This window comes from Rana temporaria, chromosome 2, assembly GCF_905171775.1.
Source record: "Rana temporaria chromosome 2, aRanTem1.1, whole genome shotgun sequence".
In the NCBI taxonomy this organism is placed as follows: Eukaryota; Metazoa; Chordata; class Amphibia; order Anura; family Ranidae; genus Rana; species Rana temporaria.
Genome location: NC_053490.1, coordinates 232427442 through 232571620, shown reverse-complemented (window position 1 = coordinate 232571620; position 144179 = coordinate 232427442). Strand labels below are relative to the sequence as shown.

The 144179-nt window shown below is 42.1% G+C and overlaps 1 protein-coding gene across 1 annotated transcript; it reads right to left on the bottom strand.

Annotated features, from left to right (window-relative positions):
• Window positions 1-67662: 67662 nt before the first annotated feature.
• LOC120926558 (zona pellucida-like domain-containing protein 1) lies at window positions 67663-137739 on the bottom strand. The gene is made up of 11 exons (XM_040336625.1): window positions 137635-137739; window positions 129478-129592; window positions 125647-125870; window positions 109392-109576; window positions 106886-106958; window positions 100903-101000; window positions 92998-93078; window positions 88882-89053; window positions 86122-86239; window positions 82877-82900; window positions 67663-68579 (listed from the first exon to the last, which is right to left on the bottom strand). The coding sequence occupies exons 1-11, from the start codon at window positions 137635-137637 to the stop codon at window positions 68416-68418; spliced, it is 1257 nt and encodes a 418-aa protein (XP_040192559.1). The 5' UTR covers window positions 137638-137739; the 3' UTR covers window positions 67663-68415.
• Window positions 137740-144179: the final 6440 nt, after the last annotated feature.

Genomic DNA, 144179 nt, shown 5'->3' with positions numbered 1-144179 from the left:
GCACTCAATATTTTCCTACAAAGATACGCTTACACAATGTCAATCTAATTTTCCATTCAGTTGGAGCAGGGATTCGATCATATACCGTGGGATTCAGCTGCCTTCCAAATTATCAGACCTATACACTAAAAACGACCTCAGAATTTTCCACAACATTTAACGAGACTTAGTCCTGGTCAGCAGGCCTGTTTTCATGGTTTGGCAGGGCATCGATTTGTCAAGATGAACATTCTCCCCAGAATATTATGTTATACAGACAGTACCCAAAAACATACCACAGGCCTTTTTCGCCTCCTATCACAGAACCTGCATGGAATTTATTTGGGGCAAATCGCATTCTAAGCTTCAACAGGCTAGTAGTTCCCAAAATAAAGGGTATTGGCATTCCAGGTATTGAAAAATATCACTGGGCCTGCCAGGTAGCAAGAATTAGACTGGAACGTCCACTTCCAACTCAAAGCATGGGTACTAATTAGGGTTGTCCCGATACCACTTTTTTGAGACCAAGTACAAGTACCTATACTTTTTTTCAAGTGCTCGCCGATACTGATTACCGATACTTTTTTTTGTCATGTGACAGTGGCACATGTGTCAGTATTTTTTTTTTTACAATGCTTTCTTCTGTCATCTCCCCTTTGAGACACAGATTCCCCAGTCCCTTTCTTTGCACTGCAGCCTCAGCTAAAATGAATGGCGAGAAGACAGCGGTTCCTCTCCATTCATAAACTGAAACATCGTAAACGCATCGGTGCGGCTTTGGGGGGAGTTACAAGCATCGATCACGCTGTATAAATTTTACTAAAGCAGATAAAAGGGGGGGTCCGGTGAGAAGCTGTCAGGCTTTATTGAAATCTATACAGGGAGATCGGTGCTTGTAACTCCCCCTGCCTCACAGATCATCCCTGACTGCCCAAGTATCAGGTGAAGCATCAAAGCATTTCCCCGAGTACAAGTACTCGGGGAAATGCTTGGTATCGGTACCGATACTAGTATCGGTATCGGGACAACCCTAGTACTAATCAAACATGTGTTCTCCACACTACCCCTACACCAACTTCCATGGATCACTACTTCCCACTGGAATGCAAGCAACATTCGTTAATTGGCAACATGCTACACATCTTCAAGATGGCTTGCCACAAACTAAACATATCTTCCTCTCTGGTACCCGCTAACCCCAGTTTGCCGCAACACGACATTCACCCCAGGCCATTCAAATGCCTTTCTATCTGATTTTGGTCCCCATCAGTTGGCGTAGTGTGGGAGGGCAGGGGGGACCGTGGCCCTGCTCAACATTTTAGGGGGCGCAATTCTGGCTCTGTCCGTGTCCCCCCAAACTTTTTATTTCCTGTGTCTCTGTGGCCTGCGCTCCAGCCGCCATGTTTAGGCTCAGGCAACCCGGCTGCCCCTGTGATTGGGCGAATGAGGTCATGTGCCTGTGTGGCTTTCCTGTTCCACCTACAGTGTTTGCGGTGGAGGTAAATATGAATGGTGAGCCAAAGCACCTACAACCGCACATACAGCTGCTCCTCTGTTGTTGTCTCTCACCACCTTTGATGTACAGGAACAGGTCCGACCGCCGACCGGAACGATCCCTGCAATCCCTTTCTGAGCACTCGGAGGTAGCCGTGGATGAATGATCGCATGAGATCTAACATCGCTCCCCGCCAAGGACCCGACTATCTCGGGAAACCCCGGGAAAACTGAAAAAAAGCAAGCGCCCAGGCATATCCCGGATGGAGAGCATAACATCACCCAGTGCCACATGATCCCCCGAGCGAACACTCTGCCCTGCACCAGACTACTGAGCATGGCGCAGCGTGAGGGGTGAACACAACGCTGCAGGTGTTGCGGTAGGGCTCCTGGTGAGAGACCCTCTAGGAGCTGTACAGCCCTGCGGTCGGACGGAGGAAGGGACGCGAGGAGTGGTGAGGCGCTCAGTTTGAGCCGAGCTGGGTCGGGTCTTTTCTCCCCCCCGGACCCCCCCCTTTCTCTCTCAACTCTCCAGTTGTAAATATGTTCCATTGATTTTTTTTTTTTTGATCCTTACGAATTTGATGGATGCTCAATTGAACATAAGGCAATGCAAAGACTAGCTGATTTTGTTTATATGGTATGATATATGGGAGATTTGACTCTGGGATGCAATAAGTAAAATAGCGAGCTAAAACTGTGCAGGAGATTCAGGGGGTTAAGAATGTAAAGTACTGGACCCTACATTTCCATACCTCAGACCCCAGAATCTCGAGTACATGGTTCACTGCTATTCCCAGTACTATCTATATAGTTATCTCTGCCCCCAGTGATTTCAGGGATAGCACCGTTTGCTATTTGGACTTCATACCTAATTATTAGTCTAAAGCGGTGGTGAAGCTCATGAATTTATCTAAAATTTAGAACTTTGTTCACATGTACCTACTCCTGTTTTTGGATCCTCTAACATAAACTATTGCTTTATTGAATACCTATTGTGGGGAGTAGACCTTCTGTACATATGGTTCTGGACTGTCATAATACTGTTTGGGAAATCCCTGGCCTAGACGGCGATTCTGACTGGGGAGTAAAAAGCCTTAAGAGTGGACCTCTGAGGAGAACCAGGGACTATAAAAACCCTAATTGACTCCATTTAACCTGTTGTACACACTTAGGGGGGGTACCCCTGGTAGTACCGCTACCCATAAAAATCCCTTACAATTCACAGTACCGCAGTGTGACTTGGGGGTGGCGTGCTGATCAGAGAGACCCCAGGATACATTACCCTATTACAAAAAAAAGGGGGAGTACCTACCGAGGTATTTTTTTGGAACCCTCGGTGGGTCCAACCTACTCGGTATATGGGATCCGCCTTGCCAAATTGATTCAAAAACTGTCTTTAGGCCTGATCTTCAGAGCCCATACAACTAAGGGGGGGGAAATTATACATACACAGGGGTCATTAGGACCAGGTGTGGTGGGTGGTAGCGGGACGAGAGAAATTAACTTAATACCCTCAAACTGGGGAAGAGAATTAGACCCACAAATAAAAACAAGATGAACAGGTCCACGAGAGGCGTTGCCTCAAAAGTTTCTAAAAGCACAGTGGGGTCTAGCTCTATACAGCAGTATATGACTCAGGATGGAAATTCTAAAAGTCCCGGACCGTTTCAAAAAATTGGAAAAAAGGATGAGACTAAAGCAGGGGAAGGCAGTTCGGACCGGTCCAAAGGAGAAACAACCATCGAAAGTGATTGTGAACATATTAGATCAGAGGAACTAAGCCAGGACACATGTCCACCAACGAAGGCAGAAATGAATACAATGCTGTTGAGGATGGAAAACGTTATAAAAACATAAATAAATAGGATAAGAACAGATCTAGGAGGGCTCCTAGAAAGAGTAGAAGAGACAGAGAAAAAAATAGAAGAACAAGACCACAAATTAAATAAAGTAAAGGCACAAGTCAAGGCCTTGATGGACAACCAAAGATTGTTGGCATACCAGTTAGAAGACCAGGAAAATCGCAACAGGCGACAGAACCTCAGAATTCGTGCGATAGTGGAAGAAAAAGGAGAAGACCTAAGAATGATCATGAATACTCTATTTAATCCCCTATTAGACAAAACAGCAGAAGCACAGCCCCTTAAAATTGAAAGGGTACACCGGGTGGGGAACCCCAAACAGACAAACGGACCAAGAGATGTAATAGTTCGGTTCAGGAACTACGAGGATAAAGCTGAGATCTGGGGAAGATTGAGGGGGAGTCCCCCCATGAAATATAGAGATACCGAGCTACAAATATTCCCGATCTCTCAAAAGAGACTTTAGCCAGGAGAAGACATCTGAAACCCTTATTAGAGCTGATGCGCACTCAAAATATAAGATACCAATGGGGCTTGACTAAGATTCCCTGAAGAGTTGATAGGATTCTGCCATAAAATGGATTTAACAACTCCTGATCTACCAGATTGGGTAGCTTAGTTTAATAAAACTGGTTAGACGGTGAGAGGAGGGTAGGGGGGGCAACTGAGGGGTACTTTTGAGCACCACCACTAGTGAGGAGCCGATGGTGAAGGAGAGGAGGATACCAATAGCGGCTCCTGGGCCAAAAATGGGCCAAGGGGAAGGAGGGGAGGGGGGGGGAGGGGGGCTAAGAGGGGGGGACCATCTCGGAGACTCCACAAGAAAGATGTAAATACACTTAAATTTCCCTTAGATGACTGAAATTAGATTTCTCTCATATAACGTAAGAGGGCTGAAATCTCATGGTAAGAGACTCAGTCTTCTTACAGGAGACCCATTTAACATCAGAGTCCAATATTAAGATGTTTTCCCCTAATTACCCCACATGGTTCTATGGAGATACAATATCAAAGAGATCGCGAGGGGTCGCTATAGGAATTGCCAGTAACGTACGGTTTGCATTGGGGGACAGACTGACTGATCCCGAAGGAAGATTCTTATTTTTGAAAGTAAAATTAGGAGGGATGGATTTCACCCTGGCAAACGTCTATGCCCCCAATGTGAATCCAGCTAAATACGTAAGTAAAATTCTAAGAAAATTAAAAGATTTTGAGGTAGGGCAGGTGGTATTGATGGGGGATCTCAATTGCTGCATGGACTTGATAGTTCGTCCCGGGCACAGGGGACTAATGGTGAACAATTAAAAGAACTGAAACAACGAATGTCACATAATCAATTGATAGATGTATGGCGAATCCTACATCCCAAAACTCGTGACTACACTTTTTACTCCCCTGTGCATGGGACGTACTCGAGGATAGACTATATCCTCATAGATCATAGACTACTTGATAGGGTAATCGATGCGGGAATTGAGATCACGACAATCTCTGATCATGCCCCTATAACTATAAAAATTAGTACATCACTCCAGAAAACAAATCCATCGGCGTGTAGATTGGACGAAAGTTTACTGAAAGACAAAGAGGTAGGGAGAGTTCAAAAGGAACTGGAATTTTATTTCCGGGAGAACGATACGGAGGGGATCCCGGGGGCATCCCTATGGGATGTTCACAAAGCGTTTATAAGAGGGATCTTTATTGCTGAGGGAGCAAGGAAAAAGAAAGTAAGTACCATGAAATTAAAAACTTTAACAGAAGAAATTTATAAGCTGGAACAAGAACATAAAACACAGGGTCAAAAGAGAGAAACCCTCCACGCACTGACTCTAAAAAGAGATGAATATAGAGCACTTTCAGAGCAAGAAACAAGGAGACTATTAAATAGAAGGGACAGAGAAAGATACATATGGGGGAATAAACCCAGTAAGCACTTGGCCAGAATGGTACAAAAAAAGAAAACTAGAAACTTTATTGAAAAGATCCAAAAAAAGAATGGGGAATTAGCCAACTCAACTAGGGATATAGCCGAAGTTTTTAGAAACTACTACGAAGGCCTATATGCCGTAAAACAAAAGTGGAATCCTGGCGAGGAAAGAGGCCAAAATAAGAGCAGTGCTACAGAAGGCAAATTTGCCCAAAATAGATGATCAAGCAACTGCAAAAATGGAGGAGCCTATAACTGAGGAGGAGGTAGGCCTTGCCCTAAAAAATTCAGCTAAGGGGAAAAGCCCAGGGTCAGACGGCTTTACAACCTTTTATTTGAAAAGTTCAGTTCCATTTTGATACCTAGACTCTGCCACTACTTTAATGGGTTGGGTTCTGACTATGAGATGAGTCGGGAGGCTCTGGAAGCAACAATTACTGTAATAAAAAAAGAGGGAAAAGATAATACACTCTGCTCAGGCTTTTGGCCCATCTCCTTATTAAATGCAGACACAATTGTATGCTAAGATTTTGGCCGAATGCATGAAGGGGATAATGACAACTATGGTGCATCCGGACCAGGTGGGCTTCATACCTGGCAGAGAGGGAAAGGACAACGGGGTCAGGGCTCTTCTTCTCCTTCGGCAAATTAAAGACAGTGGGTCCCCTGGTCTACTCCTGTCAGTGGACGCTGAAAAAGCGTTTGACAGGGTAGACTGGGGGCTCATGACTCAAACGTTAGAAAATATAGGAATAGGCCCGAGGATGCTGAGGCGGATTAAAACTTTGTACTATCACCCGTGTGCCAGGATTAAAGTTAATGGGACTCTGTCTACACCCCTAGAGATGAGGGATGGGACTAGGCAGGGGTGCCCCCTGTCCCCTCTCCTTTTTGTTCTTTCGCTGGAGCCCCTTCTGTCAATGATACGGAACAACTCTGAGATTTCGGGAGTCAAAGTTGGAGAAGAAGAGCACAAACTGGCCGCTTTCGCGGATGATATTCTTTTCTTTATAAGTAACCCCAGAAACACACTCCCTAGTCTAATGACAAATATTATACAATATGGCGAGGTCTCAAATTTTAAAATGAATGTCTCCAAGACGGAGATTTTGAACGTCAACATCTCTAAGGAGGAAAAACGATACCTCCAAACGGCGTTCAATTTCTCCTGGCAAAAAGAGATAAATTATCTCGGCATAAAACTTGTAAACTCCCTAAAGAAAATGCCAACTATATCCCCCTGTTAAATGAAATGAAACGAGAAATTAAAACTATCTATTACCGACCAATTTCGTGGTTCGGAAGGATAAACGTCGTAAAAATGGTCTTAATTCCAAAAATAATCTATAAATTTCAAATGGTCCCAGTAGCACTGCCACAGACGTATATTAAAATAATAAACTCCCTACTGATGAACTACATTTGGAAAAACAAAAAACAGAGCACCTCTGCTCAAGTACTAAAACAGAATAAGAAAATGGGTGGATTGGCGGTCCCAGACATCAGAAAATATTACGTTGCAACGGTCCTCGCACGGGTAATAGAGGGGGCCAAAGAAAACCATGACAAAAGATGGATTAACATTGAATGCGCACTCGCTAGGGCACAATTGGGGAGAATGATTTGGAATCCACCACAATATAGAACTTTAGATATCTCTGCACATGAAATCACATTTAACGCACTCCGGATCTGGGATAGACTACACAAACAATTGAAATCAAAATTTAATTCCCCACTGATGGATCTTAAAGACAATGAATACTTTGCACCAGGGACTAAAGAGGTGGGAGGGTATTGGATTAAAAATAGAATTCAAGTTAGGGATATAATTCAAAAGGGTAAGATTTTGACACGTCACAAGATTAAAGCTAAGATAGAATCCATGAGGTTGGATGAATGGCGATACATGCAGCTGTCGCTCTTCATTAAGCGCCTACCGCTACCCCTTCGATCACGGGAGGAATATACACCGATAGAAAAACTTTGCACCACTGTTAGTTCAACAGGCAACATTTTCAAAATATATAGGTTTCTGTTTAAAAGGGAAGAGATAGAGATCCCAAAATACATCCTAAAATGGGAAAGAGAATTGTGGTTGCACCTAGAGGAAAAACGTCAGTAACAAGAATTATAAACATGATCCATACCTCTGCAATAGACGTAAGGACTGCCGAGATGAATTGTAAATGCTTAACGGGGTGGTACGCTACCCCAGACAAAACCAGCAAATATGGAAAAGGGCAGTCAGCAGACTGTTGGAAGAGGGTGTGCGGTAAGGGGGACGATGGCTCACCTATGGTGGGACTGTCCGGTAATTAAAAACTACTGGAAAAAATCCTGCCAAGGTAATAATTAAGAAAGAGATAATAGAAGACCCATGGGTAGTTTTGTTCAATGGGGGGGAAGAGAGCATTAAAGAATATAAAAGATCTGACTCCCCATCTGCTTAACGCAGCTTAACGTTTGATCCCTAAAAAGTGGAGGGAAGCAGAAAGCCCACAAATGTGGGAGTGGATGGAGTCTGTGGAGGATACCTACAGGAGGGAGGAGTGGAAGAACGGGGTTGATGAGGAAAACATAGACCACAGGAACAAATGGGCAAATTGGAAAGAGTTCAAAAAAAGCAGTAGATATGCAGAAAATCTGAGAGAGCTATAGAAAGGCCAAGCAGCATTAGGGCTAAACTAGTAAAGAAGGAGTGGTGAAGTCACGAGATGGCGGGGAGGGGGGGGGATCAGGAGGTGGGGAAGGGGGAACGTCGGGCTTAATCTATGTATTTCCCCATCCTCTGTATGGTTGTAAATTTAATTTACTCTTTTTAAAAATTGATAATATATATAAAAAAAAAAAAAAATAATTATAGCATGAAAAACCTATAAAAAGAAATCACTTACCTGCAGATGATGCTAAAACTTCTACAGAGACGATGGGGGTCCATCTTCCATGAGAAAGTCACCAAGAAAGTTATTGACTGAGCGGAGGGAAAAAAGAAAAAAAACGTCTGTCTGCCGTGAGCTCAGCTGGGCAGACAGCCTCTCATGCTGTCATCGACCGTCTGCCGGTCCGCTGATGTAATCCACGGATCCTCAGCACAGCGTGCGCCGCTAGCAGCCATGGAGCGCTCCGGCACCTCCCACCATCCGACTCCTCACGTCCTCGCCATGTGTTCGCACTACGTAAAAGTGAACAGGAGTGTCAGGACACCCACTAACACACAGCTCCTTTATCTGCAAAGTAGAGTGTCCTGACACTCCTGCTCGCCCCCTCCCCCTCAAGAGTCTTTCTCCACACCAGGGAGAAAGCCTTGCATTACAGTGTGTAGTTAGACAGAACAGGAAGTGAGTATTTCTCAGAAAAATAAGGACATTTAAAAGCAAAATCGAAGGATGAGGTAAGTGAAGGAGGACTGCACTAAGGTAAAAAAAGCTATTTAGGGGGGAAAAAAATGTACCTTTACAAATCCTTTAAGTGGTTAAAAGATTCGCTAAAGGGTATTTTTACCCTTTAGGGCCAAGCACTTTTTAGAAAAAAATCTTGCAAATTGGCCTTGAAAGTGTTTAGCCAACATCTATAAAACAAAAGTTTGCTTGGTTCATTACTAGTGCTGATATAATGACTAATGGCTATATTTATAACAATGCTAGTCATAATGCTATCACTTGCTGTAATCCCTAACGTTAATGCTAACCTTAGACATTTGTTTATAAACAAAATCATGGGATGACCACATCAGCAGATACTTTGTAAACTAAGGATTAGGGTTAGCATTAGGGTACAGGTTAATGTTAGGGATTCTATATTCTTTATTATTCAATGTCATGTCCCCCCCCCCAAGAGACCATTTAATGGTACAAGAACAGGCTCAAGATAATTGAAAAAGAACTTCCCTAATGTTTGAGAGTTCACCAAAACACATTAGGTTTGCTTTCCCCATTGATTCTGACATATTTTTCGAAAATTGTGTAACATCCACAATGTCCAAATTTCAAAAAGCCTCACAATTTTGTTCACCACTACCCACCAACTATTCCCCAACCATATTTCCATTGACCAGTAAATATTCTTATTATAGTGATAGAATAGTAATGTTTGAGAGGTGGGAAGGGCAGGCCTTGACACAACAGGGAAACATTAAAACTCACTCTTTGTAGTGCAAGGACTTCAAGGCTTACAGTGTTAAAAGCTACACATAAAGTATGTGTAAACAATATTCAGCACCTGAGTTGTAGTTACTCTGTTCAGTACTTTTGTGGCACTGGTAAGGTGCAGTTTTTAAGGCTATAATGCCCTGTTTTTAAAGTATTTCATTAGCTTTTCTGTGGTGCGGTCTAGTTTGTTATAGCATTTTGCTTAGAGACATTTTTCAACGACATAGTTAAAAGGCTTAGATCAATGAAAATGATGAAGATATGATGATTATCATTATTAACTGCAACAAATATATAAGCGTAGCACTGGGCCAAATTCATTAAGTCTCAGTTATGGAAGTTGACAGCATTTTACAAAAACCAAAGAAAAGGCTTTACATTAATTCTTTACAACTAAAATATCTGCAATATGTTTGTTTGCTGAACTTTCTGGTTCAAAATAGGGCCCTTGCTGAACAAATGTATAGTCTATGCGCTTTTTTTATTACCAGTTGCAATTTAAATTCAACTTTGATCACTCTTGCCCTGTAATTATTATGTGAATTATGACTTGTACAGCTCTATAAAGAGCTTTTTACTGATGTCAGTTGGCACAATGAGAGAAGAGAAGCACTGCAGGACACTTTCTGTAATAAGGCTATTTGTTGTTCTATATAGAGTTTGAAATAACTGCAACACAAGGCGGGTTAATTAGGCTTTTATTTACTTTACTGTGCAGATCATATTTATTCCATTTTAGATAAACATGACTTGTAAAAGCACAAAAGGGCTTGCTAACAGAGCTAGTGTGCATCTAATATCTCACATCCTGTCACATTAAGTATATATTGATTGCACACAATTGGCAATGACTAAAAACATTTATAAATATTGAATGGGTAACAAACGCTTTTCTCTACGCTATGATAATCATATTGATTTTGGCAATTTAAAACATGAATTTTGGATGGAACTCCCATTAAAACACATTTAACTAGCAAAGACAATACTAGGAAAGCAAGCGGAACACTTGGAGGACATTGTGGTAAAGCAATTAGCTTTTTGCACTGCCCTGTTCTAAAAGATTTTGTTGCACAGATTTCACTGAAGCTCAAAATAGAAAATCAATGGGTGTATGAAGTGGGTCATCTCTATGTTCTAAAGTATGGCACTGATTGCATACATACTTTTTAATTATGATTTATTATGTAGGCAAGCTTCATGAACACTATAAACCTTTGTAATCTTGCTTGCCTCTCTAAAGGGTGATTTAAAAAGTGCTGACTAAAAACATGTTTATGTATTGGATATGCCATCTCGCCCTACCATAATTCCTGTACCTTTCATTTCGACCTAGGGGTTATGGGTGTTCCTGCCCACCTTTGCAAGTTCCAGCTAGTCTCATTGCATTTTAACAGTACATTTGATAATTCCTTTGTTTTAAAGCAGTGTTTACCAAAATGTGTAGGATACCTGCTAATGGCACTCATCCTGACAAAGAGAGACAAAGCAGGGTCAAGAATAACTGTTTATAACTTTCTTCTGGGGAAAAAAATTGCACGTTGATCAAATCATACGTGATTGTATTTTTTTATTTTTATTATTGTTCATTCAGCAGGTTAAGCAAAACAATGAACGGATTCCCCCATTCACGAATTCCATGTTGATGGGGAATTACTCCCGCTGAGCTATTGTACTCTGTCGATGGGGAGCCTTCCCCAGCAGCAGAACACAATGATCAGTGTCACTGGCTATAGCTGGTTAGGTTATACACAAGTCTATTGATAAATGATACGGTGTATAACCAGCTAGATCATACATGGAACCTAATTCAGTCGGCCCCTGCTTAATTTAACAGTGGCAGATACCAAAGGAAACATGGTGAAGCTGCTAAATAGTATGTGTAAGTTCTGATGGAGCAGACAATGTCCTAAATGAACTTACGAAGACTAGAGCACAGAGAATATGGAGGAGCTGTACATGGAACCAATTACCATCTATCTTTCAAAGCTCAATTGAACATTCTGAGAATAGAACCCGATTGATTAGTATGCACAGCTGATCCAGATTGTGTCTGCTACAGTTTCAGTAAATCCCACCCAGTGTATTTAAAGTGGTATTAAAAAATGTTTTCCCCTAAATTAGATACAAATAACATGAATTGCATTGATTTTTTTTTATTATTGTATTCCTCCACAAAGCTTAATTTGAAAATTGTCCTGGCTGTGCTACAACATTGCCATTATGTACATGCATGCGTGCCGCTGGGACCTATATAGTCCAAAATGTCAACATAACACTTTGCCTATGTTTTTTTTCTGCCAACTTCTCCAAGAAACGCGGAGTACTTATGGCAATCCGGAACCCAGTCTCTTCCAAACTCCACTCTTCCATTTTTAGATAATGGAGGTTGTTACGTCATTTTAATCCGTGACATTAATGATCACACCTTCACTATTGTGGGAGTGTATGGTCCAAATTCTCACCAGGGAAAATTTTATCATAAACTTTTCAAAAGAATTTCTGGAGTGTGTGTGTGTGTGTGTGTGTGTGTGTATATATATATATATATATATATATATATATATATATATATAATATATTCAAAAAGGCAGCGCTAAAAATAGGATAATACAATACAGATATTAAAGGAATTATTATGCAGTGCATTTTATGTGCATACAGTAAATGAAAGTCCATAATATATTGCAGCTAGGTTCTATATCAATTTCATGGTTAGTGTAATGAGACTGTCCAGAAAAGTTTAATTTCCACTCAAGATGATAGTCTGTCACCACACCTCAACACATGAAGCAAGGGGTTAAACTCATCCCCCTTCAAACTAAACAATTACCAGAATCAACTGGATCATAAGCAAATATACATGGATTTAGTCTGTCTTCACTCTTCCAAGAAATCTGCACCAGTGGGTTGGATCACACAGCAAAAAGCTCAATTCAAATCAAAAAAGAAACTCCATATCGTAAACCCATTTAAAATAATTTATTGTTTATCCACACAGAACCCCCTCTTAAGAATTGTACTTGCAAACACAAGACTGCAAACAGGCATATCATTAATGAGATCGCATCAGCAGACCATACGGTGTCTCCTACCACATTAGGCTGTTTTTTTTCAGCAGTGTCCCCAATTTACTAGTATGTATTCTTTGTGTTTTCTACTTTATGATGAAGATGCTTTGAAGTGTGGCGCTGCCAATACGCTTTTGAGCAAGACTACACTTTTCACCCAGACATAATTCACATTTGCGTATAGATACGTTTTTTTAGAAAAATGGCTTCTCCTGCGATATTGCTGACATAACGTGGTCCGACCACATAGCTATCACTAGCACCATATTGGAGCATGCCGGCTGCCATCCTACCTATATTTGGTTTAATGATGAGCTCTTGAAGAAAACAGTTACTAATGATGTGCTTTCAGCATCTCTGTGATTACTTACACATTATTGACCTCTCTGATATAGATATGTTTGCTTATTGAGATGCCCATAAGGCTTATATGCATGGAAACTTCAATCAACTAGACATTCAGGCTAAAAAACAAATGTCGGCTAAGCTACAGGCACTAGTAGTGTCCATCAATTCTTTGGAAACTCAGAATAAATCTTCCCCAGATCAAACCTTGGCATCTAAATTATCTAAAGCTCACCTTGAATTAACCACTTACCCCCCCGGACCATATTGCTGCCCAAAGACCAGAGTACTTTTTGCGATTCGGGACTGCGTCGCTTTAACAGACAATTGCGCGGTCGTGCGACGTGGCTCCCAAACAAAATTGGCGTCCTTTTTTTCCCCACAAATAGAGCTTTCTTTTGGTGGTATTTGATCACCTCTGCGGTTTTTAGTTTTTGCGCTATAAACAAAAATAGAGCGACAATTTTGAAAAAAATTAATATTTTTTACATTTTGCTATAATAAATATCCCCCAAAAATATATAAAAAAAAAAAAAATTTCCTCAGTTTAGGCCAATACGTTTTCTTCTACATATTTTTCGTAAAAATAAATCGCAATAAGCGTTTATTTATTGGTTTGCGCAAAAGTTATAGCGTTTACACAATACGGGGTATTTTTATTATATTTTTTTTACTAGTAATGGCGGCGATCAGCGATTTTTTTTTTCGGTACTGCGACATTATGGCGGACACTTCGGACACATTTTTGGGACCATTGGCATTTTTATAGCGATCAGTGCTATAAAAATGCATTGGATTACTATAAAAATGCCACTGGCAGTGAAGGGGTTAACACTAGGGGGCGGGGAAGGGGTTACGTATGCCTGGGTGTGTTCTTACTGTGGGGGGGGGGGGTGGCCTCACTAGGGGAAACACTGATCCTCGGTTCATACATTGTATGAACCGAAGATCAGCATTTCCCCTGCTGACAGGACCGGGAGCTGTGTGTTTACACACACAGCTCCCGGTCCCCGCTCTGTACCGAGCGATCACGTGTGCCCGGCGGCGATCGCGCCCGCCGGGCACATGCACGGGAGTCGGGGGCGAGCGGGCTAGTGGCGGCTGGGAGAGAGGACATCATACTACGTGTTCTCGCCGAGCCAACTTGCCGACGTATAACGGCGGTGGGCGGTCGGCTAGTGGTTAAGGTGTCTCCTGTATGATCAGCATTATCTTGTCTTTCGCAAGCTCAAACTTTGTTATTGTGCCCATCATAATAGAGCTGGAAAGTTCTTGGCATCCTGCTTAAAATCATCTAGAACAAAACCTAAAATTCCATATCTTATTCACTCAACTAACAAACAAAAAGTGGTTAATCCCCAACACATGGCCAACACCTTTGCAGATTACTACGGCTTATTATGCAACCTAAAAGATGACTTTAGTACCCCTCAACCGTCAGACAGAATTTTCATATTTTTTTAAGCTGACTTAACCTCCCATCCCTAACAAAGGTAGATCTTGACCATTTTAATCAAACATTCTCTAACTTGGAACTTCTCTACGCCATCAAATTGATGCCTAAAGGCAAATTGCCTGGACCTGGGTTTACTAATAAGCATTAAACTTTTCAGGTGGTACTAGCTCCCAAACCAGTTTCCTTGTTCAATGCCATGGCCGTTAAAGCTGCCTTTTCCATCAACTCCATTTTTCGATCACTTATCTGGCTAAACTCTACAGCGAGGGTGAGACTCGAGCAGTTGCAGCGACCAAAGGAGGCAGGTGGGCTTGCCCTCCCGAATCCCTGGCTGTACTATTTGACCTCCCAAATCCAACACCTAGCGAGAGTATTGAACCATGTGGAAAACCTGGTGCTTAACATGAGGGACCCGGTAGCGCAACTGCTTCAGGTGGCAACAGGGGGAGAGGTGGAGGAAGGCCTAGAGGCATTGAGATTTTCCAAATCCAACAAGTTGTTCCCAACATACAACCTGATGCAGAAAGTGTGGAATATGGTTAGGGAGTTGCAGCAGGTTACTAGATATAGCCTAATTTGGGGAAACAGGCACTATTTCGAGCTGGAAAAATTACAATATGGCACGAGATGGCAGAACTACGGTATTGTACATATGGCACAAATATTTAGGGATGGTAAATTGCACCCCTTTTCGGCGCTACAAGAGGAATTTAATTTTCCTGCTTCTATGCACTTTTACTATTTCCAGCTCCAACACACGGTGAGAGCCCAATCGAATGGAGACGCATGGATTCAGAACCCCACACCCATCTTTAACTACATGCGGGAAGTTACCACATAAAAGGGATTCATATCATGTAGTTATTCCATGCTCCTCAATAGGTTCCTTCCTGATAACACTGCTGGGATCATAGCGAGGTGGGAGGAAGATGTAGGGATTTGAGGAAGATCAGTGGGAGGAGGCGCTCTCAGCAGTACCCATAAGCAGCTCCCTTAACATTGCCCAAAGATTGTCCCAGTTGTACATTCTTTTACGCGCACACTACACACCGGCTAGGCTGGTGAAAATGGGGGTGTCATGGACGACCTTCCAGTGTCAGGAGAATCCGTTCCTGGCGCGTGCACGTTGACAGTGTTTGGCGCCAAGACTCCCTATATAAACAGTCTGATCCCTCACCAGCTTGCTGTCCTGTCTACAGCGTTTCCCTGGAGAAACCTGCATCTGCATACCTGTTGTTTACTGATTACTTGACCCGGCTTCCACTGACCTCTCCTGTTTGCAACCCGCCTCTGACCCCGGCTACGTCTGACCTCCGCACCTGCTTAACCCTTGGCTCTGTCTTTGCCCGCCTGTTATACCGACCCGGCCTGAACCTTGACTACCCCTTTGGACTTTGCTCTGGCTCTGATCTGCTCATCTGTGTTGACCCGGCTTGCCTGACCTGCTCAACTCTTGTTCCACAAGTGCCACTCCGTTGCTCCAGCCTGCTGCCAGCCAGGACTTCTGTGCTTCATCCTGCTTCCGCTTCCAGCGACTACCCAGTCAACTACTAGGCACTTGTGCCCCTCTGTACACTTGACCCCCTGTCTGCTCTACCAGGGGCTCCTGAGTCAGAGGCTTACGAGAGGCCGCTCCCTGCACATCGGGCTCCCATCACCAGGTACGTGACAGGGGGTGAGAGATGATCCTTCTTGTACTAGATGCAAGAGGGACCATGGAGACCTGATCCACATGTTGTGGTGGTGTCCCAAACTGCATCTGTACTGATGGGAGGTGCTGGATACTATTAACCAGTAAGCACACCCTAAACTTTGCTTACTGGGTTTTATAGACACAGTCCCGGAGGAGGAGCCTACCAGGATAGCTATATCCAGGGCTCTTTTCCAGGCTAGAAAACATATCTTGAGACATTTGAGGGCGGAGGAACCCCCTACGAGTAAAGAATGGATAAGCCAAATGGGGGATACTCTCAGATTTGAAAAATAGATCTATCAACATAGGGGGAGTGTGAAGAAATTTGATTCTGGGCAGGCGGGCTGAATGTCCCTGGGTGGGCCCCTGTCAATTTGATTATGGACCAACTGCTTGTCTAGTGTGCAAGAGGAGGGTAAGGAGTGGAGAGGGGCAAGAATGGCATCAATTTCATGTGCTGGTTTGGTGGTGGAGAAGACAATGTACTATTTAATGCTGTGTGACAGTTTTCGCAGATGTGGTTTGCCCATGTGACCCTCCCTTAAGGAGTATAATGTTGTGAGCTGCTGAGTGAAATCTCTGCTCTGTATAAATAGTTTTAGGATGTAACACTGAGTTGTACTGATATGTCTGGGTGTACCGTGCTGCAGTCATTCAATATACTGTTCTCTTATTTTTGGATTGTTCAATAAAAAAAACCCTTGTTGATTTAAAAAAAAATTGCCTTTTCCCCAGAGATAAGTGCACCTCGCTACCCACCCAAAACCAGGGAAGGATCCCAATATACCTGCTAATGTCAGGCCTATTTCTCTGCTAAATTCAGCTGTTAAACTATTTGCAAACGTATCAACGCACCATCTGATGGATGTTATGCCTAGATTAGTACAGCCTGATCAAATGGGGTTGGCTAAGGGCAAGCAGGCCTCAGATGCCACCAGGCGTGTTTTAAGTATCATTCACTCCACTGAACGGAGTCAAAAACCCTCCCTGCTGCTATCCATAGATGTGGAGAAGGCGTTCAACATTGTGGCTATATGACGCAGGTTCTGTCTAAATGTCTTCAGTGGTAATATTTTGTTGGTCATTTTAGCCTTCTACTCACTTTTTTTACGGTCCCTTCAGAATTCATTAAAGGTAAATTACTGTTGTATACCTTACTACAGCGTAAATCTGAATTCCATAAAACAAAGTCTTTTGCATGGTAAAAAGACTTAAACACATCCTTCTCCACTTCCCAATGGCCGTTGGGCGTTATACAGTACCTACACTCTCACATTGTGTGAATCATTGTGAACTGGTTCTGAAACCACACGTTGGTGCCTCACTCCACACAGGTTAGCTAAGTTTTATCTCAACAGTTCACCTCTGTGTTGGAGTGTGTGGCCTCTTGGGTAATCCTTTACATATATTCTGGTCCTGTACAAATATTTGCAATTTATTCAAATTTTATGTCTGGTATCACGGGTATTATGACCCCTAAACCTGCATTGACCATCTTAAATGTTGGCATTGAGTCACTTCCCCCTTGTGACAAACATTGTGACAAATATTTTGTCAGCAAAGCTGCCAGTCGCACTGTAAAGGCGATTTGACCCCAAACCTGTTTGAATCTGCGAGTATTACGCATCAATAATATGTACATGAAGAAATTATGGCTTTATAGTCTGATACTCTAAACATATTTGATAAGTCTTGGAAACCATGGGTTACATTGTAAGCTGCTTAAAGGAGTTGAAAACCCTTTTGTAGTGAAGCAGTTCCCCCCAGAGACCCCCTTTTACTTACTTGATCGGTCCAGCGATGGTAGCGAGCAGAGCAGCTCCAGCCACTGTTCTGGGGCCTTGTTGGCTATATTGATGGCAGCGGGAGCATTGGCTCCCACTGCTGTCAATCAGTCAGTGACACGGGAGTCGGGGTGGGCCGAGTCCTGTTTTCTGTGTCAATGGACGCAGCATCAGGACTCGGGAGAGTGCCCACACGAGTGCCCCCCCAGGGGATGCAGGTCTCTGTGGGGGCACTGGAGGAGAGGAGGAGCCAGGAGCACTGCTGGGGGACCCCAGAAGAGGAGGGTTGGGGCACCTCTGTGCAACCCTTGCACAGAGGAGGCAAGTATGACATGTTTAAAAAAAATGAACCTTTACGACCCATTTAAGGGTTGTGGATGTCTACACTATACTTGCCAGTATAGTCTGAAGCCAGTTTTACTCATTCTGCTGATTAGTGGATGCCAATGAGCCTTGAACTGAGTTAATGCTCATCCTTTTTTTTTTTTTTTTTTTTCTCTGCATACCTTACTTTTCTATGTGTCTGTACTTGTAACACATACTGTAGTACACGATACGTGTATGTTATATGTATGCTAGGTTAAGCGACCTCTCTACAATTAGTGGCAGTGCTCTATATGGCATTATCCTTGTACTTGTTTTGAATACTAAATATATTGAACACCCAAAAAAAGTGCACTCTCCCTCTGTACTATAGAGGGAGAATGCAGATCTCTGCACACACAGGCAGCACTGAGCTGCTGTCAATCACTGCTATGGAGGAGGATGAAAGACAGTCTTTGTCATTTTTGTGCTGTCTGGCCAGGGTACAATTTCAAAAGGGAACTCTGAGGAGGAAATATTTGTAAAACCAAAAAACATGAAATTCATGTGAATTATGTTATTGTATATGATTTAGGCTAATGCTATAGTTGGTATACAGATGTTGACAAGGTTTTTTTATTGTGACTGAAAACTGAAATCTGTTTTAGAAATGTGGTTTTTAAAGTTTATGTATAGCTAAACATTTTTTATTCTACTTTTTGAAGAGAGTTATGAAAGCTTACGACCCCTGTCCATTTTTGTTATCGGTTTTAATGATCAGTGACACCTCTGTCTTTCCCCTCTCACATTCCATATCCCACATATATACTCCGTTTGCCTTTGCAGATATTTTCTTAACATTTTGCTAAACCTTTGGACATCAGTACTGCTTAGACTGGTGCCAAGGATTGTATTGCCACTTTTTCATATTATTGCAGCACTAAACCAGATCATGTGTTTAATTAACCTTTTTATAATTTCTCTGATATACTGGCAGACTGAATAAACTTTCAAGCACTTGGTACTCGAACGGTGTGCTCAGGTTTTTATTTTTTAGTATTTTTCTGTACTTACGAGATTCCAAAAACATTTATACTCACCTAGTTGAATGCAGCACAGATCCCAGCTTCATCTGCCCCCTCTGAGGCTGAAAACTGAGAGATCAAAGACCACTGATTGCTTAATTATCTCTCTGCTCTGTCCCTCCAGCGCTCACTGGAGCACTGGACTGTGGAGGGGGATGGAGCAGCTGGCTCAGTCTTCCAGAAGCCCACTGAGAGGTTGTCAGCTGCCAGTCAGGCATTTGGGTGCATCCAGACAGTAAAGTCAGGATCTCTCTTGAGCCTAGATCAACTGAATGGTGTTGGCCAACAGTAGACTTTAGCCTGCTGTCAGCTGACAACCGGTCACATGAGTGCAGAGCTAAGTGCACTCATGTGAACCACAGGAGACGTAGGGACAAAAGCTTTGGCACCACTTCTCCTTTTAACTTTACCTTAAAGTGTATGTAAATTCACCGAAGGAATAAGGAATACACCGATTTGCTCTTGTTTAGTCTCTTAAATATACAATTGAAAGCTTTTTATTATCTGTTGCATAAGTACAAAAAAAAAAGTTGTTCATGTCAGAAATTTAAGAGCCATCCTGTTGACCTGTGCACACTTCCAGTGTAGTATTTTCATCACATTGAGTTCTTATCTTGGTTTTGTGTGTGTTTATGACCTTAAGAATAGAAACCTGGAGAGCAAACAGACAATTTTGTATACTTCTGCTTCACGTTAACCATTACACCTTTTTAGTACTCAAAAATTATACACTTACACTCAATTACAACATTATTGGGTACACCTATAAAGTATCAAGTATTACTCAATTTTTTGGATTGGGCAAAATACAGAATTCTTTACAACATGTATCCTACAGGATGTTGGAAACATTTCTTGGGGATAAAGCCTGTTTTACAATCCTGCTCATCTAACCCCAAAGATTGATGTGTATGCACAATTTTCACCTACCATATGTATATAGAAGAACATAAAAATTGCAAGATCAAGCACTGTTTCCCACTCTTCACATATCAGATTTTTGTAATTCCGTGTTCAGTTTATTCTTATTTCCCTGTTAGATTAAAGTAATGGAACATGGACAAGTCCTTTAGCATTGTAGGACATCCTTTTCAAGGTTTGTAATGGGCACTACAGTATTGTAAAAATTGCCACTCACTGCTTTTTTTTCAACATTCGCTAACATTCTTTGTAAACTTCAGAAACTTTGGTGTGTGAAAAATTCCAATACTACAACTATCTTAGGTTACAACAATCATTCTACAGTCAATCTTGTAATGCAAAGCTAGTCAAAAAACAAATGAACATCTTGTCAATATCTTTATACTACACAGTATACTGCTGTATATTGACTTATAGCTACAAAGGGCGTTTTTTCAGGAGCAGTGATTTTAATAATGCTTAAAGTGAAACAATAAAAGTAAAATATAAAAATTTGTAAATGTAAACAATTTGCGTGGGGGTGCCCCCAAATTCCATACCAGGCCCTTCAGGTCTGGTATGGATATTAAAGGGGAACCCCATGCCAAATTTAAAAAAAATGGCGTGGGGTTTTCCCTAAAAAATCCATACCAGACCCTTATCCGAGCCCGCAACCTGGCAGGCCGCAGGAAGTGGGGGGACGAGAGCGCCCCCCTCCTGAACCATACCAGGCCACATGCCCTCAACATGGGGAGAATGCTTTGGGGTCCAAAGCACCATGTCCTCATGTTGATGGGGACAAGGTCCTCATCCCCACAACCCTTGCCCAGTGGTTGTGGGGTTCCCCTTTAACAAGTGGAACCCCAGATCCCGCCCCCCCAAGTCTTTTATTAAAAAAAATTCCAGCGATATAAATCCATTCTTGAGTTCCTGAATGAGGGAAAAAAGAAGCGCTGCACTAGCTCTGCCTCCATGGGCAGCTCCCACAGAGTGACGCGTCTACTGCTGTGACAGCTGTTATATAGCTGAGGTTATGTTATGTGTGCAGGTGACCCTGCCTCCTCTGATGCCACAGGTGTTTTCCGTGGCGTCAGAGGGGCTGGTGTCATCCGCACACATCATTGGGTAACCCTGCATCACTTCCCTGTGGCGTCAGAGGGGGCGAGGTCACCCGCACATGTAGCGGGTGGCCCCGCCCTCAGCTATATAACAGCTGTCACATTGGTAGATGCGTCACTCGACGGGAGCTGCTCCTGGAGGCAGAGCAAGTGCGGCCCTTTTTCTCCCTCATTCCAGAACTAAAGGACTTGTCCCAAGCTGTCTCCTCTGTTTTACCATTTTTGACACTTTTTTTATGAAATGGTAGGGGTAAAATGTACACCTTACCAATTCACATAGGGGGCGTGGGGATCTGGAGGTCCCCTTTGTTAAAGGGGAACCCCAGATTCTGATAAGACCCCCACAACCACTGGGCAAGGGTTGTGGGGATAAGGCCTTTGTCCCCATCAACATGAGGACATGGTGCTTTGGACCCCAAAGCATCCTCCCCATGTTGAAGGCATGTGGCATGGTACGGTTCAGGAGGCCCCTCTTCCTGCGGCTTGCCAGGTTGCACGCTCGGATAAGGGTCTGGTATGGATTTTGAGAGGGACCCATATGCCATTTTTCGATTTGGAGCAGGGTTCCCCTTAATATTCATACCAGACCCAAAGGGCCTGGTAATGGACTGGGAGGAACCCATGCCATTTTTTTCAATTACTTTTATCTGTATTGCGGGACCTGACAATTATAGCCACGAGCAGTTTTAAATTACTTTTTTTTCCTTTTTTAGAAATTTCATTTTGTGCAGGGACTGTAATAAACACGGGAAAAATGTGCCACTTTACAGGCATACTATAGACACCCCCCAAGGTATGAAATTTAAAAGAATATTTCACTTTTATTGTTTCACTTTAAGCATTATTAAAATCACTGCTCCAGAAAAAATAGGCGTTTAAAAATACATGTCCCCTGGGGCAGGACCCAGGTCCCCAAATTTTTTTTATGACAACGCCATGCATATAAGCCTTTAAAATTAGCACTTTTGATTTCTCCCATAGACTTTTAAAGGGTGTTCCGCGGCTTTCGAAATTGCCACGAACACTGCAAATTGTTCGCTATTCAAACTTGCGTTCGACTCAAACATTGGGCTCAACCCTACTGTTTGGTTAGTTGCTTCGAAAACCTGGTTTCCTTAAAAAAAATTCCAACTCAGTTTCTATTTGTGCAAGCCTGTGTCTCAAGAGGGAATGTAGTACATCTTGTTAAAATATTATTTTCACTGTTCTTTCTGCTGAGTTTTTTTCTTATTTATTGTATTTATATATCTGTCATAAATGTATAAATTAATCTCTAAAGTTACTCTTGTCATTTTTTTCTTGTCAAAAGATTTTATTAAATACACAGTAATTAACAGGTTTGTCAACCATACTTATAGAGATAATGAAGCTGTCATACAATGTTATACAGACATTGGCAATTAAATAAAATATTTTTCAAGTGGTAGGAATCTAAATACAACCTGAGTAGTTGGTAAAAGGTCATGTGATAATATAGTCGATATTATATTTTATAGTACCAACAGTAGTTAGTCTCTAATGAGTTTTGAGGGTACAGGTCGTAGTTATTTAAAGAGTGGGCTGTAAAATTAAGGCGAGAGGGGAGGAAAAGTAGAAGAGAAAAAAGGTAGAAAGTTGAAGTCCACAAGGTCGACTCAGGCATCAGTGTAGAAAATGGTTTGGTTGAATGAAACGGCTACCATGGTAGGAGGACTGATTAATCAAAGTATGGCGGTAGGTGATTTATCCATGGGTACCATATCTTTTTGAATTTGGTCTAGTTTGATAGCCATCATTTTGGTGTGGGACATTCTATGCTTAGTCTCGGCCAACACCAATACAGGGGGCTTCCATGCCTTTGCCATTGTTTTGCAGCTGTGAGGAGTTGGACTAAGTTTGAATTGGGAATGTGTTACGCAGTCTGGTTTCAAATTAAGTAGTACAGTGAACTGGTCTGGTCGTACCAATATCAGAAATATTTTGGAAGCTATTTCAAAGATCTCTTTCCAAAAGGTTTGGGTTATCGGACATGTCCACCAAATATGAAGGTGCGTACCTACTTCCGAGCAACCCCGAAAACAAAGGGCTGATTAATTAGGTGTGCTTTTGGCTATTCAAGAAGGTACACGGTACCATCGGGTCAGATTTTTGTAATTGACTTCCACCGCAATAATATTAGGTGAGGCCGATTTAGTTATCGACCACATCCCTGACCAGTCTGCCATTTCAAGGGTTTGCCCCAGGTCCTCCTCCCATTTCAGAGCGTAGGTTGGTTTAACTATAGATTGGGATTGACTAGAAGTTGAGTGTAAAGAATGAAATCATACCTATATTCATCAATGAATATCAACATTATTAAAAGGTGTTAAGTTTTTAATTTGAAGGCACCTGAATTATTCTGATTGTGGTAAGTCATAAATCTCATTGAAAGTTGGGAAGGGAAGAATCGAGCAAACCTGAAAATAATTTTTTTTTTTGTTTTTATATATTTTTGGGGGATATTTATTATAGAAATATATTGCTTTTTTTTCAAAATTGTCGCCCTTTTGTTTATAGCGTGAAAAATAAAAACCGCAGAGGTGATCAAATACCACCAAAAGAAAGCTCTATTTTTGGGGAAATAATTATTGGGTAGAGTGTTGCATGACCACACAATTGTCATTCAAAGTGTGACAGTGCTAAAAGCTGAAAAATGGCTTGGGCAGGAAGGGGTGAAAGTGCCCAGTATTACGGTGGTTAAAAGCCTCAGCTAAGATTGGTGAGAGTCCCTGTGAACGAAACTATGAATTAAAGCCGAATATCCATCTGGACCTGGTCTTCATTTTTTAATTCTTTGGCATTTGCTACCTCTTCCATTGTGATAGATTTTTCTAGTAAACCTCTTTTGGGCATGAGATGATTCTGGCAGGGTTATATGGGAAAAGGTGGTATTGGCTTCAATAGGATTGAATTCATTTGTGGGCGCGCACAAGGATGCTAGATGGGACTGAAATGTATGTACAATTTTGACTGGGTTACTAGTGTATATATTTTTTGATGATGTTAAACGGATTGGTTTAAATGATTTACTGATTTCAGTGCATGTGCCAGGTATGTGCTTTGTTTGTTGGATTTCATAAATTATGTCTAGAACGGTGGAAAGATTTGTCAACAGATTCCGTGAGGAACATGTCATATTCCAAGCAAGTTTTTTTTCCAATAAATTAGGGCTTTCTTGAAAGGATATAATAACTGTATTAAATTCTAATTTGAGTTTCGGAGCAAGAATTCTGCATTCACGTCTCTGTAATACTCAATGCAATACAGGCTTGTGAGCTTCCCAAAGTGTTAATAGAGAGATGTCTGAGCTTGTCATGCGTTTAAATATTCCTTTTAATGCTTGTTCTAGTTTTTAGGTGATGGGATCGGTGCTTAAGCATTATATCAGGGAGATTCCAGGTGGAGTCATGTGCCTTAGGTATAGTGGAGGCGATAGTTGTGTAAACCACATTGTGGTCAGATCATGGGATAGGAATTATATCTGATGTGGCTATTTCTGGTAACATGCCAATGATTAGGAATATATGATCAATACGAGTGAATGACTGATGGGGATGTAAATCCTTTTTATTGTCGGGTTGATTTCTCTCCAAGAGTCAACCAAATTATATTTAGAGAGGAGCTGAGAGAGTAATAGCTTAATTGGGTTTTGGGGTGGGATTTAGGGAGATTTATCAAGAAATGGGAGGAGGACCTGGTTAGAATACCCACACATGCTAACTGTACCCATTTAATGAGTTGTCACCACCTGCAAGAGGTGTGAGGCAAGGCATGGGCTGTTTGGAGCATAATATGATATCACTGTGATCGGTGTATCCATATTATGTCCCATGAGGATTAAGTATCTTCCTTCCGGGTTTTTGCTTTCGGGTTTGGAGTGTTAATGGAGTGGTGGAATGCTATGAGTTCCCCTTTGTTTGGTGGTGGCTGAAGCCATATATATTTGTGGGTAAAAGGGGGACATAAATTTGGGAGTGGAGTTTTCGGTGAAATGTTTCTTGTAAACATACTATGTGCTTTTTGTGCATGAAAAGTTCGGAAGGCTTTGGTACGTTTCTGTGGTACATTAATGCCCTGAACACACAGTGCCATGGTAGCTGATTAGGGAGATAAGACATGCCAAGTATTTATGCAAACTTGGCTGGTTGAATTGAACCTGTGTAGACTTGGAGGTGGAGAAGTGGAGTCTAAAGTGAAGAAAAAAATGAAAACATAAAAGGTTAGGCAATACAATGTATAAAGTATCATAGACCATTTTTTTAAATTGTCTGATGAGGGATAAGAATCCCTATCAGGGAAAAAATGTCTGCATCGAACTCCCACATATCAAGGGTGGGAAAACGAGGGAGGCAATGTAGGGCACATGGATCTTCTGCTTGTAGGAGAAAAGCCCTAAAATAGCATTGTAAAGATGCTTATATGTGTATGGACTGTAGGGCATTAAATGGATGATCGTTTCGGTATGACTACTGAGGGGTATTGCTAAAAAATGCATATGAGATCAGTTTCTGCCCAATATAGGGAAGGGGTCTGGGGGTAAAGAGGGGGGGGGAGGGAAAGGGGAGCGGTTAGTATTTGTATTCGGCTATAAGGGTGTGGATGAGAAACTGGGTCCATGACTACATGGAAGTATTAAAACTCACTGAACCGATTGTAGTCAAAAATCGACCATTGCTCTACCTTAAAGTATTCTAGGAACAAATTAACTGCAGAGTCAGAATACTTACTACATAACTAGTATGTGGTTATAAACGTTTGACCATTAATTTTGACCCATGACTAGGTTGGACAATGGTATCCTATAGGATAGAGCAGGGATATGCAATTAGCGGACCTCCAGCTGTTGCAGAACTACGATTCCCATGAGGCATAGCAAGACTGACAGCCACAAGCATGACACCCAGAGGCAGAGGCATGATGGGACTTGTAGTTTTGCAACAGCTGGAGGTCCGCCAATTGCATATCCCTGGGATAGAGGATTAGGAGATTTGGTCTCTAGGTATTTGGTCCTCTGATTCCAAATATGATTTTCTATGTGTAGGCCATTCTTATCACTACCAGCAAGCACCATACCCAGGCACAGAAAATGGTCGGTATTCAATATCTGAAATATCAGAGGATCTAAAAGAAATATAGAGGAATCCAACTATGTTTTTTTTTTTTTAAGAAAGGAAAGCACTGTTTCAGTATGAAATTTCAGAAATGGGCTCCATTTGGCCACAAGGCTATTTTAACCACTTCAGCCCTGGACCATTTCGCTGGTCAAAGACCAGGCCACTTTTTTAGATTCAGCACTGTGTTGCTTTAACTGACAAATGTGCGGTGGTGCGACGTGGCTCTCGAACAAAATTGACGCCTTTTTTTCCCACAAATAGAGCTTTCTTTTGGTGGTATTTGATCACCTCTGCGGATTTTATTTTTTGCGCTATAAACAAAAATAGAGCGACAATTTTGAAAAAAAATTTTTTTTTTAACTTTTTGATATATATATATATATATATATATATATATATATATATATATATATATATATATATATATATATATATATATATATATATATATATATATATATATATATATATATATATATATATATATATAAAAAATCCTCGGTTTAGGCCGATAGGTATTCGTCTACATATTTTTGGTAAAACAAATCGGAATAAGCGTTTGTCTGGTTTGCGCAAAAGTTAAAGCATCTACAAAATAAGGGATAGTTTTATGGCATTTTTATAAAAACATTTTTACTAGTAATGGTGGCGATCAGCGATTTTTATCGCGACTGTGACATTATTGCAGACACATCGGACACTTTTGACATCATTTTGGGACCATTGTAATTTTTACAGTGATCAGTGCTATAAAAATTCACTGATTACTGTAAAGATGACACTGGCAAGTGAATGAGTTAACCTGTAGGGGGCGCTGAAGGCGTTAAGTGTGACCTAGGGAGTGATTATAACTGTTAAAGGGCATGGCTTGGCGTGATACGTCACTGATCGCTGTTCCTGATGACCTCTCATCAGGAACAGCGATCAGTGACGTATCACGCCAAGCCATGCCCTTTAACAGTTATAATCACTCCCTAGGTCACACTTAACGCCTTCAGATGATCACTGACGGTGTCACTAGGAAGAACGGAGAGATGTTTGTTTACACTTACCTCTCCCCGTTCTTCACCTCTGTGACCTGAACGCGGGACATCGGCGGCGATCGGGTCCCGCGGGCACGGTCACGGATCTCCCGACCACGGCTCGCATCTAAAAGGGGACGTATCTGTACGCCCTTATGCCCAGCCATGCCATTCTGTCGCTGTAGATCGTCGTGCGGCGATCGGCACGTGGTTAAAGACAATCCCAGAACAAGTATATAGAAGAGAATTCTTTGGAACCAAAGCGAATAGAATCCTATGTTGTCAGTCCATGGAGTCTTCCTGGTCCAGAGGAGGTGAAGCATAATGAATTATCTTGTGGGAATGCTGGTTTGCATATTTCCCAGCTTTCTGAAAGGCGCTGTTTAGAGATGAGGAGGAGTCTGTTTTGTGTGATGGAGTTTCAGGAGAGTTTGCTGAAGCTCTTCTAATCTGCATGTGTATTTAGAGCCTTGATAGACGAAATGATTGGAGAAAGGGAAAGCTGAGGTTTCATTGCTTGCCTTTTAGCTATGGTGAGTTGGGATAAGTCAGCGAACAGCTGATGGTTGTTGTCCTGGAAGTTTAAGTTTTTTTTATCTCTGGTGGCCGCCAAGAGTTCTTTAGTCCAGTAATAATGGAATTTTGTGATTTATATCGCTTGGGAATCCATCTGCTTTTTTGGCTGTAAGGGCTGTAAGGGCCTGGTGTTCTCTAATTCCAAGTGTTCAATTGGAATAGCCGGTTAAAGTTCTTGAAATAATCCTGTGATAGTAGATTGCTGATCAATGACTGTTTCAGGGATACCCTGATGCACAGATTGGAACATCTGGCTCGGTTTTCATAATCTTCCAGTCTAGTTAGAAGTGTTAAGTTACAATTTCAAAATAAGAAATTTCAATATCACTATTCAAGGGGTGTGAATGTACTGGTAAGAAGGGGAATTGCGTTCACTTGCAGGCAGCTCAGTATAGATGTGGCGGGAGGGTATATCATCTATCTTTATTGTGTCATAGAAAATAGGGAGTATGTTCTTGCAAATATTTATATTCCTCCACCTTTTTAAATTAGAAGTTATGTAGACTAATGAAATTTATGATAGATAAAATTCGGGGCACCAGTTATAGCAGTGGGGGACTTCAATGAGGTTATAAATAAAAACCTGGATAGGTTTTCAGTAGAAAAGCGGGAGCCAAATGTTTCTGAGAGTTGGTTGTATCAGTTCCTACAAGATGTAGGGTTAGTTAATATGTGGAGAGTGCGGAATCCAGATGCGTTACAATATTCATGCTTTTCAAGCTCCTATTCCACACTCTCCAGGATAGATCTGGCCTTGGGTAATGTGGAAGAAATCCAGATAATAAAGAATATAGTATACCAACCTAGAGGGGTGTCAGACCCTTCACTGATGACGGTCTCTGTAATTCTGGAAGGGAAAAGACCTCCCAGGATATGGAAGATGAGTCCCTTATGGTTTGATTTAATGGGGAACCCAGACAAGGTACTATTTAAATTAAGAGTTTTTATAGAGTTTAATGAAGGTGCAGGTGCTTCAGTGCATCAGAAAATCCAGAGAAGCTAGAGACTGCTCAGTCAGTCAGCCGCTAGGTGGAGAAGGACGCTTCCGACGAGTCTGCTCCACTCAGGGACAAGCTAGACAGGCAGTCAGTCTGCAGACAGGTGCACTCCTCCCAGCGGCGAAGCACACACCACCGCTTCCAGGACCAACCATTGCCTCTTTTCCCCTTGGCCTCCAGTAGTCCATCTCCTGCCCCCCTCACAGGCTCCTTCCTTAAAGGTAAGCCCTGGTGTTTACCAGTTTGCCGCCCGTCTTCCTGCCCTCTGTCCGGGGGGTAGGTTGCGGCCGTCCTTTTAAGGATAAAGCCGCGGCTTTCCGCCCGGATAGACTCCGTATCCTGTACCCCCACACTACCACCCCTACTCAGGGCACCCCTCCGCCATCTCTCCGCTTCAATTTCAGCCTTTTCAGGCGTTTTTTCTATACATCCGCGCCGGCCTGGAAAGAATCGCGGCAGCCGCGATCTAGGAAAGGCCGCGGCTTCATCCGCGGCCTAGCGGCGCGCCGCTCTCCCCCCCCGGTAACCATCACCAAACTGCCCAAACGGCCCAATAAAGCCCCCTCTACCCCTGAAGAGCACCTTCTCCTCCCGGCAATCGATCAAATCCTCCCCAGCAGCATGGATCCTCTCAATCTGACAGCCCCTAGCTGGATTCTGCTGACTGATCGGCGGCCATCTTGCTACACCCAACTCCACTCTCTCCTTTCTCAATACTATTGAACTTGATCCAGGGTTCGCTCGATCGCCTCACAAGGGGTCAGGAAGGAATTTTTTTCCCTGTCGTAGCATATTGGCGTAGCACGGCCAGGTTTTTTTTGCCTTCCTCTGGACCAAGCCAGGATCGAGGATTAGTTAATACTCCCCTCCCCCCCCCCCTGGTGTTATACGACCATGGCTAATCTGCAATATTCTGCAGAAACCATTGGGGATCTGAGGCGATTTGCCGCAATACTACCAGCCATCACTAAAAAAGCCCTTAGAACTGAGCGACTTTTGAGAATCGATCGACGATCGACTTTAAAAAATCTCAGCCGTTTACCCCAGCTCAAGCACACTTCATGTGCTCTGATCAACACAAGATCGGCAGTAAAACACTGACTAGAAATCCATGATTTCATACTACAACACGAATTAGACTGCCTCTTTATTGCAGAGAGCTGGCTCACAGCCGACTGTAACACCATTCTAGGAGAATTGGTGCCAGAAAACTATCGTATTATAACGGAAAACAGAACAGGGCAAAGAGGAGGAGGACTGGCGGTGATCCATAAGACTCATCTTGCGATCACCAAACCAGTCCTTCAAAACCCTCTTCCATTCATGGAAACCCTCACTCTACAACTGCAAACAAACTCCCAGAAGACCGTCCACATTCTTCTGCTACAGACCACCTGGCCCAAAATCGCAGCTTTTACTATCATTGACGGACTTTATCTCCACTTACACCCTTAACGGCAAACATCTTTTGCTGCTCGGGGACTTTAATCTCTGGGCCAACTCCCCACAAGACCCGTTGCCGATGCCTGTATTGACCACCTGGAAGGTTTAGGGCTAGAACAACTAGTATGTGAGCCCACACATGCTTCAGGTCACACACTCGATCTTATTTTCAGACAAGATCTGGAAATAAAAATTTTGGAAAAAGAACCGTTGCCATGGACAGATCACCATGCAATTAAATTCATTATTTCCGAATTCCCCCCCTTAACAAAAACATCAAAACCAGTGACAACATACTGGACTAGATGTCAGAAGAAGCTCCACTCGGAACTCTTCAAAACCACGTTAAGGAAAAAAATAAAAACAATTCAGCCGCATCAAACGGCTCAAGAAACACTGGATGCCATAAACACAGCCCTATTACAGTCAGCCGACTTAATAGCGCCAAAACGTAAAACCTACATCCGGAAAAATACCTCCAGCTGGTTCAACAACCAACTGGCGTTACTGAAGCAAGAGCGCAGAAGGGCGGAAGCTGCTTGGAAAAGAAGCACTTCAGATGAGAACCTCATCTACAAAGCAACAACACGAAAATACCACAAAGAAATTTTCAAAGCCAAGAAAAACTATTTTTCTGAGGCTATCAACAGCGCCCTAAATCGCCCACGCGAACTCTTCAAGCTGGTCACTCAGACGATGAATCCAGGATGTCTTGAAGCCCCCAATTCGGATACCCAAGAATTTTGCAATGAATTATCAGATTACTTCATTAATAAAATCGAGGGAATCCGGGAAAGCATTCAGCAAAACACCCCCCCAACCCCCCCGTAATTATCCATACAATACATGCAGTAATTCACCACAATTAGGTAAGTTTACGCCGGAACCCATCTCTATCCATGCCACTAAGAATATCATTGGTACTTTGCGTAACGGCACAGCGCCAAATGATATCATCCCCACTAAACTGCTGAAGGAATGCGCTGACATCTTGGCACCTCCTATCACGCAGCTTATCAACCAATCATTCAAGGAAGGCATAGTGCCCTCCCAGTTGAAAGAGGGCATAATCCGACCTATCTTAAAGAAACCCACCCTAGACCCCAAGGACCCAATTCACCGCCGTCCCATAACAGGCCTAAACGTTCTCTCAAAGGTAATGGAAAAAGTAGTGGTACAACAGCTGCAACAGCATCTAGATACCCACAACCTACTTGATCCATTTCAATCGGGCTTCCGTCCTGGACACGGGACGGAAACAGCATTGCTCAAAATATGGGACGACGCTCTTGAGGCAGCAGACGAAGGAGAATCTTGTCTTCTGGTTCTGTTGGACCTAAGTGCAGCCTTCGACACCGTAGACCACAAGCTACTTTTGACTCGGCTAGCTGAAGTAGCCAGAGTCGCAGAAGGCGATTTATCTTGGTTCTCCTCTTTTTGGACAACCGATCGCAAACAGTGAAGTTAGGACCTTTCACCTCTGAGAAACGCACATTATCGTGCGAAGTCCCTCAAGGATCGTCTCTGTCGCCGGTGCTATTCAACATCTATCTTCGTCCGCTTTTTGAAATCATCAGCAGCCAAAAACTGCTTTATCATTCATATGCAGACGACACGCAATTATATTTCCGCATTTGCAATAAAAAGGATCACCACCTCAATCTAGAGACATGCCTCTCTTTGATAGAGAACTGGATGACAAAGAGTTATCTTAAACTCAACGGAGCGAAAACAGAACTTCTCCTGTTTCACGCCAAGCGTATGAAACAACCTGCAACAACTTGGACCCCCCCGCCCATTCTGGGCAAAATCATCACCCCTAGCGCCAAAGTCAAAAGTCTCGGGGTCATCTTCGACTCCTACATGACAATGGATGCACAAATAGGGTCAGTAGTCAGCGGATCTCACCATCTGCTGCGCTTACTATGCAGACGTACTCCTTTCATTCCCAAAGAAGACATAGCAGTCGTGGTGGGAGCAATTGTAAACTCCAGACTGGATTATGCAAATGCCCTTTACCTCGGACTCCCAAAGTACCAAATCGCTCGTCTGCAAGTCGTTCAAAATACGGCCGCCAGACTTGTGACTGGGAAAAAACCCTGGGAATCAATCTCACCTTCACTGAGAACCCTTCATTGGTTGCCAGTAAAAGACAGAATTGCTTTTAAAGCACTCTGTCTAACGCATAGATGTATCCATGGGAATGCTCCCAATTATCTATGCGAAAAAATAAAAGCTCATAATCCCAATCGCGTTTTGCGATCCACCAATCAAAATCTTCTTCAGATACCGAAAGCCAACTACAAATCCAAAGGAGAAAGGAGATTCACGGTCCAGGGTCCCAGACTATGGAACGCTTTACCAACCAGAATTTGGTTGGAGGAGAACCACTTGGCATTCAGGAAAAAGATCAAAACGCATCTCTTTTGATACCAAAGGAGACAGGAACAACAAGCGCCCAGAGGCGATTAAGTTTGCATGTTCCTGCTCTATATAAGTTTTCATTCATTCATTATAGTGACAAGGAGTGATGTGGGACGTGCTGAAAGCATTCCTCAGGGGTATATGTATTCAAGTAGCCAAAATTAAAAAAGGTATCAAAGGAGAGGGAGAACGGGATTAAGGAGCTAGTGAATGCAGAAAGGGAATATGTGGAAAACCCATCCCCAGAGAAACAGACTATGGCTGAATAAGCAACAGGAATACAAAGTTGTAGTGACTAGGAAATTCTGAAAATAAGAGATTATTCCAGAAGCAAGTTGCATTTGGGAAAGGGAAAATGTTGGACGAATGCTAGCTCACTAAGTGAGAACTAACTCCTCCCATCTGCAGTACCCACGATTAGGACATCGAAGGGAGTAATTTCATCTCAGGTGTCAGTGATTAGACACGTTCAGAGAATATTATGACAATTTGTATAAATCGCAGGGGACTGCAGGAGGGGAGGAAATGGATATTTTTTTTAGGAACATAGAGATACTGGCTCTTACAGAAACAGAGGAGGGACTAGAGGCCCAATAACTTTGGAGGAAATACAGAAAGCAGTTGCAGAAATGGCCAACCAGAAATCCCCCGGACCAGATGGCCTCCCAGTAGAAACCCTTTAAATATTATGGGGAAGTATTGAAGTTGAACTGGGCTGAGGTGGAGGGGAAACTGCCCATATCAATGACAGAGGCAAGGGGAAAGATCCGCTGCAGACCACGTCTTATAGACCTATATCCTTATTATGCGCGGATGCTAAGATATTTGGCTAAAGTAATGGCAGCTAGGTTAAATTTATTTCTAGACTTCTACACCCAGAACAAACAGTGTTAAAAAAAAGTTGCTGGTCATAAATGCAATCTGTGTAGTTCTTTATCTGTGCAGCTTTGTTCAACCACCCTCATTTAGGTCAGACATTTCCTATCAAGAATGTTTCAATTGTGATGTGGATTGTTGCATCTATTGTCTACAATGTCCTTGCTCACTGGTCTATGCTGATAAGAGGACATTGCCATTCAAATACAGCTTTCAAAACATGGGACTGACATCTAGTTAGTGCTTGAGCACTGCTGTCAGCAAAAAAAAAAATATTAACCTTGATAAAGCAGTTGCAGTACATTTTGTACAAGCCCAATGTCAAATTCATGAACTTGTTCAGAGATCAGTTCTCCAATTATAATCTAGATTGTTCCAGAAACTGCATTCTTCTTCAAATAGTCATTTTGGAAGCATTATTTGCAGACAGTGACCCCAAGCAGCCATAATATTGTGGCATTATTGTGTCTCTCACCAGAGCGCCAATCAAGAGTTTATTTTCATAAACTTATAGTTGCTGTTTTCATTTTTTAAATTTTTTCATGGTGTTTCATATGCCCAGGGTCCTTTCATCATAGGCCTTGTTGACCCCTCTCTGAATGAAACATTTATGGTTATTTAACTAAAAAGCTACATTTTGGTCTAATCGCTCCAAATGACTTTGTGCCAAAAGGTTTGAGGCTTGTCTCTGTGCTGTTTGGCGTGCTGTAAGCAGGATACTTTGTGGCAACTGCATAGTAATGGATATATATATATATATATATATATATATATATATATATATATATATATATATATATATATATATATATATATATATATATATATATATATATAAAAAAAATATATATATATATATATATATATTTTTTTAACATTCAGAAAAACACAGGTTACAAGGTACTGTTTTTGTAGATAAACCAATGTGGATCTTACTCTGGTAACACAAGAATTTATGCTGAACATTAAGGACACAAAGGTGGTGCGCCTCGTATCCATGAGAAAAGTACAAGAGTGTGCCTGAGTGTAAAGAGGAGTTAACAGGAGGGATACCTCACCGTCCCCTCAGACACCTTCCCGCTTCATCCCTGTTGGGCAGAAAAGGGGGAGGCCGATAGGCAGGGGGGTAACTCTGAGGGGGACGACGTTGTATTCATATGAAGCGTGGCCTAGAAACTATGAATGTAGAGTAGATAAAGAAGACCTGAAAACTCTGTAAGGGGAGACATTGGGGTTGGATAAGATAGTGAGGTATATAAATCAAAACCTAGAACTGCTATATATATATATATATATATATATATATATATATATATATATAAATAAAATAAAATATAATATAATTTTTTGTGTATGTATATCTATATATATATATATGTGTGTGTATATACACACATTTTAAAGTGAGAGAGTTGGGTAAGGGGGTACTGGGAGGGCATAAAGTCGACTATACTGAAACCCAAAGACAGAGTAGTGTAGTGTATCTGGGGTGAGCTCCTAGTCTTGTGCTTGTTTGCCAACAGGATATGAATAGGAGTGCCCCAAGTTCCTGAAAGGTTATTCTTTGTTAGTAACTATTCAAAAGGAAGACTTCATGGTGGAAGGGAGTTATTGAAAATGGATGTAGAGAGGTGGCCAAGGAGTTGGTTGCTTGTTGAGGTTGTGTTGACAAAAGGTAGCCATTTGTGAAGAAAACGTGGAGACAAGTTGGTGGAGAGATTGGCGTCTAGTTTTTCCTTTCTTTTTCATTCGGTTCTGTTAGATCTTCTGTTGAGCGGCGATAGTGACTGCAGTTGGAACATGCAGGCTCGACAGTCATTGCATTGCAAGCAGTGTAGTACATCTAGAAGTGTTTCGTGAATCCATCTTTATCAATAGGCATGACCAACATGGCAGAGCTTGCTAATTTATAACCTCTGAGTTCTGTGTTAACCCCTGCTCTGGTAAAAATGTGATCACCCATGGTTCCCCCTACAGAACGATCAAATTCACTATGTGAGCCTTTTAATGCATCCTAACAAGATCAAACAGGGGAAAGGAAATATTGTTACACTGTGTGAAAGATGGCTGAAATGGACATGCAATATTGTACATATATCACTTTATAAAGCACCATTAAATCTCAACCATTAAAGTAACATTCAAAAAAAGGATCTGCAAGTGCCCAGCAACCTTTTAATAATGGTAATCTGACTGGTCTAATGCTGCAATGCTATACATCCTGAATCTACTAATATGATCCCATGTAGCTCTCCCCAATCACCATTCATCTTATACTATGTTTATTCTAAAATATATGCACAAAATGCGTGATAAATGTAAAACTCAAAATGTGATCAGAATGGCTCACAGCAATGTTCACATGATATGAGCGGACTGATCTGTTCAAATCCACTTGTGAGTGAATGAATGAGAAACTTATATAGCGTGACACATGCAAACTTAATCACCTCTGGGCGCTTGTTGTTCCTGTCTCTTTTGATATCAAAAGAGATGAGTTTTGATCTTTCTCCTGAAGGCTAATTGGTTCTCCTCCAACCGAATGCTGGTTGGTAAAGCGTTCCATAGTCTGGGACCTTGGACCGCAAATCTTCTATCTCCTTTGGACTTGTAGTTGGCTTTCGGTATCTGAAGAAGATTTTGATTGGTGGATCGCAGAACGCGATTGGGATTATAAGCTTTTATTTTTTCGCATTGATAATGGGGAGCATTCCCATGGATACATCTATGCGTTAGACAGAGTGCTTTACAAGCAATATTGTCTTTTACTGGCAACCAATGAAGGGTTCTCAGTGAAGGTGAGATTGATTCCCAGGGCTTTTTCCCAGTCACAAGTCTGGCGGCCGTATTTTGAACGACTTGCAGACGAGCGATTTGGTACTTTGGGAGTCCGAGGTAAAGGGCATTCGCATAGTCCAGTCTGGAGTTCACAATTGCTCCCACTACGACCGCTATGTCTTCTTTGGGAATAAAAGGAGTAAGTCTGCGTAGTAGGCACAGCAGATGGTGAGATCTGCTGACTACGGACCCTATTTGTGCTTCCATTATCATGTAGGAGTCGAAGATGACCCTGAGACTTTTGACTTGGCGCTTTGGCGCTAGGGGAGATGATTTTGCCCAGAATGGGCGGGGGTACCCACGATGTTGCATGTTGATTCATCCGCTTGGCGTGAAACAGGAGAAGTTCTGTTTTTGCTCCGTTGAGTTTAAGGTAACTCTTTGCCATCCAGATCTCTATCAAAGAGAGGCATGTCTCTAGATCAGTGGTTCTCAACCTTCTAGTGTCGTGACCCCTTGATAAAATTTCCCAAGTTGTGGGGACCCCTAACAGTAACATTTTCGTAGCATGGGTTGTCAGCACCCAAGGCAAGACAAGCAATTTGCGCCCCTAGCCCACGGACATTTAGCACTCCCTGAGCCCTTTCCACTTGTGAGTCCCCTCCCCCGACAGTTCGAATCACTCCCTAGGGAACATATTTAACCCCTTCAGTCACATTTACACAGTAATCGGTGCAGTTTTATAGCACTAATCTCTGTATAAATGTGAATGGTCCCACAAATGTGTCAAGTGTCTGATATGTCCATCGCAATGTCATGGTCACAATAAAAAACGCAGATCGCCGTCATTACTAGTAAAAAAATAAAAATGCAATAAATCTATCACCTATTTTGTAGACGCTATAACTTTTGCGCAAACCTATCAATATATGCTTACTGCATATTTTTACCAAAAATATGTAGAAGAATACATATCAGCCTAAACTGCGGAAAAAAATATAAAAAAAATAAATAATTGTGATATTTATCAAATCCAAAAGTAAAAAATATTGTCTTTTTTTTTTTTCAAATTTGTCACTCCTTTTGGTTATAGCGTAAAAAATAAAAACTGCAGAGGTGATCAAATATCACCAAACAAAAGCTCTATTTGTGGGAAAAAAACTTCAATTTTGTTTGGGAGCCACGTCGCACTACCGCGCAATTGCCATTCAAAGTGCCACAGTGCTGAAAGCTAAACCTATTTTTTTTAATATCTCTGATTGAACATGGAAATCAGAGTCAAGGGGGCAATTCCCTCTGACTCGTGTGAATTGACCCTTTGGTATGTTCTGTAGCCAGGTTGGGTGGTGTCCACTATGTATAGATAGATAACTGTTACGGTCTGAGCCTTAAAATATACCTTGGTAATACGTTTTCCGGAGTTTTAGGACAGTGACATCCAAATGGTTCACATGTTCTTTACTGTACTGGTAGTCCAACATTATGTTTGGGTTACCGTTGAAAAAATTCATAAAGTCCTTTAAGGACTCTTCAGTACCCGCCCAGATGAAAAATGGGTTATCTATATACATCTTATAGGACAATTAAATCCTCCTCTGGGCATAGATGAACTTATCCTCCCACTCGCTCATGAAGAGGTTTGCTAAACTGGGCACAAATTTTGCGCCCATTGCAACCCCTCTCCTTGAGTATTGTTTGACACAATTATTTCTGTTACGGTATTCACTTTTATACACAAGTAATAACCCCAAGAATTTCTTCTGGATAAATGGGATATCCTCCCTCTAGCTGAAAGCCCAATTAAAGGCTAAAAGTGCATCGTAGTTTTTTATAATAGTATACAGCGATGATACATCAGCTGTTACCATATATATGTTTGTTCTGGCAATTTGATCTTACTTGGACATAGAAGGAAATCTTTAGTGTCCTTGAGGTAAGATTTGGTGTCGGTGACACTGGATTGTAGGAATTTTGCCTGAGTCTAGCTGAGACAGAACCTATGTTCACGATAGGCCGATCTGGGGGAGTAGACATGTTTTTGTGGACCTTTGGAAGGGTGTATATTGTTGGTATACAACTAAAACTAGGTACCAGGCATCTTTTTTTTTTTTTTTGTGAGTACCCTATTATCAAAACCATAATCGGCTAGATTTATTAAATCTTGTCTATAGTTTCTAGTCTGGTCACCCTTTAGAAGTGTGTGTGTGTGTGTTCTTATCTGCTAACATTTCTGTCAATTGGGAATGATAAAATTCCTTGGTCAAAATCACTACACCTCCACTTTGTCTGCTGGGCGGATAACAATGTCCTTCCTTTTTTTCCAGGGCACTGATGTCGTCTTGTATGTATCTTGGGTTCATACTTCGTTTGGGCACAATTTTTTCCAAATCCTTTAGGGTTAATTGTTTAAATACCTCTATATGGTGAATGGATGCAGAAGGGGGATTAAATAGGGACTTTTTAGTATAACTAAACTGAGATGTGTATCGTGACGAGGATTTAGGATCTCAATGGGATACACACCTCAACTCCCCTGGTGAATGGGGTTTATGTGTTTATTGCCATTTACCATTACTTTGCATGGTTATAGTGCACGCCCTATGTCCTTTTGTACCAACAGTTTTTAACTATCTTTAATCGTGAATTCTTTATAAACTGGTTTAATCTTTGGGTACCGAGATGGTCCTCGAATTTTTAGTGCTGATGGGCATGATTGGAACATCCCCAGGCACTCCCCATTAACCATGAGTGAAAGAAAAGTTTTTGTGTTATCATTCATATTCTGAAAAATGGCCAAGAAATCATAAATTCTGCCAGGGTATTTAAACTTATGGGCACAACTGTATGTATCGTATCTCACATTTTTGCAAATATTACATTTTTTTTATCTTTCCATGTGACAACAGTAAAGAAATTACACTTGGCTACAATGTAAATTAGTGAGTGTATAGCTTGTATAACAGTGTCAATTTGCTGTCCCCTCACAATAACTCAACGGTTTAGCCATTAATGTCTAAACCACTAGCGACTAAAATGAGTACACGCCTAAGTGAAAATGTCCAAATTAAGTGCAAAGTGTCAATATTTTGTGTGGTCACCATTATTTTCCAGCACTGTCTTAATCCTCTTGGGCATGAATTTAACCAGAGCTTCACAGGCTGCCACTGGAGTCCTCATCCACGCCTCCATGACGACGACATGGAGATGATGAATGCAGGAAACCTTGCTCTCCTAACCCTTCCATTTGAGGATGCCCCACAGATGCTCAATAGGGTTTAGGTCTGAAGACATGCTTGGCCAGTCCATCACCTTTACCCTCAGCTTCTTTAGCAAGGCAGTGGACGTCTTGGAGGTGTGTTTGGGGTCCTTATGTTGGAAACATGCCCTGCAGTCCAGTCTCTGAAGGGAGGGGATCATGCTCTGCTTTAGTATGTCACAGTACATGTTGGCATTCATGGTTCCCTCAATGAACTGTAGCTCCCAGTGCCGAAAGCACTCATACAGCCCCAGACCATGACACACTCACCACCATGCTTGACTGTAGGCAAGACACACTCCTCACCTGATTTCCACCACACATGCTTGACACCATCTGAACCAAACAAGTTTATCTTAGTCTCATCAGACCACAGGACATGTGTCCAGTAATCATGTCCTTAGTATGCGTGTCTTCAGCAAACTGAAGGCTTTCTTATGCATCATCTTTAGAAGAGGCTTCATTCTGGGATCACAGCCATGCAGACCAATTTGATGCAGTGTATGGTCTGAGCCCTGACAGACTGACCCCCCCACCCCCTCATCTGCAGCAATGCTAGCAGCACTCATACGTCTATTTCCCAAAGACAACCTGTGGATATAATGCTGTGCATGTGCACTAAACTCGATTGGTCGACCATGGCGAGGCCTGTTCTGAGAGGAACCTGTCCTGTTAAACCAATGTATGGTATTGGCCACCATGCTGCAGCTCATTTTTAGGGTCTTGGCAATCTTTTTATAGCCTAGGCGATCTTTATGTAGAGCACCAATTCTTTTTTTTTTGTTTGTTTGTTTGTTTTTTTTAGATCCCTTTAGAGTTCTTTGCCATGAGGTGCCATGTTGAACTTTCAGTGACCAGTATGAGAGAGTGAGAGTGATGACGCCAAATTTAACGCACATGCTCCCCATTCACACCTGAGACCTTGTAACACTAACGAGTCACATGACACAGGGGAGAGAAAATGGCTAATTGGGTATAAATATGGACATTTTAACTTAGGGATGTGCTCACTTTTGTTGCCCGTGGTTTAGATATTAATTGCTATTGCTGTGTTGAGTTATTTTGAGGGGGCAGCAAATGTACACTGTTATACAAGCTGTGGACGCACTACTTTACATTATAGAAAAGTGTAATTTCTTCAGTGTCTATCAAAATATCTCACATTTGTGTATGTGTGCGTGTGTGACTATATACTGTATAAGTGTGTGTGTGTTATATGAGCAAAAAAGCAAAAATATTAAAACTCAAAGAAACAGAGTCCACAATAGCCCTGCAGCAGCGCTGCAAACACACTTGCGTTTGTAAAAAGTTCATAAAATGACATTCAGTGTGTTTGACAGGGATGGTTGTGATTGGTCAATGGTCTTATCATAAGTGCTCCTTTTACCAAGGGATGTTTACCACGTGGGGGGATTGGTCCCCTTAAAGGGATGCACTCACCAGATATATGATGTCAAAAAGCATATCATACACATCCGTTTCCACTGTCTGTGGTCACCACCTTAGATACACTTTATGTTCGATCCTGTTATCATATATGTGGAAAATAAAATCCATATAGAGCAGTACCGTTTAAAGATTTAATGACCCAACATGCCCCCTTATACATAAATGCGTACCAAACAGGTGATCAAAACAGGTAAAATAAATGTAGTGTTTGCTCAGACTAACTTGACCCTGAAGACTGCTGTTTCTCAGTTCCTCCAGCGTCTTCCTGGTTTGCGTCCGTGGAGCGCACACCTCACTTCCTAACTTCGTCTGATGGTGTGACTACCCATCACACCAACCGGCTTTAAATATGCATCAGTTCTGCCCCTTTTGGAAGTCCAACGCGCTCTCACGCCTCCAACGTCTTTATACCCACACAGCCGAGGATCCTGGCCGTGTGAGGGCGGAAGTGATAATGCCCAGTTCACCTACGATGTATGCCTTATTCACTCACAATGCGCACATCTGCTGCAGTTTAGTGAATGATCGGCAACCATCATAGGGCACAGGCATGTGACAAACTATGTCATTGGTAACTAGTGACGTATTAAAATTGAGACCATTAAAAGATGCACTGCTGCAAACATTGAAATGCTCGAGCAATAGGAATAAATATATGGAAAAAAACTCCAATATACGTAAAACACAATAGTAGTTAAAATAAATTAAATAAATAAATAAGGGATACACTGCATGTGCTAAAACAGAAATCACTATATGGAGGGCAGTAGGACTTCTAAGGGCCGACATACATATCATGCATAGCGCCCTCTGGCTGCACACAGAGGAAGCGCAACAACTGAATGGCATATATCTAGACAAAAAATTAGGAACATTACTGCCTCCAAAACCACAATTTATATATAGAAATGCCCCAAACCATGGTGATCTGGTGGTTAAAGTCCTAGACTTACCAACCAAACCCCACACATTTTGGGACCGCAATAGTTTATTTTCCTGCAGAAGGTGCAAACCATGTAGAGACGTGACACGACTACAGAGGGGTTTGAAAAACTACACCTCCCCTGCAAATAATCAGCAGTTTGACATTAAGCAGTTCATAAAATGCAACAGCAACTTTGTGGTATATGCTCTAAGAAGACAAGTATGGAGCCGTAGTGAAACGTAGGTGGAGTACAACATGACAGGGTGTAGGTAACTGGCAGTGGGGAAGAGGTTAAAGTAATGGGGGTGGTCAGTAGAGTAGGAGTCTTACTGGATTGGAGGATGCAGCAAAGGGGAGGAGTTGGCTGGATTCGTTGGGAGAGAGGAGGAGGGGGCAGCAGCAGTCTGGGAGAGGAAGCCTGAAGGGAAAGTCATCCAGCATCCTACAGCGGTACGTGCGGCCTGGTTAGACAGTGAGGGACCATGAGTGAGGTAGCTAGCTTGTTAGAGCAGCTGAAGGCTGTGGCGGAGGTTCATGGAGCGGACTGGCTACAAAGCCAGATTACCGCGTCTCTGCGGGGGGTACAGCAGGGCCCTCCCACCACGCGGCCTGCATCCACGCGCTCCAGGCGGTCTATTCCGCCGGAGCGTTTTAGTCCGGACAATACCCCCAGGTCCCAGAGGAGGGTGAGGAGCCCCAGTCGGTCCCCCCCCGCGAAGCAGGCCCAGGCATCCGGTTCCCGCGCGGGGGGGGGGAGGGCGCAGGGTGCACAGCGCGGCGATTCCCGGGGTTCTAGGCCTCCTTCCCCTATGGTAGTACGGGCGCAGATCCATTCGGCTGCCCCCACTGGCGATGCTCCGGTCGGGGGGGCGGCCCGACGTGGGAAGGATCCTCCAGCAGGCGCCGGCCTAGCGCGATCCACAGGCGGCGGCCTAGCACGTGGCGAGGCCTCCACTAGCGGTGGGGGGGGGAGCGGCAACAGTATATTCGCGCCAGTCGGGAGGTCCCGCCTCCAGGTCTCGGCAGGGGCCTGGGAGGGTTGACCGGAGTGGGGATGGTGCTCAGGCCGCGTCGGCGGTGCTGAGGGACGAGCTTATCGAGGAGTTCAGCAGCGATGGAGAGGAGAGCCCTCGGGGGGGGGGGGTCGCCCCCGCCCCTCTCACTACGCCAGCTGTGTCCAGCGGTCGAGGTGGAAGAGGAGAGGAGCGTCTGAGGCCACACGGGCAGGCGGCGGTGCTATACAGCAGCAGTGAGGAGGGGGAGCTGACGGAGGACCCCCTGGAGGACGGGAGAGCAGCAGGACTTTCGGCTGGAGGACCGTCACGGCCGCGCCGACCTGGTAAGACCAAGTCTCAACGTTCTATGGGGGGAGGTGGGCCGGTTGGGTCACATGAGATTAGTGGGGGGGTGGCGGTGCTTAATCACACGGGGGAAGGGGGGGTCTGGGATGCTTTGCGGGAGCTGCTGCGTAGGTTAGATGGGAGTGCCCCCCAAGTTCCAGCCCCGGTGAGTCCATGGGTCCCTCCCGCACAGGTGGGTCTCCCCACGGGGTCAGCACCCCTTTTGCAGGCAGCGCAGGTAACAGTGGTTACCCCCCCCACACAGACAGCACCCACAACAGGAGTTGCAGGGACGCAGACAGAGAAGGACAGCGAGGGATCTGCGGCGACGCGGAAAGACAAGGACAAGGATAAGGACGTCGAGAAAGTCCGGTTGGACGACGCGGCAAGGGGAGAGATTTACATTTGTTTTGAGGGGCCGCTAGGGGCCCACCTGAAGCCGGAGGTGAGGGAAAAAATTGGAAAAGACGAGTTTGTGGAAATATTTTCACTGCTCCCGCTGGAAAAATTTAATCTCGACCGGGTAAAACCGGACGAGAGTAAAAAAGATGAGGAGGAGAAGCGCAGATACAGGCTGATTCCACGCACGTTTGCGAATTGGCTGCAAGCGTTTGCGATTTTTGCGAGCGTAATTGGGGAAAAGGCCCCCGAGAACTGCTCCGCACTGTTTTGTTACCTTGATGCCATTCATGAAGCGCATAGGGTTTATGGGGGGTTAGCGTGGCTGCGGTATGACGAACAATTTCGTCAGCGTAAGGCAGTGCGGCCGTCCATTCGGTGGGACCATAAGGACATCAGTTTGTGGATGAGGTTGATGACCAGGCCGGCGAGCCAGTCTTTTCCAGGGGGGGCCGGCGGCACTTCCGCCGCGGGATCGCCGGCCCTTAAAAAGAAAGGGGTCTGTTGGCAGTTCAATGACGGAACCTGTAGGTTTGGCGGGTCATGCCGATTCAAACATGAGTGTTCAGGATGTGGGGGGACACACGCCTTTAACAGATGTTTTAAACAAGGGAAAGGACGTTCCGGAGAGGGCGCTGGAAAAGGGACTGACGCCGGTGAGACTGGGAAGGATGCTGCCTTTTCTAAGTAAGTATCCGGATAGGGCGGCGGCGGGCTTGTTGGAAGCGGGTTTCAGGGAGGGTTTCGTGGTCCCTAGTACGATGCTGGAGGTCCCTCCGGTGTCGGGGAATTTGAGGTCGGCACTGCTCCATCAAGGAGTGGTGTCGGCAAAATTGGCCAAGGAAGTGGCGCTAGGCCGGATGGCTGGCCCATTTCCGGAGCCGCCGGTAGCGGGCTTGATAGTGTCCCCGCTAGGGGTGGTTCCTAAGAAGGAGGCGGGGCAGTTTCGGATGATTCATCATCTGTCTTACCCAAAGGGGAATTCGGTGAATGATGGTATTGACCCGCAGCAATGTGCGGTTACCTATACGTCGTTTGATGCGGCTGTTTCCTGGGTTCGGAAATACGGCAGGTGTGCCCTGATGGCTAAGACGGATGTCGAGTCGGCATTTCGGCTTTTGCCGGTGCATCCCGCCAGTTTGCGTTTGTTAGGGTGTCACTGGCAGGGTGAATATTTCGTTGATCGTTGCCTGCCGATGGGGTGCTCCATTTCCTGCGCCTTGTTTGAGGCTTTTAGTTCATTCTTTGAATGGACGGTCAGGGAGGTGGCGGGGGTGAATTCCGTCGTCCATTATTTGGATGACTTCCTGTGTGTGGGGCCCCCGGAGTCCCGCTGTTGCGGGGTGTTGCTAGGCACAGTGCAGTACTTGGCGGAGCGTTTTGGCATTCCCTTGGCGGCGGACAAGACGGAGGGCCCGACTTCGGAATTGGTTTTCTTAGGGATCACTATTGACTCCATGGCCATGGAGTGTAGGTTGCCGGAGGACAAAGTGGTGGCGCTGCGGAGTGAGGTAAGTGTAGCGCGGGTCAAGAGGAAGATTCGGTTGAAGGAGCTGCAGTCTTTGTTGGGAAAGTTAAATTTTGCCTGTAGAATCATTCCTATGGGGCGCATCTTCAGCCGGCGGTTGTCGGCGGCCACGGCGGGGGTTCGAGTGCCGAACCACTTTGTGCGGCTGATCGCTGAATTGAGGGATGATCTGAGGGTTTGGGGGACCTTTTTGGATTCCTTCAATGGTCGCTCGATGTGGCAAACAGGACCGGTCAGCAACGCTGATTTGGTGTTGTTCACAGACGCGGCAGGGTCGGTTGGTTACGAAGCTTACTGTCAAGGTCGGTGGAGCGCTGAGCCCTGGCCGGAGGCATGGAAGGAAGCTGGTTTCCTTCGCAACTTGGTGTTACTGGAGTTATTTCCCATTGTGGTGGCAGTGGAATTGTGGGGGGAATCTCTCAGGGATAGGAAAGTGCGGTTCAATTGCGACAACATGGGGGTGGTGTGGGCCATTAACAATATCTCGGCATCTTCCCCCCCAGTGATCAGGCTGCTGCGTTACCTGGTGCTTAAGTGTTTGAGGATAAATGCTCTGATTTATGCGGTGCACATTCCCGGAGTGGATAACAGATTGGCGGATGCTTTGTCTCGTTTCCAGTGGGAAGAGTTCCGGAAGTTGGCGCCGGAGGCCGAAGGGCTGGGAGAGCCTTGCCCGCAGAAGTTGTGGGCCATTGCACTGGAGTCGCCGCAGGACTGATACGGCAGTCGCTCAGCGAGGGAACATGGAGGGCATATTCCAAAGTGTGGCAGGAATGGGGCGCGCTGAGGGAGGAGGTAGGAGGGTCGGAGGACCCGGAGGAGGTGCAGGCGTTAGTTTTGTTTTTCATCTGCAGCAATTATGAACAAGGTACTTCGAGAGCAGCCATAGGTAAAAAAATGTCGGCGTTGGCGTTTTTATTCCAAATGGCGGGCCTCAAGGATTTTACGAAATCCTTTGTGGTGCGCCGGGCTTTGAGAGGATACGGGAGGGGCGGTCCTTCCAGGGATTCCAGGCGCCCGGTCTCATTTGCGGTTCTGGATACAGTATTGGGAAATCTGGGGCGGGTATGTTCGTCACCTTACGAGCAGATACTATTCCGGGCCGTTTTTGTGTTGGCCTTTTTTGGGGCATTCAGGGTGGGGGAAATAGTGTCTCCGTCCAAGGCGGTGGTGGGTGGACTACAGTTTCGGGACATCCAGTGCTCCGAGGAGTCGGTAGCGATCTGGATTAGGCGGTCAAAAACGGATCAGCAAGGGAAGGGAGTTAGGGTGGAGTTATTTCGGGGGCATTGCCCGTTAACTTGCCCAGTGGTGACGGTGAGACAATTTTTGGGGGTTCACCCACAGGGAGATGGTGCCTTCTTTGTGCATCAGAAGGGGGAGTGCCTGTCGAGGTTCCAATTTACAGCGGTTTTTAGGAAGTGTCTAAAGGAGGGAGGTTTGGTACCAGGGGAGTATTCGGCACACTCATTTCGCATTGGGGCAGCGACGGAGGCGTCAAGGTGGGGTTTGCCTGCAGATTCTGTAAAGCGGATTGGCAGATGGGAATCTAACAGATATAGACTGTATGTTCGTCCTCACTTGTTATGAATATGTTGACTGATGTGGTTATATGTCATGTTATGTGTGAGTTGGGGCTTTTTTTGCTAGGTATTTTCAATTTTGTCATTTCAGATCCCCAAGGATGCCTAGTCTGGATTTTGGGACATTCATTTGTTTTTTGGGGGGCAAGGCGGGCGGATGTCAAGCCCGGGGGTAGACAGCTGGGTTTGCCCAGGGAGGAAGGAAGGGTCAGGTGGATTGGTATCCGGGGCTTGATGTGGCAGAAGGTAGTACCGGAGGTTCACAGGGGCGCAAGCTTAGACCGGGTACCGGACATTTTGGTAATACATGCGGGGGGGAATGACCTGGGCATTCGTCCTATGCGTCAGGTTATTAAGGACATCCAATGGGATTTCCGGCGTCTCCGGGCCTCTTTTCCCGACTTAATCATAGTCTGGTCAGATATTGTGGCTCGTATGGCGTGGAGAGAGGCTCGGTCGCTGGAAAGGTTAGATAAGGCCCGTATAAAAGTAAACAGGGAGGTGGGCAGGTTTGTAGTCCAACAGGGGGGGGTGGCAGTTCGCCATCCAGAACTCGAAGTCGAGACCTGGAGGTATTTGAGAGGAGATGGGGTGCATCTCAACCCGATCGGGATCGATCTGTGGGCCCTGGGATTGGAGGAGGGCATCAGGAGGGCTTTTTTCGTTTGGCGGCGGGCACAAGTGTGAGGTGTCTCACTTGTGCCGCAGTGGCGGTGTGTGCCCTGACGTTTTTCTAAAGAGAAGGAGGGTTGGGTACAACGGTAGGGGCACGTTTCAGGGATTGAGTCCCCCTCGGTGGTCTGGTGTCAGTCTGGACCACCAGGGAGAAGTGGGTGGGTCTGTGGTCAGCTAGGGTCCTCGAGGCGGTGGTTGCGACTGGGGACATGTTGTTAGCTACGAGGGTACCACAGGCCCAAAAAGAGTGATCAGTGGGTTGTCAGGGGGCTGACAACCAAGGAATGGTAAAAATGTTTATTTAAAATGTTGTTGTTTTATATATTTGGGATTGGGATATATATATATATATATATATATATATATATATATATATATATATATATATATATATATATATATATATATATATATATATATATATAATTTTTTTTTTTATATATATATACAATTATTTTGGTTATTTTGTTAAATAAAGGCCGAACAGGCCATTTTAATCCAGCAGGTGTCAGTGTGGTCATTTATAGAGAGTTAAGGGGTATATGTATTTGTGTTGGTTGGTGCAGTAAGTTATCCGGCTGCCCTAGTCATGTCCATGTGGTCTTCTCTACATAGGGCGCACCAAAAGACTAAGAATAAGGATAGCTGAACATATCTACAACATCCAAATTGGTTTTAAGGACCACAATGTCTTGCTGCATTTTGAACTCAAGCACAACCAGGATCCATCTGGCTTAAAATTTTGGGGAATTGAACACTTTGAACGACATTGGAGGGGCTCACACAGAGTCTGTGAACTATCCAAACGGGAGACTAAATGGATATTTTAAATAGATGTGTTAGTACCCAAAGGCTTGAATGTAGAATTAGACATCAATTGTTTTATCAGCAACACTTAATGGGCAGTTCTTTTATTCTAGTTTATTCTATTTTCATTTCCATTTTAATTTATTTCCATGTCCTTTATACTTCTTTCATCCAGTTTTATCTGATCAATCTGCTCAGACACTTTTCAAAAGTGCATAATTTTAACCTACCTTCCAAAATCCCAGCTGGCCTAGTATACTTAACTAATCCCAGCCTGTCGGGTTTAAAGTAATATATGGTTTTATAAGTGTGAGTCAAATCAGTTTACTTTTAATTTTTAAATGGATAACGGGGGAGGTTCACACATAAAGGTTATTCAGAATGAATATAGAAGTTATAGACTTTGTATACAATGAGCATGAGCTTAACGGAGATCACACGCATTGCAGCCTATATGTAGGTTTATTATGGGAGATATATGCCATTCAGTTTTTGGGCTTCCTCTGTGTGCAGCCAGAGGGCGCTATGCATGATATGTATGTCGGCCCTTAGAAGTCCTACTGCCCTCCATATAGTGATTTCTGTTTTAGCACATGCAGTGTATCCCTTTATTTATTTATTTATTTTAACTACTATTGTGTTTTAAGTATATTGGAGTTTTATTCCATATATTTATTGCTATTGCTCGAGCATTTCAATGTTTGCAGCAGTGCATCTTTTAATATGTCACGAGTTACCAATGACATAGTTTGTCACATGCCTGTGCCCTATGATGGTTGCCGATCGTTCACTTCACTGCAGCAGATGTGTGCATTGTGAGTGAATAAGGCATACATCGTAGGTGAACTGGATTTTTTTTTCCACATATATGATCACGGAATCGAACATAAAGTGTATCTAAGGTGGTGACCACAGACAGTGGAAACGGATGTGTATGAAATGCTTTTTGAGATCATATATCTGTTGAGTGCATCCCTTTAAGGGGACCAATACCCCCATGTGGTAAACATCCCTTGGTGAAAGGAGCACTTATGATAAGACAGTTGACCAATCACAGCCATCCCTGTCATCCACACTGACTGTCATTTTATGAATTTTTTACAAATGCAAGTGTGTTTGCAGCGCTGCTGCAGGGCTATTGTGGACTCTGTTTCTTTGAGTTTTAATATTTTTGCTTTTTTTGCATATATATACACATATACACAAAAGTGAGATTTTGATTGACACTGAAGAAATTACACTTTTCTATAATGTAAAGTAGGGCGTGCACAGCTTGTATAACAGCATACATTTGCTGCCCCTCTCAACGGAGCACTTATGATAAGACCATTGACCAATCACAGCCATTCCTGTCATCCACACTGACTGTCATTTCTTTATCGTACATCACGGGACACAGAGCAGCATAGCCATTACATATGGGTTATATAGTGTACCTTCAGGTGATGGACACTGGCACTCTCCGACAGGAAGTTCCCTCCCTATATAACCCCCACCCATAGTGGGAGTACCTCAGTTTTTTCGCCAGTGTCTTAGGTGTTGGTGCACGTTGAGGCTGTGCCTGTAGTAGTCCTTGGGACCAGGGCCAGCTGACCGGATCCGTCCAAGGTGCTTCATAGCCAAAGTGGACGGTACCCGGGCCCCAAATCGTGGATGGGGTTTTGCCTATAATGCCTCTCCTTGGAGGGCTGGACCCTGGGTTCCAGGTCTGGTTTCTATACCTAGAGAATACCTGTTGCCAGTGGTGCTGTATAGGTCCAGGTGTGTGGTGTTCTTTTAAGACGCCGGTCCCTGAAGGTCTATGACCATACCCACGGTGAAGGGTGAAGATTGGGCCTCTTGCAGAGCAATACCCTGCGGCGTGGAAAGGTAAGCAGGGGGTCTACGGAACTTGGTTTGTCAGTAGGCTTCCTACAGGGGATTCTTGGGCAGCCTATTTATGCCTCTGTGCATGGGCAAAGGAGAACCACAAAGTTTTCAAACGGGATGGCTCAAAGCACCCAGGTATAGTTCCCCTGGCTGGGCTAGTAGGCTGCTGCTGCTTCTGTCACAAGGAGGGCCTTTTTTTGGGCAGGGTGTTCCACAGAGAGGGAACCATACCATTAGGGAGACAGTTAAAGGCTTCCTTTTACCTGTGTCTGCTGCTCCAGCGTTTCAGGTCCTGATGCTCCTCTCCACATGGCTTCCTGCTTCCCCTGACGGCGTCTGGCGCGCGCGCGTGCGCGCGCTTTACCTATCGGTGCGCGACGACGCCGCGGGGAGGGGGCGGTTGACGCCAGACGGCTCCTCCTCCCTGCACACAGGGAGGATAAATCCTGGAGGGCTGTTCAGTCTGTGAAGGCTGTGAAGGGACACGGAGCAGCGATGCTGGCTACAGCATAGGAAGGTTTGACAGAGCTTTCTGGCACAGTGACACCTGGTGGCAGTTGTTGGAAGTACACCTTACTAAAGGAGCCTCTGGCTTAAAAGTTTGCATTCAAAGCCTGTGTACTAAGCAGCGCCTTTGAACACTTAGGGGTGCTCACCTAGCCCAGCATTAGGGGGTCAATACCAGACTGATAGTTGAAGCCCTTGGGGCTCAGTATTGATTTTCCTTTTTTATAGGTTATGGGAAGTTTGGAGTCCCTCTAACATTACCCTATCCTATTGTTTCACATTTATTTGATTATATGTGTATTTCCTCCAGCTATTACAGTCAGTTGTATACTAGCGGAGTGCCTCAGAATTTGTATATTATGGCTCCTAAGGGTGCAGGTAGCGCTAAAAACGCTAAGACGGTTAAAAAGCCAAAGGGTTCTCCATCAGGCTCTGAGGATATCCAAAATCCAGCGGCCCCTACTACTCCGGAATGGCCGGAAGTTGTTGCCCTAGGTGAGCCATCAGGGTTGCTAGGTGCTACGGCTGGCCATACTCAACCAGCTCCTTCCTATGTGACGGAAGAGATGTTAGCCTCCACCTTGGGTGGATTGGAAAGGAGGATGGCCGCTCTAATTACGGCATCTTTGGCAGGGAAGAAGCGGGTTAGATCCCCGTCTCCCAGGTCTGAGTCTCTGGAGGAGGATATCCTTCCCGCTGACGAATTGGAAGATCAAGGAGACCAGACTCAGGATCACCTTGACCATTTAGGTTCTGAGGATTCTACAATAGAGGAACCTTTTTCAGCTTCTCACGCAGAAAGACTGTGGGTTCAGTCCCTAACGGATATGGTGCGGTTGGCTTTTAAGATACCTGTGCCTCAGCCTCTGGCCTCCGCGGTATCCTCATTGGGCTCCCTGAAAGCGCCCCAAGCCAATTTGGTATTCCCGGTACATCCTTTGTTAAAGGACCTGATTTTTCAGGACTGGGCTAAGCCGGACAGGATTTTTCTGCCTCCCAAAAGGTTCACAGTCATGTACCCCTTAGAGGAAGAGTTTTCAAAGAAATGGGCTGTCCCTACTGTGGACGCAGCCATCTCATTTGTCAATAAGTCTTTAACGTGTCCAGTAGACAATATCCACATGTTTAAAGACCCTGTGGATAAAAGGGTTGAGACCTTATTGAAGGCATCCTTTGCCACAGCGGGGGCAGTGGTCCAGCCGGCTGTAGCCGCCATTGGCGTCTGCCAGGCTTTAAAAGACCAAGCAAAGCAGGCCCTAAAGGACCTCCCAGCCCAACAAGCTCAGGATCTGGCTGACCTACCTAGAGCCTTATGTTTCGCGGTAGACGCAATCAAGGATTCGATCCAACAAGCTTCTCGCTTATCCCTATTTTTGGTTCATATGAGGAGATTGCTTTGGTTGAAAAACTGGTCTGCACAAACCCCCTGCAAGAAACTCCTTACTGGATTCTCCTTTCAGGGAGAAAGATTGTTTGGAGAAGATCTTGACAAATATATACAAAAGATCTCTAGTGGTAAGAGCACCCTCTTGCCGGTTAAGAAAAGGTTCCGGGGTCCCTCTTTTAAGCGTCCAACCTCTCCAGTCCCAGGGCCCTCATTCTCTAGGCAGTATCGACGGCCTCCTGGACGCGCAGCTGCAAATAGGCCACAGGGGCAAGCTGCAGGGAACAAGAGACCATGGAACCGTAAGCCGGTTAAGGCTGCCCCCACTCTCTCGGGTGGGGGGAAGACTCTTCTTCTCGGAGTTGTGGGGGGCCAAAGTTACCGACTAATGGGTTCTGTCCTCAGTGACTCAGGGGTACAAGCTGGAGTTTCGGGAGTTCCCCCCCTCCTCACTTTCAAGCGTCAAGACTTCCAGGCGACCCTCAAAAGCAGGCATCACTTCTGTCCGCCCTAGAGCGACTCCTATCTCAAGGAGTGATTATGGAAGTACCAGCAGGGGAGCAAGGACAAGGGTTTTACTCAAACCTCTTCATTGTCCCAAAGCCAAACGGCGACGTCAGGCCTATACTGGACCTAAAGTCATTAAACCGCTTTTTAAGAGTCCGGTCCTTTCGAATGGAGTCCATTCGCTCGGTGGTGGCCGCCCTTCAAGGAAGGGAGTTCTTGGCCTCCATCGATATAAAGGACGCGTACCTGCACGTTTCGATTTTCCCAGGCCATTACAGGTTTCTGCGTTTTGCCCTAAACTATCGGCATTATCAGTTCGTGGCCCTTCCGTTCGGACTAGCCACGGCCCCTCGGGTTTTTACGAAAATCCTGGCCCCTGTGTTGGCCATCCTAAGGGAACAGGGCATTCTGGTCATGGCCTACTTAGACGATCTTCTGGTAGTCGACCACTCAGCGGCCGGCTTAAATCAGGCAGTGTTGCTAGTAGTAAACTGCCTAGAGTCCCTGGGTTGGGTTCTAAACCGGGACAAATCGGCCTTACAGCCCACAAGAAGGTTGGAGTATCTAGGTCTAATTTTAGATACAAGACAACAACGGATCTTCCTGCCCCAGTCCAAAGTAGACTCGATAAGGGAATTAATCCAGGTAGTCTTAAGCAGCACAAGGCCATCTATACGCCTCTGCATGCGCCTGTTGGGAAAGCTAGTGGCCACCTTCGAGGCAGTGCCCTATGCCCAGATCCATTCTCGAAGGCTACAGAGAGCAATTCTCACGGCCTGGGACAAAAGGTGGCTAGTCACAAAAAATCTTCTGAAAGGAAGATCGTTCAGTCCCCCCTCTTGGAGGATAGTAACCACGGATGCCAGCCTATCGGGCTGGGGTGCAGTCCTAGACGATTTAACCCTACAGGGGAAATGGTCAAGGGCAGAATCAGCCCTACCCATAAATGTCTTACAGATCCGAGCAGCTCGTTTGGCTCTTTTGGGCTGGACGGAGATTCTGCAGGGCTCCCCAGTAAGGGTACAATCCGACAATGCCACTGCCGTGGCTTATATAAACCACCAGGGCGGCACCAGGAGTCAGGCAGCCCAGAGGGAGGTAGATCGGATCTTTTCATGGGCAGAAGCCCATGTCCCCTGCATCTCAGCTATCTTTATCCCCGGGGTGGACAATTGGCAGACGGACTTCCTCAGCCGCCAACAGATGTCCCCAGGGGGTGGTCCCTCCACCCCGAAGTGTTCCAGGACATTTGCCGGAAGTGGGGTACTCCGGAGGTGGACGTTATGGCGTCCAGATTCAATGCCAAAGTAGCAAAGTTTGTCTCTCGAACGAGGGATCCATTGGCCTGCGGGACGGATGCCTTGGTGTGCCCTTGGCATCAGTTTGCGCTAATCTATGCCTTCCCTCCAATACGGATGCTACCCCATCTTCTTCACAGAATTCAAAGGGAACGCAAGCCAGCGATTCTAGTGGCCCCAGCGTGGCCCCGAAGACCTTGGTACTCCTTGATAAAAAGGATGACGGTAGAGGAGCCTTGGGTCCTCCCTCTACGTCCGGACCTCCTCTCACAAGGGCCATTCTACCATCCTGCCTTACAGGCCCTAAATTTAACGGCCTGGCGGCTGAGTCCCTGATTCTCAGAAACAGAGGCCTTTCAGGGCAGGTCATTTCCACCCTTATAAGCGCAAGGAAACCAGTTTCCAGGTTAATATACTATAGGGTGTGGAAGGCCTATATTACCTGGTGTGAGACCAGGAAATGGGATCCCCGCAAATATACCATTGGGAGAATCCTGGAGTTTTTACAATTGGGAGTGGAAAAAGGTTTGGCGGTCAGCACAATCAAGGGGCAGGTGTCTGCCTTGTCGGTCTTCTTCCAGAGACCTTTGGCTGCCCATTCTTTAATGAAATCCTTTTTACAAGGTGTCATTCGGGTGAATCCCCCGATTAAAGCTCCCCTGTATCCTTGGGATCTAAATTTGGTTCTATCGGCCTTGCAGAGGCAGCCTTTTGAGCTCTTGTCCGCGATCCCTTTGGTCCTTTTGACTAGGAAACTAGTGTTTCTGGTGGCCATGGCATCCGCCAGAAGACTGTCGGAGTTGGCAGCCTTGTCATGTAAGGCACCTTATTTATTACTGCATAAGGACAGGGTCGTTTTGCGGCCGCTTCCGTCCTTCCTGCCTAAGGTGGTGTCTAATTTTCACCTTAATCAAGATGTGATTCTTCCATCATTTTTTCCAAAGCCTTCTTCTAAGGAAGAGAGGTTACTACATTCCTTGGATGTAGTTAGGGCTGTAAAGATTTACTTGGAAGCTACAGCCCAGATTTGTAAGACTGACGTCTTATTCATTCTGCCAGAAGGGCCCAAGAAGGGCCAGGCAGCGTCTAAAGCCACTATTTCTAAGTGGATTAGGCAGATAATTATACAGGCCTATGGCCTGAAGGGGAAAAGTCCACCCTTATCGGTTAAGGCTCATTCCACTAGAGCTGTGAGTGCCTCTTGGGCAGCGTATCACCAGGTCCCTATGGCTCAGGTCTGCAGGGCAGCGACCTGGTCGTCTGTCCACACATTTGCAAAGTTTTATCAAATGGACGTTAGGAGGAACGCTGATTCAGCTTTTGGGCAGGCGGTCCTCCAGGCCGCAATTTAACCTCCTCCTGTCCGGTGGCACCTCCTGTTTGTTTTTTTCTGGTTGTCTCCCTCCCCTCATGGAGCATTGCTTGGGGACATCCCATATTTTTAATAACAGCTTACCTGAAAAATCCTTTTCTTGTAGTACATCACGGGACACAGAGCTCCCACCCCTCTTATGGGGAATTTTGGGATGCATATTGCTTGCTACAAAACTGAGGTACTCCCACTATGGGTGGGGGTTATATAGGGAGGGAACTTCCTGTCGGAGAGTGCCAGTGTCCATCACCTGAAGGTACACTATATAACCCATATGTAATGGCTATGCTGCTCTGTGTCCCGTGATGTACTACAAGAAAAGGATTTTTCAGGTAAGCTGTTATTAAAAATCCCTTTTTTATGAACTTTTTACAAACGCAAGTGTGTTTGCAGCGCTATTGTGGACTATTTGTTTCTTTTGAGTTAAAATATTTCTGCTTTTTTGCACATTCTGCATTTTTAAGCAGCTGCTATACAGTGATATACACATCTGATCATTTGACTTGGAGTTCTTTGTAGCACATTCCTAAGCGCAGGGCTGTACTACTAGGCAGGGCCACTTTCCAGTACTTTTTGTTTATATATATATATATAAAAACATTTTGTATGTACATTGTTTTTCAAAAACGCAATACCGAGCCCCCGTTTTACTTACCTGACACGTCGAAAGTCCCACGCGGTCCTGATATCCTCTTCGCCGCTCAGCCTGGCCACTAATTGGCTAGAGCGGATGGATTGAGAGCAGTGCAGCCATTGGAGACGTGGATCAGGGCGACTCTGTGCAAAACGAACTGCACAGTGGAGGTAAGTATGACATTTTTGTTATTAAAAAAATAAATAAAAATCCTTTACAAACGCTTTAACCACTTCCCTACCGGCGCATTGTAAAATGACGCCGGCAGGAACCCTCTCTCGATCCGGGTGGACGTCATATGACGTCCTGTGTTCCCGGCGATCTAGGGTGCGCGACCGCGGCAACGCTTATGACCCGGCTCGGGTGCCTGGCGGCCGCGATTCCCGCCGGGCACCTGCGATTGCCGGTAATCACAGCAGGAGTGTGGATTTGTGTGTAAACACACAGATCCACCTCCTGTCAGCGGTGAGGAGACCAATGTGTGTTCCCAGTACAGAGGAACATACATCGGTCTCCTCCCCTTGTGAGTCCCCTCCCCCGTACAGTTAGAACACGCCTTAGGGAACATATTAACCCCTTCAGCGCCCCCTAGTGGTTAACCCCTTCCCTGCCAGTCACATTTGCACAGTAATCAATGCATATTTATAGCATTAATCGCTGTATAAATGTGAATGGTCCCAAAAACGTGTCAAGTGTCCGATGTGTTCGTCGCAATGTCATGGTCACAGGAAAAAATCGCAAATCGCCGCCAATACTAGTAAAAAAATTAATAAAACAAAAATGCCATAAATCTATCACCTATTTTGTAGACGCTATAACTTTTGCACAAACCAATCAATATACGATTATTGCAAATTTTTTTGTTACCAAAAATATGTAGAAGAATACGTATCGGCCTAAACTGAGGGAATTTTTTTTTTTTTTTTAAATAAAAAAATAAAATATTGTGTTTTTTTCAAAAATTGTCGCTCTTCTTTTGTTTATAGCGCAAAAAATAAAAACCGCAGAGATGATCAAATACCACCAAACGAAAGCTCTATTTGTGGGGGGGAAAAAATACAAAAAGATTTAGTTTGGGTACAGTGTTGCATGACCACGCAATTGTCATTCAAAGTGCAACTAAAAATTTCCATATGTATATTTCTATATGTTTAAGTGTGATTGAGATGTGTTCTCATTCATAACGCATACATTTTTAAGAACTTCTGCACACTTTTAGGTTGATCATACATGGTGCCAATGTACATGATTTCCCCATCAACACACAGCGTTGACATGGAATCTGCAATTGTCTTCTCCCGGTGGGGGGGGATGGGGGCAGGCGGGGGAAGCCGTCCCTGCCAGTAGAAGATACTGATTATTTCTAGCAGCTATAGCAGCCGCTAGCGATAATCGCAAGAGGATCCGTCAGCATGATTGTACAAAAGTTGATCGATCAACTTGGTATATTCAGCCTGCCCATTAACGATTCCAACTTTGCATGGCCAGCCTAAAGCCTACTACACATTATCATTTTTTTCTTTTTTTTCAACCCAGTGGATTGAACGAAAAAAACTGACAGCTCTTGAGAGAGCTGCTGTACTAATGATCCAACGTTGGTACGGTGATCTCCCCCGCTGAGCTGTTGTGTTCCGACAGGGGGGTGGCCCCTCCCACCAGAACACTCCAGTCAGCAGATTGAAAGTGCTGATTGGGAGCCGATCAGTCGCTGGTTTTCCAGCATGCATGTCCGACAGAAGCCAGAGGAGCAACCGGCTTCTGTCAGACTGGCTGGATGTTGCCCAACATACAGCCAGTGTGTACTAGGCTTTACAGTGTCTTGTCCCCACAGACAGTGAGCTAGACCTCATTAAGGCCCCATGCACACGGCACGCCAGTGCAAACTCTGCTAAACACACGTTTTTAAGGCTTTATTTCCATGGACATTTTAAAAAACGGGCTGTAAAGCTAGTACAGACGCCAGAAAAAAGCGGTGTTTTCCCGGAATTTTTCCCGTGTTTTGCATTGAATTCAATGCACGTTTTGCCGCGCTGCTTTTCAGCCGCGTTTTTCTGTTTCTATTCAAAATCAATAGTTCCCTATGGGAGCCCATTGATTTGAATAGAGGTCCCACCAGCAGTCGGATCAAGATGATCCGACTTGCTGGGCGACTGGTGTGCAGAGAATCTTGAAGGGGAACCCACGCAAATTTTAAAAAAAATTGCGTGAGGGTCCCCCCCCAGGATGATAACAGACCCTTCGGTCTGGTATGGATTTTAAGGGAAATACCTACGCCGAAAATAACGTCCCCCAAAATCCATACTAGACCCTTACTAGACCCTTATCCGAGCATGCCGCCGGGCCGGTCAGGAATGGGGGTGGGGATGAGACAGCACCCCCCCCCTCCTGAGCCGTACCAGGCCGCATGCCCTCAACATGGGGGGGTGTCTCCGACTGCACCAGAGAGCGAAGACGGCACCAGAGAGCGGGAGAAGAACCCCAAAGGCAGAAGAAGACCCCCGGAGAGTGGAGAAGACCCGCGGAGCTGGCTAATAAATTATTTTAAAAACCTGTGTTGTGTTTTTATTTTATTGACACTTTTCCTCCCGGTGAATGGGTAGGGGTACGATGTACCCCATACTCATGCACGTAGGGTGGGGGGCCGGGATCTGGGGGATCCCAGATTCCGATGAGCCCCTCGCCCGTAGACCCCGACAACCAATGGCCAGGGTTGTTGGGAAGAGACCTTTGTCCCCATCAACATGGGGACAAGATGCTTTGTGGGGCGGGGCGCAGTGCACCCACCCCCCCATGTTGAGGGCATGCGGCCTGGTACAGCTCAGGAGGGGGGGCGCTCGTCCCCATTCCTGACCAGCCGGGCGGCATACTCGGATAAGGGTCTGGTATGGATTTTGGGGGAACCCCCACGCCATTATTTTGGGCGTAGGTGTTCCCCTTAAAATCCATACCAGACTGAAGGGTCTGTTATCATCCTGGGGGGGAACCTCACGCAGTTTTTTTTTTCAATTTGCGCGTGGGTTCCCCTTTAAGATTCTCTGCACACTAGTCGCCCCGCAAGTCGGATCATCTTGATGATCATCTTGATGAATGCACTGGTCCTGTTTTTTTTTGCAGCTTAAAAATGGCTCAGCCATCTACAGCTCAAAAACGTCATGGTGGGCATGAGGCCATAGACTAACATGGAGAGCCGTTTTTAAGCTGCAAAAACGCTCAGAAAAGTGGCTGTAAAAACGTCCATGGAAATGAAGCCTTAAAGTGATGCAGTGCCGTTTCGCAAAAAAGTATAGGTTAGGGGCCCACACATGAGATGTTTACCCTGTGTCTTAGACTGGCCCTAATCCAAAGAACCTCTTTACAAGTACACTGAGAGGTTCAATCTAATTCATCTAATTTCTAAAAATCACTAATAAAAAATTACCTAATAAATCAAGGTTGAAAATAAATGGGAAATTTGCTATAGCTACAGGAAGTGTAAAGTTAATAAAGCAAAAAACTGTTGTTATAACTCTAAATGTTTATGGAATACGCAGAAATAAAAGGTAAGGTGCATAACAGGTCCTTAGAATGTAAATTTATTTTAACTTTAAATGGGTCAGTGTGAAAACATCTCATTTAGAATTTGATCAGGGAGTTAATAGGTTAGTCAGCTCATCGCACTTGTAATGAAGTCATTAATAAGTCATTCAGCTTCTCTTTCTGTTGACTGAATGATTAATGGGCCAGCCCCTTGCTGACTTTAGGAATAAAACACTAAATGGGGCAGCTATATTCCACCTCTAGCAATAAAATAGTAATGGACCACATCATATTGTTGGAAATAAATGGATTAATGGAGCAGCCGTTTGTGGAAACCTCTTTTTTAGGGTAAACAAATTATATGAAGGTGACACATTCTAAAAATGTTATTCATGTTATTGATAATAATGCAACAACTGTTAATATCAATTTTAATAATGTTTTTAATTTGATGAAGATGGTTTTATGTAAATTGGAGGTGCATGTTTACTGAATCATGCTGGGTCAAGGAAGGGCTCTTTTTTTAGGAAATGTAGTGTTTTCGGGTGTTTCTTATATAGTCCTTGAAACACATAAGTTATAAAGATTTGAGGCGTCATCTACATTTGTTGTAAGGGTTCGATAGTTGGGCATCTGTGCCTATTGGTATACGTTTTTCCATTTGTATTGTATGTACCACCCTGTTACAGTACCTTTGTAAGTACAAGATATCAATTTTCAAAAAGTTGTTTTGGGGATTTTACATGATTCCAGTGCATTTGTCTATTTTGCATTTATTTGTGTTATTTTACGTCCTTAAAGCGGGGTTTCCATTCCGTTTTTCAATTTTTAGAAATATCTCCTTTCATCTTGCTTTCTTTCAATCTCTATTGTATCACTTACTGCGTTCAAAAGGCCCGCCGTTCCGCCGAGTGCTATGAAAAGAAAACTTTATTTCTTTATCCTCATTGTTCCTGAGATTTCCCATTTTGCTTGTGGGCAATGTGAAGCCGACAAGTGATTCCTTCCGGGTATAGTGTGGATGGCGATCTCTGATGAGGCAGCCGTCCCGCCCCTATCTGCTGCAGCGCTGTAAATCACTATGGCAACCCATCAACAACAAGTATGATCACAGCAGTCCAGTACCGGTCCGTGGCTGCCATCGGAGCAAGAGGTGAGCCCTGTCATGGACCGCAGTATAGTTAGCAACCTGTATGCTATTTCCCCCGAGCGGCCGACAATGTCAGCCTATTAGTAAGGCAGGGGGCGGAACGGCTACAGATCGTCACAGAGAGCGAGAGCTGACAAACATACACTTGTTATTATGAAGAGTCTCTCGCTCTCTGTCATGATCTGCAGCTGTCCCGCCCCCTGCCTTGCTAATAGGCTGACATTGTCTAGTAATAAAGTGATTCTTGTACAGGGGAGGCACAGGGGAGGTGCACGGCTTCATTTCCCAGGAGCATTAGCGCTTTTAGGAGCCGAGGTGGGTGACGTCAGGATCCTAGGTGGATAGGAAGGCAGATTTCGTGGTTCCGCATAGCAACAGGCATTTCAAGGTGGGGAATTTTTTTTTTCTTTTTTTAGGTGTAATCTACAGTTTAAAGCAAAGTTGTTGTTTTTGATGGAACCTCCACTTTAACTATGATTTGTCCCTCTTCACATTTCTTTAAATAATTAAACTTTTATTCTTTCCATGCTCAGACTAGATTGGCAGGAGGGATTCCACTGTCAGCACTATCTGTTTATGGGGGAATCCTGAAAAAAAAAATTGCACCATGTATGGCCAGCCTTAGTTGAGATAGCAAGAGAAATGGCATGGGTTGCTTTCAGATCTGATGACTGGGTAGCCAGTGAAAATGTCTAACTTCATTCTGGTGTTGAAGAAAGCACTCAAATTATAACTGTACATAACTACTTTGTGTATCCAGGTGGATTATAGCTTTTTTATTTTCATTTTATTTTTTTCAGAACAAATTGGGCTTTCTTTTGGTGGTAAATAATGGATATCTCTCGAATTGTTATTAAATGAAAACTGGCCCAAAATGGTAATTAGTATTTTTTATTTTCTTGCTATTATCATAATTTACCACCAAAACAACCCAAAATACATTCTTCTGCTCCTGATGAGTGCAACAATAACACACACGTTTTTTTTTGCGGTTTGTACACATAGTACAGCCCAAAAACAATAGTGTGCCTTTTGCATTTTTTTTATCCTGCCTAGAACACTGACACTGTTACTAAATTTAAAAAAAAACTTTTTGTATTTTACCAAAAATATGCTGACCACGACCTTTGACCCAACTTTGACCTAACACCAACCCTGGTAAACCTTGATCTTCTTTTTTTTTTCTTTCTTTCTACTTTCTTTTTTTCTTTTTTTTTCACCCTTTGGTTTGTTTATATTTCCTCTCCTGCAAGAAGAGGAATAGTTCTCTTCATTCATAAAATACAGGGACAGGCTCACAGTGACTGATTACTACGATAAACAATCAGAGGCTAGCAGAGTGATCAGGTGACCCGGAACCGTGAGTCCTAGGGCCCCGATCATTAGTACAAGATCTAGGGCTCTGTGAGAGGCTGGTTTATGTGCTGGGAACATGTTGTGTTGCATGCTCCCTGCACACAGGGAGATGTGCATATACAGTAAAAAGCCCACTTCTGTAAGACCCCATATACTGTATGTGTGCAGTCGGTGGGAAGGGGGTTAATAAAAGAAAATTAGCAGGGATATAAATTACTGGGAACACAATGCCAGGCATTTAAGTAATGATATACATCAAGGCTATTAGCTGAAATATAAGCAAGACACACAACGCTAGGAATGCTAGTAGGGACACAAATTATCAGAATTATGACCAGAGACATTTCCAGGGACAACTGATAAGGTATTGTCCTTCCTTTTCAACTCACCCACCTGTAAACTGCTCCCCCTCATTTATGTTGGCCTTACCACAGGACACGGTTCATGGGAGTAGTTGAATTACTATAGGCAAATAGGCTGTTCAATTTGCAAAAGAAGTTGCACTTTGCAAGTTAATTTGCCCTTCAGCTTAATGAATAAGGTGAAGCTCTGCTGACTTCCAACATCCAGTCATACGTGAGAAAAAAATAAAAATAAAAATATTTTCTTTGCACATGATTGCTTATTATTTGCAAACTAGAACTCCCTCACATTCACTAAGTTCTGCAGCAAATTCCCTTGCAAATTGAACAGTATATCTGCCTTTAGTAAATCAACCCTATTGTGTATGATTAGATTATGTCTGTGCTATCTCGGTTTTGTAGAAGATCCTTAAAATGGTATTAAACCTAAAAAAAAAAAAAAAAGACAGACAGGTAGGATTTGTATGACGAAGACGTTTTTTGTCATAAACCCTTTTCCTTGCCTGTCAGCATTTGTGCACACCAATCCATGCATACACAGATCAGCATACATTTACAGCAACACTCTGTGTTTAATCCCACTTTATAAGGTCATTCACTAGTGATTTATTGTGGTGGCATGTGGAAATATAACTTCAGACCTCTCCTTCTGAAAATGCTGGCACCATGCTCATCATGCTGACCTCTACTACAATACTTTGCGTCAACCGTTTACCTGGAGCAAGGATGCAGCTAGGATTTCCGGTGTTCTCTGAATTTCCTGATTTGCATGTTTGCTGCAGTTCAATGTTGCACAGTATTGAAGCTGAAGTATCACCAAAGTAGCCAGACAACTAGTATTCTAGTATTTTCCCAAAAAAGTCAACAACTGCAATGCTTTCATGACGGTATACTTTTATGGCAGTTTTTTCAAGGAGATTTTGATCTAGAATTTCAAGCCAAGTTAAGTGTTTGATGTCCTGAAAACTACAGTGAGTAGATTGCTTTATATGCAATTATTCATATTCAGTGAACTTATAAAACAGAAACCTATACAGACTTCTATGCATAACAGCTAAAATAAATCTGAAGAAAGGCTGTTGCTACGCACTGCATAGTTACAAATTGTACAAGATTTTCCACATTTAGAAAAGTGGCCTCACTCTAATGTAGAAGTGGCTACAAATTAAATTGAGACTGAAGGTGTTTTTAATCTACTTAATCCGTAATGTATTTATGTTCCTGTAGTGTTCATAGTTCAAGACAAGCTAATGCCAGTGTTTGCCATGCAAGCATTTGTTATATTCCTTTCAAGCTGCAATGTTTCCATTTATTTGATAAGGAGACTGTGTCCTCTCTGGTCCTAGAGCATTTATTTTGATTCTCACCTTCATAACATTAATATTATAAATAACAGAGAGAGGTTTTGTGCTTCACTATTAAAAAAAAAAGAAAAATCTGAATTTTTGAATTGTCAAAAGAAAGTTAAATACATCAACATGCTTTAACCCTGGTTTTAGCAGGACAGTCTGAGATGTTCTTCCTAAAAATGCAACATGGCATTACAAGGAATATCTGGGCGTACATATTTTCAATGTTTAATCTCACAATTGGAATGTGATGAGTCGATGATTTCTCTGTATGAACGCCACTTTTAGAAAAGTAAATTAGCTATGTGAAAGATGGACATTTGAAACTTTACTATATTAGGGAGGTGCTACCATATTGGAGAGCCACTGCCATTTAAAAAGGCTTTATCAAAAGGAAAAAAAAAACCTGCTGCTAAATGTGCTAACCAGACCTCTGTGTTGCTCACTTAACCGTTTCAATACCGGGCACTTTTACCCCTTTCCTACCCAGGCCAATTTTCAGCTTTCAGTGCTCTCACATTTTGAATGTAAATTGTGCGGTCATGCAACACTGTACTAGGGATGAGCCAAACATCCCCCCCCCCGTTCGGTTCGCACCAGAACCTGCGAACAGACCAAATGTTTGTGTGAACTTTAGAACCCTGTTAAAGTCTATGGGACTCGGACGTTTGAAATCTAAGGTGCTAATTTTAAAGGCTAATATGCAAATGATTGTCCTAAAGTGTTTGGGGACCCGGGTCCTGCCCCAGGGGACATGTATCAATGCAAAAATGTTTTTTTTTTTTTAAATGGCCGTTTTTTCGAGAGCAGTGATTTTAATAATGCTTACAGTGAAACAAAAGTGAAATATTCCTTTAAATTTCGTACCTAGGGAGTGCGTATAATATGCCTGTGAAGTAGTGCTTTTTTTCCATGCTTAGAACTGTCCCTGCACAAAATGTCATTTCTGAAGGAAAAAAAGTAATTTAAAAACACTCGCGGCTATAATGAATTGTCGGCTCCCGGCAATACAGAGAAAGGTCATTCATCTAAAAAAAAATGCGTGGGGGTCCCCCCAAATTCAATTACCAGGCCCTACAGGTCTGGTATAGGTATTAAGGGGAACCCTGTGTCAAAAATAAAAGGTGTGGAGTTCCCCCCAAAAAGCCACAACAGACCCTTTATCTGAGCACGCAACCTGGCAGGCCACAGGAAAAGAGGGGGGACGAGAGCGCCCCCCTCCTGAACCATACCAGGCCACATGCCCTAAACATTGGAAGGATGCTTTGGGGGTCTGTGTCCCCTCAAAGCACCATGTCCCCATGTTGATGGGGACAACGGCCTCATCCCCACAACCTTTGTCCGGTGGTTGTGGTGGTCTGCGGGCGGGGGGCTTTAACAAAGGGGACCCCCAGATCCCCGCCACCCCCTATGTGAATTGGTAATGGGGTACATTGTAGCCCTACCATTTCCCAAAGAAAGTGTAACAATTGTAAAAAAAAACACACACCGTTGGGAAAGTCATTAAAAAAAAATCCAGCGGTGGTAATCCACTCTCGGTCTCCGCTCCAATGCTGTCAGTATCCTGCGATGGGTAATCTCCTCTCCGGGGTCCAGCAATGAGACGATCTCCTCTTCGTCCAGTATCCAGCGAAGACATGTCCGCGCAGCGCATCACCGGTCTCCACCGGAGAAAGCCCGGGAATGACGCGACTTCAGCAGTGACATCTCTTATGTAGGTGAGGGCAGGGCCACCCTTCACGTGACCCTGACCCCCTCTGATGCAAGGAAAAACCCAGGCTTTCCCAGTGATGTGCAGGTGACCCCACCCCCTCTGATGTAACGCAGGATTGCCGGTGGAGACAGGCGATGTGCTGCGCTGGATGGACATCTCTCGTCCCCCCTCTTTTACTGTGGCTTGCCAGGTTGCGTGCTCGGATAAAGGGTCTGGTGTGGATTTTTGGGGGGGGGACTCCATGCCATTTTTTTTATTTCATGCTGGGTTCCCCTAAATATCCATGCCAATCCTGAAAGGCCTGGAATTTTAATTTTGGGGGGACCCCCACGCATTTTTTTTTTTTTTTTTATGAATAACTTTTCTCTGTATTGTCGGGAGCCGACAATTCATTATAGCCGCAAGTGATTTTAAATTACTTCTTTCCTTAAAAAATGACACTTTGTGCAGAGACCATTCTAAGCACGGGAAACAAGTGCTGCTTTACAGGCATACAATACACCCCCCCCCCTAGGTACTGGTCCCCAAACACTTTTTATAACAATAACTTTCATATAAGCCTTTAAAATTAGCACCTTGGATTTCTCCCATAGACTTTTACAGGGTGTTCCGCGGCTTTTCGAATTTGCCGCGAACACCCCAAATTGTTCGCTGTTCGCCAAACAGGCAATGTTCGAGTCGAACTCGAAGCCCATCCGTACACTGTACCCATGTTATCTTTATACAATTGGGGCCTTCTTTTGGTGGTATTTAATAACCACAGTTTTTTCATTTTTTTTTTTTGTTAAACAAAAATTTTGAAAAAATTAGTTTTTTCTAGCATTTCTGTCATAAGTTTTCAAATAAATAACCCTTTTTCATAAATTTAAGCCAAAATGTATTCTGTTACAATTCTTTGGTTAAAAAAAACCCAAATCAGAGTATTAGTCTGTAGGAAAGTTTTTACAAGCTATGATATATATCTGAAAATTGTTCAATCCTGATGTACTGATAGCCTTTCTAATTTCTTGAGGCGTGAAAACACCAGAACAGCACAAATATCGCCCAAATGACCTCTTTTTGGAAAGTAAACAGTCCTAGGTGCTTATTAAGAGGCATAGTGAGTTTTTTTTTATAGTTTATAATTGTCTGTTACAATTTTTTGGAAATCCATCATATAACTGGTCTGGCAGTGATCAGGGACACTAACTGGTGACTGTGTGTGTGTGTGTGTGTGTATATATATATATATATATATATATATATATATATATATATATATATATATATATATATATATATATCTATCATTTTATTTCTTTATTTATTTTTCTACTTTGGGGAAGTGATCAGGATTTTTTTTTTTTTTTTTTTACACATTGATTGTTTATACCAATACATTTCATTGATATAAGCAACCATTTTTACTGACAAACAGATTCATTCAGTGTCTTTTGTTGTGATTATCTGTGATTGGCCAAAGCTAATCACATGGTACAAATGGACTGTGATTGGCCCTGTCTGTACCATGGGATCACTGTGACAAATCAGTTAGCAACACAATTATATACAATTGTCATGTGATCTGCTGTGATTGGTCAGTGATCACATGATACTGCAGTGGGCTGGCATAGTGATTAGTCATTAGCTATGTCCTGTGGACACGGCCGTTGATAAATCACACTGCTGCGCAGCCCCATGGTTGCACAAGTGGCGGCTTCTGAGAGAACGTCATATGATGTCCACACAGGATGAAAGACCAGTATGGCAGTCAATTTTTTATTGGCTCGGTAGAAAGGTGTAAAGTGCTTTAAACTACAGGTCTATCCGGAACTACCCTATCCACAGGGCAACAACATTGCTGTGTGGTTTCACTGTATACCAAGAGCTTTGTCACAATTAAAAGAAAAAAAATGGATCTACTGATGTGTTATCACCAGCTTAAGGAATGGGTTGCTCTTATTACTGAAGCTGCCAAGTTTATATGGACTGTACAGTTAAAGCATTTAAATCCTCCAATGGGAAGGAGTAAAAGCCTGGCAAGTATGAAATATGTACTGTTTTATGTACTGCGCTTTTGCAATAACCCGTGGTAAAAGTGGTACATCACCAATATGCACAGTAAAGTACCATACATGCATTGAAGAATTGTAGTGCTGTTCCTTTTTACCATACAGTGCTGATTATTAATAAACGGGCAGCCCATGTACACATTGTTTTCTGTCATTTGCTTTTATTTTGCTGTTGTCATTTTACATCACCAATAATAGAAGAATACAGATATTCCATGCAAATTTATCTATTGATTTTTATTTTTTATTGCCAAAAAAATCAAATAGCAATACAAGGTTATTATAACATATTGATCATACTTATAGTATTAAGCTCAAAAGAATATGTTGCAGCTTACCAAGCCTTAGATGTTATGGCTGCATATATATTTTTTTTAGGCTTTTTCTTTTTCACCTGGGGATCTAGCCAGTAACATGCCTCCTGTATTCACATTCCCCCACTCTGCATAAAGAGCACAGGGGCAGAGCAGATGGCAGAATTGTCAGTGTTGAGGGAGAGGAGTGTTAGATGCACTGATATAGATATGCTAACATACTGAACTCAAACTCCAGCTCACACTACATTTATGTATGCAAACAGTTTTTTTCTTTTTGGGATAAAGGTTTTACAAGAATAAATACAAGCCTATCATTGTAAGCACCCCTGTCAGTAGCACATGGGTTTATCTCAACACTCTGAACTGATACTTTTGCATCAGAGCTTGTTCTGTTGAAAAAGAACAGACTTACTTGCCAGATCACAAGGTGGAAATAAAAGAAAGGAAGCCAAACAAAGGAAACAAATGCAGCCATCACATCTATGAATTGGTAAGCTGCAAAATAATGTTTGTTTTTTTTGGTTTAACACCAATTCATATATTTACACTAGAATTATTACAATTATGCATTAACCTAAACTGCCCCTTAGTCAGCAAAAAAAGAAAATATTTCAAATGTGAGCCCGTATTGATGAGTCTATTTTTTCTTAATGAAAGTTGTTTTTCTCCAGATATCTAGTCTTCTGAAGTCGTCTGTGCATAAGGTATGCAAGGCCACCCATAAGGGTACAGAGTAAAGCCAAGAAGCCAACTGTTATTCCCAAGCCAACAGCAGTGCTCACAATTCCTTTGGAGTCCACACTGGAAGAACCTGTAAAGTTAGATATATTTAAATACAATGAAGTAGAAATAGTAATGCAATGTGGAAAAGTCATTAACATAGTTAAAATCATGGGAACAGATAGGGCAAGGAAATAAAGACTAACTTATAACAAGAGAAATTGCACTGGCAATAAGAAATGAAATGGCTCTATGGCCAAGCTGATTTTGTGACAAGCATACTCAGGCTGGAAGCTACATAGAAATAATTTATACACATTGCTATGAAATGATGAATAAACTACAATTATTAAAGTGCAAATAATATTCAAAACACAAGCAGTAACTATAATTTATGGTTTGTACAATCTGCAAAAAAGTATAGTAAGTAATTCATAAATCAAGATTCATGAAGTGTATGTGTCTACACAAATCAGGAAGATACATATTTAATAATATTGAGGTGAATAAAAACAAAGAATCAGTGAATCTCTTATAATTTTTAAAATATACATGCAGATTTTTCTCATCTTCAGTCAGTCATACAATCCAGTCTGGATCCCTGAAAAGTATTATTCACTACAATTGGAGATCTATGTGTAGATTACAGTATCCCTAGATTTGGTAATCGCTAGTTGGAAAGCATTTCAGCCAAGGCCTCCTTAATATGATGGCATGCATCACCATCACCGCTTCATGCATAGCAGTACCACCTATGAACACACTGTATACACATTATACAGGATGCCAAGGATGGGTCCTGGATAGACACTGTTTCTCCCATGTTTGGGTTGTGGGAGTTGAGAGCAAGAAAATTGATGGGAAAACTACTGAATAATTGAACTGCAGAGCTCTGCTGAAAAAGGCCTAGATATTCTGGGACTGTGCCACCCTTCCTGCAGGAAAAAGCCTACAGTCAGTGAGCCACTGTGTTGTTACTGTGCTGAAGACAAGCAGACTTTATTTTGTCATTTGCTCAAGTTAAGCCACTCTGATTGCTTCTGAAAGCATAATTTGTGTTTCCTTTTTAAGGAATAAAAATACTTTGTTTCAAAACCTTTTGGTGGTCCTGGACACATACCATGGTTTCTAACACCCCTGAACTTTGCAAAATATACCTACATACACACAGGCTGTGTACATATACAGACACTGTATATGGTACACGTATGCATACACATATACAGACTGTATACACATACAATCACTTGCCCCCCTGGTAACATGACTGGATGTCCCTGCTAGTTGTCGGGAAACATGGGGGCAATGAGTAATAGCAAAACAGGTTAAGTACTGTTTAAGGCCATCCTCCTTTTACCTATATAGAAAAGAAAGAAGCAAGATGTTGGGTCCCAGTGCATGTGCCCCAGGTTCCTGGCTCAACGTACATGCCACAGACACCTAGGATTCATTTAAACCTCCTTCACCCCCTATATCTATGCCTCAGAAGGAAAAAGCACATGTCAAGTAACATTTTACAGGGAAAAACTATACAGAAAATAGTCAAATAGTTGCCATAATTTTTCTTTCCTAGCTCCTCCTCATGACGGTATGTTATTGGTCGGCTCCACCCCCATGACCCCCATAGCACAACCTAGAAATGTTATAAAAAGAGAGAAGCAACCCTAACCAAGAATTACATCACTAGTCTTTCAACAAAACGCTGGCATGGAAACTTATGGGGTAACATAAAATCTATACCAGAGCCTGATCAGGATGGGGGGGGGGGGGTTTGGGGTGATCGAACGGCCACTCGCCAAATGACAGGTTAACATGGGGGCAGGGTCAACTGGAAACATCACCATGTTTACCATGGGGTCATTCAGTGACACGTGATGAGTGTTCGGCGGCAAGACTTTTTTTTTCCCAAGCATCTTCCAGGACAGCCCATGAGACCTAGGGCTCCTACTACCAGGACAGGAAACATGTTACCCCCACCAGATAATAGGGTGGTCCTCCAGGCCCCATGTCAGTATTAGTGTTTCCTCCGGATGGGGGGTAACATGTTTTCTGGAACCTGGTCCCCTAGGTCTCATGAGCAGGGGCTCTAATGGCCGTTTGAGGGGTATTTTTTTTACTTATCTTCTTGCCTGCAGCAGTGTCACCGCTGGGGAGGTTGGATGGAACTGCTGTCCCTCGTTCTCTGTGCCTGGGGAGGGCCAGGACCTGGGTGGCGTCGGGCCCTTAGCATTGGTCGAAGCGCGGCAGGTGGCATTATTTTCCTGCACACAGCGTGGCTGGTTTGTGCAGGGGAACGAGGAAGTCACGGCGCTTGTAAGGGTGGAGCTTCTGCGCTCCAAGCTGGTCCACAGGAAGATCCGACGAGGGTCACTTCCGGGTCACGTGATGTCATCATCGGGGGCCGGAGACGCTGGTTACTGTCTCCATAAACGGCGCGAACGGGGGCTGGATGGCTTTCTGGTGATTTCTGGTGGAAGCAGCACAGGCTGTAAACGACCAGAGGGACGGTATGGATTCTCCTGCAATACCTACTCAGGCAGCAGATGCAGTCTCCAACACCAGCACCTCTCAGGTAAGCCTGGAGTGTTTTTTATCTGTAACTCTTTTGCTATCCTGGTGAGTGTTTTACCCCCCCCCCTCCCAATCATAGGATTTTGGTGTTAGGGGACACATTTTCTTTCCTCCTGCACATGGTGTGATGGAGTGTTTGGTGGTTTGGGTTTTTTATTTGGGTCATTTGTTTTGTCTTACAGGCCAAGACCCAGGACAAGTCCCAAGCGCAGCCACATAAGAGAAAATGTGCGGTTTGCGGAAACAAACTGAGCACCACTTGGTGCAAAACAGTTTGCCGCACATGTATAGATGGTTTGGTGAGGGATGACCCAGTAGCCTCCAGTCAAAAAATGCTGACTTCGGTCAGAGATGAGCTTACTTCTACTTTTAGCTCAAGGTCCTCAAGGTTTAATTTGTCTTTGGAAGACGTGGATAACTTATTAAAGGCCATCTATACAACTCTTGAAATGGAGGAGGAGGAGTTACAATTGTCTAAACATGACCTTATGTACAAAGGTTTGCACAAAAAGAAACCTAAAGTCTTTCCAGTGCACAGTTCCCTCCTTGATACTATCAAGCTGGAGTGGGAAACCCTGTTTTGGCCACAAGGTCCTAGAGAGGACAACAAGCCCAAGAAACATTGGACCAGACACAAGGGCAGAGGTAGAGGGGGTGTTTTGTTTAACACACCTCAACAGCCCGCCAAGCCACAGTGACCAGCATCTTCCAGTGGGAGGAAGATTGAGGGCCTTTCTCCCACAGTGGGCAACAGTCACCTCAAGTCCCTTCATCCTGGATCTAGTAGCAAATGGGTACAGGCTGGAATTCTCTTGCCAACCACCAGAGCGACTATTGATCACCTCCCCTCCCAAAGATCAGGAAAAAGCGAGGGTTCTGGGTCTCCAAATAGGAGACTTGCTAGATCAGAAAGTCCTGATTCCTGTTCCCAGCTCAGAGCAAAGGGTTTTATTCCCATATTTTTGTCATCAGAAAGCCGTCACGAAAGTATCGGCTTATTCTGAATCTTCGGTCTCTAAATCGATCGATCAGGTACAAGCACTTCCGTTTGGAGACCGTGTTCTCGAACAAAAGCCTGCTTTACCCAAGCTGCTTCATGGCCACTTTGGACTTAAGGGAAGCTTATCTGCATGTCCCGATCCATCCAGCATTCCAAAGAATCTTGAGAATAGCAGTCAAAATGGGAACAGAAATTCGGCACTTTCAGTTTCAAGCCCTCCCCTTCGGTCTGTCCTCAGCCCCACGCATTTTCACAAAAGTGTTGGGGGAGGCGCTGGCTCCGCTAAGGTTAAAGTCGATAACTATCATCCCTTACCTGGACGACCTCCCAATAGTGGCAGAGTCTTACCAAAAATTGCTAACCGATCTCCAGACTGTACAGGACTTCCTTCAATCCCTAGGCTGGTTGATAAACAGAGAAGTCTTCCCTAAATCTGGCCCAGAAGGTGAAGTATCTGGGCTACGATTTTTTCTCAGTAGACCAAAGTTTTTCTCCCAGAGGAGAAGGTCTCAAAGATGGTGCAAGCAGTTTCAGCTTTACAGACCAATCAGTTGGTCTCGCTGAGGGAAGTTTCAAGGACAGTAGGTCTGATGACCTCGTGTTTCCCTGCAGTACCATGGGCAAGATTCCATCAAAGACCATTACAAATATTTCTTCTGAAAAACTGGGATGGAGACGCGAGGTCTCTGGAGTCAAGAGTTCTATTACCTACCAAGGTAAAAAGAAGCTTACGGTGGTGGAGGACAAATCTTCACCTAACGAGGCCTGCCATGGTTCATTCCAGTATCCCAGAGGATCATGACGGATGCGAGTTCCTGGGGATGGGCAGCACACCTCAGCGAAAGTCGCACAGGGAAGTTGGTCCTTGAGGGAAGTGAGAGCTTCATCGAACCAGAGGGAGCTTCTAGCGGTTCAGAGAGCCCTGCAGGTTTTTCAGTCAGAAATCAGGGGTCACAATCTCCAGATCCTATCCGAAAACATTGTGACGGTTACGTACCTCAACAAACAGGGAGGCACGAGGAGTCGGATTCTTTAATAGATTGCCCAGGAAATGTTGTCACGGGCAGAAGAGAATCTAGCCTCAATTACAGCAGTGCACCTGAAGGGGACGCAAAACTGTCTGGCAGACTATCTCAGTCACCACAGGGTGGAGCGAGACAATTGGTCGCTTCATCCAGAGGTATTTTTGGAGATCACCGACAAATGGGGTTGTCCCGAAGCATATCTGTTCGCAAATCAGGACAACCGCAGGAAAGAGGAGTTCTTTTCTCTAAACCCAGCAGGTCAATCACTGAGGAACGATGCCTTGGTGAATCCGTGGCCATTCGACCTCTGCTACGCCTTCCCGCCGATCAGACTTATTCCGGAAGTGCTCCGGAAGTTTCTCCTAGAAGAAACAGATCTTATTCTGATCGCCCCCTTTTGGCCCAAGAGGCCATGGTTTTCCCTACTACAGACTCTGGTCTCAGAGCCTCCACTGAGGCTTCAGAAGAGAGATGACTTGCTGTCGCAGGGTCCAGTCTCACACCCACAGGTGGTTTACTTAAACTTGACGGCTTGGTATCTGAAGAAAAGATACTGAGGGCTCAAGGGTTTTCTGATAAAGTAATCAAGACTCTGGTGAATTGCAGAAAACCAGTCACTAGAGCTATATATTCCAAAGTTTGGAAAAAGTTTAATTCATGGTTGTCTGAAAACCAAAGATCAACGCATGACGTTCCTTCTATTTTGGATTTTTTTCAAGAGGGTGTCGACAAGGGTCTTTCAGTTAGTACCTTAAAGGTACAGGCGGCAGCTATCAGTGTTTTCCTCCAGTTTTCTCTTTTGGAAAATCCCACGGTAGCAAGATTCTTCAAATCCATTTCTAGGGCCAGGCCAGTAGTGGTAAGAAGTTGTCCAACTTGGGACCTGTCCCTGGTACTTCAAACTCTGGTAGTTTCCTTTTGAGCCCTTAGAGGATATTTCTATTAAATTACTTACTTTTAAAACAATTTTTTTAGTAGCAATTACCTCAGCTTGTAGAGTAAGCGAGTTACAGGCCTTATCAGTAAGGGAGCCATTCCTCACGATTTTTGAGGATCGAGTTGTTTTAAAAACAGATGCAGGTTTTTTGCCTAAGGTGGCCAGTACATTCCACAGATCGCAGGACATTGTACTGCCATCCTTTTGTAGTTCGCCACAGGGCAATCAAGAAAATAAGTTTTAGTTTTTTAGATGTGAGAAGAATCCTTCTCGTCTATCTGGAGGTCACCAAGACCTTTAGGAAAACAGACGCTTTTGTCCTTTTTTCAGGTACGCACAGGGGTTAGAGTGCATCCAAAGCCACAGTGGCTAGATGGATAAAGCAAGCCATCTCGGAAGCTTACAAAATTAGAGAAGTTCCTACACCTTTTTGTTACTGCGCATTCAACAAGAGCTTTGTCTGCGTCTTGGGCTGAGAGGGCTGGTGCTTCACCGGAACAAATTTGCAAGGCTGCCACATGGTCCAGTTATTCGACCTTCATTAAACATTATCACCTGGATCTGCTATCTGCTCAAGAGCAGGCTTTTGGTCGAAAGGTCCTTCAGGCAGTTGTCCCACCCTAGACTGGAAAGTTCTGGCTCATCGTCTCATGGGCTGGCCTGGAAGACGCTTGGGAGAAAATATGAGTTAGACTTACCGGCAACTCCTTTTCTGAGAGTCTTCCAGGACAGCTGGATTCCCACCCGGTTTTGTATGGAAGTTATGTGTTTTATGCATATGTTTTTCAGGGAAGTCCTACGGTTCTCGAGAAGACTGACATGGGGCCTGGAGGACCGCCCTTTTATCTGGTGGGAGGAGCCCTAGGTCTCATGGGCTGTCCTGGAAGACTCTCAGAAAAGGAGTTACCAGTAAGTCTAACTCAGCTTTTCCGTGGGGGTCGTGGTCAATGCTTATCGTGATTGACGATGGATCTACTTCAGGGGACTTTTTTAAAGTGTAGCGCCCTGCTCTCATTGAGTGGGCACTATGTGTTAAATTATAGTTGTCTGAGCAGTAGTTTTGGCTCAGAATGATTATTCTAAATTGTTGGTTCTGTTCAGTTCGGCTGGGTTGCACAAGTTTCCCCCTGACGTTTCCCCCTGACGGTGGGTGTTGCTGCCGCCGCAGGTCACAGTTAGAAAGGCAACAAGCTGGATGTATTGAATATCTCTCGCTCAGAAGAGGTCCAGGGGTTGTGGTCAACCTGCTGTGCATTCTGGGGAGGGGCACTTAAAGGGTCACTAAAGGAAAAAAATTTTTTTGCTGAAATGACTGTACAGGGTATAGACATAATAGTTAACTGATTGCTTTTAAAAATGATTAAAAATTGTTAAAAAACAATCATATAATGTACCTACAGTTTCGTTTCGTTTTTGCTGTTGTTTGCTGAGAGCCAATAGAGGGCAGTGATGCTTAGTCTAAAACCCCTCAGCACCAATCCAGTTTCGTTTTACAAACCGTAATCACACCTCCTTGATTAGTCACCACAGTGAGAAATCTCCCAATACTGTGGTGATCAGGAAACAGACAACCAGGAAGTGTCCAGAACAGAGAGGAATTACAGCAACATCAAAGCTAAAACGAACAATGAGGACATGAAACCAGGACTGCAGTAAGGTAAAGAAAGCTACTTGGCTAAAAAAAAAAAATCCTTTATTGACCCTTTAAGGGACAGACGCGGTTTAGAGGGGTTCATCTTCCGATCCCGACGTGAGGGCCCTCCTGGCCTCAGGGATGTTAAGCTGTTTTATAGCCTTAGGGCCGGCTGGCCCGAGGCCTAGCAACTGAGAGCAGGCCCGGGAGTTTCTGGGGCCTACTGATCCAGGGATGGTCTTTCGCTACCTTGTCTATGGAAGGAAGCTGAACCAGTGGGATTAAATTGATGGATGTACCCTGGCAAATTTACCTCACTGTGCTGCCGGTTCGGCTGAAAGATTCCTGGCACCGTGAGTCATGTAACTTTTGTTGGAACTATATCGAGTGTGCAGTCGGTTACATGATCTTGTGGCAGAAGATTGTAGGACAGCCTGACTTTTTTTTTTTTTATTGCTGCATCTGGCTTACTGCTACCATTGTAGCATTTACCATCAAGATGAAAAGCAACTTTTTATGTGCCATGGTAGTGGTAACATACTGCTTTTTTTGTTTTTTATGCATTGCCCTTCCATGTGCTCATTCCTGCAAAGGTCAATTATAGGTGAGGGCAGTGGCCATTTGTTTGTACTGTTGAAATATTGGTGAGGGGTTGTACTTGACACCTTTTTGTTATGGTGGTATGTGCTGGGTGTCCAGTGCACCCCTGTGCCTTTAAGGAGGGGCAGGTTATTTTCACCTTTTCACCTGCCCTCTGCCTATCCATGTTAATTAATGTGCTTCCACTGTGGAGACTCTCAAAATGCAGAGTTAGGACTACAAAAAATACTGGAGTGCCTTGACGGGGCTCTGTAGCTTATGCAAATAGAACCACTGTTTTTAACAAATACTGTTAGACAGGTCAATTTGGTTAGCAGGCTGGTCTGTAAGTTGAGCTGGGAACTTCATTGTTTTTTTTTTTTTTGTTTTTTAATATACTGCTGCCACTGCCACTGTTCTCTGAGCATAGCCAAAAACTGCTATTCCTTTTTCCAGGTGGAAAAAGCAGCAGCTGGGTCCCTTTTAGCTGCTGCATCCAAATAGACATCAATGGGGCTGACTTCATAGGGATGCACAGAACACCTGCTCATCTCTGTGCAGGTAACCATCTTTCATACAGGATATGCACAATCACAAGGATTGTACACCCCATGTGAATGAGGCCTTATGGTGACACTGGGATTGGTGTGGTGGTGACTGAGGACACTGTGCCTGGCTGTATTATCGAGCTTCATTCACACAGAATCAATGTGTACCCCGTGTGAGAGCCATGTTTATTCACACGGGAATGCACAGGTGTACACTGTGTATGCCCCACGTACATATACTATGGCGGGGCGGCCCTAAAGTGCAAAATTGCGTACTTGTACACAATTTTCTTCGGCTATGGGGCGCTTACCCAAGCCGCCGGAGCCCCGTTCCCGCTTGTGATTGGACACAGCAGTGCCCAGCACTGTACTACACACTTTATCCCCTCTCACAGCTGATCACTGGGATATGAGACTTCACAGGCTGCACAGTTGCAGCCTGTGTTACATGTGTGAACACTGTGATGGTCGCAATTGGCCCTGTACCCCGATCTGTGATCTGCGGTGCCTGGGGGCATGATTCACACATGAGCAACCAAAATGTCTCCTGAAACAAGGAAGCGCCCACTTGGCTTTTTATATGTAGTGACCAGGCGGGAGATGGTTATTGGATTTGTATATTTTAATGTTGTCCTTGAAATAGAATAAAAAGGTCCCTTTCCAGCACTTTTTCTGCTTTGTTACATGTTCCCCATGGCAGTTTGCCTAATGGCCCCAAAAAATAAAACTTGCTCCAATAGACTTTAGTGTGATTTGTTCCTAAGTTTGGGTTCAACTAACTTCAAACAAGATTCACCAAACCCTTGCAGAATTAAAGGAGTTGTAAATAAAAAAAATGTTTTTGCTTAAATGACTGTTTACAGGGTATAGAGACACAGAGGGGTAGATTCACGTAAAATTGTGTATGTTTGTGCGGGCGTAACGTATCCTATTTACTTTACGCCTCTGCAACTTTTACAGGCAAGTGCCGTATTCTCAAAACAAAGTTGCAGCGGCGTAGCGTAAATAGGCCGGCGTAAGCCTGCCTAATTCAAATTGTGAAGAGGTGGGCGTGTGTTATGTAAATTAACCCTGACCTAATGTGATTGACGTTTTTTAACGAACGGCGCATGCGCCGTCCGTGGAATTTCCCAGTGTGCATTGCTCCAAAGTACGCCGCAAGGACGTCATTGGTTTCGACGTGAACGTAAATGACGTCCAGCCCCATCCACGGATGAATTGCGCAAACGACGTAAAAAATTCAAAATTTGACGCGGGAACGATGGCCATACTTAACATTGGTACGCCGCACTTACGCCACCATATAGCAGGGGTAACTTTACGCCGGGAAAAGCCTAACGTAAATGGCGTATCTGTACTGCGTCGGCCGGGCGTACTCTCTCCCGAAGTTATTAGGATAGCGGACCAGCTGGTCCAGGGCCTCATATAGGTCTGTGATGCTTCATTGAATGCTGTGCCCTTGTTATCCAGGGCTTCTGTTTCAGAATGGTTTTATGCACACAGTGGTGTAGTGGTTAACTCCATTACTTGGCAGCAAGAGAGTCATTGGTTTGAATCCGGACACTGACGCTAATCTGCCTGGAGCTTGCGTTGTCGCTCCCTGTGTCTGCGTGGGTTTCCTCCGGGTATTCCGGTTTCCTCCAAAGTTATGTGTGCATACACCTACATAATATACAGTACATACCCACTATGTGTGTGTATTATTTAGGGGAAACCCTCCCAGGCCGTCAAAGGCCCAGCTGGGGGACTAATCCGTCCCTGGGTGCGTAAGCCGATCACGCCGGCACCCAAATCCTGCCAATGTATGTAGCCTTCCCTCCCTGTCTCTAGGTGGGAGGGGCGACTTGCAGGTTCACAATTCGGTGAAACCTCCCTGCTCTCCGACCAGTGGGTCTGCGAGGTGGTCTTCTCGGAGTACTAGATAGGGTTTCCTCCTAACAAAGTTCTTTCCTCGTGTCTTCCTCTCCCGGCCCGTTGGTCTGCCTTGGGCAGTGTGTGATTTGCTAAGCTGCGGGGTAAATTTACCTTTCCTGCAGGACGAGAGGTTTGGGGTTTTCTATGGGCCTCAGGCCCTAAATACCTTTTGTGAACATCGGGTAGTTCTGCATGGAATCCATTTGTTCGGTGGTAGCTGCGCTCCATCCGGGGGACGTCCTGGCGTCCTTGGACATTAGGGACGCATACATGCATGTCTCATTTTGCGCATGTCAGTGTTTTTTTTCTGTGCTTCGTGATGAGAGAGGGTCTCTGTCAGCCTGTGGCCCTCCCTTTTGATCTGGCATCAGCACCATGGGTTTTCAGCTAGGAGCTCACACTTATCCTAACTTTGTTGGGACAGCAAGGCTTTACCTCATTGGCTACTTGGACGACTTTCTTCTAAGAGCAGCTTCTGTCTCCGACCTAGTGGATGTGTTATTCCCATTCAGACCCTCCGAAGTTTCGGGTGGGTGTTAAACGTTTAGGCCAGAAGGTGTAGCTCAGTGGCAGCAAGCCTGCCCTCCATGTGTGTGACCCAGAGTTCAAATCCTGGGCATGCTAGGTTCTGACTCAGCGTTGGAGTATCTAGTGTTGATCCAGACTCCTCGGTGGCGAAGGTCCTTCTTCCCCTGGAGAAATTAGACTCTTAAGTCTGCGGTGAAGGTATTGGCATCACGCAATCGGTCTTCTCTCCGGGTGCCTGCTGATTCGGGGCCTGTGGGTAGCCTCCTTCAAGGCGGTACTGTATGCCCAGTTCCACACTCTGGTTTTCCAGGGGAACTACTGTCCAGGTGATAAAAATCTCTTGTCTCTGAAATCATCAGATTCCGGTGCGCCACCTAGTCGGAGTCTCTGAGTTGGTGACAGAGATCCCCGACTCTGGTCCGGGAAGTTGTTTCTTCCTTCCAGTGGTCAGTGTTTACGGCCACACCTCCCTAAATGTGTCTGGTCTCGGTAGCTACCCAGGGTCGGGCCTGGCTAGTGCCTGGGTGGGAGACCGCCTGGGAATACCATATTTACTGTTTATATTTTAGGCGATCAGGCTATGCTTCTCCTCCTCGTGGTCGACCAATCTGGTTTCAGCCGGACAACCCCACGGCCGTGGCTTCGGTCTACCATCAGGTATACCAGCAGGCGGACTACTGGAGTTGCCAGATGCTGGACCAGGGAGGACTGGTCTTTGTGCTTGGGGTGTTTCGGCTCCCTTGCAGGAGGTGAGCCTCACAGGGCATGGATCTCCTGGCCGCTCGTCTCCGGCGCAAGGGTGTCGAAGTTAGTGGCCAAGTCTAGTGATTTGGTACAGATGCGTCAGTCGCGCTGGTGGCCCTGTGGGGGTCTGTATCGGCGACTTTTTGCCGTTCCTCCATGGTAGTTGCTTCCTTCGGCTGCTCCACAGAGTGGAGGCTGAGGAGATCCTGATGATTCTAATCGCTCCAGATTGACCTTGGCGCCCTTGGTACGCCGATATCGGGCGCCTGGTAGCGGAGGTAACCTGGCGGTTGCCAGGGCAGAAGGTCCCTCTGTCTCGAGGTCCCATACGTCCTCCTGTTGTACAGTCACTGACTTGCTCAACATGGTTATTGGAAGCCAGACTTTAGGTGACCAGGGTCTGTCTGATTCGGTCATCTCAACAATGCTGAGGGCACCGTAGTCTTCGGAGGATCTACCATCGCACCTGGCAGGCCTACATCTCTTGGTGCGAAGGGATGGAGTGACGTCCACGGACGTACTCGGTGTCCAGGGTCCTGCTGTTTTTAAAGCTTGGAGTGGATCTAAAAATTGCTTAAAGCACTGTTTGGGGGCAGATTTCAGCCTTGGCTGTGTTCTTTCAGTGGCCTTTTTGCGGCCTGTTCCCTGGTGGGCCCCTTTTTGTGTACAGGGGGTTTGTCATATACTTTCCCCTCTTGGCCCATCTCTTCCCCCATGAGTTTTGACTCTGGTGCTCTCGGTTCTTCAGGAACCTTCCTTTTGGAAACATCAGAGAGATTTTCCCTTGACACTATCTCAGAGGGTGGACCCTTTAGTGGCCTTTACCTCTGTTAGAGGGGTTTCTGAGTTGGCAGTCTTGTCTTGCAAGCCGCCATGCTTGATCCTCCATAAGGATTAGGTGATGGTGCGCCCACAACCTTCCCTTCTTCCGAAGGAGGTTTCGGCCTTTCATACTTTAGGCGTGGTACGCACTTTGCAGGTGTACTGAGTTCTGACTCTTTTGTGTCGGTGTCTGGTCCACAAAAGGGCCTGGCGGTCTCGTCGACCACCATTTCTCGGTGGATCAGGCAGGCCGTCATACAGGCCTATGCTCTTAAGGGGCGGGCCCCCCTTTCCGGTCACTGCACTTTCGACCAGGGCAATTGGTGCTTCCTGTTTTTTTTTTTTTTTTTTCGACATCATGCGTCGATCTCACAGGTGTGCGAGGCGGCAAATTGCTCATCCGTTCACGCTTTTTCCAGAATTTACATGGTTGCTGTGAGTGCATCTTATGATGCTTTTTTCAGCCGCTAGTTTTTGCCGGCGGCTGTTTAAAGTTGCACCTCTGTTGAGGAGCTCTGCTTGTTTTGGGGTGAAGTTAAAATTGGTTTTACTGATATATTTCCCACCCCTCCTTTTTGACACTGCTTGGGGACGTCCCACTTGTCAAGATTTAAGGAGCTGTGTCTGTCCATGGATTTAGAGAAAAGGATTTTATGGTGAGTTCAAAAAATCCTATAGGTATACAAAAAAAAAACAGAAGATCTGTTTTCTGATTTTCGGATCGTGTGTATGGGCCAAAAATTAAAAGGATCTAAACTAAACATCTGGTGGCTGCAAATTTACACTGATCTGCTGAGGGATTCTGCTTTGTTACAATGTTACTTGCAAACCAGTAAGCAAATGAAAGTCCACCTCTTACAAAGAATAATACACATATATTTGCAGAAAAAAAACATGCATTTATTAATGATTTCAAATCAGCCTGCAAAGCATTGCATCATGCAGACACTTTCTTCAGCTCTACATCCCAATATATGGACTTTCAGTTAAAGAGCTGGAGGAAGTGTCAATGGGCTACAAAAGTGCCAATCACCATACTGTTCTATTGCAAACTACAAATCCTTCTGCCATGGTGGCAGATGGAACTTGTAGTTTATTCATTCGGAGATCTCTGCTGATGGGAGATGAACCCCCACATGAAAGGGCTTAACGATTTGAGGCTGTCAGCATGGGCATGTAGCCACCTTGCTTCACGCATGTGTAGTGTATATATAAAAAAGGCAGGGTCCCATTTAAATTTTTGTTTTAATAGTTTAGGTATACAAAAAAAAAATGGCAACGTCACATGACCACTGGGAATGTTCTGGAAGGTCACATGACCTGGTAGAACGTTCCGGAAAGGGGGCTCAGTATATAAAGCTGGCCCCATGGGAATTTCTTCACCAGTTGGTCAGTCTGCAACAAGCTCCCACCCTTGTCACGAGCATGTATATCTGGTTTGTCACCCTTTATATTTAAAGGGGGACTGGTGTTTATCAGATATTCTGTATTTTATGAATTAATAAAAACTATTGAAATTATATTTGTTATTACACCAATAAACGGCCAATTATATGCCAAACAAAGTTGTGAGTGCCTTTTAACTAAGTGTTCTTTTTTAGGTATTCAGGGGGGGAGAGGTGCGGCCTACATTCCCATGGAAGATTTGGTGGTTGGGGAGTTTGCACCATGTTACACCCTAAATAAGGGTGTAATATGTCCATCTGCTTCTCTGCCTCAGCCAATCAGATGAAGCGTTGTATTCATTCATAGAATACAAAGCTTTGCATGAATGGCCCATCTGATCAGCTTTAAACATTAATGAACAGTTATGAACAAAGTGACCTAAAGTGTTCCTTGCACACATTACTTGAGTGTGCAGTATTATAGGAGTAGGGGCAGCTGCAATGGCTATCCTTCAAATGTTTCTTTCCGTACTTTTATAAAGCTTTGCTATTTGTCATATACAGTAAATATGCATTCAGTTCCACTTAGCACATGCTCTTCTTTTTAAATAAAACATCTACTCACTCTTGTTTGAGAACTGCATGATTTAATATTATAATACAACATAGCATTCTTCTGACAATAAAAAAATATCTACTTACCAGGTGATGAACTGGTTGGATTATCTATGATGAAAATGGTAAATTATTATGTCACAATATTTAAGATGGATAATTTAGACTCGACTATAGTACTAAAGTATTATATCCCAGTAGCTATACATTCATTACTTTTGCCTTTTATTATAGAAAATTAGTTGAATCAAAGCTCTGCTATGTATGTCATACACACTGAGAAAAACATTCAATTTTATTGCTCCCTAAAATGTCTTACCTGAGAAGCCATGAGAATATTTGACAATCGGTGTCCTTATAATTTGAGTAAAAATATGTACATGCTGCATTATAATGATATAATATCAAATGGGAAAATTAAGTGGTTGTAAACCTCAGTCATGAAATATGCATGTCCCTCTATAGCATGACCTTTTTTTAATTAAAGGCACTAGGTGTCATTTCTGTCTGCTGCTTTGTTCCTTTGCTATCAGCATGACTCCCTTCTGACAAGTTTTCCCGACACCAATAGAAAAATGGTGACAGGGGAGGGACCTCCACCTTATTGACAGCCTCAGCTTTGTTGCTGTTTGAATGGGGGGATGTATCCTTTCCCTCCAATTGGCTCTGTGTTCTCATTGAGCTCTGCAGATTGTAACTTCAGCTCTCCACCCCTTTTTCTTATTTTATTTATATTTTTAAGGCTGTGTATACTCTTACAGATACTGACTTAAGTGACCAGCCACAGGTGATACACAAAGATAAAACAAATCCTCCTAAATACAATTGTACCTGTTTATCTGCAGCTATAGCATAGCCACCTAAAACAGATGAAAATATTTTTATCAGCTCCACCAGATGGGCTGGGGTTCTGATGTCACATACTGCACAGAGGAGAGATCAGTGGAATCTGAGACCTGAGTGGAGGGAAAGGACACGCCTCCCTCTATACAGAAAAATAGGGAAACTGGCACAGTACAGGCTGTGCCTGGCCTTCGAGCACAGATCTGCACATGGTGAGATTTCCCAAGGATGCTTAAAGGTGGCAAAGCTGAGGACTTTCACAATTGCCATCTTTGCACATGTGCAGGAGAAACCCACATATGAGCAGATATTAAGCGGGACCTGTGCATGTGCAGATGAGCCACAGGGCTCACTCAGGACTCTAAGCCCTGCAGCACATGTGCAGGGGTGGAGAGAACACTTGCCATTCTTGCCTAGGCGAGAAATGAGAAAGGGCTGCTTTGCAGCACAAATACATAAAATACCATTGCTATCCCATTGTGAGAGTGGGAAGGGGGAAGAGCAAGGGCAGCATCACATTTAAACAATTCAGCCCCGGAAGTTTTGGCTGCCCAATGACGGGCCATTTTTTTGCGATACAGCACTGCGTTGCTTTAACTGACAATTGCGCGGTCGTGCGATGTTGTACCCAAACAAAATTGTCCTTTTTCCCACAAATTAAGCTTTTTTTTGGTGGTATTTGATCACCGCTGTTTTTTAATTTTGTGCTATGAGCAAAAAAGAGCGTCAACTTTGAAAAAAACACTGGCCCAAATTCTCGTAGGAGTTACGCCGGCATATCTCCAGATACGCCGTCGTAACTCTGAGTGTGCGGCGTCGTAACTCTGAGTGTGAGTCGTTCGCGAATAGGGCTGGGCGTCCTTTACGTTCACGTCGAAAACATTGACTATTGCGGCGTAATTTGGAGCATGCGCACTGGGATACTTTCACGGACGGCGCATACGCCGTTCATAAAAAGCGTCATTTACGTGGGGTCACATCAAATTTACATAACACACGCCCACATCTTCCACATTTGAATTAGGCGGGCTTACGCTGGCCTATTTACGCTACGCCGCCGCAACTTTGCTTTGAGAATACAGCACTTGCCTGTCAAAGTTGCGGAGGCTTAACGTTAATAGGATAAGTTGCGCCCGCACAAAGATCTGCCCTCCTACGTGAATCTGGGCCACTATCTTTTACTTTTTGCTATAGTAAATATCCCAATAATAACAATAAAATGTTCCTCAGTTTAGGCCAATATGTATTCTTCTACATATTTTTGGTAAAAAAAAACGCTAAATATTGGTTTGCGCAAAATTTATAGCATCTACAAACTATGGGAAAGATTTATGGCATTTATATGGCATTTTTTTAACTAGTAATGGTGGTGATCTGCGTGTTATATTTTTTTCATTGTTGCGGCCGACAGGTCAGACACAGACACATTTTTGGGACAATTGGCATTTACAGAGCAATCAGTGCTATAACAATGCACTGATTACTATGTAAATGTCATGGGCAGAGAAGGGGTTAACACTAGGGGAGATCAAGGGGTTAATTGTGTTCCCTATTGTGTGGTCTAACTGTGGGGGGAGGGGAATGACTATAGGAGATGACAAATCGTGTTTTCTACTTTTGTAGAAAGACACAATCTGTCCTTCTTTTCTCAGACAGCACAGGGATTTGTGTGTTTTACACACACAAACACCTATACTCCTGCTCATGCATGTGATCGGCGGCGATCGCACCAGTCACATGCATCGGGTTCCCTGCTGTGAAGGGGACAGAGCTTGTGCACCCTCTGGTGGCTCGTCTGGGTGAAGCTGTGTATATATATATATATATATATATATATATATATATATATATATATATATATATATATATACGGGATTTCACCCAGGAGAGTCATTTTGTCCGATATCTGCGTGAGCCAGTTGGGAACCGGTTAAAGTGGTTGTAAATTCAGAACCTTTTTTTTTTTTTTTTTTATCCTATGCATGAAGATAAAAAGCCTTCTGTGTTCAGAAAACCCCCTCAGCCCCCAATATTTACCTGAGCCCCATCTCTATCCACCGATGTTGCATGAGAAACTCTGTTGTCCGGGACTCTCCCTCCTCATTGGCTAAGATGACTGCGAAGCGCCATTGGCTCCCGCTGCTGTCAACGTCAGTGAGCCAATGAGGAGATAGAGGTGGGGGTAGGCTGAGGCTCCATGTCTGAATGAACACAGGGAGCTGAGGCTCGGGTACCCCATAGCAAGCTGCTTGCTGTAGGGGTACTCAATAGGAGGGAGGGGCCAGGAGCACCGAATAGGGACTCGAGAAGAGGAGGATCTGGGCTGCTCTGTGCAAAACCACTGCAACAAAGCAGGAAAGTATAACATGTTTGTTATTTTTAACAAAAAACAAGACTTTAGTATCACTTTAAGGGTTAAGTTCACGTTAATATCTCCCATGTCACTTTTCAATTAGTGTATATTAAGTGTTGTGTGTATTTATACTTACTAGTGTCAGCACTGGTAAGAATCCCCAGAGAAGTTACTGTTGCTGGATCAGAAAGTGAAGGATAACCTGAAGAGCTTGAAGCTGCTCTAACACTCCTCCTTTTTCGATTTGAGCAGACCTGTAAAGAAATGTTTGTGCAGTTTTAGTACTAAAATAATAATTTATGTTAAAACATAACTGCAACACAATTTGAACCAATTCAAGCATGTTTTCCTAACGGTGCATTTCTGCAGGCTCACTAATGTGTACATCATTTATTTTGAATGGACTGCCAATGTACCCCAACACAGTGGAGTGTTATTCACAATGTCACCAGTCATAGAGCAGTTGCATTGCTGTGAATTGTGATAAAGCATATTACTATACATTTTAGTGAGTGTTAATGCAATGCCAAGTATAATTACGGTAGGTCCCTAACATTTTTAAGCATTATCAAAGAAAAAATGGTACTTTTAGTACTATAGTTTGTCACAGTTCCACAGGTGTACACAATTTTAAAGTGACAGGTTAGGTGTCTATTTACTTGGCATACCATCATTTAATTAAAAAATTGGGTATTATATTGTGTTGGCACTAAAGTTCATTAACTTTCATTTTTTCCTGAAAATTTGCATTTGATAAACCCATGTGCAAATATTATGTGATATATAAAATTGCCACACCCACCATTTTATTCTCCAGGGGATTTTCGTTCAGAAAATATATATTGTATTGGGGTTGTAAGTTTCTAGCAAAAAATTGCAGAATGTGAGAAATTGGCCCAGTTTTAAAGCGATTAACACATTGGGAAACATGAAAAACTGTGCATACTGTACTAAATCAAGATTCATTAATCTTAGTCACATATGTTTATTCTTTCAGAAGCATTTCAAGTAATATTCTTCACCAGAGGCATAGGTTGAGCAAACTCAGAGATTTATAGCTGAATGCCTACAGAAGATATGAGACATGGTGGTGCGGTCCCATGATGGTAGGGTCCCAAGAAGGAAAGGGACAAATATAAATGTAGAGATCCCAAGAGCAGCTTAACCGCTTAAGGACCGCCTCACACCGATATACGTTGGCAGAACGGCACAGCTGGGCATAACCACATACATGTGGGTATGTGGTTCGCGCACGCTGCAGACGGCACGCTCGCAACCCGATCTGAGCTACGTGACCGCGGCACCTGCAGGCCCGATCACTGATTTTCAAAGATGAAATCCCACTGGCACCTGCTCCATACTCTGCACAAAGGATAAAAACATTTTTTTTTTTTTATCCTTTGTGCGGTGTATGGAGCAGGTGCCAGTGGGATTTCATCTTTGAAAATCGGTGAAAGTTTTTATGTCTTAGCAGCTTTAACTGTTTTTCCTTAGAAAATGATATCAATATAGTTGTTCTGTGCCTTTCCTGGTGTTGTATTGTTGCAGTGGATCTGCTATGTGCCTTAGCTAAGATCTTTAACCACTTAAGCCCCGGACCATTTTGCAGCTAAAGGATCAGGTCCCTTTTAGCGATTTGGCACTGCGTCGCTTTTAACTGACAATTGCAGGGTCGTGCAACGTGGCTCCCAAACAAAATTGGCGTCCTTTTTTTCCCACAAATAGCTTTCTTTTGGTGGTATTTGATCACCTCTGCGGTTTTTATTTTTTGCGCTATAAACAAAAATAGAGCGACAATTTTGAAAAAAATTCAATATTTTTAACTTTTTGCTATAATATCCCCAAAAATATCTAAAAAAAAAATGTTTTCCCTCAGTTTAGGCCGATACATATTCTTGGTAAAAAAAAAAATGCAATAAGCTTCTATTGATCGGTTTGCGCAAAAGTTATACTGTCTACAAAATAGTGGATAGTTTTATGGCATTTTTATTAATTTTTTTTTACTAGTAATGGCGGCGATCAGTGATTTTTATTGTGACTGCAACATTATGGCGGAGGCATCGGACACTTTTGACACTATTTTGGGACCATTGTCATTTTCACAGTAATCAGTGCTTTAAAAATGCACTGATTACTGTGAAAATGACACTGGCAGTGAAGGGGTTAACCTGTAGGGGGCTCTAAAGGGGTTAAGTGTGACCTAATGTGTGTTTTTTACTGTAGGGGGCGTGACTTGGTGTGTGACGTCACTGATCGTCGTTATCAATGACAGGGAACAGACGATCAGTGACGGGCTCACTAGGAAGCACAGGGAGAGGTTTGTGTACACTTACCTCTCCCCGTTCTTCAGCTCTGTGACCTGATCGTGGGACACCGGTGGTGATCGGGTACCACAGGCGTGGTCACGTAGCTCAGGACTGGGTCGCAAGTGCGCCGTTTAGAGTTAAAAAGGAGGTCTGGTGCTAGAATTGCTCTGATTGTGAAAATATGTTTCCATATGAGTGCATGACCTATGTGTGCTCTCGTATTTAAGCATAAGCATGGGGGATAGGGGCACTTTAACCCTTTTGCTGCCAGGCCCTGTGCTCTACTGTTAAACTCTGCTGGTTGGACCATTTTTGCATTTTTTCCATTGCTTATTTGTTTTCCCTTACATCTTACAGAGTTTGTAAAAGACCCCCCCCCCCCACAAACATCTAATTTCTAAAAGCACATGACCAGTAGAAATAAGGTGCATTTGAACATAGTGTATATTATATAAACATACTGTAGATTGTAGGAGTGCCAAAATCCTTTTTGTTTCAAGTGTAAAATATGGGTCAAAATAAAAAGGATGTCTTTGTTTACAGTGATATACAGAGAGCTAATCACACTCGGGTATGTCTGCAATACTTACTGGCTTAAAGGATGAACATGCAGACACTTCACAGAGTCTTGTAATACAATGCAAATAAAACGTTGACACAGCCTGTTGATACTGTTCAAGGAATCGGAAGGCTGAAAAGTAAAACTGGGCAACCTGACTGTCTCCATTTGTTTTAATAAAAGTATATTGATCCTTTTGACATCTATAGAATTAGATAAAAAGATTAGTACAACTTCATTTTATGTCAGCTTGTTCAAGTCACAAACTGATTTACAAATATATATATATATATATATATATATATATAATTTTTTTACTTCAAACCAAAAAAAAATTAAAACATGAGGGAGACTGAGGGAGAATTGTTTAAAAGGTCTTGGTGAGTGACAGAGTATAGGCGGGTGTTTATACTGCAAGAAATAAGAGACTAGAGACGACATGGCAATGTAAAATTAGCAAGCATAGATATCATTTTAAATAGCCATTTTAGTCCCAAAGTTACTGGAGACAAAGAACATGGAAAAAGGTTTTACTACAAGAATGAAAAGACCACAGAGGATACAGCAGTGTAGAATTGACCAGGAGTAGGATAATTTTGAATGAAAATTTTTAGGCCCAATTTTTTTTGAGACAAAGATCACAGGTATGGGGATCTGCTTAATTTTTTTTTTTTTTGAGACTACAGAGGAAACAGCTATGTAAAATTGGCGAGCTGCAAGTCAGCCTTGATCAGGGATAATAGGCCTAACTGGTTAATGCCTACATGTTATCTATGGGGATAGGGGTGTACATTGAATGTGAGTAATATAAGCTTTTTTAGTTGCACGTGGCTCTTACAATTTTTTTTCCCTTTTAAATGATGCAGTGACTCCCACAAAATGCAGGCCCAAAAATGGATGGTAAATAACAAGTTATTGCTCCACTTTGAGCACCCCAGACTTAAAAGGAGGCTTTTTAAAATGAAATTAAAAATGATAACCCCACACAATGCCACCCCAAAACTCAAGTTTAACCTAAATGATGCAGATGTTTGCTGCAAAAAAGAGTCAGAGACAAGTAAATACTATTCTTTAAACACCTCAAAAATTAGGAAAAGGCCCTAGCAACATGAAATAAAAAAAATAAACCCTCAAATTAATGCAAATCTAAATATACTACATTTGAAACAAAAGCCTTACAGCAAAAATAAATAAATAAATGCTTTGTGGAGCATGCTTAAAGTGGCTGCTGACCTCAAATCAACAAAATAGGCAAATTCATTTATTGCAGAAAGGGCTAACAAAGTATAGTTTTATAACTGAACTAAAACAAACCCTGTTGAGTTTCATTGCTTTTCCTGCTATAGCTACCAATACATTAACACTGGGGTTAATTTACTAAACCTGGGGGAGTTAAAAAAAAACAGTGTGGCTGTGCATGGTAGCCAATCAGCTTCTAACGTTAAAGGGTCACTAAAGGAATTTTTATTTTTTTTGCTGAAATGACTGTTTACAGGGTATAGAGACATAATAGTTAACTGATTCCTTTTAAAATTATTAAAAATAGATAAAAAAACAATCATATAATGTACCTGCAGTTTAGTTTAGTTTTTGCTGTTGTTTCCTGGTTCTCTGATGTACAGAGCCAGAGAGCCAATATAGGGCAGTGATGCTTTGTAAAAACGAAACTGGATTGGTGCTGACACACAGTAATCACACCTCCTTGATTAGTCACCACAGTGAGAAATCTCCCAGTACAGTAAGTGTCCAGAACAGAGAGGAATTACAGCAACATCAAAGCAAAAACGAACAATGAGGACATGAAACCAGGACTGCAGTAAGGTAAAGGAAGCTATTTAGCTAAAAAAAAAAATTCCTTTAGTGACCCTTTAAGCTTTTTCAATTAAAGGGTCACTAAAGGCAAACTTTTTTTTTTAAATAACAAACATGTTATACTTACCTCCACTGTGCAGCTTGTTTTACACAGAATGTCCCCTAATCCTGTCTTCTGGGGTCATTCAGCGAGCTCGCATGGTGGAAAGCTTTTGCGAGCGCGCTCCCGTGATACAGCGGCGGGCATAGCCGCCGACAGTATCACTCGGCCCCACCCCCCGGGGCACCGCGTCATCCGCTGTAATTGACAGCAGCGCCAGCCAATGGCTGGCTGCTATCAATCCGTCCAGCATAGCCAATCAACAGCCAGGCTGGGAACCGAAGAGGATCACATGGACGCGAGGGACTTTCGAGGGGTCAGGTAAGTAAAACGGGGGTTCGGGGGGGCGGTACCGTTGGATGTTTGTTTTTTCACCTTAATGCATTGGATGCATTAAGGTGAAAAAATATTTACTTTTACAACCCCTTTAAGCTTTGACAAGCTAAAAAAAACTGGAAGCTGCTTTCTATGCAGAGCTGCACTAGATTTTGCTCTCCAGTTTTGGTAAATCTATGGCTGCTCCATGTTCTCTTTTTATAGTTGGGGGGGGGGGGGGGCTTGCACATAACAAATCCATCATTATAGGCTCTTCACTAGAGTCACTAGATTATACCACTTTTTGGTCACGCTAGAAACACTTTTGAGTGATTGATACTAGCTTCCATTTGTTCCATATTTACCTGTTATTTTATGATGATATTTTGTATGTAACTAATTTCATTTGTCTTAAGCGCAATATCACTATTGTAATGGAATAATACTGCGCTGGTCTGAAAAGACGTGGAAAATAAATTGATCTAAATCGTGCCACAATGCTAATGAAACAAATAATAATATGCGATTGCTGCTGCAGCCAAAAAATGTTAGATAAACATCAAAGACGATGGAAAATAAAATAAAGCTGCGCTGCACTAATGATATGGCTTAAATTCAATCTATACCCAATTGGATCATAGATACGTAAATAACCATAAAAATAAAATTAAAGTGAGTATAAATAATTAAAAGTGACTAGTGCACACTTATTTGAAGTGCAATCCGTATGTACAAGGTCCCAAGAAAAATTCAACAAAACTCCAAACTCAGTGCAAATAATGAATGCCAGATAGAAAGGTGCTGAAAGTATCTCAGGAAGAACTGTCCAGGTAACAGGATAGATGAAAGCCGCCACCTCCTATCTATATCCTGCTTACTGGATGGAATGGATCCCTATAAAAGGAATAAAAAGCGCTTGTGGCTCTACAGCTCTGATGATATTCAATCAATCAATCGTGCCCCTGGAAGAAGTCCACGATAGGACAAAACGGCGTAGGGAGGAGCGGCGTGCTGACGCCACTATTGTGTGTACCTCACTGCCATCCGGAAGGAGCGAGCAGTACGAGAGAGCCGGCCGGCTAGAGACTTTTACAAAAACGCTTACTGTTATTCTACCAAATGTGAGTGAAACTGACATTTTTTTATTAAACTAGCTTTGTTTGCAATACTGCTCTATGTCGATTCTTTTTTCCTTTTGGATGATTATCTACATGGCGACTTGTTGGAGAGCTGTAGTGTGAACATAGAGGAAAGCTAGATTGTGAACTGAGAAGTGAGGACCCTTTTCTTGCTGGATTGAATATCATCAGAGCTGTAGAGCCACAAGCGCTTTTGATTCCTTTTATAGGGATCCATTCCATCCGGTAAGCAGGATATAGATAGGAGGTGGCGGCTTTCATCTATCCTGTTACCTGGACACTTCTTCCTGAGATACTTTCAGCACCTTTCTATCTGGCATTCATTATTTGCACTGAGTTTGGAGTTTTGTTGAATTTTTCTTGGGACCTTGTACATACGGATTGCACTTCAAATAAGTGTGCACTAGTCACTTTTAATTATTTATACTCACTTTAATTTTATTTTTATGGTTATTTACGTATCTATGATCCAATTGGGTATAGATTGAATTTAAGCCATATCATTAGTGCAGCGCAGCTTTATTTTATTTTGCAATATCACTATACCAATTTTTATAAACTATGTGCACAGTGAACACGTTTTAGATATTGCTGCTTTGAGATTTTTTCTATTCAATTATTCACTATATACTCACAGTAGCGCGAGAGACTACTCCATACTTTTTATAAGTCTGGACATATGTTCAATATGAGTAACGCTATAAAACTATGATTCCATAAATATATTAACATTAATTGTATTTACAATGACATGTAACAACATATTTATTTGATAACCTACCCTACAAAAAGGTCATAGGAGGTTGAATTGGTTGGGTATGGGGAGGTTGAAGCATAGCATCTATCCAGTAACACATTGAATCTGCAGGAAAAGGCATATATTTTACATGTGAATAATTCTCTAATTCGCATTGCTAAATCAGAAACCTAAGCAGGACATCTTCTCAAATATACATTTGTCACATTTAATTCTACCAACATATTCATGTCTTCTTTAGGTATTAGGTTACCCAAAAGTTATATTTTGAGATTTAATATCACTCAAATATGATTTGGGTTATTTAGCGTTCTTTGACTGAGTGCAAACTTTAACACAATAAAAAAAAAAGGTATTGGTAAATAGTAAGGAGGCCTAAACTAATTCACAGCCATCTATATATTGTACATATAGCACTTAACCCCGAAGGAGCTGCTGATAATTGGTTGGGCCTGTACTCTGCTTTTGCTCCCACTGAGAAATTTCTCAACCCTCTTGACACAGCTGTGTAACAGTGTTGGTGTAAAACCCAGACGAGGAACAAACCAATAATTACACTATACATATATTATTCCTCTATTTACCTGGGTATCTGTTCTGCCACCTGCTTTGAGAACAAATAAGCCCCACACCAGGTTGTACTTAAACCAGACTGTAAGTTTACTGAAGGCTGGTCTAAAACAGAAATTTCAATAACAATATTGACACAAAAACTTAACACAATAATGAACCAGGTATATGTGGGCAATTATCACCCAAAGGTCAATCAAATGGCTCTCGCAGGCACGTCTCCAAGTGGGACTAATGCTCAGAGTGGTAAGGTTTTGACACCGGGCTTTTTCCCACTTCCAGCATGGCCGCAAGGCACACTATGCAAGGTTATTAAACGATACAACACAAGATGGTTTATCCAGAGCTCCCCCTGCAGTGTAATGCAGTCTTTTGTATGCAGCAGAAACACAAGGCCTTACAGTGATGGTATAGTCTCTTTTCTTCTTTCTTCTGCTAGCTATTATACTGCAGTGTTTGTAATCCAAAGGTTCAGCAGATAGTGAAGTAACTTAAAATGATGGATAACAGCAACTCCAGTTATGCAACACACTTTTAACTTCCTCTCGTGAAAGTATACCCCAATCATTGGTCAACACCTAATGAGAGGAATAGGCTTTAAGGCCCAGTTGGACTCAGCCTGTTTAACCTCCTGAGCGGTATTCCCGAGTCTGGCCCGGGGTGGGATTTCAGCACCAATAGCGGTAACCCCCGAGCCAGACTCAGGATCGCATTGCAGTATTCACAGGCAGAGTTTACTTACCTTGTCCCTGGATCCTGCGATGCCTCCCTGCTGTGTGATCGAGCGCTCTCCTCGCTTGATTCACACAGTGCCGAGTACCGCCGAGCTCCATTCCCTGCGATGTTAAAAAGTAAATACACAGTACACATACAGTAATCTTATAGATTACAGTACTGTATAAAATAATTACACACCCTTTGTCCCTAGTGGTCTGCCCAGTGTCCTACATGCACTTTTATATTATAAATACTGTTCTTTCTGCCTGGAAACTGTAGATTGTTCATAGCAACCAAAAAGTGTCCCTTTATGTCAAGTGGTTTTAGACCAGCTAGAAAATAGCGATAATAAATTAGAATCACTTGCAGAATTGAGTGATAGCGATTTGTGGGGAAATTGTCATCAAACAATAAAAGAAATGACAGCAAATATCAGTGTTTTTGATTTGATTACATTATTGAATAATTTTTATTATTATGTTGTTATTTGGTATTATTTATAGTTATTTATTATATCATAATTTATGACTTTGTGTTTCAAACTTTATCATACCCGGGATGTCTACTAGACTCCTGTTTTGTCAGATTTAAGTGAGTTATTTCTAAGAATTACAGGCCTACAATATAAAATGCCAAATTTCCATGCAAAATAATGGTACCGCTTTCAGCACCTAAAATTTAAAACAATCATACCACCAGGGAGGTTAAATGAGACCCCCCTGTGGAGGTGCAGGTCTTCACTAGTCTATAGCATGTTAAGTGTTTTGTATAACTTTTGGCAACAGCCCTCTCGCCACACCAGGCCAGGAAGGTTGGATGGCTCTGCTCCGGTGATCTCAGTCCTGCTGCCAACCAACACTGTCACTCTGAACCGCTCCGCCAGACGACCGAGCACCTCGTTTAGCTCCCTCGGATGTCCTGGATCCTCCGGTAAGATTACACCACTGCTCCAGCACTGTAGTGAGAGTCTATGCAGTGGTTGCGGTTCCGTTCTGTTCTATGAAAAGCAGACCGCGGCTCCTCCAAACGCACACCCACAGATCCCTGCAGGCAGGTCGCGCATCCCAGTCCAAAGAGAGAAAAATGCCTGCGCTGGACCTTTTATTTCCTACCCAGCATGCAGTTCAGTCACCTAAGGTTCATTGGTAGGTGGGTGAGCATTGTGGGTAAGTGAGTCCTTTCACAAAATAATTAAGCCACTTCCTGCCTAGGCTTTTATGTGGAGAATAAACAAGTTTCATTCACATTATGCCACCAGAGGGTGTCAACGGCATGCTAAAAACATTATAGCATTGCATAACATTATATGGCAAAAATCCCAGCGCTACATACAGAATAAGGGTAAAAACATCATGGATTACATGAAGGAATATAGAGTTTATTACTCAAAACGTTAATCTACAAACGGCAAGACAGACAATACATAGGACAAGCATGTATCCAGATAAGTGCTAGGAAATGTCATGATATTTACCAGTGGTTTTGTATGAGGGCCCCCTGTAGGGGTTGGTTTTTCTTCCCTCCATCTCTGTTTAGGGCCAATAAAGACCCATCTCTCATAGACTTGCATAGGGCCATCCTGATTGGTGGGACTATCTTACCCCTCTCCTACCTCCCAGGTGCATCTCATGCAGGATTGGACAATTTCCCCATCCCCTAGGTTTAGCATAACTCAGCCCTTTACTAGCAACTCCTCTCTTGGGGAGAAAATTAATTGGGCCAGGTCATAACCTTCTCATGAATGGGGCATTAGTTATGCAAGGTCATATCCTGGGAAAATTGTTTATTTTTGAACAGCTGGCAATATTCTCTGCATATCAAAAGAGAGCCTCTTTTGAAGTGGAGATAGTATTAACAAAGGGTGTTCGAAAGGCCTGGTCTTGATACTTACTTTGGCCCCATATAGTCTGCTAAAAAGGTAATGAATTTAGGTGTTGTCTTTTCTCGCATATAGATTTATGGTTGGTAAATAGCAGAGTACCCTCTGTGGAGGCACATATATGTTTAGCCCTACCTAACATTCCTGCACTCGAAAAGAATCTAGTAAATCAATGAATTTCCCACACTACAGCCTGAAAACCTGGCTCCCATAGATTTGTACATCGAATTATATCAACCCAGTAAAAACAAAACCCAATATCTCATACCACTAAATATATAATGTATATTTACAGTTGTTAATGGAGATTACACATAAACCATTATTTCATGTGTGGTCTTAGTTTGCACTGGCCACAAGGGGCCAACTGTTACATAATGGGTTTATGTGAAACCACCATTAACCACTTCAGTGCCGGGAAGGATTTCCCCCCTTATGACCAGGCCATTTTTTGAGATACGGCACTGCGTCGCTTTAACTGACACATTTGTGCGGTCGTGCAACGTTGTACCCAAACAAAATTGATATTTTTTTTTACCACAGATAGAGCTTTCTTTTGGTGGTATATGATCACCTCTGAAAATTAGGGGATACTAATGCGCAAACCAACAAGGTGGTGGAGTTGGAGGAAAAAAACTAAACAAATGTGTAGCAGTGTTCACACTGATGGCACATAAAGAGAGAAATAGGCACTCCATAGTGTAGTAATTCCATAAAAATTGTGACTACCTCATCACTTTGCCAAAGGATATCTTCTGAGAAAGTGACAAGGTAGTCACAATACACGTGAGGACAGGAAGAGCCGTGGTGACACCACTTCCGGGTTACGGCCGAATCCGGAAGTAAACGTTATGCATGTTGTTTTAATGCTGTAACTACTCTACTTAAATGTGAGTTTTTTTATCTTTAATAACATTTATTATTTTTATGGAATTACTACACTATGGAGTACCTATTTATCCCTTTATGTGCCTGTCTGAGATTGTGAAACCAGGAGGTCCATAAGAGTGGAGGGATCACCTGCACTGGAGGATCAGCACTTGCACTTTTTGTATGACACTGCAATTGAAATTGGATTGCCTGTGACTCCCACTGTTTTGGACTTTTATGCACATTGCTGTGGATAGCTTATAGAAATTTTCCAGCACAAGGAACTGCATCTGCACATGTTGCTGCTTTTTTGGATTTGCCTACTTTGCACATATTGTTGTTTGATGCACTTTATACTTTACATCACTGAATATTTATTTCTCTTTCGTTCATGGATGGACACAGCCTTAATCTTGACGAAGTGGGTATTAGCCTATCTTTTGGAGTGACTAGGCAGAAACTTATAGTAAATGTTAAACACATCATACACACCCTACAGCCCCGCCCAGGGGGCGGGCCCTCTGGGTATAACCCCTCTCTCTGCATCTCGCAGATCAGTTTTTTTTCTGCCTAGTTAAGGAGAAGACCTGGAGGCTTTATTTCAAATTCAGTTTTGGATTTTTTTTTTTTTTCCTGTGATCTTCGATCAACTGCCGACTGGGCGACAGGCTGGATCCTAGATGTAGTCCCCCCAGTTTCGGCCATCGAACGTGTGGTGACCATAGTTACGCACTGGGTCATCCACAACATGCCCATTGCTCTACGGGTGGCCGGTGAGCTAGATGCTCCAGGGCACGAATATGACCGGTCTATAGGGTCAAGTCGCAGCTGCATAAGAGATTCTGCTTACCTGTGTCCTGCTCTATGCTGTCAGCAGCCATTTTTGCTGTGTCCATGCTGTATTGCTTTACTTAAACTGGCGGCCATGTTCTTGTGGCCGCATTGTATTGGCCTCTAGCGACGCTCGGCGGCCATGTTCTTGGTGATTCCTGCTGATGTGTACTGACTGCTGTATTACTCTGCTGCACTGTGGTTTTCTGCTAAAACGGCCGCTCGGCGGCCTCTGCATTTTTTGCTCCAGGCTCCCAGATACGGCGGCGCTCTGAACGATCGTTCCTGTAGCTGCACTGGGTAGGCCTCTAGCTGCCATTCGGTGCCCATTTTCCTGTAGATCCCACACTCATCTAGGCTGGCGGCCATGCTTTTGTGGCCCACGCGCTGTTGGCCTCTAGTGTCAGATCGGTGGCCATTTTACCATGGATCAGACCATTTAAAAACGGCAGACGAACAGATACACGCTGCTGACTGATCAGTCTGAAAGATTGACAAAAATAGCAGCCCCACATGCAGCCTTCGATCCCATCTTTGGAGAGCACAGATCGACAGACACACTCTGCTAGAGGAAGTAGCTCTGGTAGCTAAACCACTTACTACGGTTCCTGGGAGGTGAGTCCTCTGAGGGAGAACCCCTCATCTCTGCTGCAGCCAGGAGTGGTGGGTTACTTGTTTGGGAGTCCCTATGTCAGGTGTGCAGACAGCATGGCGTCAGAAGTGGCTGTTACCCCCCCCCCCGAGACACCTGAGCTGGCAATTGATGCCCCTGCACCCGATGTATCGGTGGATGCTATGTTGGCAATCCTGGATTTGTTACCAAGGTGGAAGCAGCATGTGGGAGAACGGGGGCTAGAAAGCACCCTTCCCCCTGCCATCTTCTGGGGACAACTCGGATGCAGAGCCGGGTCCAGCTAGCGCTCATGACCCTGGCTCTGAGGTATCTGAGGATGCAGACCAAGATGGCCCAGATAGTGAGGCCAACTTCGGACCCAGGTCAGCACGCGATAGGGCTCTAGTAAGTGACCTTATCACAGCAGTGCAAGATACTCAAAAGATAGAGGGGTCTGCAGAAGCAGCAGATGCGCCGGTCCCCTTTGGGTTCCGTAAAGCAACCCGCACTGCAAAGGTGTTCCCTTGTGTGTCTTATTTAGACAAACTTTTATACAAGGAGTGGGATAAACCACAGAAGGTTTTTTCAGTCCCTAAAAATCTGGCGGTGATCAGGGGTAGACAAAGATCTGACTGGATAGGTTCAATTCACCAGGCAGCCAAGGAAAACATTGACCAAAAACCCAGAATGCAAAAACACTCAATTGCGTGATTCAGTAAAATATGGGGCTTATTAAAGAATAAAATGACACTTACAGATGTTTTTATCCTTTGTGTTTGTAATAGATAATAAAGCCGGCCGGGATGCAGACACCCATCACATTAAATGCTGGAATACAGAACCACGCCTCAATGTGAGTCTCAGGCAGTGGAACCCATTTCTACTCCAGGTGAAACTTAAAAACTCACTTACATAAAAAATATTTAGCCAATAAAGCTAACAAACTATAAATGGAAGATAGGAACATGTTATAACTTGTATTAAAAACTAAATGTAAATGAAACAATCTGAAAACCTCGGATCCCCTGTCCCATTAAAGAACATGGAAGAAACAAGCATAATGTAGCTCAACTATGCCTCCAGTGGGCAGAGGAGGCATAGTTGAGATACATTATGCTTGTTTCTTCCGTTACATCTGAAATGTACGTCAGGAGGCTGACGTCATCGCCAGTGGACGGGTGTCTGAAAAATCAGCGTTAATATGCACCTACAGCATATTAACACTGATTTTTCATGTCAAGAGAACAGCATTTACAATAAACCAGTGTGCATGAGGCCTTACAAGTCATCTGTCGGGGAGCAACAGAAAACTTTCACTAGAGTTTTTACATACAGTTGTTTTGCTTCATAGCAGATTACCATTTGTTTTTTATAAGATCTTTAAGAAAATTCTGGGGCCCAAATAATGTAATGAAATGTATGTTGTTGAATGGACAACACCCATGTCTAAAAAAATTCACACTAATCCTAGAGAAAAGGTAAGACACTTTTCTTTAACCAGCATGCATCGAGCATGCTACTATAGAAGTAGCACACTCTACAATTAAATTGGTGCATCTGATGTCAATTCTCAAGGAATTACCATTCTCTGAAAGTTGACAAGACAGTATGAGGCATAAGGTCCATGATACAACCACTGCAATTAATGTGAATGAGGTTTATTTTTACAACAAAATAAAGGGGCCCACTCTTGGGATTGGAAAATGCTACATGGTATATGTTGGTCTTTCTAATAACTTGTAATGCAGCAAAGGCATTTTGTAGGAACATGCAGATCTGCTAGAATACCTGCTGGTGGCCCTGTGGTTTCTGGATCTCAGTGGTGCCATATCAGTATCTACCAGTGGGGATCTCCCAGCAAAGCCTGCTGCTGGCTGCTTCTGGGCTATTTAGCCCCACCTAATTGTCTTCTCTATGCCTCAATATTTTGCCTGAACCTGCTCTGTATCCTGTATCCATCCCGACTTCCTCCCTGACCTTTCTCTGCCCTTCTTTCCATTTACCTTTCCCCCTGCAGTTCTAATTTGTATATAGTTTGTTAACTTGTTCCACTTTATACACATTTTCACTGGCTTTATTTGTTGCATTGTTGCTGTATGTCTTATGCTATCTGTTAGTGTGTCCCCAATAAAATATTTTGGCTTTCGCTAGAACAGTGTAATACCCCTTTGTGAATTCAAAATATATACCAGACAACAGGTCACCTGCATTCGTTTTTCTGGCAGCATTTGATTCATATTTCTATAATCAGTTCTTCATTTAGATTAAGAACCACATCTTGAGCAACCTTTTTTTTTCTTTCTGGTGTGAACTAGTTGTATCTCTAAATAACTCATATATTTGGACCACTGAAAATAATGCATTTTAAAATCATCTTGGCTTTATTTGTTGCCTCTATTTCCAGTATCTGTTTCATTGCAAATATGCTGTAGTACTTGTATGATCTTACTTTTCAGTCAAGTTGGTTGCTCCTACTTCAACATATACTGTACGGTTTAACTTGATTCCAGTTTGTGGGATAAAAAGAGGTCTGGCATAACTTGCATCCTAAAAAAAAAAGTGTATGACAACGAATATTCAACTTTTCTTTTGAGAGATTAGATATTGACAACCTTCTCAGGCAGTTGTTAAAAATCCTTTTTTTTTTTTCAATGGTTTATTTTTAAGGAACACAGGGATAGTACAGACATCTAAACAGAAATATAATGACCATGGTATATCTACATGTAAAGGTCAGCATAACATTTATTGGATGCAGATCAATTGGTGAGACACTATAGAGATCCACAAGTCTAGGTACTAAGAATTCTCTGTACCCCGTGCATAATTTAACATGGTTAACACCGTTATTACCCACTTCAACCCCAGAGGATTTGGCTGCCAAATGACCGGGCAACTTTTTGCGTTTCGGCACTGCATCGCTTTAACTGACAATTGCGTTGTGGCTCTCAAACAAAGTTAATGTCCTTTCCCCCCTCCACAAATAAAGCTTTCTTTTGAGGGTATGTGATCACCTCTGCGGTTTTTATTTTTTGCGCTATAAACAAAGAGCGACAATTTTGAAAATAATCTATACTTTTTGCTATAATGAATATCCCCCAAACAAAAAAACAAAAATATATATATATATATATATATATATATACATATATATATATACATACATATATATACATATATATATACATATATATATACATATATATATATATATATATACATATATATATATATATATATATATATATATATATATATATATATATATATATATATATATATATATATTTATATATATATATATATATATATATATATATATATATATATATATATATATATATTTATATATATATATATATTTATATATATATATATATATATATATATATATATATATATATATATATATATTTATATATATATATATATTTATATATATATATATTTATATATATATATATATTTATATATATATATATATTTATATATATATATATATTTATATATATATATATATTTATATATATATATATATTTATATATATATATATTTATATATATATTTATATATTTATATATATATATATATTTATATATATATATATATTTATATATATATATATTTATATATATATATATATTTATATATATATATATATTTATATATATATTTATATATATATATATTTATATATATATATATATTTATATATATATATATTTATATATATATATATATATTTATATATATATATATTTATATATATATATATATATATAAATATATATATATATAATATATAAAAAAATCCTCAGTTTAGGCCGATATGTATTTTCTAAATATTTTTGGTAAAAAATCGCAATAAGCTTATATTGATTGGTATACAAAATAGAGGATGGTTTTATGGCGTTTAAAAAAAAAAAAAGCTTACTAGTGACGGCGATCTGCGATTAATTTTTTTATTGTGACTGCGATATTGCGGCGGACACATCAGACATTTTTTACACTATTTTGCGGCTATTGCCATTTATACAGCGATCAGTGCTATAAAAATGCACTGATTACTGTGTAAATGACACTGGCAGGGAAACGGTTAACCACTGGGGGTGAGGAAGGGATTAAGTGTGTCCTAGGAAGTGATTCTAACTGTGGGGGCTGGGCTTACTGTGACACAACACTGATCACTGCTCCTGATGACAGGAAGCAGACGATCAGTGTCCTGTCACTAGGCAGAACAGGGAGATGCCTTGTTTACAATGGCATCCCCCCATTCTGCTGCTCCATGACATGATCGGGGGACACCGTCAGACAAGTCTGCGGGTCCTGTGGGAACAGTCATGGAGGTTGCGGCGTGCACGTGCCCCGCTAGGCGCCAGATTCAAAGCAACATACCTGTAACCGAAAAAGGTGAAAAAAAAGGGGGGTTGGGAAAGCAACCAGTCGTACCATCAAACTGTTAGAACTAGGAGTCCCACCACAGCACATGCCAGGTAATGGGCAAATCTTTTTTTAACAAGATTAGATTTGCGAAAATGTCAACTGAACTATTGTGGGTCAAGGGTTGTTTTATTTACTAAGCTGATTAACATTGAGTGCGACATTGTGTCTGAATATCTTTATTTTTTATGAGGAATTGTGTGCATTTTGTGAAAGGGTTCATAATATCCTTATACTTTTCCACCCAAAGCATGGGCAACTTGGAACACCTGGCTAATGCACTTACTCTAACTTTATAGAAAAGTCTACCAAAACACCCCTAGATCAACTTCTGTACAACCACAATACCGATGCATTAAAAAAAAAATCCTGCATTTATGGCCAGCTTTAGTGGCTTCTTGCCCCTTTTGTATTTGTATATCCCCAAAGAGGAGTGAGGAAAGGCAGTGCTTTGTTAAGGTTAATTTGCAAGTTATGTTAAAAAAAGGGCTGGGTACCTGGGCACTGTCATAAGGGATATGTACCAATGAAAACAAAATTATAACTGCAGTTCCAAAGGGACGGAGTCTGTTAAATGGCAACATTAATAACACCCAAATGCTTTAAAAAGCATGCTTGGGGAGTGTGGCTTTCCCATGGCTGAATGAAGATCTCCTGATGCGCTGCTCTTTTCGAAGCTTTCAGCTTATTTTCATCTATTCCAGACTTGCAATTGCCCAAAATGAATGATGAGATACTCCTGAAAGGTATCTTGGTGTCGAGCAGAAGCAGGTCATGCATTTACAGAAATGTATACATCAGTCCCAACAATCTCAGATATCTAAGACATGCTCTAATATGCTGTCCACAATCATATGGATTTCTCTCCAACTCGGAGCTGGCTTCTCCAGCCATCCCTGCTTTCCTGTTGGTAGCCTCCTTGGAACCTCACTAAATTCTCAGAACACTGTGGCTGACCTAAAACTACACTCCTAAATCCTCTCCCTACCTCCTAGTGAACATGGAGGGCTATATTTCAAGACTTGTGAAAAGCCATGTACTGAAGGATGTAGAAAAAAACGGACATCTAAACAAAACTTTTATAAACTAACCTCTTTTGGCATTCAATGTAGATTTAAGACCTCAATATTCTAATGGACAATCAAGAAAATAGAATGCACAGGAACAACATTTATATGCAGGGTGTCTTTTAATCAATAGAACTTGAGGCCATGCCAAGCTCCATTTTCAACCATATACTGTAGAAACCAAAGGATTACCCACTTGGACTCAACAGAGCTTACCATATATTGGGCCAAAAAAAAGCCCCACAGATCCAGGTAGGATAAGGGGCATGTATTTTGCCAAGTACATTATTTTGAGGTTAATGAGGCCATCATGAAAGCATGCTCAGTCCTCTAATGAAATTAATTTCAAATGCACTCCCATACAGTTACTTTTTGACATGTCAAGGAAGACCCTACAGCTACATAGATGCCCAAAACCATTTTAGATCTCCTATGGGGACCTACAAATGAAATACTGGTAGGGATACTCATTTCAGATGGGAACTCATGAGCTCTGAGGAAAAAAAAAACAAGTCAATATGCCACCCACCTCGTTCCCTTTTAATCTTCTGAGCAGATTGCATTCTGTAGTCTCTCTACATATGTTTGAGTGTGCCTCCTACTACCACTACTATACCTAATACTATCATTGTTCCTCATTATTCCATGCACTTGGAACTTGTCACTCCTTACTCAGCATTTATATAATTCTGTTTTTGTTGCAGACACCATTGTCTTTAAAGTTTACATTAAGTATTTTATCTGATCACAGAGTGATTTAATTGTTTTATTTTACTATGCCATTTGTTGAAACTGTTTATAGATAACACTGCATTTTGGGAAGTAATGGTAGAGTGTGAGTACAGTGTGCTCGTTCACTTTGTCTCACATATGTTGCACATTTTTTTTTTCATTTGGTCATTAGATATGTGTCTATTTAACGCTGCATCATTTTTATTACTGGGTAGCATAGCATTTAGAGCTGAAATAATCCATGGAAATACATCACTTGGTTTATAGGCCTTCATGCTCCCATGATAATCCACACACCTTTGATATATATATCGTGCCAAATGCACCCCCTCTTGTTATCTACTGCCAGGTGCTTTCCATTTCCTAGTCTGTATAAATTTCTCAGGCTTTCTAGCAGTTTCTTTTCTCATGCTCTCCTTTCTCCCTCCCTCCTTATTCCTTTCTATCCCCCCCCCTCCACCCTTACCTTGGGTGACCACTGGGTTACTTCTGCACTCCATACTTCATTATATACACCGGTAATAATTTGCCATGGCTCCCTTAACCGTATACTTTTATTATCTGGTGCTTTACCTTGGCAATCATAGATACTGTACATCTTACATAAGATAATGAATAGGAAAATAGTACAAGGTCTAGCACTGTTCCACAATCCCCAAGCTCAAAACTAAAGGTGTTTCTGTTTTCATTCATAAATATCTCTGGGCCAGATTCTCGTAGAATGGCGTATCTTTGCGGCGGCGTAACGTATCCGATTTACGTTACTCCTCCGCAACTTAGACGGGCAAGTGCTTTATTCTCAAAGTGCTTGCTCCGTAAGTTGCGGCGGCGTAGAGTAAATCGGCCGGCGTAAGCCCGCCTAATTCAAATGTTGAACATGGTGGCGTGTTTTATGACAATGTGCTGTGACCCGACGTGATTGACGTTTTGCACTTACGGCGCATGCGCCGTCCGTGGAATGTCCCAGTGTGCTTTGCGGCAAAGTATGCCGCAAGGACGTATTGGTTTAGACGTGTACGTAAATGACGTCCAGCCCCATTCACGGACGACTTACGCAAACTACGTAAAATTTTCAAATTTCAACGCAGATACGACGGCTCGGATTCGGACTTACGACGGCGTACATGGCGCTACGCCGTCGTAAGTCCTCTGAGAATCCGGGCCTATATGCACAAGTCACAGGAAAATGTAATCCCTTTTGATACCTATTTTTAAAAGGTAACCACAATCTAAGTTTTACGTACCTAATACCTTCCAAATACTGTCTGCAATACCATAGTCTTTTGTGGATGGTCAAATAGTTCTGGGTGGTGACTTTGACTTCCCTATAAATCCTTGTTATGACACTTCCAAAAATAAAACATTTAGGAACCTTTGCAAAGGAAAACTTGAATGTAAAATATTCTACCTGAAGTTTGAACTAATGGAGTATCCTCCACCCAACCAACAATGATTTCACTTATTTCTATACAGCTCACAATCGCATAGTAGAATAGATTATTTTTTGTATCCCAACGCCTACTAGATGCCCAGCCTAGAATTTGAATTGGCCCAAAGCTTTGGTCTGACCATTGTCTAGTCTCATCTAGCCTTAAATTGGGGTTCCTTCCCTATTTCGGCATTTAAATGACAATTTGGTCAATAACATTTAGAACTTTAGGAGGCACACATCTCTGCGATTCTAAAGTCAGGAAAGGATGACAAAGATCACAGAATCTACAAGTCTATCTTGTTTCTAAATGGATGAATTATACTCCAAATGAATAATCAACTAACTGCAACCTTTACTACCTACTTAAATACACAAATACTAATTAGGTTTTATATTACATAGAGTAGCACATGATAACTCTAACAAGACCACAAACTTTTATATACTGCCAAAGTTGTACGATTCTCATTAGATGGCACTTTGCATTGTGGCAGCTGGCTGTAGTATTGGATGGTCGTCGGGTATTACTCACCTTGATTTATGCTGGATCCACATTACTAACTGATGTGACAGACACTTGATATACATCATGAGTTTTTTTTTTAAATAATTAATGTTTTTGTTTTTTTGGTGTTATCTACAGATGACAAAATGGCTGAATATGGGTCTGTAGTCATGGAGATTAACTCATCTTTAAATATATAAATAAATATACTAGGGTTTGGAATACAAAGTAATCTACTTAAATTAAATGACTTACCGAAAACAACCGAACATAGAGTGTACTGACGAAGCTTCCATTATTGGTAGTCATAGCTATATTATTCCCAGCCCTAAAATTAAAAATAAATATGTTTGGCATGTAACAAACATTTAAAAATGCTTCCAAAAACTTCAGGAAAAGAGAATTTGTATATAGTACTCACTATTGATTCCATAGAAAAATATGTGTGTGTAGGTATGTATTTACTGATTGTATAGTCATATGTAGACAGATGTGCATTTTCGTGAGGTAAGGGAGAAGGTTTGATTTAGATTACAGAATCCCTAAACCTGCATTGGGGAAGTTTTTTCTATAAAAATGGGTTGAGGTATAGGTGAGGTAAGCATGATTTTTGGTACTGTGGAACCTAATTTTGCCAGGAAATTTACTCAGGAATATATATCTGTCATTGTGTGTGGTCACCAATAGTGATGAGCCAAACTTCACTGGGTTTGTTGAACTTCAAAGAAGTTTAAATATCAAGTCAGAACCCCTCTAAAATCAATAGGTTTGTAGCCTGCTTAGTTTCCTGCCTATTTTCTTACAAGGCTGGGCATACCCGACCATGTAATTGAATAGGCAGGGAGATATAAGGGGTTGGTATAGACACAGTGGGTGCAAGCAGCCTTTGCTTCCTTATAAACCTTTAACAGTCGGAAGCTGTCACATTCATTCATCCATGCCAACCACCCTAAATGTTTGTCATTCATGCAAACGTGTGAAAAGCCACTGTTTGGTCTGAACGTAAGTAACACTAAGCTCATCCCTAGTCAGTAACTGCAGTCATTCGTTTAATCATAGTTGGGGTTTATTTGTCAGTGTCTGCCACTGAAAGTAATTTTAAGGTATTACAATAGATAACAAAACACTTTCAAAAACATTACCTACCTCCTAATAGGTTTCTCTGGAACCTCTTGAATAATATCTGTCTAGTTTACTAAACCAGGTTAAAAATTGATGGTTTGGGAAGTACATCAAACTCTGTACTAGGTTGGTGTTTTATAAAGAATATTGTATTTTCTTTAAAAATGATTAAAGGATGCTGGAATATAATTCAGAGTTGTGCCCCACTGTAAAAAGCCTCTAAAATCCTAATGTATTTCATAACATTTTAAGTGTAACTAAAGGAAAACCGCTAAATGCAGGTTTAAAGATTTGCAATGTATATCGGCCTTTATTGCAATATACATCCCTGCCACAATGAAAAGACAAGACATTCACTTTAATAGTCATAATTCAAATGTACAGCTCCCTGTATCAGCTCATTGGAAAGAGCTGGTGATGATACAGAATTACTATCCAATGAGCAGGCTGGAAGCATAGGTGCATCATCTGCTTTCCTATGATGGAGGTGGTAAAAAAAATCAAAGCAATGACAGGTTTTCGGTTTGCCTGCAGTACCATTTAAACTACAATACAACAATTTTGACATTACATATTGGATTGTGTGGTAAACAGTGAATAGTTACGAAATTGATATGAAACATCCTGTAGTATTTGGCTGGATCTAATTACAGTGGTATGCCTATTGACATCTTGATAAAGTAGGCAAATTGTGCATTTTTGTTTCTTATATGACAAATTGGACAGTGTACATACTGTATAAAGATACACTTTCAGACCCTATGCTCACTTATTGGATGTTGTCATATATGTAACTGCATATTCTAAAAGTGTGACTGCATATATGTGCCACTTTTGACCATACATATGGTAAGGGCAAGACAACCTCAAATGACTTAATCATTATAATTAATAACTAATTTAACATAGCCAGCACAGTATCTTTCTTTGCACTAGTGGCATTGGGTTTGATTTATAAAAGGCAAATCTATTCACTTTGCAAGGAAAACTACCCCAAACTATGCAAGAAATACTCAATCTCATGCAAGAAAAATAAAACCGCATTTTGCTTATATACTGTATATATTCAGCAGAGTGTCACCTCATTCACTAAGCTTTGTTGGAAAAGGAACAGTCTGTTGGCCTTTAATCAACCCTGGTATCTTCTAGAAGTTGGTTCTTCCCCCTATTTCCTGGTTTCCTTTGTATACGTTAGTAGTTTTCTCTCAAAAGCAAAGAAAATATATGTAGGTCCATTTTTTTTCTTCGTATGCTTCCTATAAGCCTGCAGTGGTCCCCATGTCCTCTCCTCCATCTGGAGACTGTTGTACCTGGACTGATTGCCATCAGGCTTTTTACAAAGCGTTTTTTCTTCACATGTTGGTGGGTAGTTTTTATCTGTTTTTATAAATAAGTTTACCAAGGATAATGCACAAGGCTGGTGCACCCTCTTTTCTTTTTTCCTTTTCTTCCTATAGTGTGCATGTGTGAAATGGAAATTAGATTTGGTTGATGAACTAAACTGATGAGAATGGCTCTTTGAACTATTTAAAGTTCTGCATAAAGTGTTAACATATATAATTTCTGGAAACAAAATAAGCACACAGCATAGTTCTTTCTAAATAATACTATTACTACTGAGTTATCGTCTTATACTTACACATCCAGCCTAGTGTTGTTCATAAGATATTCAAGAGGATAGCTACAGGAATATAAATACTTCAGTTCAGGGCTCCGGGTGATAACGCCAGCAATTGGATCTTTAGATTTGATTATTCCACTAATGTTAACAAATTGAATGTTTGAAAAGATGTCAAAAACTCCTTGACCTAAAGTGTCCGTTATCTGTTTCGGTTTAAGGGGGAAAAAAGACAACTGTTAATGCCACACTGTTTTACAGTATTAGTCCATTTAATTATTTTTCTTATATTTATTTTATTTATAAATTAATCCTTGCATTAAGGAAAAAACTATTTGACCAATTATTGCGCCTCCCCCTCCCTAACCTGAGTTGTCTCTTTCCAATGCTGTGCCCAGCTGCAGCTCTAATCTCCCCTATTCCTAGTCTCAAAGGAGACCCAGGCAGTAGCGTGAGCCATTGGCTTCTTCTGCTGCCAATCAAATCATGGGAGGAGGGATTGGGGGCATGGCCAAGCTGTGCTGTATGTGTCCATGGGCACACACAGCCCATTTTGGGATCATGTCCACACATCTGTCCACATAGCACATGACGTGCTATGGTGGCACATGCAGGAGAGGAGGCGCCATCAGCTTTGGTGGGAAACAAAACAAGAGAAAGTAAGGGGCCACTCTGTGTCATACCATGGCACAGAGCTGGTAAGTATACAATCCTTACCTAAAAAAGAAATAAAAAAAGTACAGTTTTTTAACAAAAAAGGCTTTGCAATCACTTTGTAGGATGAATAGGAAGGTAGAGGTGCCTGTATATACCTGAAGCAGCTTTCATTACCTACTTCTACGGGCCAAATGCCAGGCCATTCTGAGTGGGTAAAGCTGCAGCACTGCCAGGCACTAATGGAGCTTGCATTCCCCCTCCTACAGTGTTAATTTAGTCAATTAAAATATGACTAAAACTAAAATGGCATTTTAGTCAGACTAGGACTAAATTGAAATTTGACTTCAAAATTAACACTGGCCTATGGTGTTCATACCTCAATACCATAAATAACATATTTAATTAATCATTCCAGCAGTATATCAGTTTGGAAATGATAGAGAAATGTTAATATATTACAATTTAATTACACTCAGGGCCGGACTTACCATTGGGCTTGACTGGGCTCAAGCCCATGGGCCCCGCCCAATAGGGGGCCCCCTTTAATTTTTTTTTATTTTTTTTAGGGGTCAGGAGGCCCCCCCCGGGCCCCAGACGGCAACCCCCCTTTTTTATTTAATTTTTTATTAAAAAAGTTTTTTATATATATATATATATATATATATATATATATATATATATATATATATATATATTTTTTTTTATTATTATTATTAAAGGGCCCAGAGGTCTCCAGGGCCCCTGGATGGCAACCCCCCTTTTTCTTAGGGGTCCGAAGGTCCCCGGGCCCCGGATGGCAACCCCCCTTTTTTTATTTATTTTTTATTAAAAAAAATGGTTTTTTTTATATATTTTTTATATATATATAAAAAAATATATATATATATATATATATATATATATATATATATATATATATATATATATATATATATATATATGTATATATATATATATGTGTATATATATGTATATATTTTATTATTATTAAAGGGCCCAGAGGTCTCCAGGGCAACCCCCTTTTTTTTTATATAATTTTTTTTTTTACAGAGGTCCCCGGGGCCCCATGTGGCAACCCCCCCCTTTTTTATTTATTTTTATAAATATTTATTTTTTTATTTTTGTTTATATTTTTTTATTTTTTATTAAAGGGCCCAGAGGCCCAGGGCCCCAGATGGCAACCTCTCTTTTTTATGTATTTTTTATAAATGTTATTTCTTATTTATTTGTATTTATTTTTTTTTATTAAAGGGCCCAGAGGTTTATTTTTTCTTTTTATTAAAGGGCCCAGAGGTACCCAGGGCCCCAGATGGCTACCCCCTTTTTTTATATATACAGTACAGACCAAAAGTTTGGACACACCTTCTCATTCAAAGAGTTTTCTTTATTTTCATGACTATGAAAATTGTAGATTCACACTGAAGGCATCAAAACTATGAATATAACACATGTGAATTATACATAACAAAAAAGTGTGAAACAACTGAAAATATATTTCATATTCTAGGTTCTTCAAAGTAGCCACCTTTTGCTTTGATTACTGCTTGGCACACTCTTGGCATTCTCTTGATGAGCTTCAAGAGGTAGTCACCTGGCGCAGAACCCTATCACTCTTCTTCTTGGTCAAATAGCCCTTACACAGCCTGGAGGTGTGTTTGGGGTCATTGTCCTGTTGAAAAATAAATGATGGTCCAACTAAACGCAAACCGGATGGAATAGCATGCCGCTGCAAGATGCTGTGGTAGCCATGCTGGTTCAGTATGCCTTCAATTTTGAATAAATTCCCAACAGTGTTACCAGCAAAGCACCCCCACACCATCACACCTCCTCCTCCGTGCTTCACTGTGGGAACCAGGCATGTAGAGTCCATCCGTTCACCTTTTCTGCGTCGCACAAAGACACAGGGGTTGGAACCAAAGATCTCAAGTTTGGACTCATCAGACCAAAGCACAGATTTCCACTGGTCTAATGTCCATTCCTTGTGTTCTTTAGCCCAAACAAGTCTCTTCTGCTTGTTGCCTTTCTTTAGCAGTGGTTTCCTAGCAGATATTCTACCATGAAGGCCTGATTCACACAGTCTCCTCTTACCAGTTCTAGAGATGTGTCTGCTGCAAAAGGTGGCTACTTTGAAGAACCTAGAATATGAAATATATTTTCAGTTGTTTCACACTTTTTTGTTATGTATAATTCCACATGTGTTACTTCATAGTTTTGAAGCCTTCAGTGTGAATCTACAATTTTCATAGCCATGAAAATAAAGAAAACTCTTTGAATGAGAAGGTCCAAACTTTTGATCTGTACTGTATATATATATTTTTCTTTATTTCTTATTTTTTTTTGTAAAGGCCCCCCCCGTATCTCAATTTGCGCCAGCCCCCCGCTTCCGCTTCTCAATTTCAGACGCCAGCACCCCCCCCCCCGTTCTCTGCTCCAGGGGGCCCATGCTTTAAGCTGTGTAAGGGGTAGAGTTGCCACCTTTTCTTCAAGCCAAACCTGATCACTTTAGCGGCACAGGGCACATTTTTTTCGTAGTATACACAATAGGATTATAAAAGACCTGGGGCACCTTTGGGTGCCTCAAGGAGAGTGATAATGCAGCGCGCTGCGGCAAACAGTGGGTGTGGCCAAACTGCTCTTGCTGACATCATGGATCCCCCTCAGTGATGCCAAACCTGCCCCCAGACAGCGGCCCGCATCTCCCGAATGGCAACAGATTTTTGTGTGACTACCTCAGTTACTTGGGGAGCCACAGCCCAGTCTAAATAATGTGTCCGGGTTTCAGGCAGACTGAAACCCGGACACAAGATCCCAAACCCGAACTGTCCGGGTGATTCCTGGACAGGTGGCAACCCTAGTAAGAGGCCCCAAAATTCCTGATGGCGGCCCTGCGCATACCTCCCAACACGTACGTTTTCTGCAGGACTTTCCCGCACAGACAGCTTCTTCCCGCAGTCCCGCGAAAGAGTTAATTTTCCCACACTGCAAGAGGAGGCAGCACGGAAGCAGGAGGAACCGGAGCGGTGTGTGGAGGACTGTGGCTGCTGAAGGGAAGAAAGCCGACAGCCGGGCTAATGACAGTCTGTGGCCCCGGCTGTCGGCATAGGTGAGACAACTATGACCCCCCCCTCGCTCATCTTCGACCCCCCCCCAATTCTCGGCTCCAGGGGGCCCCTTCAACACTCAAGCCCAGGGGTCCCCACCACCCTAAGTCCTGCCCTGATTACACTCATTATATTTTAGATGACTAAAATGAGTTTTAGTCGATTAAAATGTACTGGAGATTTAGTCGACTAAGACTAAAACAATTGCAGAAGACTTAAATGGGACTAAAACTAAAATGCCATTTTGATCCTAAGACTAAAACTAAATCGAAATTTGCTGCCAAAATTAACACTGCCCTCCTACCTCACATACATTCCTACTATATTTATCAACGAGGTAAGTTTCCAAAGTCATGTACCAATAAAAATGTTTGACGGGTGGGGGACTGTCAGTTTGGATGGAATTGTTTGAAGCTTTATTCAGCCCAGGTTCACACTGGGCTGTGGGAGTGAAGCCGTGCGAGCTCAGCTGAACTCGCACGATTTCACTCCCGCTGGCAGTCACGATTTTGGCCGCGATTTAAGAGACATCTGTGCAGGTTTCTGCACAGATGTCAATGTAAATCACGGCCCGAAATCGCAAAAAGTAGTACAGGAACTACTTTTTGAAATCGGTGCAGATGCGGCATCGCACCGATTAGGACGGTGTCATTGCCGACAAATGCCGCCGATTTGAGATGTGATTTGACATGTGAAATCGCATCTCAAATCGTACCAAATCGTACCCAGTGTGAACCTGGGCTCAATCAGAATGGCCTGGCATGTGAGTGTATCAGGGGAAATTGAAATATCCTGCAGGTAAATGCATACCTAGGCATAAGCGTGTATGATTGCATATTTTTAACATATGCCTGCTTCTGATGAGTCTAGCTGTCATTTTGAAAGCTGAAGTGTGTGACTCACACATAGTATTAGTAGAGATCGCTCACTGCAGCTGCTGTTTCCTTGGTTGCTGACATTTTGTTACATTGATAACTGATCGAAATGATGTAACTAGTTTAAGTATCACTTCTTTGTTACATAGTTTGATATTTGCATTATTTTTTTATTTGTTTGCCTTTTTATTTTTGGAACGTAATGCTACCAAATACAAGCCTAGTGTTTCTTTCCTTCAATAAAACATGTCTATATACAGCTTTGAGATTGTCGACCCCTTAACCATTCCCTGTGTTATCAGTTAATTTATTACTGCCTATATACAAATACCTCTTTCTTAGGCTGGGCAGCATGCTCCTGATGAATAAGAATGAATAACTTATTGGTGCTGTATGTCTGGCCTCAATCCACCTGCTGCTGCAGCTTGAAACCCAGCCTTATAAATATCGGAACTAAAATGTTATGAAAACTTTATCTCATCCAGTTAAACATCATTATAATTTTCAGATAAAAAATTGAAGTCATTTTTATCATATCCTAAACTTTTTAGTGTTTCTGCAGACTGTGTTCAGACAATGCATAATGTTTTTATTTTTTACAATGTGTTCTTATGTATCAAGGCGGCTCATTCATTTTTCTTGTTCTGGAAACGCACCCTAATGCTCTAAAAAATGTATCTGACCAGTTACACCATCAAAACATGGATCTGACCACAGATACTGTACACTGCAACTTGCGTTCATCTGCAGGATTAAGTCTTATTTTAGCAGTGAAGCCTAATACATAGGGATCACACAATCAGAAATGATTCTGGTTGGTTCCTAGTCATTAGTGGAAACCCTAGCTGTCGGTGATTAAATATAAACTCGGTGGAGTATGGGCTTCGACTTCTCCAAGGTAAGGATTTTTATGAATTAATCGATAGTAGAGGATGTTGTGCTGGGCAATGTTTTTAAACAGACTACAGGCTGTAAGGGGTTAAACAACTGATGGCTGTGTGTTTAGGTGAGTTTATGTAAAGTAAGAGTAAGGTGAGTTCCCTAGGCTAGGTTTGCACATACGCAGGCTGGGAAACATGTGCTAATTGCATGTGTTCCTTGACCTGAAAGGAAAATGTACTGCTGTTTAGCAGATACACAGGGGTGCCACCTGCACACATTGGTGTTTTTGAGTGCTTTAAACGCATGGTGCCGCATTACTTTTTCCCTGTAGGTACATCATCCTATTTAAATGAATGGGCTGCTGTGCCTGAACAAGCATGGCACACAGGTGCCTCAGTAGCCGAATTTCTTACCCAGGTAGCCTTACCTGGGTTTCCTCTTGTATGCTTAGTTTGGATTGGGTAACAGAATCCGACTGTGGTGAGTGGTCCAAGGGTGATAATAATCAACATATCTCTGTGGATATACCTTAACAGGACCTGTCATTTCCCTTTGTTTCTGCACGGCACACAGGACCTAGCCTTGGGCAATGTGTTGTGCTGACTAGTAGAAGATAGGAGACTTAAAGTGAAACTAAACTTTGATTTAAAAAATTTTTTATTCAAGTATGTACTCTTAAAATGTCACTAAACCCACATCATAAAAAAAAAACTATCAATAAATGGTGTATCACATGCTGTTAATGAGATTTTTTTGTATTCTGCACAAAATCTTTTTGATCCTGCTGTTTCCTATGCCCACCTAATGCCCATGTCCCCAATTCAGATAAATATTTTACAGCTGTGGTGACTCTGCACATGCAGTTTTCAGTGAGCTTCTATGCTGAGCATTTCCTCCCTATCACTTTTGAGTAGCCCATGTGTCTGTACACAGTGGTAAATGACAGCCTACTCCCTCGCTCCTCCTTCATGCCCACTAACCAGTCAAACACATGGGGGTGGAATCTTACATCTTGAATGATGATGGCTTCACCTCCCTGTTGTTCTAAGACACAGGCTAGAGGGGCGTGACACAGCCTGTGACTGGCTGAAATTCACCCACACCATGTTATTACCAAAATATAAAAACGATTTGCTTTCAAAAAGATATTTGTATGACAATTTAAAAAAGTTTGACATTATTATTTATTTTTCCTGTATTTCAAAGGCTGTTTTTTTATTTTGAACATGAGACCTACAGTAGAGAACTAGAATCTCCTCCTGTTTGTTTTCCTGCAGACATGCTGGGAAAGACATTTGGTCATGTGACAGCTGTAGATCAATTAGGAAAAAGGTACATGTGGATTTTTTTAAAACAAAAATTACAGTGCCATCCTCCATATACAGAAATAAAAGGGGCAATGTAAATTAAACAGTTTGTGTTTAGTATCACTTTAACTCAAAAAGTACCTTCTATTGTTCCAAGCCTCCTCCACATCCCTGATTTCTTTTTTTTGCAGAGATATAACTTCCTGTTAGAGGGTGGCTACTCTTGTTCTTCATGGTCCCACTGCAAGTAAGACTATAGCTGCCTTCTCTTGCTCACTCCCAAGATAGACTATGGGACTTGGTAGTTTGCATACTGCAGTGAACATGACCGCAACTAACATGCACTGCTTGTTCCAAACAAAGGAAATGAGTGTGAAAACAAAAGATTTTGGAGCTCATGGGGGACATTAAAAACAGGCAGAAAAACACAGTAAGAAATTTCATGAAAAATAGATTACATGGCCATTAGTGGAGTTCCACCAAAAAATGGAACTTCTGCTTTAAGGAAAGGTGGCCCTCTGACATGACATTTGGCATGTTATTTTTTGGGGGGAGCAGAAACCCTCTTTTTTAGAGGGTTCCAGCTCCACTGCCTCCCTGGGCACCACGGCGCCGGAAGGAAGTTCACCTCTCCCCCCTCCCTCTCGGCAATCATATGGGACACGTCAGTTCCCAGATGATTGCTAGGCCAGTCACGTGCGCAGCTCGCGCATTTGCAGTGTGTGCCCGGCTGTGAAGACACAGCCAGGCGCCCACAGTGACAATGCTGACGCTGCGCAGAGGAAGGGAAGATGAGCGGTGCTTTATTCCCCCCGCATTGCTGGACCCCGGCGACGGGCAAGTGTCCGATTATTAAAAGTCAGCAGCTGCCGTATTTGTAGCTGCTGACTATTAATAGATTCATTTTAGTAGGAACACTGCTTTAGGTAGAGGATGTGTATAGATTATTTTTGTAGCATGATATAATATAATATAATATAATATACCTTTTAATTAGTTCACAACAGTGGGCTGAAGCTATTGGAGAATGAAAATAACTTTAGAGTACACATGTTGGCAAACCATATTTTGCACATGTACTTCCATTGCTTTAAGGCAGCAAATTTAACAAAAACTGGATGGGCACCTTTTTTAACATAGAGCACAACAGTTTAAGTTGTGGTGCAACTATACTGTGTGTTGTATGCAATTCTAAATAAATGAAACTACAATGCGCATACAGCGTGAGACTGAAAAAAAATCCTAGGAAGAAAAGTAATTCACAGAATGGTTGCGTGCTTGTTAAAAGATTAGTCTCGTGTTGATTTTACATGGGCGCAATTCGAATATTGAAAAAAAAAATCTCATAAATAAGTAATTGTTTCACGATAATCACTTGCTCTGATTCAATTTTGTGTAAGAAACTTTAAAGAATACAATTTGACATTTCAGCTTCTCACAACCATGGTTGATCAACTGCTAAATGTGGACATTAAAAATCTCTTGTGTAGCTACTATACCCTCTTTGAAACTAATGTAATGTGAGCATTTCAATCAGTTATATTGATGAGAGAATCCGTTAGAAAAATTAATTGTCAACCTAGTGAAATGCAAATGTTAGTCTCTAGAATATACACAATTAGTTTTTTTTTTTCAGTCTTCAGAACTGATTCAGATCAAACCTATCCCTATGCAATTATACAGGTGATAGACATACTGATCATAATATAATTATTACTATTCAATCATGCCCTGTCCTTGTTGGAGAGGTCTCTTTATTTCTCATCAAAGGTACTTCATCTTGGCTAATAATGCAGGTTACTACAAAACATTTAATAAATCAGTGCTGATCTTTTAAGATAAATTGTATACCCAAAACAGTTTTTCGCACAACAAATCGAATTATACATGGAGCATAAACGGCTTTGTCAGAGTGATGGAGAAATGCATGTCACAAATAAGAGGGCAAATAAAATCTTTACTGGCCGCAACAAGATCATACATTTTCATTCTTAGGTTTCCTTGCAATGAAGACTATAAAAACATGTCGGTTTTGTCAAAACATGAAGAATTTTATGCACCTGGAAAATTGTTTTCTGTTGAAACCACAATAAAAAAATTATACGATACTGTGCTATTATGAAACAATTATTGGCAAGGTCCCCATTGACTGATCTCATGAAATCTTATTCCCCAAGTGCAAATAACTAGTAGTTAGTAAGCTGGACAAAAATCTAACATGAATCCTCAATGTGTGTGTGTGTATGTGTATATATATATATAAATATATATATAATAATTTTTGGGGGGGGAATTTCATAGCATGCAGAGAATACTACAATTAACCACTTATCTACTGGGCAATAGTTTTATTTTTCGCACACATTACACAGCATTTTGCTGGAAATTACCTTAAATGCTAGGTTTAAGTGGTTGTAAAGTCATTCATAATAAAACATGTAATCCCCTTTCTTACATGAAGATTTAATGTGTGGTATCTGTAGTTTTTAAGAGATCCTGCAAAATACCTAATTTTACAGCGCCCTGGGCGCTCACGTGATTTGCCCGTGCTCTAAGTGACGAACCATCGAACATACAAGGTACATCAATATATTTAAATGATTAAAAGGGTATCAATTAATAAATATATCTATAAAGTCACAATAATGTATGTGTACTCTTTTGTTGAAAGCCCAGATCTTCATTTATCACTGTTTCTCAACATTCACAAATCAATCAGATCAAGCAGAATAACATTAAGCTGTGACCTAGTAAGACTCCACTCAAAGATTTCCTTGCAAAGCATTGACAAGGCAAATATGTATTTGGGAATGCTGCTTAGTAAACTGCCTGCCTCAAAAAATAATCCAGTTAAAGCATGTCATTTTGATGACATCTGAATTCTAATGATTTTTTATATACAAATGCATTTAATTCCATTATAATTGCATATATAAAAACAACTTTTTTTTACTATAAATCCACATTTATCAATTTAATGTCTACACATAATAGACAATCTTCTGTGATATGTGTTTCTTGATCAGCTACACAAATAGAAGTCCAACTACTGTATAAGCACTATCAATCACATGCTAGTTTCTAAGAGGAGTTCATCTACATCTACCATACTAAATGCATCACTATCTGACACTGTGGAACAAATTGGGAACATGCTGGGAGTTTTCAAGTGCCTCTGCTACTTTTTCTGGGAGTTTTTTTTCGGGGTGAACTTGATGCAAGTGGAGGTCTTAATATGGGAGACGCATGAAAATGCCTATTGTGAGATACTGAACATCAATGTAGTGCCCTTAGGCTGGATACATTTTAGTTTTTGGCTTTGCTGTTCTTACCTGAATGGCAATTTATTTTCTAGGTCTGGTCAGGTCTTCCTAAGCCTGGTGGTTGATCGCGCCTGTCTGCCATTGCAAAACGTTTCCAGAAATCGAGTAGGATGTTTAGCAACTGGGTTAAGAATATTTATCTGACTTCAGCCACTCCCTTGGAGGGGCCGCCCAGAGAGTATGGTTGGGTAGAATATACATATTTTGGAGGGCTCTTGTGGCCTCTGCCCTTGAGAGGCAGCATGTGTTGCTTAAGAACTGTTGCTGTCAGGCTTCAGCATGTGCTTGGCTGAGGGCCTTTCACTAAAGATTGTCGTGGGAAGCTGGTTTGGAAGCTGTCCCTGGTCATTGTGAGTAGGACCATGCCTAGAGCTCCAAGGGTGCTTGTTATGCAGAATGTTGCAGTTTCTCCCTCTAGTGCTGCACTCAGACTGCTTGTATCATATTCCTAAGCCACAAAGCAAAAGAACTGTGGGGCTTTGTAGTCCTGTGTTCAGCCATAACTGGACTCCTGTTTCTCTCTTAGACCACATCTCCCAGTAAGCTTCTAGTTGAAAGGGGGATTATGTGAAAGGCTATTTAAAAAGCAGTTTTTGTTGGGCCCTCTCTCTTCTCCCCATGATCCATCAGTGAGTATTAGAACTGCTACCTGGCTGTTGGGACTGCGACCTGGCTGTTGGGACTGCGGCCTACCAGGACCCTGTGAGCCATTGCTATCCCTGCATGGGTGAACTTACACCGCTGTGCAACATTAGAAGATCATCTTCTGTCCCTTCTGTTGGTGATCAGGGGACTGCGCTGCAGGCACCAACCTGGACTGCTGTGTTGACATTGGACTGACATACCGTATCTATACTTTCACTGGCTGGTTTGCAGACCATGCATTGCTTCCTGTGTGTGTCGAATACCCTTATGATCTGGTGAGCAGGCTCAAGCCCAAATCCCCTTCTCTTTAGCAACACATAGCAAATAGACGCTGCATGCAGATATAACCCAGATTGCAAAGGAACTTACTATTTCTGCTACACCCACTACTTGCTGACTGCATGAATCTTTCCCCTCATCCTGTCTGAGGATTTTTCCTTTTGCTCCAATGTGCCAGCAAAATCTGTGTTCAGACCTGACACTTGAAATACACTTATTCCATTATCTGAAGGGTTTAAGCTGGCCCAAATAGTGCTTAACCTCTTTTCCATGTAGAGTTCTCTGCAGTCAAGCCTCTCTCAAGTCATAGCCTCCCCACCATTGAATTCTCTGGGCACATTCAATTCAGCTTCTACCATTCTTTGCATATTCAAGTGTTATTATTTATTACTGTTTGCCATTCTGAAAATACCCAACTGCCGTGTGTCCCACCTAACCAACAGTGGGTGCTGTCCCAGGGTCTGGCTGACTGACACCTCTAAACCAATTGTTTGTCTTAGTCAATACAGAAGTCTGCTGTGTTTAGTTTACATTGAGTCTGCGGTTCATTTAAAAGGGTATACATATTTTCAGAACCTAGAGTGTCAAGGGCTGGAAAGCACAAGAGGACAAGCAATATCGAAAGGCCCTTATGGCCTTTACCATTACCATAAAAATCCAATTATGGTAAATCAATTTTTTTTAATTGGATTTTCCCTGCATATAATTGGCTAGTTGAAGTAAATAAAGTTTTTCTTTAAAGTCTACCTTGTAAGAAAAAGCAAATACTGCACATTACTTGAGCCCTCCCTTAATTTTTTTGCCATAAAGCGAATACATTTGGAACATGTAACTGTTGATTCATACATCAACTTAGTAACAACAGAATGAAGATGCGTATGGCCAAGAAAAATCTTGGTGGCATTCGAAGCCACAGGAAGCCATCAACCAAACCATATTGTCTAGTTATTCTGTGAACCCTGAACTTGGCAGTGTACCTTGTTGAAGTCTTTGACTGTTTTCAAGCTAATAAATTGTCCAAACAAATGCATGGGGAGCTGAGGACTGCCAAAAATATTTTAAACACTAAAGCTCTGGAAGATTTACCCCCCCCCCCCTTCCGTACCAGGCAATTTTTTGCGATAGGGCACTGAGTTAACTGACAATTGATGTGACACTGTACCCAAATAAATTTTATGTATTTTTTTTTGCTCACAAATAGTTTTCTGCTGGTGGTATTTGATCATGTCTGTGGTTTTAATTTTTTGCGCTAAAAATAAAAAAAACTTTTTTTTTTTTTTTTTAGGGCTGTTACTGATTAAAATTTTCGTGTTCGATTAATTGTTTTTTTTTTTTAAATCGATAAATTGACTAATTTCGATTAATTATAACGCACATACAGATCCAACTACTTTTGGCTGATCTCCTTGCAGGCTGATTCCCAGTACAGTTACCAAACACTGGAAAAATGGATACAAAAAACACACACAGGCTGCGCTCGATGGGGATAGCATTAAAACTTTCATAGTCTTCAAGTAGGTAACAAAATAAATATTGCACTGGAGATAAAATCAATGTAGCTACATAAACTGTAAAAATGGTGCGAGTAATACCAAACGGTAGCAAAAGCAGTCATAAAAACATGTAGCTAAGTATGATACTAGTAAAAAAATGTGTACAACGATACCACTGCTGAATGCAGATGGGGAGGGGTTAACATCAGTCCGTCAGCATGTAGATGTCCCGTGAAGGGAACTATCTCAACTCCCAGTGGATGGCTGTAGAATCCCAGGTTGATAGACGGAAGTTATAGAGGGAAGTGTAACAGCCCTTGCGTGTGGCAGATAGCATGGTCCCACAGGCATGCAGATATGAAGGCACAGCAAAGGAGCTCTTCAGATGGACACGGCAAGCCCCGCCGGTGTCTGTGATGTCACCAGATCTCCAACGGAACTCCCTGAAGACCCGAAAGCCGCGGAAGAGGGGAGTACCGTTCAAAACAATTTTGATCAATCAAAAAAATTAACGATTAATCGGGGAATTAATAGTTGATTTCCACAGCCCTATTTTTTTCTTTACCCTCTGCTATAAAACGCATCCAATAAAAAAAATTTAAAAAATCATATTTCTTCATCAATTTAGGCCAATATGTATTCTGCCGTACTCTTCAACATCTACATCCGCCCGCTCCTCATCAGCAAACAGGACCTGCGCTACCACTCCTATGCGGACGACACGCAGCTTTACCTTCGAATCACCAACAAAAAAGACCAATTTCATGAACTTGGAAAGTGCCTCACACTGATCGACAATTGGATGACTGAAAGCTCCCTCAAACTCAACGGATCCAAAACAGAACTACTCACCCTTCACGCAAATAGGAAATCCATTTCTAGGACCACAGGGACACCACCTACCATCCTCGGACAAACCATCGCGCCAAGCAATAAAGCCAAAAGTCTGAGTCATCTTTGACTCAGACATGACGATGGATGCACAAATAGGATCAGTCGTCGGCGGTTCTCATCATCTGCTCCGCATGCTACGTAGACTCATCCCCTTCATCCCGGAAGAGGACAGAGCAGTAGTGGTTGGAACTATCATCAACTCACGACTAGACTACGCAAATTCCCTCTATTTAGGACTACCAAAATATCAGATTTCACGTCTACAAGTCATCCAGAACACGGCAGCCAGACTGGTAACAGGTAAAAAGCCGTGGGAATCGGTCTCCCCGGTCTTGAGGTCCCTCCACTGGCTGCCCGTACAAAACCGGGTGACATTCAAGACACTCTGCCTCACCCACAAATGTATACAGGGGAATGCTCCCCAATACTTAAGTGAGAAAATAAAACCCTACGTCACCAAGCGCGTGCTCTGGTCAACCAACCAAAACCTTCTCCAAATTCCTAAATCCCGCTACAAATCAAAGGGAGAACGCAGATTTTTGGTCTAAGGACCTCGGCTCTGGAATGCTCTACCCACTACCATCCGCTTGAAGGAAAACCATCAGGCCTTTAGGAAAAAAACTAAAGACCCACCTTTTCTGAAGGACCGGTACGACTCTGGATGTCAAGCGCCTTGAGGCGATTAAGTTCGCATTTGTTGCGCTATACAAGTTACTCACTCACTATCCTCAAATGAGTGTAAGACCATTGGAGTGGTGTAGTTTGGATATTTTCGTGTGGAAATTCCCTCAGTGTTTGTGGTTTTCTACGGCTATTTTCCTCAAGCTTTCCTGCAACCTGTAATGATATCCACCTAGGATTTTTGATGAATTAAATGTTCCTGGATATAGTCCTGAAGAGACGGCTATACCCCAAAAAGAGTAGACGTATCAGGACCAAGCATTTTGTGAAATATTTTAATATATTTTATGATTTTGTGATATTTTTAATCATTTTGTATCAATAAAATTGTAGATCTTATGTTGTTGAATATCTACCTGGTGGTCATCCTCAAACCCCCTTCCTTTTTTCTTTTGCTGCAAAGTTTTTTGGGGGTGATGACCCCCCAGGTTATTGTAGTGGTTTGATTTTCTGTTGTATGTCCCCCACATTAGATATAGATATGTGTATATGTGTGTGCCTGCCAATTTTTTTTTATTTTCAACAATTACAAGCCCAGTGTATGGGAAAACTAAAAGGATGCAGGCTACAGAAGTGGGGACAGAATAATTTACAACTAGGCTACGCTGACAAACTAAATTCGTTTTTGGTATGGAGAGGCCTGCAGAACATTATAAGCTATGGGAAAGCATGACAAAATAAAGTGCAAAAGTTGCACTGCTCCAGATGAAATGTGAGATCTCTCCTGCAATATCAATTACTGGGTACCAGCCTTGGTCTGCAACCAGAGCATAGAGGGGAAAAAAAGGAGTGGCACGTTTCACATACCTGTGCTTAGTCATTGCAATGACTAAGCACAGGTGTGTAACACATTTGCTGAAACCACAGGAGACGTGTCCTCGTTTTTAATGGATTTGAAATGAAGCTAAAAAAAATATGCTGGTCAGTTGCGCCACTTCCTTTTTTCCTCTAGCTATGGGAAATCATGCCCACACATTGCAGAGAGCCATCAGTTGGCTAATGTGTTTTATTCCATGTTGGATAACTGCCCATTTACTTCCTCTACTAACTACAGCTAAGAAATCTTCAATCATTCCCAAGTTTGAAGACCATGTGAAAGTCTTGCTAATCAGTTGGCACCCCTTCACCAAATCACTGGAGTAGTGTAAAGTCCCCTTCTGTTTCAAATACAACCTAATCCTTCTTGTTAAGAAACCCATCATCACAGGATGAAATTAATATAGGCCTGTTACCCTAATGTCTGTAGTCATGAAGCACATTGAGAGACTTGTGTAGACCATCTAAAGGACATCACAGGCCCACTGATTGTTTATCTGTAGTTCGCTTATAGAGCAAATAGGTTGATGTTCAACACGATCACTCCAGCACAAAAGGGCAGGAATGCTTGAGATAATTGACCTAATATGGACACGCAGACATAGTTGGTTAATGTCTTTACCTAATATATGTGGGGTTGGGAACGCCTTGCCTGCAGTGGATTGGTAGCCACTGGCAACTTTCAGGTTCAGCCAAACATGAGTTCAGACCGAACGAAGGCAACATCACTAGTGCCTTTACCTAAGAGATGAGATCTTGCTACATCCTGCAGTATTCTTATACTGTACATGCGCAAGATAAAGTGTATTATTTAATTTGCATCATATTATGCATGTGCAGTGCAGCCCTAAACTTTGCAATATTTCAGGGAAAAGCTTTTTATTTTTAAAACAGATTAATCTAATATTGAACAACACATGTGCGAGATGTGCTCTGTTTTGCAAATGCATTTTGAAAATGGTGGCATGGGAGCAGGGACACTAACTGCACAGAGGCAACCTGAAAAGAGAACCACAAGAAAGGCAGCATTGACATAGACAAGTGTACCTGTTAATATTCACTCTAGTACTCCATTACAGATTATCGACATTTTCTTGCAGAGGGGGCATCCTTTTTAAGCAAACCAGCTTATTCTGTGTTGGCCTTATTCCTATGAATCTTAGAGCTCATTTATTTTTAAAATAAGTAAATGAACAACTTGAAGATTACAAAGAATGTTTTGCTTCAAATACTGCTTACAGTGTTCTAGTAAATTTCTACTTTAAAACATGCAGTAATGCTAATATTCCTATGAAATGTTCTGAAGGTAAATTTGAGGCTTACCTGAAATGCACTGCCACAGGTTGAACTGTCATTGATTGAAAAAACAAATTTCAGTAAAGGAACTGAGCTGGATGATGTATCAACTTTTCCTTGGCAAGCCATGTTAGAAAAAATATCATTCATATAAAGCTGAGTTTCATTATAGCCAGAGAAGTACACAGGGCACAGGTAAATAGAAAGTTCAATTTGCTGTGCCCCACATGTCACAAAGATGTCATTAAAATCTGCAAGAAAAATGTAAATCAAATGGTAAAACAAGTGTTAATTTATGAAAAAAAGGCTATGAAAAACATGATTTTAGAAATAATAAATAAGCAGATTGCACAGTAAGGTTGTTTATGCATATGATGTGAGCTTGATGTGACCCAGGATTTCTGGCCCCTTTTGTTTACATTGCAGAGGTGCAGGTAAGCTGTAAGTAGCAAAGAGAGTATCAGCTAGGCTGCACTGTCAGAGTAGCTAGTTCATGGGTCAGACATCACTCATTGTAATTAATGTGGATCTAAAACACTGCACTGCATGGGAGGGGGTACATATATCTGGGGGGGGGTCAAAATATATTAAATAAGTCTTCTAGTATTTGATAAGTTCGTCCCTCCACATACTCCCACCACAGGATTTGGTAATTAGGCATTTGTCTCCAACATTAGGACACGATGCCTTACTAGGGGGGTGAAGGGAATTGGCATCCCCACTTACAAGGTACCTTCCCAACGTTGAGGGCATGCGGCCATGGGAAGGGGCAAGTTTGCTGGCTATGGGTCTCTTATATATTCTACTGGAATTACATACTTTGTAAAAAAGACAAACTCAAAAATGGCATAGTGTTCAAGATTTCTGTGCTGAGCGCATCACAGACAGCTCACAGGCTCTGGTTTTAATTAAGAGCCAGTGGGAAGGGCTTCTGATTTGTGTATATGGTGACAGTCAGTTAGAAAGTTGATATTTTCCCCCAGAGTAATAACCCAGCTAAAGGGTTGCTTGGAGGTGGGGGGGGGGGGTTTTAATGGGGTCAAGGGCCTCATGCCACATCCTGTCCCCTAAAAGATGAGTGAATCTGTAAGGGGACCTATCAAACTTGGAAACACATTTAAAATTAGATATCCAGATCCCTACGTGAATACAGTACATGGAACATTGTATTATTTATTAAATCTTTCACAAAAATAGGAAATAAGTTCCGAGCCATAGAAAGTATTTTATTGAAAAAAAACAATACATGTGCCCCAATGTAAATCCAACAACAATCATGTCACCCAGTGATGTGGATTTACATAAACCATGATGAGCAATGCCTGACAGCATAGACCTGTCACCACCATAATGATGCCCCAATACTTGGTTTCCTGGCAGCTTGTTTACTGCTTCCAAAAGGAGCTGCCAGTAATCGGTCATTTAGAGGCAGCAGTATAATGGACTTCCAGCTACGAAACTCACCAAATCTGTCCAGTTTGTTCACCAAACTGCATACAAGCTGGGTTGTGGTCAAATTCATGTTCGACCTGAAACTAAAGCTCATCCCCTTTGCAGACCATTGCTTAAATTACACTTGAATTAGATTTAAACCCTGTTGCTAAAATCACATATAAGCTTTAATGTGTTTTCCATCTTTTCACACATGCAGCTTTTGTAAAGTAATACCTGGTAGCCCTGGCTCTGGAACTTTCTGTTTGGAGGTGACAACTATCTAAGTGTGCCCCAGTGTTGTCATTGTATTCTGTGTGCCTCTGGTAGACACTAAAACCAGCCATGGTGACACACTTTGCATGATCTACCGTTGCCACTATCATGAAGTTGGCCCTGAGCTATAGTGTGCACTTGACGCTGGAGCAAGTGTATGTAGATGAAAAAGGTTGGAGGATATCAGCCTCACTGACATTGAATCCAGTAAGGATTTAGACCTACGTCAAGCTTTGTCATTAGTCTGGTATATGAGTTTATTTTTTAATTTGATCTTTTTGCCTCCAGTACTGTACAAGTCTTTCCATTTATTTGACCTGTACATCGTCTTTGTCTTTTTACCATTGTTGCTCATCTTATTTCTGGAATCTTATCAGCCTCCTTCTAAACATGAATACCTCTCTTCACATCTGTGTCTACCTCCTACATCTCGACTGTGTCTCCATCACTTCTATTCCTTACCATTTGTACCCAGTTTTTTAACCTACGCACCAATAGTCTACATTGTTTTCAGTAGTTTTTTGTACTCACTCATGCATCTCCTGAGTGGTCGTTTAATATCCACGTGTGTATAAATAAATCTGAGAAAGAAAGGAGAACCACCTATGCTCAGACCGAAGTAGCAATCAGTCCCCAATAATATAAGACAAAACAGACAATGTGTCAATGGGACTGAGCAAGAAATGCAATAAATGTATAAAAATGTCAACATTTTATTTTGATTTGATGTACATAAAAATCACACATGAACATTTCCACAGACAATTGGAAATATAAATTTTATTTTACCCGTGTACATTACAAGTGCCAACCTAGATGGTAGATCATTATCTTATTTACAGAAGCTGTAATCCCTATGCATTTCATTCCCCAACATCCACTTCGTCAGGAGACAAAGTTGTTTTATGTGTACAAACAGTGGTTAAATGACAACATAGAAAACAAGGCCAGATTACAGCTTCTGTAAATACAATAATGATCTACCATCTAGGTTGGCACCTGGAATGTCAATGCATACAATTGTATTTTTATAAAAAAAGTGTTTTTTTTTTTGTTTTGTTTTTACACATTTTATGTATTTCTTACTCCACCACAAATTGCTCTGTTCTGTCTGGTAGAAATAAATCTGGCCACCCAATATATATTTTTTCAGTCTTTAGTATCAATCTCACACAGTCTCAAAACCAATATTTATGACTAGATTTAAATCATAAACTTAAAAAAAGCCCAAATATGATTTTAACAACTGATGCTTAATATATTATATTAATTTTACCCACCCCTGTACCTCTATATTGTAAAATAAGAGAAAATGCAGGGAGGTCGACAAGTATTTCTGAGCACTGTAAAAACACACAAAAACAAGTGCACCCATGCATGGTTGTGACCTGATCTGATCTCTTTTTCCAAAGACATTAGAAGTGAAATTTGTGCCAAGTGCCCATCTGTTACAAAAGTTGTAATGCAGCCCCTGGTGATTAGATTGCCATTGATTTATGACAGGAAAAGGCCAGCAGTAGGATTGAGAATCTGTGGTAGGAGGACAGAGCACAGAACCCAGGTGGGAAAGTCTGTCTGGTGTCTCCTATAATTACAATTTTAGTCTGGTTTGCAGTGACTGTTTAACCTCCTCAATACTAGTAATTTCATTAATTTTCATAAGATTGTGGCAAAAAATAAGATCAATTTGAGATGTCTAGAATCCAAAATTATTTCTTTCTATGTATGTATATAGTGGCCTAGCAAAACACCAGAGCGCAGGAGATTGTTTTATTTATTTTTTCTTATGAGAATATATGACACAAAGCCACTTCCAAAAGTAGTACTTATCAATTTCTCAAACCCAGTCATTCTTGGCAATAAAAAATATTTTTCTTTAAAAATGTCTGCTGTTCTAGTCAATTGTAGCTAATTCCAACAGCCTAGCTATTCCACTGAAGCAGTGAGTTAGTTTACTGAACTCAGCTGAATGAACAGGGACAATAAAAGTCATATTTTACAGAGTTTGAACAGCAGCTGATCCAAATAATAGCTAAACATAAAATATAAAAGGTGCATTAACTCTTAACTGCCAGCACCACCATTGACCATGAGAAACAGGTGTTGACAAACATTTCACACTTAAGTACAAAAATATACTAATAACCATACCTGGTGCCCTAAATGTACCATTGCAACTGATTAAATCAAGACATTGATATTCACGAGTAAGGTGAAGTAGCACAATATAAAAGAGTGTCTGTTTCGGTCCCTTTGATGGAAAAACCTTAAATAAAATAAATAAATAAATCAGCAATATGTACAAAACATTTCTTTGCTTTTTAATGTTTATCACAAAAAACTTGAAAGAAATTTTTTTAATCATCCTGATGAGAATGAATACAATATTTCTAAATAAATAATTAACTTGATAATAAATAAACTGCATTATCATTTCTCACAATATGCAGGCAAGGCAAAAAACGTCAATACTGCAAAACATTGTAATACCCCTACTTTTCTGTGTTCTGATGATTTATTAGTAAAGAGAGTTGAGCTGATTTACTAAATGAGCCGAGAATCTTTATTCAATAGATTTGTAATCTTCTCTCTCATTGGTTGGCGGTTCGTACCATGCTAATTTTGGACCTGCCCTTCTTGGATGGAACAGTCACATACCTGTTGTTTAGGGATACTCTGCCATATTGTATCACACTTTTGCTGGCCAAACGACCACTCACTCAAGTATTCCCTGCCTAAGACTTGATATCCGGAATAAATGTCCAGTGCAGTTGCATTTTAACCACTTTACTGCATTCAGTTACTAGTGTGCAATGAAACATTTAGAAAGGGGGTTTTAGCTTGTAAATGGTTAGATCATTGCAATGATCACAGCTTTTACTTTATTCTCTATCAATTAGGAATTCTATTTTTCTAAGTAAGAATTCACTATTCCTTTACCAAATCAACCCCAATTTTAATGTTGAACTATTTTGATTCATCATTATTATAAGAAATATATACATTTGCTTTACAGTATTCGAATTGCAGTTGACATACCTTTTAAGAATTTTAACCCCTTCGTGTCTAAGGGTAAAACAAATCGAAATACCTAAGCCCAATTTTGACTTGTGTTAGTAAAACTGCACATATGGTCACAACTTCTTTATGCATCCAGGTGGATTATACCCTGTTTTGTTTAGGATGAATTGGGCTTTCATGTGATGGTAAATGCTAATGGATGTTTCCTGATGATTTTTTTTTATTATTTTTTTTTTGATTATGAAAGAAAAAACTGGTCCAAAATAGTAAAAAAAAAACTGTACATTTCTTGCTACTTCCATAATATACAACCAACTAGCAACCCAATTTTTTTTCCTGCTCCCGCCAATCACAGCAATACCACATATGTGTGTGTATGTTCTTGTTTGTACCTGTAGTACAGCCCAGAAACAATAGTGCACACTGACACTAATTGACACTGATACTAATTTAAAAAAATCCTGTCTAAAAAAACATGTGAAATCGCATCTCAAATCGGTGGCATTTGCCGGCAATTGTTGGCAATGACACCGTCCTAAACGGTGTGACGCCGCATCTGCAGCGCTGCACCGATTTAAAAAAGTTGTTCTTGTACTACTTTTTGCAATTTCGGGCCGTGATTTACATTGACATCTGTGCAGAAACCTGCACAGATGTCTCTTAAATTGCGGCCGAATTCGGGACTGCCAGCGGGAGTGAAGCCGTGCGAGTTCAGCTGAACTCGCACGGCTTCACTCCCGCAGCCCAGTGTGAACCAGGGCTTAGGGTTAATATGTTATAACAGTTTATACTTAATGTATGAATTTTTAGTAAGTTTGCTTCGATTAAGTCTCTTTTCTTTGTACACAGCGTAAAAAAAAGCATCTGTTAATTTTTTTATTGTTCCCTGTATCTCTCATTAGGGAGATTTCATCTCGCTTCCTGTTGCTCGTGATTATGTTTTAACCAGGACAGGACATGAAGGGATATCTACAAAAGAGGTACACAAAGAAAAAAAACTGTTGGATTTCTTTACTGTTTGTGTAATTTGATTTTTTTTACCACGCTTCTATACAGTAAAACCTTGAATTGCGAGCATAATTTGTTCCAGAAACATGTTTGTAATCCAAAGCACTTGTATATCAAAGCATTTTTTTACAGGGTATAAAAGAGAAGAGGCACTTCTAAGTGTAGCAATAAGTTGCTAAATGTTGTACCTTCATTAAATGTAACCATATTGCTACACTTTGAGGCTACTCTCTTCTTTTTTATTCTTGGTTGTGACACAACGCTACTCTTATAACAAGACATCGCGTCTGTATCAAAGCAAAATGTATTAAAACATTTTGCTTGTCTTGCAAAATGCTCTCAAACCAAGTTACTCTCAAACCAAGGTTTTACTGTACTATAAAAAGTATTTTATTGCTGCTGTTTGGCTGCTAGATTACTGTTGGATTACTGTCATCTTCAAATGCATTTCACATGGCTTGTGAAGATTCAAAACAGCCTTAATAAATCAGTTGTAATACAACAGTAATGGTGCAATTTATATTATGTGGTTAAAAGAACTTTATTATCCGTTTACCAAGGAAGAGAGACAGGTAGGCTGTACCCTCCCCCACAGAGCATTATTGTTGTGGCAAGGTACCCCCTATCTAAAGGCCCCCTAAAAGCACAGTATTGGAGAAGGTTGGTTTGTATTAGAAACCAGAACCGTATGTATGCCCTGGTTCAAACTGGTGTGTTTTGACATGGGATTTGACATGTCAAATCAGCAGCATTTGCCGACTATGGCACCGACCTAATCAGTGTGACGCCGCATCTGCAGCGCTGCACCGATTTCAAAAAGTAGTTTCATTACAGAAACCTGCTCAGTTGTCTCTGTAATCGCGGCCAAAATCGGGACTGACAAGCGGGAGTGAAATCGCACGCTTTCATTCCTGCAGCCCAGTGTGAACCTGGGCTAAAACAAATGTTAAGTCACTATGAATAGAACCAGCCTCACATTCAGCTGTAAAAGATTAATCAGTTTAACAATTTGACAGGAAATTTTTTACATCTTAAAGTTGGTGAGATTTTCCAGAAAATCTGTTCAGTTAATGTGCATGGTCTGAAACTAAGAACCTTTTATTAATATGTTCCCAGCTTTTTTTTTTAAATTGTACCTTCAATTTATTTATTTCTGATTAGTCAAATTTTCCAGCAATTTTCATACTTCTCCATTCAATTCTGAACCATATTTATCAGTGTACAGCTCCATTTATATTGCCAGTACCAAACATTGTGCTTGCTGCATTCTGCTAGATTTTTAGAGTTAAAGTAATTTGTAAAATAAGGTGTGAATCCAGCAATCTGTAATATATTTTATCATATCATACAGTAATGCTTCCCAGTGACATGAAAGTAATGAAAATGTTATATCCTGCCATTTGCTCTAAGTGAGTAAATAGTTATCATTAACAGGCTTTCTATGAATGCTGTCATGCTTATGAGTCACATAATGAAAAAAACGATTTTCCATGACAACTATTAATCTTTTTACAAGTTTTAATGAAGACATTTTGCAGTTGATTTTTTTTTAGCTATTGGAGAAACATTTTACAGTGACCTATCATGTTTTACCTATTCTTTTCTGAAAAAAAGAAACACGGAATTTTATTGGTCCCTTTGAACATTTATACAATTTTTTTTTACATTAATGAGCCCCATAGCATAGAAAATGATGGCATGTTACTGATGCAGAGGCCATGGTGTGGGCAAGTACAGCAGGGTGTTGTGAGAGCTGAGAAAGAGACAGACGCAAAAATGCCAGGATAGCAGCACTGCCAGAGTGAGCCAAGAGGCAGAGGGAAGCCTTTATATTGCTGTATAACAGTAAGAGGGTAATGTTGAACACCCCCGCAAGGGTCACCTTTTTGTTTTCACTTTTTTTAAATAATTTTTTCATTTTAAATAAACTTGGTCCAGCAAACGCACTGAAAAGCACTACACCTCAATGACCCCCCTGCAATTTCACTATATATATATATATATATATATATTAACCACTTCCTTACCGCGTCATTGTGAAATGACGGCGGCAGGAACCCCTCCTCGATCCAGGAGGACGTCATATGACGTCCTGGGCTTTCCGGGTGGATATCTGAATGATGCCTGCAGCGAGAGGCATCATTCAGATATCCTTCTCTCCTGCCGGCGATTCTGCATAACGTAAGAATGATCATAGCGGCGATTCCACCGCAAAATCGTTCTTACAGGCGGCGGGAGGGGACATCCCCCCCTCCCGCCGCCATCCGGTGCTTCTCCGGGCTCTCCCGTGCCATCGGGGGCCCGGAGAACGAATCGTCCGGCGCTGGCAGGAAGCATAGAGATGACTGGTGACCAGATGGTCACCAGTCATCTCTATGACCGTCGGAGGACCCGGGCGCGATGTGATGACGTCACGCCCGGGTCCCCGTAAGTAAACAAAGCCGCAATTGCGGCTGCTAAGCAACCACAAGCATGAGATCAGTGAATTTTTTTTCACCGATTTCATGCTTTCCAGCCTGGAGGAGAGATGTGGGGTCTTATTGACCCTGCATCTCTCCATAAAGAGTACCTGTCACACACATTCCTATTACAAGGGATGTTTACATTCCTTGTAATTAGTGTTGAGCAGAATATGCCATATTCGATTTCGCGATATATCTCGAATATATATTCGAATATTCGAGATATATTCGCTAAATTCGAATATTCGTGATATTTTATCGAAATTAAATGATTGCGATTTTTCGCTATTGCGAATGCGAAAATAATTGCGATTTTTTTGATAACTGCGGTAGGAGCACTCTGATTGGCTCAGAATATTCGTGATATTTTATCGAAATATCGCAACATGCGAATGCGATATTTATTGCGCAATTTCGAGAAATGCTGGAGGAGCGCTCTGATTGGCTCAAAATATTCGTGATATTTTATCGAAATATCGCAACATGCGAATGCGATATTTATTGCGCAATTTCGACAAATGCTGTAGGAGCACTCTGATTGGCTCAGAATATTCGTGATATTTTACAATACAAAATAATTGCGAATATTCGGCAAATGCGGAAGGAGCACTCTGATTGGCTCAGAATATTCGTGATATTTTACAATACAAAATAAAAAGTGTTTTGCATTGGTGGTGATTCTTTACTCTATCCATCTGTCACAGCCGTTTGTCAATCAAACACCTTAAAGATTGAACACGTTCATGCTGCATGCTTTGGACTTTTTTTCACTTCACATATCAAAGACATTTTTATGAAAGATTATTTTTCTATTATTGGGACTATATTTCTTTATATATTTGTTTCACTGTGTATTTCACAAGTTATTTGCGCTTGCTTATTTTATAATTTGCCCACATGTCTTGTCACTAGACATATTTTTTATTCTTGTAGAGCGACTCCATTTTCTGTCTTGTATTAATTTATGTTGTATAACATTTTTGAGTTGCTGCTGTATTCTCCCCTTTTTTAAGGTATGCGCAATTTTTTCCTTCTTACAAAAAATAATAATATCAAACATACAAATATTCATAACATACACATACACAAAGCCCCCCCCTTTTGCATCAGAGACAATCAGAGTTCTCCTACCACAGTTATCGAAAATTCGCAATCATTTTCGCATTCGCAATAGCGAAAAATCGCAATTTTTTTTTTTTTCAATTTGGCAACATAAAAGGATCGCCTCAGCTTAGCTACTCGGCCCAGGGTCTCTAATCATACCAGCAATGCTTTTAGACGTCGATAGGATGTGATCTGTTTTAAAAATCAAATTGAAAAAATGCGAATATTCGTAATTGCGAATATTCACCGCGAAATTCGAAATATATCGCGATTTCTCGAATATGCTATATTCGAGTCGAATATTCGCAATGCGAATATTCGTGAGCAACACTACTTGTAATAGGAATAAAAGTGATAATAAAAAAAAAAAAGTAAAAAAAAAAAGTGTAAAAAAAATAAATAAATATGTAAAAAAAAAAAAAAAGAAATAAAACATTTTTTTTAACGCCCCTGTCCCCAGTAGCTCGCGCGCAGAAGCGAACGCACACGCAAGTCCCGCCGACATATGTAAACACTGTTATAACCACATATGTGAGGTATCGCCGCGTGCGTTAGAGTGCGAGCAACAATTATAGCACTAGATCTCCTCTGTAAATCTAAACTGGTAACCTGTAAAAAAATTCAAAGCGTTGCCTATGGAGATTTTTAAGTACCGAAGTTTGGCGCCATTCCATGAGTGTGCGCAATTTTAAAGCGTGACATGTTAGGTATCTATTTACTCGGTGTAACATCATCATTCATATTTTACAAAAAAATTGGGCTAACTTTACTGTTTTGTTATTTTTTTTAATTCATGAAACAATTTTTTTTCCAAAAAAAAGGCGTTTGAAAAATTATTGCGCAAATGGCGTGCAAGATAAAACGTTTCAATGACCGTCGTTTTATTTCCTAGGGTGTCTGCTAAAAAAACATATATAATGTTTGGGGGTTCTGTGTAATTTTCTAGCAAAAAAATATGATTTGTACATGTAGGAGAGAAGTGCCAGAATAGGCCTGGTATGGATGGGTGTATAACTGCCCTGTATGGAAGTGGTTAAAATCACACACACAGTGCAGGAAAAAAAAGGCAAAAGGCTTGAAGGAAAAGTTAGTTCATGGCAAAAAAGTACAAAGGCTGGGGAAGACTGTGTATTGTGGAGTAAACCAAGGCAACCAATCAGACTTTCAGCTACAGTAGTCAGATTGGCAGATTAGAAAATGCTGAAAATGTAATTGGTTGCTATATAGCATTTTAATGTATCCATTGTGCTGTGCATCCTTTGATAATGGTTTGATTGAAAAAAAAAATAAGATGGATATACAGATACACGATATTGTCAAAGGTATTGGGACTATTGCCTTTACACGCAAAAGAACTTTAATGGCGTCCTAGTCCGTAGGGTTCAATATTGAGTTGGCCCACCCTTTGCAGCTATAACAACTTTAACTTTAACTCTTCTGGAAAGGCTGTCCACAAGGTTTGGGAGTGTGTCTATGGGAATGTTTTACCATTCTTCTACAAGCATCATTTTAAGGTCAGGCACTGATGTTGGATAAGAAGGCTTGGCTCGCAATGTCTGCTCTTATTCATCCCAAAGGTGTTCTATTGGGTTGAGGTCAGGTCAGGTCAGGTGCACAAAGCAAGGTCCGTTAAGACATGGATGAGCGAGTTTGAGGTGGAGGAACTTGAATGGCCTGCACAGAGTCCTGACCTCAACCTGATAGAACACCTTTAGGATGAATTGGAATGGAGACTGCCAGCCAGGCCTTCTGGTCCAACATCAGTGTCTGGCCTCACAAATGAACATCTGGAAGAATGGTCAAACATTCCCATAGACACTCCTAAACCTTGTGGACAGAGAAGTGTAAGCTCGTATAGCCGCAATGGGTGGGCCAACTCACTATTGAACCCTACATACCAAGACTTGGATGCCATTAAAGTTCATTTGTGTGTAAAGGCAAGCATCCCAGTGTTTTTGACAATATAGTGTAGGTAGATGTTTATGGTTTTTAAAATGGCAAATGGGCTGGAATATTCAAATGTTATAGGTAAAAACATTAACAACCATTGAACACAGCAACTGTACTTTGTCGTTCTAAATAGTCAAAAGCTGAAATCATATTTACTGCTATGAATTACTTCACTTTGTACCAGGGCTTTTTTTCAGGGGGAACTTGGGGGAACTCAGTTCCACCACCTCTGGCTCAGATCCTTTGGTGCCTGCTCACCACAATCACTTGTAAACACAGAAGTCTGGTTTCTGTGTTTACAAGTTACAGCTATGCACTCTGTGTGTAGCCCCCTGAACTCTACACTCTGTATGTAATGCAATCCAGGTATTTAATGCCCCTTTAAGACCCTTCTACTGTTTGTGAAATTTGAATGGGGTCGTGGGTTGAGTTCCTGCACCTATTTTCTGAGAAAAAAAGCTCTGCTTTGTACTATATCCTTGCTCTGGACCCTACCTGAATAAAGCAAGTGTATTAATATAATCATGTACAGTATATAGAGCTTAAATCATGAACTGCCAACATTATGGGTTCTATTTATCAATGTTTTTACGCAGGATTCTCAGAAAGTTTACCCAAGAATCATATATTTTTCTTATTAAATCCGACGTGAAGCTAGGGTGAAAACATTGATAAAAAGACCTCTGTAGGCAATATATCAATTAAACATATTGCATTCTCCTTGCTAGTCTATTCTGTTCAAAACAGGGAATAAAACACTTACCATAGCTGTAGAAAAAGCAGAAAATTCTTGTGGTCTGTGGATGTGTCAAAATAAAAATCATCTGTGCTCTGAAACTCCTTATATATTTATATATTCTGTATATATATGAGCACCTAATATATGTTATGTTAATTTTCTGACACCAATACCTACTGTACTTTACAGTTCTTTTGTTATAAGAACTAACATATTTCAGTCATAGATATGCAAGAACAAAGCAATTGTGTAGAGTAACAATGTATGTGTCAAAAATGACAGTCATGTCAATTGCTTAAATAATTGCAAAGTATACATGCACTTCCTGACCCTGTAATTTGATAAAAAGGAGTCATCAGACCTAGGGGTTCCCTGCATTAAGAGTTCAAACAGACAGGATGCAACAAATATCACATTTCCTTTACTAGCTTTTCACTGAGGTATTTCCGAAAACAATTAAACAATAAATATAGTACGTAAAGCAGGTGGAGTTCATTCTAACCTTTATAGATAGTACCGGTATTTCCTGTAAATATGTTCTTTAATTTTGTATCATGTATTACTAGTGATGCAAAAGGTATTGAAAGGGTCAGAGTTTTTGTGTCTGAATGCACAGCCTAAAAACAAAAATAACAATGTTCGATAAATTTGTGGGCATGTCTACAGTATAATTATCATCATTATACAGGATTTATATAGTGCCAACAGTTTATGCAGCACTACAGCAATCCTTTTACACAAAATGAAATGTTATCCACTGGTATCTAAAACACAATTTTCAGCTAGAAACCTGTCCTCAGCTGTGAGAGCTAATGTTTGAAATTACAAGCTTAAAGGTAAACTCCACTTTCATAGGGAAAAAAAAATGGCAAACCAAAAAAAAATATATAGCATAAATAATTGCTACACAAGTCATAATTGAATGCAGCACTGTAATTTTATGTAAAATGTAATGCAATATGGCAACCTGGAGGCGTTATGTACACAGATGGGGTACAGAACCAAAGAGACACCTTTCATTGTAAGGTAAAGGAAACACATTAAACGAGCATCAGTGTCAAAGGACCCTAAACTGCACAAAAGCGCATCAAAAGCACATCAGTGTGAAAGGGCTCCAATATATGAGTGTGATCGTTTAATAAATAGTATCAGTTTTTATGGAAAGCACTATGAGTGGCATTTAAGATTTGCCTTAAAGTGGATGTAAACCCTCACATATACCCAGTTAAGTGAACAGCCTCAGATGATACACGGATAAAAGAAATCTCCCTACATAAGTTTTACATGTATATCTGCTGTCTTCAGCTTTAAATATTCTTTAGAAAGTTCAGATTGTGTTAGAAGATTTTTTTCTTCCTGTTCAGCACTGCAGTGAAGCCTGGGCATACAGCCAAGACAACTGATTGGAGGAAAGGCATACACACCCTAACAGAAGGTTTCCCAAATGGGGTTTTAAGGCAACTCAATTAAGCGAGTAAGATGCAATTTAGGTGAAAAAAGTATTTATTCACAAGTATCAAAAAGGGAATAATAAATAGGATATGAGTTGCGGCAATATAAAAGGCATAAAAAATTAATGCAGTATTATACAGTACACAACAAATCATTTATACAGCTGAATACAATTATTGCATGTATAAACAATATCCTAACGCGTTTCGACCATAATGGTCTTCTTCAGAGGTTTAGTTGGTTGTGACTGAAAGAGAATGTACAAAGGGTTACATAAAGTATTTCACATATTTTAGTCCAGTCACCTACCCCATCCACAGCTCCATTTGTATAGAGACATCTTCCATTTGGAAGGAGGGGTGGGGGGTGGAGGACAAGAAACATAATACTGTATCAATAAGGCAAGAAAGATTAAAAAAATCGATCATTACCGGTAGTAAAGTAAGAAAGTAGTCTCGATGAGGCTTTGCTGTCACAAAACAGGGGGGTCCAGCCGTTCTTCCACGGATCGCTCCAAATCTCAGGGCTCCAAAATGAGCGTCCACGCTAAATTGTGTGGTCCCACGTGACACAACAGGGGGTCACCAACGGACAAAAGAAAAGGGGAGGAAAAAGAGAATGAGGTGTGGGGAACATGAAAAAGGAGTGAGACAGGAGTTGAGGTGAGGAAATATGAAGAGGAAAAGACAAAGTAAGAAAATGGGGAAGTGCAAGAAGATGTGAGAATGGAAAAAGGGGGACTTGATGGAAAAGGTGAGGGAATGTATGTGTGAAATTTGGAAATTTGTCAAAAGGTGAAGTAAAAATTCTGGTGAGGAAGGGAGGGGAGGGCGGGTGAGGGAAAGGAAGGAATGAATTAAATGTGAAGGGCTGTGAAAAAAAAAGGGCGTGTGATGGGGAAATGGGAAGGTGACTGTGATAAAGGGGAAAGGGGGAGGAACATGGGGGGAAAAGAAAAAACAGACATGGTATGTAGTGCAGTAAAAAATGGTCAAGGCCAATGGGACAAGATTGAAGTGCAAAGAGACAGGGGTGTGGAGTGAAAGCAGGTGAAGTGAAAAAAAGTCAAAAGAAGATAAGGTTGGTGTGAAGGAATAGAGGACAGGGTAGTGAAGAGGGGAGATAAGGGAGAAGGGGAAAGAAAAAGGAAAAAGAAATTGAAAGTGTGTTAGACTACCAACAAGAAGTGACGTGAATGGAAAATGAGAAACATAGAGAGGGGGAGGGGGGAATAGATATGGGAAGCGAGGGAAAGAACGTGACATGAATAAGGGTGAGTGAGACACTAATGAAAAGAGTGACCGGCTGTTACCTTGATGGACAAAGATGGCAATGAATCTTTGAATTAAAGGTATCCGACATGGACCATGCTTCAATGTAAAAAAAGCTGCTGGTGTTCAAAAGACATATCAGCGTTATTCCCTCTGTAGGAATAGAGTGGGATGGGTTATATATGGTATTAAGAGGGGACGCAGAAAAATGTAACCCAGATAGAAAAGGTTAAAAGTGGTTAACCACAGACTTACCCTGTTCGAGGGAAAGGGATTAATGCTGCTCCTGGAGGTCTGCAAAGTCCTCTGGGAGAGACAAGAAAGGGCTGAACAATTTATGGCACATCCAATTAGCCGTTCAGAGGAAACGCCCTCATTCCTAAAGGTCCATGTGGGATATGTCCCCCCCCAAAAGACGAACCACACACCCCCAGTGGGGACCACCCATCCGCATGGTGGATAATTGAGGTGGCCTCCTCGGCATGTGGGAGCGCAACAGCGCCGACCACTGCCGTCGCTCCCGATGACGCCGACGCAACGGGATGACGTCACCACGTATGCCCGGACCAGCCGCGCATGTGCAGTGTACGCCAAGGCGTGCGGGAGCGGTCCCACAGGCCGCCAGCAGGGCATACACACCCTCTCCTCATAGGTAGAGACTTTCAGACCTGTTCATTGAATAATTTAGCGTGCTGCTAATTTATAGCATCCTTCCCAATTCAAAACTCAGGCTGCTTTTATCTGTTTACAGAGAACTTGTCAGAAGTTATCCGGCTGATAACAGAAGAACAGAGCAGGAAGCAGCCACAGGATATGGTGCTTTGAAGAGAGATAAGAAAACACTGCAGATAATATGTGCCCAGGTCAAATTTCATGAATCGGGTTTACATCCACTTTAAGTGACAAAATCTGGAGAGGCGATACAGGAGAGGATCTATTATCATGGAAGAAAATTTTTCTTTTATAGGACAAAAAAACATGTTGGCTTTATTTTTAGATGTTTGCAAAAGGAGAGCAAAGCGCTGCACTTATTGAGTGACCATAAGGTTGAGGACAGAGTGACTTGTGGTGCATAATATGTTATCACAGAAGACTGTTTATTTTCCAGCACAAAGGATAATTTTTTCCTCTGTTATTTGTACAGGTCAAACGCGAAAAATTTGAATATCGTGCAAACGATCTTGCTTTGTATGTAATGAGTCTATCTCATATATTAGTTTCACCTTTTAAGTTGCATTAGTGAAATAAATGAAGTTTTGCACGATATTAAAATTTTTCGAGTTTCACCTGTATGTTTGCAAAAATAGCACAAAGGTGGATGGGCAGTTGAGCATGTAGTAATTTGCTTATTAATACTATTCTAGGATTATATGTATTGATTTATCTTTGGTATTTTTTGTAAATTTTTAAATTGTAGCGATACACTTATTGATTTGATTTAACTGTGATTTATTTATGTGGGAAGGACAAAAAGTGTTACTAACTACTAGGACAAAAAAGAGCTAGGGAAGCAGCACGGGGGGGTGTGTGTACAACGTACAGTATTTGGTTATTGGCAGGGTAGCCTTGTGCTTTGTGGAGACTCTAATCTAACCTTGATTCCTAGCCTTGATAATAAAAAGGGCTCCTCTGCTAGTCCTACAGTATCCCATAGACCAGCCCGCTTTGACCTATCTTAGATGGTCATTGTGATCTGGTAAGCTTCATATGGTGTCACCTGGTGGAGGATTTTATCAACTGTACACCAGACATCATCCTTTTGTATCAGTGATTTGAGTCCCACACTTACCTTTCAACTGTTCACATTAGGACTGCACTTTTCATTTTCTTTTACACTTGGACTTGGCTCATTTTAATGAGCATATTGATTATTACATGTTTGCACTTTGAATTTTAATAAGATATTAGCACAGCATTTTTGTTTTCAGCCTACCTAATATTCCTTATTTTCACCTTGGCAGTCTTATGGCACCCCCCCCCCTCTTCCTTCCTACCAGTCATCTTTTTAATCCTATGATGTCCCATTACATTTAGGTACAACATAAGGTATTCAGGTACACTTTTACCTCCCTCTTTCTTTTTTCTTGGGGAGTCTACTTTTTCTCCTTTTTCTTCTTGTACCTGGTGGTTACACTCCAACTTTGAATCTAGTAAAGATCTATACACAATACAGTCTAGATAAATATTTTGATTCATACAAATTAAACCTTATCATTCACCCCTTTTGCCACAATCACACCCCCCATACAGCTTGCTGCAATCCAGCATATCTGTAATAAGGCCCCCCCCTCATACCCCAGAGATTATTTCAAACCTCTATCGATCTACCTACAGTATCTCACAATAGTGAGTACACCCCTCATATTTTTGTATATATTTTATTATACCTTTTCATGTGACAGCACTGAAGAAATTTTACTTTGCTACAATATAAAGTAGTGAGTGTACAGCTTTTATAAAAGTGTAAATGTGCTGTCCCCTCAAAATAACAACACACAGCCATTAATGTCTAAACCACTGGCAACAAAACTGAGTACACCCCTAAGTGAAAATGTCCAAATTGAGCCCAATTAGCCATTTCGGGAACTTCTCGGAAAGTTCAACATGGCACCTCATTGCAAAGAACTCTGAGGATCTGAAAAAAAGAATTGTTGCTCTATATAAAGATGGCCTAGGCTATAAGAAGATTACCAAGACCCTGAAACTAAGCTGCAGCACGGTGGCCAAGACCATACAGTGGTTTAACAGGACAGGTTCCACTCAGAACAGGCCTCGCCATGGTCAACCAAAGAAGTTGAGTGCACGTGCTCAGCGTCCTACCCAGAGATTGTCTTTGTGAAATAGACATATAAGTGCTGCTAGCACTGCTGCAGAGGCTGAAGGGGTGGGGTGTCAGCCTTTCAGTGCATCAAATTGGTCTGCATGGCTGTCATCCCAGAATGAAGCCTCTTCTAAAGATGATGCACAAGAGGGCCCACAAACAGTCTACTAAAGACAAGCAAACTAAGGACATGGATTACTGTAACCATGTCCTGTGGTCTGATGAGACCAAGATAAACTTATTTGTTCAGATGGTGTCAAGCATGTGTGTGTGGCAGCAACTAAATGAGAAGTACAAAGACAAATGTGTCCAGCATGGTGGTGGAAGTATCATGATCTGGGGCTGCATGAGTGCTGCCGGCACTGGTGAGCTACAGTTCATTGAGGGAACCAAGAATACCAACATGTACTGTGACATACTGAAGCAGAGCATGATCCCCTCCCTTCGGAGACTGGGCCGCAGGGCAGTATTCCAACATAAGGACCGCAAACACCATTATGACGACCACTGCCTTGTTAAAGAAGCTGAGGGTAAATGTGATGGACTGGCCAAGCATTACTCCAGACTTAATCCCTATTGAGCATCTGTGGGGCATCCTCAAATGGAAGGTGGAGTAGTGCAAGGTCTCTAACATTTACCAGTGCTGTGATGTCGTCATGGAGGAGTGGAATATGACTCCAGTAGTAACCTGTGAAGCTCTGGGGAACTCCATGTCCAAGGGGGTTAAGGCAGTGCTGGAAAAGGTGGCCACACAAAATATTGACACTTTGGGCCCAATTTGGACATTTTCACTTAGGGGTGTACTCACTTTTGTTGCCAGCGGTTTAGACATTAATGGCTGTGTGAGTTATTTTGAGGACAGCAAATGTACATTGCTACAATGAGTATTGAGTGTATACTGTAGCTTATATAAGTGTAATTTCTTCAGTGTTGTCACATGAAAAGATATAATAAAATATTTACAAAAATGTGAGGGGTGTACTCACTTTTGTGAGATACTGTATCTATCAATTGTTTTATCTTGT

Excerpts from the sequence above, each read along its gene's own strand:
- LOC120926558 (XM_040336625.1), bottom strand. Across the intron at positions 109,577-125,646 it reads CCTGTGGCAGTGCATTTCAG|ATAACGGACACTTTAGGTCA; the intron begins GTAAGCCTCAAA and ends AAACCGAAACAG. Across the intron at positions 82,901-86,121 it reads TCTTACCAGTGCTGACACTA|ATAATCCAACCAGTTCATCA; the intron begins GTAAGTATAAAT and ends TTTTCATCATAG.